The sequence below is a fragment of the Macrotis lagotis genome, chromosome 7 (assembly GCF_037893015.1).
Source record: "Macrotis lagotis isolate mMagLag1 chromosome 7, bilby.v1.9.chrom.fasta, whole genome shotgun sequence".
Taxonomy (NCBI): Eukaryota; Metazoa; Chordata; class Mammalia; order Peramelemorphia; family Peramelidae; genus Macrotis; species Macrotis lagotis.
The window spans coordinates 42,877,644-43,021,822 of NC_133664.1; the positions used below are offsets into that span (position 1 = coordinate 42,877,644).

Sequence of the window (144,179 nt, forward strand, 5' to 3'; positions counted from 1 at the left end):
CCATTCACAGTCACACCCCTAGTCCAATTCCATATTGCTGCTCATCTCAAAATGAACCCCGTCTCTCCTCTCCCAATTCACTCCCCATTTGGCTGCCAAAGCAATGTTCCTAAAAGATAGGTTGAACCAAGTAATTCTCATGCTGTAAAAGCTTCAGTGCCTCCCTATTGACTCTAGGACAGTCTGTAAACATAAATTACCCTTTGGCATTTAAAGCCTTTCACAGCCTGGTTTCAGGGTGATTACATTCATACACTACATCCCAGGTGATAATATGACAGTCCAGCTTTGTCTCCATGCATTTGAACAGTCTATTCTGCCATACCTGGAATGTATTCCCTCCCCCCCCCCCCCCCAGCCTCTTTGATTCTCCTCCCTCCTGAGCTCTCAGACCAACTGTCCCCTCTAACTGTTTTGGATCCCATCAGCTAACAGCGCTCCCATAAAGGACTCTGACAATAGTATGTGCTTAATTACTGCTTGTTGAAAGAATACCCTTGGAATACAAAACTGTACTGTAAAGAAAGCACTACCTCCTCAGAGATGTTGCCAGGTGTCGTTATAGAATCCCATGGCCCAAATGAAAAAAAAAAAGACATGGCAAGGAGGATAAACATTCACATCAATCAATAAACATTGATTAAGTTGCCATTATCTGATGGGCACTGGGTAAAGACAAAAAAGAAAGACTCAGGGCCTTACATACTAAAGGTGGAGGGGAACATATACCACTGAAGGTTATACATTTAGGGCAGAAAGGGGCTTTAGATGTCACTGAATCCAACCCACTTGAAGAAATCAAGGGATCTAAGGAATACAGAGGTTAAGTGATTTGTCCAAAAGGAATGGTGCAAGTGGGATTAGATTATGGATCTTCCTGACGATAAATGAAGCAGGATAAACACTATTCTGACTTAAAAAAAAATCTGATACTGTCAAAAAGACTCTTGTTCTCACCTCAGGTTAGGGGACTAAATTTCCAAAGCCCAAATATGAAACTAGGTAAACACTTCTATAGCTTCATGAGAGACAAATAATTCAGGGTATAGTGGCACCAACTGGTACAATGATGTCCTTTCAGAGGCTGCTGCCTTTCTGGTTAATCTAGGATACAAAATTACTTATCACCCACATAGGGTCTAGAGGTCTGGGTGAGGAACAATAAATGCCAAGGGGTAATTGAGTGTCAATTAACTCTGAGGGAGAACCTTGGCAACACTGCATTGGTTTCCTCTTGCTCAAAGGACTGAGTCTCCTCCCTATCCCTGACTTTCCATTGGCATTTTAGCACGTTTAGAAAATGGAAGAGGGTAAAGAAAGCCAAGTATCAATGCAAACCTCGCTAAGAGAGAAATCTCACTGGGAGCAATGACCTTAATATTCCTTGAGATTTTCCAAATAACTCAAGCACCGGAGGTCTAAGTTGGAAGGATCCCCGGAAGCAACAGTGCTGCCCTCCGAATCAGCCCTGCCAAGAGGTCATCTTGCTGAAGGACTCTGGAGACGTGAAGCTCCGATCTTTGGGAAAGCGCCAATGGTTTGGAAATGTTTCCTTTTATTAGGATGAAAGCCATCTCTTCACCATCCCCACAGTGAGTCCTCCCAGATTTGTTCTCTCCAAGGACAAGGAGTCTAATCGCTTCTCCACCTGAAATGCCTTCGGACGCTACTACGCAGTCCTAGATCCCTGTGCTGTTTCTCACTACCAGGCTTTCCCCTAGGTTAAACATGGTCCCTTCCTTAATCGGGTCCCGCACTTGGCCGCCAGCGCCACTCCCATTCTGGCTGAGCCCTGGTTTCCCCCATTTGTGGCCCCCACAGAACAGAGCAGAAGCGACGAAGAGTCTTTATTTTGCAACCTCACTGAGGATGGCAGCACGGCACCAAGCCATCCCGCTTGCCCTCGCCATTGCTCAGGCCCCACTACCCTCCCAGTCCGGCTCAGAGGAGGGTCCGCTCCGCTCTCTGCCTCGTCCTGCTTCCTGGAGAGTGCTGCAGGCCCCCGCCCCCCCCAGTCCAGATGAAGGGGGTGTTGCAGAGGGGGTCGCCCCGCCTTTCCTCAGTCGCACTCCCGCTCCGAGGGGCGCTGCGGAGGGGTTCGCTCCCCCATCTACCTCAATCCTGCTTCGGTGAGAGTGCGGGAGAGGGGCCGCCCCGCTCGGATGGGGCTGCGGTGTCCCGAGGAGTCTCGGAGAGGGTGAGGGAGGGGTCCGCCCCGCCCCGTGTCCAGATGAAGGGGGTGCTGCAGAGGGCCGCGCCCCCGCCTTTTCCTTGCCGCAGTCCCGCTCCGAGGGGGCGCTGCGGAGGGGTCTCCCCGCCCCCACCATCCCCTACTCCGAGAAAGCGCTGCAGAGGGTCGCCCCACACCCTCCCCGCCCCGAAGTCCTTAGCCTGGGGGATGCTCTAAGGGGTCTTCCCGCTCGGAGGGGACGCTGCGGGGGAGGAAGCCCCCGCCCCACCCCACAGTCGGGCCTCCTAGGGGCGCTGCAGAGGGGTCCTCCCGGCTCCCGCCCTACCCGCCTGCAGTCCTGCCCCACCCTGCCGTGCCACCCGAAGGAGGCGCTGTAGGGGGGTCGGCCCCAGCCCCCTCCGCACCCCGCAGATCTACTCCGAGGGGGCGCCGCAGAGGGGTCCGCCTCAGCCCCCCCCGGACCCGGCGGCCCTAAGTGGAGGGGGCTCTATGGGGAAGCCTTCCGGCCCCCGCACTACCACTGCGCAGTTTTATTTAGAGGGCACTGCGGAGGGGGGGGTCAGCCCAAGCCCCACCCCCTCCGCAGTCCGGCTCTGAGGGGGCGCGGCAGAAGGGTTGGCCCCAGCCCCCTCCTCGTCCCACAGTCTAGCTCCTGGCCCCCCCAGCCTCTTCCCTGCCCCGCAGCCCCGCCCGAGCCCCCTCCCCACTCTGCGCTTCTACTCGGAGGAGATGCTGCAGAAGGGTGGGCGCAAGCCCCGTCCTCACCCGCAGCCTGCTGCGAGGGGGCGCTGCTGAGCCCCCGCAGCCTGGTGTCCCCTCCCCACCTGGGGTCCGATTTGGAGGGGGCGCTGCACAGGTATCACATGAACCCCCTTCCCACCCACCCGACAGTCTCTTCCTCACCCCGCAGTCCTAGGCGGAGGGGCCACACCAGCCCCCTCCCCACCGCACAGCCCCACTCGGGGGGGGGGGGCGCTGCAGAGGGACCCTCCCATCCCCGCATTATGTCTGCAGTCCTCCTCCGAGGGGCGCTGCAGGGGCGCCCCAGCCCCCTCCCCACCCCAGCTCTGCCCCGAGGGGCGCTGCACGGCCTCCCCAGCCCCCTCCCCTCCCCAGCTCTGCCCCGAGGGGCGCTGCACGGCCTCCCCAGCCCCCTCCCCACCCCAGCTCTGCTCCGAGGGGCGCTGCACGGCCTCCCCAGCCCCCTCCCCACCCCAGCTCTGCCCCGAGGGGCGCTGCACGGTCTCCCCAGCCCCCTCCCCTCCCCAGCTCTGCCCCGAGGGGCGCTGCACGGCCTCCCCAGCCCCCTCCCCACCCCAGCTCTGCCCCGAGGGGCGCTGCACGGTCTCCCCAGCCCCCTCCCCTCCCAGCTCTGCCCCGAGGGGCGCTGCACGGCCTCCCCAGCCCCCTCCCCTCCCCCAGGTCCCCTCCGCGGGTCTCTGCGGAGCCTCAGCCCCCGGCCCGCGGCAGCACCCTGGACAGCGGCTCGCTCTTACCCAGGCCTGCATGGCGGGCGGGTAAGGCAGCTCCTGCCCCTCCTCCTCCTCCTCCGGGCCCCGGGACGTGGGCTTCAGCGCCAGCTTGGCGAAGGCGGCCGCGAAGGCGCCCAGGCCGCCGGCCGCGATGGAGCAGAAGGCCGAGCCCCAGCGCAGCCGGGCCAGGGCGCTGGGCCCCAGGACGGCCGCCATGGCCTCGGGCACGGGGATGGGGATGGGGAGCGGGAGCGGGAGCGCCAGGGGCCCGGAGCCGGAGCCGGGGGCGGGAGCCGAGGCCGAGCCCGAGCCTCTGCCGGGGTCCCTGCCGGCGCTCCGCCTCCTGCGGCAACCACGCCCCCCGCGCCGCCATTGGCCGCCTGCTTCACGTGACGCCCGCGCCGCACTGAGCGGAGCCGAGGAGCGCGGCCGCGGCTGGGCCCGGAGCCCCGCCCCCGCCCCGCCCCCCGCCCGCTGAGGCTCCGCCCCCGCCCCGCCGCGGCTCCGCCCCCACCTCGCCCCGCCCCCTGCGGCTCCGCCTCCGGGCCGGGAGGAGGGAGGCCGCCATCGGCCTCTCGGAGCATCCTCGGGGGCGCGAGTGCCACTTTCTGGGAGGCCCTCCCCCCTCCTCCCCCTCCCCCCCTCCCCCTCCCCTCCCCTCGCCCCCAGTTGCTGAGTCTCTTGCTGAGCCGGGCCGCACCCCTGTCTCCGCCCGTGCGTCCTCCCTCGGTCCCCAGGTAGTTCTCCCTCTCCCGGCACATGGCCCCGCGCCTGGCCCCCGAGGCCTCCCCCTCCTCCGGCGGCCTCCGCCGAGGCCTCTCCTTCACGCCGCCTGCCAGGGCGCTGCAGAACCGTCACACCTGTCCTTGCAGGGCGGGTCCGGAAAAGTTGGCGGGCTCTTGTCGGGACGCGTAGGGACTGGCTAACAAGCTGGGGAGCGTCTGAGGACGGATTTGCACCCCACCTTCCTCCTCTATGCACGTGCAAAATGCATGCAAGGCAGTCTTGAGAAGTGCCCGGCTGCAGCTGGCAGGGGAACGGCACAGAAACATCGTCAATGCTTCATTTAGGTATTACCTGAGCTGAAATCTTTGTTTCCCCCGGCTACACAATGCGGGGTTAAGTGACTTGTCCAAGGCCGCACAGCTAGGTAATCCAGGGTCCGAGTTCTCCTGACTCCGGGGCCAGGGGTTGATCCACCGCACTCACCAAGCGGACTTGGGCTAAAATCCTAAAGGTAATCAGGGTCTCTGTGATATGAAGGTGACGCATTACGGTGTTTTAGGTCTGTGGGTTTGCCGGTCCCAAGACTAGGGTGGGAATGTCTGAGGAAGTCACTTCTGCCACAATGCTCATTTTGTAAAGATAAACACAACTGATGCCATAAAAAACAAAATTGGAATTTCTAATCGACATATGCGGTCAATTAACAATAAAACTTCCTGTGGCCTAGGCTCCAATTTTAAGTGCTAGGGATATAAAGAGGCAAACAAAATTCAACCAGTCCTACCCATTCACAGCTGGGGTTACAAATAACCTTTCTCCCACAATAATTCACAAACTGCAACCCTTCTGACTTCACTTCACAAACAAACCTTAGGAGGCTTTCAAGCTAAAGTGCCTCATTAATTGGGTATCTTCTGGTGCAGTGCAATTGTGGGCAGAGGTCTGGTTTAACTCTCTCCCTAGTGTCCAGGTCTCACAGGCATACAGCCACGAGGTCTGTAGACCCTCAGTTTGGTAGTCAGACTAATACCACTTTTCTCCCACATTTTTTAAGAAACCCTCCAAACACTGAGTTAGCTCTGGCAATGTGTGTGTGTCAACATCATTATTAATGGTGTCCTTCCTTGGAAAGGACACTACCAAACTAAGTGAACTCACCTACGGGACTCAAAACTTCTCCATTGGCTAGAACCAATCGTTTCACATGTAGATGGTGTGATGCTGGCTGATGGAGCCCCTGTTCTCTTGTTAAATTTAGACTATAGGGAGCACAACTAGCAGAGAATCAATCCATTTTTTGTATCTCAGCTTCAGAGGTTGCATTGAGGGCACAATCATCTGTAAACAGAAGATTGCCCACCAACACTCCTATCATTTTGGTCTTGTAGCCTTTTTAAGTTAAAGAATTTACTGGCAGTGTGGTAGCTGACCATACTGCTGTCTCCATCCTTAGTGAAGGTGTTTGACAGCATGGCTAGAAACATCATGATAAAAAGAATGGTTGCAAGCACACAGCCTTGTTTCCCTCCAGTGGTGGCCGGGAAGTCGTGAAAGCACCATCCACTGACCAGAACCCGGGCAATCATGTTATCCTGAGTCACTTACAATACTGATGAACTTCTCCAAGGTAACCAAATTCCGACATAATTTTCCACAAACCCTCATACCTCACAATATTTACTCAAAGGTCTTGGTCAGATCTCCAAATACATACATAGCTCTGTTCTTCTGGAGACATCTTTGGCTCATACCTTCGGGGCATTATTAGTTATTATTTGGATTGTTACTATCTGCATAAAACAATTTCATCTGCTTTCTTATTGAGTCAAAAATCCTGCATCTCTCAAAATTTCATTTGTACTTTACTTTTGATGGATTAAATGCTGCCTCCTTAGAAATAGATGAACTACCCTGCTGGTAAACTCTGGAGTTGTCATTTTTCATTTAACAGCTTTTGTATTTTCTCATCATTTTCATGAGATTGGTCTTGATGTTTTCGTGTCTGACCCCATGAGCAAATGCAGAACTGTACACCAAATGCCTGAAAGTTGCCTACTCCTTTTCTAACGACTGTATACTGGCATTTCCCCTCCTAGTTAACAATAAACTGTTCCTGTTTAGAGCATTCTAATAATCTCTTGACATTAAATCTTCTGGTAGTCATGTTATGTCACTAATAAAATGTTGGGAGTGTAGTCCCTAATACCACTTTTCCTTTAAGCCCCGTTTTTTTTTTTTTTTTATTGTGGAGAGTGACTTTTAGAATTGAATGTTGTTACACAATGAACTGTAGTTTGTATTATGGCTGCAAAAGTTGAAATCAGATTATGAAAAATCCTTTAATGTCAGAGGAACTTATATTTGATCCTGGGGGCAATAGGGAGCCATGAAGTTGAGGAAATAGAGATGTAACATGGTCAGTTGTCCACTTTAAGAATATTTCTTTTAACAGCTATAGAAGAGACCTATGGCAGGTAGACCAATTAGGAGGAATGTAAAAAGATACTGAAGAGGAGAAAATGAAAGGACCGACAATTGGACATTTTGGGTAAGAGGGAGAATTATGGAAAATGTCCCTTTTAGTTGACAGTTAAGGGTGGGGCCCTTGACAGCTAGCAGGAGGGTTAGAAGAGGGGTGGGTGGATTTATATCAGAGATAGACATAGAACACTATGAAATGATCTGTGTAGGGCCGACACATTTACTAAATATTGAATTTATAGCCCTCTTGTAATTATTCCCAGTCATGTAAAAAATAAGAAATAGGAAGCGCAACAACAAAATCCTTACAAAATCCCTTGATACAAACTTTATTTTCAATGCTAACCTGAGATCTCAGAAAAATTATCATTTAAAAGACATAAAACAAACACAAATGAGGAATTTGCTGGTATCTCTTAAAGAAATATTTCCTCAATATTCTTTCCTTCAGACTAAAGTATAGTACTCATCCTGGTGTTCTGTCTTTCCATTTTTTGCGACAGTAGTTTGAGTCCGTGTTGTCCGGTCCTAATCAGTATGCCAAAAGGTACAAAGTCTGATCTGTGGAATTTCAGTACCTAAAGCTTAAGGATAAATAGGGTGACTCTTGAACTTGGTTTCGCCATGTAACCATACTGCAGACCCATATAATTGCCTAGGAAATCTCCAAGGGTTTGCTCCAGGCAAGGAGTCACATAAGCTCCACTCTGGATTTCACTGTGCCTCTTTACGTTTCTGTCTCCAGATAAGAGTTGGCAGGATGATTATGTCTATCACTACAGCTCTCTGATGTTTCACAGTTACCATATGAATCAATGAATTATACGAATATTTGAGGAAAACAATGTTTATGGACACAGAACAGCAGTCTTTATATAATGAGCCTCAATAAGACACCTAAAATTGGAACAAGCCAGAAAAATCAAAGAAAGTTTCCATTCAAAAGCAAAGATGACAGAATAATGTACCCCCAAAGGGAAGAAATAAAAGTTCTGTCTCAAGAAATTTCTGCATTGAATCAGTACCTATCAAGTGGTTCTAATTCACATATAAGAAATTATTCTTTAAAAGGTAGAATTCTGGATTTGGGGGGAAGAATAGCACTTTTTCCTCATTTGCTAAGCTGTTGTCAGGTACCATTCTCAAAACAATTTTATTCCCAGATCATTGAGAAAAGTAAAAACATTTCCAATATCTTATTATTTCTACCAGATATACATTGCTAGAAAAGTATTTTCTGCTCAACAGATGATAAGAGTATTCAAAATCTTATAAAATTTTATAATCATGGCAAATGTGCCTAAGAACACCAGAGAAGTTTATAAAAACAGAACAGGATGTTAAAATAAGTAATGATAAAAGCTGCCTTTGAACATTCATAGGACAAATAGAAAAGAACACAGGAGAAATAAATCCTAATAACACTGAGGCACATTGAGAATGACTCCCACTATCAGTACACCAGAAGCCTCAAGTAAAAAATGAAAAGCAATGGCAGCACCATAGTCTCCACGTAAACCACAGTTAAGGCTGTTTTATTTTCAAAATAGAAAACAAAACAAACCACCTCCAGTTTGCAAACAGAAGATATCTTCCAGGAAACTTGAGATAATGGGAATTGGAATGGCATCAGAAGGCTGTTAATTAAGGGGAGACAAAAATGCTCCAATAGACTTTGAGCTGCCACTTCATTTTTTTTTCCTATGACAAAGGAAACAGATTCCTAAACCATGATGACTTTTAGGGTACTTGACCAGAATCCCGACAAATGTCACATTTTCTGCTTTCTTTTAAGAAGACATTTTCAACACGTAATTTTTCAGCTTCCTGTAAAAAAAGAATAAAAAGTAAAGCTCCCATTTTCACAGAATTACACGTGCTTCTGGCATTATCAAAATTTTTTAAAAATATAACTTGAAAATTTTTATAATTTATGTAACAAAGACAGTTTGTCCTTCTAAATCACAAAACTATCAACTCAAGATTTCCAAATTAGGTTTTATTGACTGATGTATCAAAACTGATTTATCAAACTTCACAAAGAACTGCAGATGAAGCTAAAAAAAGCAAGGCCTCATTTTAAAAACAAAATGGCATTATTAAATTTAGAATACTAAACTAAAACTACTAAAACTTTCAGTTTTTCAAACTACTTATTAATACAATTAAAGTTAAATGCCTGATCAGTTATGATACCTGAATAAACAAGGCACTGTTTGTATAATTGTCGTACTGTATGGCAAGGACCTAATAAAACCTATCTTTTTAAATGCCTTGAAATGAGTGCGATATTTTTTTTAGTCTATATCAGTTCAATAATAGAATTCTGATCAATCTTAAACATTTATAAAAATCAACGTAATAATGATGTTAACATTAAAACATACTTCAGTGAGTCTGACATTGTCTTTCTTCAGTTTCACCAGGTACTGAATTTTCTGGTTTTTATTTGTGTGACCTACTAATTTTCCATTTTCTTCTGCAAGAAACTCAACTTGCTTCCTTAGCATGTTAGTTTCCTGTAATGAAAGGAGGAAAAATGAGAAGTGATATTTGTCACATCATTTATGCTTCTAGAATATTCTGAGTAGCATTTTACTGGGGGAAGAGCATATACATCTTTTTTTTGTTTTTAGGTTTTTTTGCAAGGCAATGGGGTTAAGTGGCTTGCCCAAGGCCACACAGCTAGGTAATTATTAAATGTCTGAGACCGGATTTGAACCCAGGTACTCCAGACTCCAGGGCCGGTGCTTTATCCACTGCACCACCTAGCCTCCCTGAACAGAGAATTTTTTACAGATTAGTTCTAAAAATAAAAGTGGCAATGATGAAACAAATAAACTCAGACCTGTAGAATTTTGTCTTTTTCTTCATAGATTTCTTCCAGCTTGGATCTCAATTCTTCCTTCTCCTGAAAGGCTTTCAATTCTAGAGCCCTTGTTCGTTTCACTTCTTCCATCATTTTACACCAGTCTATCTCTTTGCCTGTAAGGGCATCTTTGACGTTTTTTAATCTATAAAGATAAATGTAATTTTATGGATAGGTGAAATATTAGAAATATTAAGCCGTCTTCGCATGTGAATTCCACTTGAAAGTCGAAACCTCAGTGGGGCCTCTCTCCTGAGTCAATCACAAGGAATGGACAGAGAAGATCCTTGCTTTACATCAAGGCACCTGTGATTTCACTGGTAACTCGTCTTTCTCTATAACTTAATAAACGATATTATGAATTGTTCTGGCTAAAAAACCCTAAAAAAACCAAACACCAAACATTAAGCCGATTCAAAGCTCTGATGAAGACCTCAATACACTTAGCTGGACTGGTCCTAATTCAGAGTTAATTACTAAACCTGGACCTGACTTCTCTTTTCCACATTAGCAGAACCAATGAGAACTTACAGATACCATTCAGTAAGTATGTTCCAAGAAGTCAACATCACCTCCATAGGCACAGTAAGCACCTCATAAATGCTCATTCCATCCATCCATCCATCCATCCATCCATCCATCCATCCATCCATCCATCCACGCCAAGATATTTAGAGTTTTTTGAGTATAGGCACTTTTTAAATGGCAAAAATAACTCGACTTGTAAAACATAAAATGCTTAGTGGCCACATTCACTTGTTTACCTGATTTTGGGGGTTTCTCCTTTACTAGAGAAAAGAGAATGTCTATCTCTCAATCATGTAGTTTCAGTCCATAGGAAAAGCAAAAAACCCACTAACCCCACTGTTAACACAAGTGCTATAACATTGTCAGGACCCTGAATACAGAAGCAACAAGTTCGATGAAGCAGAGAACATTCAAAAATGAGTCCTGGGGCAGGAGAAAACTGGTCCATAGTTCTTTTAAGCTCTGCTGCTCACAGTAATTCTGTAAGCCATAGAAAACACAAAGCTTGGGCTTTCTCATGTGATATATACAATTTTTCATTCTGTCATGTTGAATAATAAACAGCTCTGCTGGCATTTAGGAAAGGTTCAGCTCAGCAGACAGCTATCCAACCATTTGGTGTTAGAGAGCTCTAGTTCAACTGTTTCATTTTATAGGTTAGAAAATGAAGGTCCAGAGATGTAAGTTGCTTTGAATGTGGTACTTAATGCCAAATGCAAGGGTCACCTGAAATGCAGGTATCCTTTCTGCCCCAAATCTATTGGAGAAGTCTTAGTACTGAGCTTTAGCCAGGATACAGAAAAACTGGAATTCTGTGAAACTCTGATTGAATATAGAGAATTCACACCACCAAGGGAATGGGGGGGGGTGGGTCACATTCAAGTAGGAATGAGAGTCACTAGGTAATACTGAAGGATCCTTTTGGGCTGATCACTGAGTTGGGAAACCACATATAGACATTATTTATGTTCTAATGTATTTTTTAACTTGTTAAATATTCCCCAATTTTATATATATATATATGAATATTTTTTTGCAAGGCAATAGGGTTAAAGTGACTTGCCCAAAGTCACACAGCTAGGTAATTATTAAGTGTCTTATGGTTAGGTGGCACAGTGGATAGAGCACTGGCCCTGGAATCAGGAGTACCTGAGTTCAAATCTGTTCTCAGGCACTTAATAATTACCTAGCTGCGTGGCCTTGGGCAACCCCCCCCCCCCCAAAAAAAATTACTAAGTGTTTGAGGCTGGATTTGAACTCAGGTCCTTCTGACTCCAGGGCTCTATCCACTACACCACCTAGCTGTGCCTCTCCAATTATATTTTAAGCAGATTCTGGTATGAGCTGCATGTTTGACATCTCTGGTCTACAGGAAATCATTCTAATAGTAACAATCTATAATGTAATTTGAAGGTTCAGAACAGGTGAGTGAAGAGGAAGTAAGACACTACTACCATAAGAGGGGATCTGATAGACTACCCTCAAGTATTTCTTTAGATTTAGAGAGAAAAAAATTATCTTTATAACAAAGTTGGTAAGTAAACCTTAGCAATAATCTGATTTCAATTTTTCTGAATACAAACAAGTGACCAGAATGACGATATAATATTTTCCCCAAGCTTTTAATACTCTCACACAAATCAACAATCTTTCTATTTTTGATTAAATGGACATTGAATTTGTAGTTTTCCTGACTAGTAAAAACTAGTATTTGATTAGAAGTTTCCTTTCTGGTATTACTGTACATAATGTTATATTATACATAAACATAAACACACACAATATAAATACATATAATAAGTCACTTAGGAAGTCATTTATGTTACAAAATAGGATATTTTATAATCACAAAAAATTGCAAAAGTGTCACAGGTCATAACTGATTAATCTAAAAAATGCTTCGTTCTTTATGACTAGAAAATAAAAACAAGCACAGATTAGAAGAATTAATTTTTAAAACATAAAATAATATTTAACTTACTCTGCTTTTATTTTCAGCATTTCTTCAATTGCTTTATTCTGTATAAGACCAAAATGGAAACATATTTACTTTGGTCAAGTTTCTAAATAGATTTGTTTAAAACAAACTTTTTACAAAAGACAGAAAAACTTAACAGTCTACTGCATCCCCAAGAATGAAAATGAAACCAACAGTCTTTGCTCTAATTAGGGTGTACTTAAAATTAACAGGGCTGTTTAGCTTCAGAAGATAAAAAATTGCAAGTAATTAATTTATCTTTTCCTCCTTCTCTTCCTAGTCAGGTCCTCTTTGCCACTTGCTTCCCCCATGAGAACAGGAGCTCCTTGAAGGAAGGGACTGTTTTTGCTTTTCTTTGATGTCCCAGTGCTTAGCACATGATACCTTGCATATACAAAGTGCTTAATAAATATTCAAGAAATATTAAATCTTTTACTTCAAAAAATTGGAACTCAGAATGTAGTGCTGCACGGGACCTCTGTGGCTATCTAGTCCAATCCACATCTGAAAAAGAATCTCATGTAACATATCTAACAACCCTCTTTTATTGTTGTCATCACTGAATGCTAGTGGCTTGTTTTTAATCAAGACAAAGTTTTTAATGATCTGAAATCACTACTCTATCTTATCTAAAAAGCAGTACCAAGGAAAAGAGAATATACTTTAAGCATAACCATAAAATGGTAGACATGGAAAGGGAAAATCCATCTGTCAACCCTTGGACAAATCATGAGTTGTGCCAAGGCTGACCTTCATGACAATGAGCCGTCCATGCAGCCCCCTGTCTGAAGGTCTGTGGGGGTCATCACTTCCTTGCCTAGGAGGCAGTTCTTTCCTTTGGAGGGGGTCTCTCTAAGGATTCTGAGAAAGGCATGTCTCTCTCATTTCTGCTCCTCTCCATGGAGCCCTTGAGGACCAAGAAGAATCCATCATCTTTTTTACACACCATCATTCCAATTTTTGAAGGCTGCTGTCATGTACCCCCTCTATCCCCTCTCCTTTTGCTTCTCTTCTCCAGGTTGAATATCTCTAGTTCCTTCAAATGATCTTTGCACAGCATTTCTTCAAGTCTACATCCAAGCTGACTTCCTTTGGATGCCCTCTACATTTTGTCCCCTAAGAAATGCAGCTTCCACAACTGGACATAACATTTATGGTGAAGTCAGACCAGAAAAGAATATGGCAGAATAAAGCCCTAATTCATTCTGGATCCTACTATCTATTATTGAAGTAATTTCCTCTATCTATATTATTACTATTTATGATTGGGCTGGCTTTTATTCTACATCATGCTATGAGGATTGTACTTGATGTCTACCATGTTAGGTGGAATCAAAGTAATCAAAGTAGAGTTTAGTAAAGATTTTTTTTTTAGGAATTAGCATTTCGTAGTTAAATGTAGTAAGAATAACTTTCTAACACCAAGTGAAAAAAATATTTACCTAAATAAGAAAGGGGTTTTTGAATTTTTTCCCTCTGCTTAAAAAGATCAGGAATATACCTTAGCAAGTCTTTCATTAGTAATTTCCTTTTCTTGTTCTTTTTTCAGTTGATGAATATCTGGATATTTCTGATCACTATATAAAGGAGAAATAACAAGAAATACTGAAAAGAAACTACTAAGTATAATTTAATATACTTCTCAAAAATTTAAGAATGAAGTTTTTTGCCAGGAAATTTTAATTCTCTTGTCTATGAACAGTAGTTGATAACATTTAGCAGTTTCCAAAATTATTTTTGTCAGTACTTTTTTGGTGGTACCTGGATTACCCATTCAGTGGTGGTAAGGAAAGTAGTGACCTATGATTTAGTTGGTGTGGAGGACTCTTGAACAACATGCATATAAAGAAGAAGGACTGGAACTCGTGTATTCCTGACTCCAAAGCTGGCTCCTCTACTTAATACATTACATTGTCTCTCATTAATAACTATTCATATTAGCAGTAAATATGTTACAATAATTTCCAAATATTACCAAGAAAATACTCACTAAAATAATTTTGTAAACTGCTAAATGTCCAGCTCATAGCAAGAGAATTAAAATTTCCTGTGGGGAAAAGCATCTTCATTCTTTAAATAATCACAAGTAACAAGAAAGTAAAAGAGGGTTTTGATTACTTTTTCTTACCTGTTTTTCTTTTCCTTCTTAAAATCATCAAGTTGGTTCTGCAGGCTTTGATTTGCCTCTGTTAATAACTGAAGTTCTAAACGAATGTTTTCTACTTCACATAACTGCTCCTAAAGACATATAAAAATACAGGGTCAAGATTGTAGGTTAGGGGCAGTCACCCAGGTGGCTTCCAACATTGCCCTCCAAACAACTTTAAAATAATGCCTTAAATCAATTTTTAGAGTAGCAGCTCCCAAAAATGGGGTCAAATATTTTCACGGCCTAAGAAAACATAAGGCAAGAAAAGTATGTGGCATCTGGGTGAAGGCTATCCAGAGTCTACACACATGCTTACAGCAGCAGTAGCAGCTTTGGGAACTCTCAGTCCAGAGACAGTATAAGGTCAGAGTACTGGTCAGGCAGAGCTTTCAGGGGATTTTTTTTTTCTAGTACTGGGTACAGCTGGTACCAATATCTCCAGAACAAATGCTAAAAACAGTAGTATGAAAAAACCTAAAGTTTAGGACAGTACCTCCTAACTACCACTATCACCACCACTATCACCAGCATCAAGCAGAGTCCAACATGAAAATAAAGTTCAGTTAGGAAACAGGTCAGAAAATGAGCCAAAATTTAGAAAGAATTTGACTTTAAAAAGTTACTTTGGTGGCAGGGAAGACCAAGATATAAACTCAGAAGAAGACAACAATGTGAAAACAGCAACCAAAAAACTTCAAAGAAAATTGCTAATTGGACCCAACTCCAACAAAAATTCCTGAAGAGTTAAAGAAAAGGATGAGAGTAATAGTGGAAAAATTAGGAAAATAAATGAGTGATGCAAGGTACTTATGAAAATAGAATTAACAATTTAGTAAGAGTCACCAAAAATACTTAAGAAAACAACAATATAAAAACCAGAACTGACAAAAGAGGTACAAAAATTCACTGAAGAAAAGAACTATAAAAATTAAAGATCAAAATAATAAGGATAGGTCAAATGCCAAAGGAGGTTCAAAAAATTCACTGAAGAAAAGAATTCCTTAAAAATTAGAATTAGGCCAAGTGGAAACTAATGATCCCAAAAGACATCAAGAAGCAATAAAATAAAGTCAAGAGAATGGAAAAAAATAGGAGAAAATGTGAAATATCTCATCAGAAAAACCACCGGCTAGAAAATAGATCAAGAAGAAATAATTTAAGAATTATTGGACTACCAGAAAGTTGTGACCAAAGAATGAGCCTGGACATCATTTTTGAGAAATTAGCAAGGAAAACTGCTATAATATCCTTAGAGGGTAAAATAGAAACGGAAAGCATCCACCAATCACTCCCTGAAAGAGATCCCAAATGAAAATTCCCAGGAATGTTATGACCAAATTCCACAGCTCTCAGGTCAGAAAGAAAATATTTCAAGCATCCAGAAAAGAACAATTCCAATGTTGTAGAGTCACAGTCAAGATCACAAAAGATTTAGCAGCTTCTTATTAGAAGCAAAGGATTTGGAATATGATAGGTAAAGGAGCTAGGATTAGAACCAAGAATAACCCATTAGCAAAACAGAATATAATCCTTCAGGGGAAAAAATGAGTATTTTATTGAAATAGAGGACTTCTAAGAATTCCTGGTGAAAAGAAAAATTTGACATTCAAATAGAGGACTCAAGAGAAGCATAAAAAAGATAAAAGAATTATCATAAGGAATTCAATAAAATTAAATTGTTTATATTCCTACATAGGAAGATAATATATATAATTCCCAAGAACTTTATCATTATTAAGGCAGTTAAAAGGAGCTTACCTAAACAGAGGACATGGGTGTAAGTTTATTATGTTAGAATGACTGCCAATAAAATGAAGGGGTGAGTGAGGAGGATGGACTAGAAGAGGGAGAAGGGAGAAGTAGAATGGGGAAAATCACATATAAAAGCAGCATGGGAAGAAAATGTTTTTCCAATGAATGGGAGAATGGCAGAGTGGGATAGTAATGGTGATGGTGGTTACTGATAATCCTTAACCCAACCTCACTTTCATCAGAATTCAACAACACAGAGGGAAGTTCATTCTCCTCCCTCCTCCCAGCCCCTCACAGTTTAGTATAGAAATGTAACTTTTCCAGTAGGGACATAGGAGGGGGATGGGGATAAAAAGCAAGGAGTGGGGGTCTGATAAATGCAAGGTTGGATTAAGGGAGGCAGTGGATAGAGAACAAAATAGACTTTTGAGCAGGGATAGGAAAAAACAGAAAGAAGAAACAAAAGATTAATGGAATGAATGGAAATACACAGTAATCATACCTGTGAATATGAACTCATAAACAGATAGTGATAGCATAATGGATCAAAAATCAGAATCCAACGATATGTTTACAAGACACACACTTGAAATGCAAAGATACACAGAGTTAAAATAAAGGGTTGGAGAAGAAGTTGATATGCTTCAGCATAAGTAAAAAAAGTAAGGGAGCAATCAAAATCTCATACAGAGCAAAAGCAAAAAGAGACTTAATTAAAAGAGATAATCAGGAAAACAGTGAAGTAATTTTTACACCAAGTTTTGGAATAAAGATCTCATTTCTTAAAAGATATACTGAGTATAGAATTGAGTTGAATTTATACAAATAAGAGTGATTTCCCAACTGATAAATGATCAAAGGATATGAACAGTTTTGAGAAGCTATCAATAGTTATATGAAAAAAATGCTCCAAATCACTACTGATTAAAATCAAACTAAAAAAAAATTTCAAGGTATCACCTCACTCCTATTAGAAATGAAAAATGCTGAAGATGAGGGGAAAGTAAGTATATTAATGAACTGGTGGGAGTAATGAGTTGGTACAACCATTCTGGAAAACAATTTGGAATGATGTCTCTGTAGTGTTATAAAACTGTGCATACCTTTTGACCCAGCAATACCATTAGGACTGCAACCCAAAGAGATCAAAGAAAAAGGAAAGGACCTATATGTATAAAATATTTATAGCAGTTCTTTTGTGTAAGGGAAATCAAGAGCATGCTCATCAATTGGGGAATGACTGAACAAGTTGTAACATATAACTGGGATGGAGTACTGTGCTATAAGAAATGAACAGGGGGATGGTTACAGAAAATATGGCAAGACCTATATGAAGTGATGCAAAGTGAAATGAGAACCAGGAGATCACTGTGCACAATAACAGCAATATTGTATTGATAGTCAACCATGAAAGACTTAGCTACTCTGATTAGTACAATGATCCAAGACAATTCCAAAGGATTTGTGAAGAAAATAATGCTGTCTACTCCCAGAAAGGGACCTGATGAACATTTTCTAAATGCAAGCTTAAGTATACTACTCTCATTTTTAAATTTTTTTCTTGGAAATACATTTTGCATGATTTCAAAAATATAACTGATATATTGTTGCCTTCTCACTGGATGGAGAGGATGTAGGAGGGAGAGAACTTGGAACAAAAAATTTAAAAAGAAAAATACCAAAAAAAAAAAAATAAATAAAAGAACTGCCTTTCAGCATAGACTTTTACTTCTGTTTATAGGAACATCTGGTAAGTTAATTAATAATCCCTTTCTGAGAGCCAAATATGTCATGTTGAACATTGTAGGAAAATATGAAACAAGCATTAGACACATTCCCTGTTCTAGGTAATTAGGAGTAATATCCATTGAATCAACTTGAAAACAGAGCACCATTGAGCAAGTACAAACTTGACTTATTTGACACAGGGAATTCACTTCAAGAAAACCCTCTTTAGCTAGGCACACAGCAGCTCCTGGGGTATTTAGAGATTAAGGGGGCTGCCTGGCTTCTAGGAACTGTTGCAGCTGGGATCCCAGTCCAAGTCCTTGTGACTCTGAGGCTGGCCTTGTAACCATGTGCCCCCTCATCTAATTAAACTGTAAACTCCTCAGGGGCAGAAATTCTCCTGTTTTATCTTTTGTCCCCAACAATCAGTATAACACTTTGCACACAGGAGGCATTTAATTAATGTTCATGGAATGGAATAACAACCTTCACTACATCCCCAGTTCTTAACTGGCAACCAAGTAGGCTGTATTATACAGCATAAACCATTAATATCATGTGGAAATACTCCTGTCATGAACAATGAATATTTAATAGTCAATAGCTCCAGAACCTTCTTCCCTTTTCATGCTGAAAGCTGAATGCTGCCAGATTGTTGGAAGTGAAACACCCATGTAATCTCAGCATTTACCACTGCAAAATAATCCTCTAAAAATCCAATTCCAACTCTTGAAGACCGTCATCTTTTTTACTCAATGATTTCACCTATTTTGTTCAAAAGACCATCAAGTTCCCCCACTGCGCTCCTAGCTCTCTCACTCTCTTGTGGCCTGTTCCCATTCTTGCCTCCTAGAATCCTTGTTTCCACAGTATCTTGTATCCCAAAGCCTCTTATTCCACCACAACCAAGTCTCAACCAAATCCTTCCTCTCCTCTTGTTCTTTGCCCACCAGCATGCTCAGATCTCCATTATTCTGTTTAGTTATCCTGACACTGCTATCCAGACTCCTTCCCAATTCACTCCCGTTCAACTTCTGGTCACCTGGCTCTGACCTGCATTCTTCTATGGAAACTGCTCTCTCCAGAACCATGAAGACCTCCATATTTCCCGGTCACATGGCCTTTCTGAGTTCTCTTCCTATCTTCTTCCCATAGTAATGGATACTATTACCAAATCATTCTGGAACCAGGGAGAGCAGCATCATCTTCCTGGGCTGACCCTCAAACTCCCTCCCTCCCAGGGTTATAGTATCACCAAAAAATATGAAGTATCACAAAAAAAAAAGTTCCTTTGCCCTCCAAGTGTGGCCCATGTGCTGTTTAACAAAGAACAAGTACCTTCATTCTAAGGATTTCCAAGTTTCTGACATCTCTTTCTTCATTCAGTTTTGTTACAAGAAACTGCAATGAGCTTGTGGAGGCTCTTCGGTCTTCTATTTCTTGTTCTTGTGTTTCGAGAAGCCTTGCTAGATTTGCCTGAGTTTTAGGACTCTGCAAAATAGAGTAGATTTTTAATTCTTAATTTTAGTGATTTTAACAAAAATTTAACTTTAACTAGTTAGTCCACATACCTGTAAAAAACTTTATGTTATTGTCTTCCACTTAAAAAATCTAAGGAATTGCTCTATCAGTGTTAAAAGGCCCACGGAAGGAATACTTTCATTATTAATGATATATGTTGTTTTAAAGTTTGCAAATCATGTTATAAACATTATTTCATTTTAGCTTCATATCAACCCTGCATGGCAAATTTTGTAGGAACTATTATTGCCATTTTACAGATGAAGAAATTCAGGGCGAGGGAAGTGAAGTGACTTTACCATCAATCAGCACATAGCCGATGATCATCAGGGGATAGGATTAGACTGAGGCTGACTGCACCCAGCACCTTCCTATGCTATCTCTTAACTGTGTGCAAACAATTAAAATCTTTTCCTAACTGTAATTTTCAAATGGGTACTTTTGTCATCTCTGCTTGGAAATAGAAGTGTTATTTTAAAAGTACCTGTGGAAATCCAGGAGAAGATTCCATCACACATTCTAAGCATCTCATCTTCATACTATATGCATTCTTCCTCTGTTCCAATTCTCTAACATTTTGGCTTAGCTATGAAATCAAAAAGAAAACACTAACTTTGAAAAGAATACCAGTTTCATGTCCACAAAGAAAATATAAGCTTTTTTAGAAGAGGTGAAAATCTTCTGGTTTGAACATTTCACAATTTTAAACAGAAAAAATGTCAAATATTCCATATTCTTCCTCCAGACTCCAAAATCCTACTACAGTTGCTGCTCCTTCTACATGGCTTACTTCTAACATAATGTTAGTTGAAATTGTTTTTTCTTACTATTCACTAAATTAAAAAAAACACAATTGATATTCATTGTTAAGGTATTTACCAAATTTCTAATAGTCTATTAATAGAACTAAATTGTCTTTATATTACAGGCTACCCATGTTCCCAAAGATTCAAAATTCAATATTCTCCAATTTGATTTGATAATTTCTGGCAAATTATCTAAAAAGGTAGCATATCCCTAAGGCTTATGTGAATTAGCCAAATTTAAAGTATCAGTTCATTTTAAATTCTTACAGAGATAGTATACCTGTTCCTGAAGTTCCTGAATGAAGGCTTCTTTCTTTGTTAGCTCTTCCTGGGCCGACTGAAGCAATACAGAATGCTTTTTAGAGGCTTCCGTTAATTTGTTTAGCTGGTCAGTAGCATGAGCCAGATCTTCACACAACATATCTCTCTGTTGGAATACAATACCCCAACCCCAAAGGAAAGATGCAATGTTATTTTTGCCAATATCATGAGGATTCAGTAATCATTACTTTATATATTCAATTCAAAAAGCTAAAATTAAACATCACCTTACATTTTTCTTTAATTTTTAACTGATTTTTTTATTTTTAAACCATACAATCCTTCCCACTTCCCTTGTCAGAGTGCTATCTGACGTAACAGAATAAAAGAGGGAAAACAAAACAATACATCAATTTAGTCTGGCATTATATACAATATCCCATATCCATAATCCTTATGCAAAGCACTTTGCAAAGGAGAGGATATGTTTTCTCATCTTTCCTTCATAGACAAGGTTGACTAATATAATTACACAGCATTCAGCTTTTTTTTTTTTTGCAAAGTAAATGGGGTTATCTGTATCCAGAGAAAGAACTGTGGAGTGTCAACAAAGACCAAGGACTATTAACTTTAATTTAGGGAAAAAAACCCCAATATCTTATTGTTTGATCTTGCTATCTCTTATACTTTATGTTTCTTCCTTAAGGATATGATTTCTCTCTCATCACATTCAATTTGGATCAATGTATACCATGGAAACAATGCGTAGATTGGCAAATTGCCTTCTGTGGGGGGAGGGAAGTAAGATTGGGGAAAAACTGTAAAACTCAAAATAAATAAAATCTTTATAATTAAAAAAAGAGTAAATGGGGTTAAGTGACTTGCCTAGGATCATACTGCTACTAAGTGTCAAATAGCTGAGACTGGAATTTGAATTCTTAGGACAGTGCAGTCATACCACCTAGCTGTCCTTCAGTTTCTTTAAAAAAAAATTAATATATGGGGCAGCTAGGTGGCGCAATGGATAGAGCACCAGCTCTGGAGTCAGGAGTACCTGAGTTCAAATTGGCCTCAGACACTTAATTATCTAGCTGTGTGGCCTTGGGCAAGCCACTTAACCCCATTGCCTTGCAAAAACTAAAAAATAAAAAAAATTAATATCAACTTTCAAAAAAAGTTTTGAAGTCAGTCACAAAACCAAATCTTAGCTAATGGAGAGAGAAGGAACTGAAGATGACCACAAGGTGACCACTGTCAGAAACTAATATAAGGATTCCAGGAAGTCTAAGGAGAGAATGTTGCTTTTCATTTTTTTAATTATTAGGAAAAATCAATTCTACTCTATTAAAAAAAATCCATATTAGTCATGTTGCAAAAACCAAAACAACTCTCTCATGACCCCAAAATAAACATGAAAAAGAAAGAGACACAGAGTGAAAAAAAGTATGCTTATATCTTCATGGAGAGTTCATCAGTTCTCTCTCTCTCTCTGGGGGTCAACAGCCTTTCTCATTCCAGGTCCTTTGAAACTGTCTTGGCCATTGGCTTGATCAAAGTGGTTAAGTCTTCCACGTGGGATCAATAGTACATTACTGCTGTCGTTGTGTACAATGTTCTCCAGATTCTTCTCATTTCATTTCACATCATTTCATGTAAGTCTTTCCAGGTTTTTCTGAAACCATCCTGCTTGTCATTTCTTATAGCCCACCAGAATTCCAACACAATCATATACCACAACTTGTCTGGCCACTCCCCAACCCGGGGGGGGGGGGAGCAGGACAGTCCCTCAATTTCTAATACTTAGTCCTTCAAAAGAAGCTGCTATTTTTGTACATATAGATTCTTTTCCTTTTTCTTTGTCATTCCTACTCTTAATTACATTGACTACTCTAGAGAATAGCATACCAGTTTCCTATATGTTGAAGAAAAAACTCACACAAACCAAAATACCTTCTTCTCTCCCCCAAACCACTAACTCTTAGTTGATCCTGGTGCTACCTCTTCCAAGTCTACATTTTCCTTATATTTCTCTAATATCTGTCTTTCTATAAGTCCCAGGTCTGTGCTTTCTTTCTTGCCCATCTACTTAACAACTCCTTGTCCTGGCTTCTACCCCACCATGACAATGAAATTTAGCTAATGCTAATCATGGCCTCTGTTAAGTCAAATCTGAGTCTCAGGTGATGGAGAAGAGAATGCTGGAATCAGGAAGACCCAGATCAAGTCTGGCAACCCTGAGCAAGGACATCCTCTCTGTCTCAACCTTCTCATTTGAAGAGGGAAAATAATAGCAGCACCCTCAGAGAGGTTTAAATGATAGAAAGCACTTTGTAAATCTTTGAACTCAGGTCCTCTTGACCCCTGAGCTGGTGCTTTATCTACTGCATCATCTTTTGCCTTTCACTTTGCAAACCTTAAAGCATTTTTTCATTTCTTTTAAAAATTTTTATTTAAGGCAATGGGATGACTTGCCCAAGGTCACACAGCTAGGCAATTTTTAAGTGTCTGAGGCCGAATTTGAACTCACTCCTGGATCTATGACTATCTTGTCTCTGGTCATTCCTTGCTCTTTCTAGATTCATCTCCCCTAACAGGTTTTGGCTTTCTACATCCCTCACCTTAAATCAAACGTTTCCTCAAATCTATATTTCTAGACTAACCTCCTGGTCTGACTCCCGATCTATGTTTTCTGTTGCCTATGGCACATTCATACAGATAACCCATCAAAAGAACACTAAACAACAAAAGGAAAACTATTTCCATCAATGACATAAGAATTTAAAAGTGCTTTTAGAGCCACTATTTTCTTTATCCTCCAAATGTGATCTAGAGCCACAGAACTCCTTTTAGCTATGCAAGAAGATTCTGGATCTTTCTGACTCTGAGGGCAGAACTCTACTCACTAGGACATCTTGCTTCTCTTGTTTAAGGTGATAAATTAACCATCAAAATATTCAATTCCTAATATAATCAAAGTTAAACATTTCTGAAAAGGGGGTGTCTGGTTTAAACTGCTTAAGTTTTACTAATAATAGCTGAAAAGATTGGCACATATATTATAGGTAATCTAATAAAAACACCCAACATATAAAAATTTACCTCAATATCATCAGATAATTTTCTTGAATCAAGGGCTTGTTTCAGTTCCATAATCTGTTGTTCTTGTTTCTTTAAATCTGCTTTACAGTCATCTTTTTCAGTCAAGGTAGAGTTATATTTGCACTGAAGAACAAAATGCTATTATTAATAAAACCATTTATCTGAACATAACACAAATTAAATGATATTGTAACAAGTCATAAAATCCAGCCTGATGACTATAATAGATTACCATCTATCTGATAAAGCGAAAACTTTACATATTTCACAGGTAGTGAGAAAATGAGACATTCTCTATGGAAGGCAGGTAGGCAATGTAATACAAATCTTGAGAGCCCTAAAGAGCCAACAGAGAGTGATTTGTGAAGTCAATGCAGAGGAAAACTTCTTGATATCAGATGACCAGAGGGTAGCTAGGTGGCTCAGTGGAGAGAGCACTGGCCCTGGAGTCAAAAGTACCTGATAGCAGATGACCAATGAGGGTGTTTTCCTGTACTTAAAAGTCAGTACAGGGGCAACTAGGTGGTGCAGTGGATAGAGCACTGGCCCTGGAGTCGGGAGTACCTGAGTTCAAATCTGACCTCAAACACTTAATAATTACCTAGCTGTGTGGCCTTGGGGCAAGCCACTTAACCCCATTGCCTTGGGGAAAAAAAAAAATCTAAAAAAAATGTCAATACCTACACTGTTATCTTATATGCTACCCTCCCCCAATAGGGGCTATGGGCCATTTCTTTTTTTGACCAAAACTATAGTTTTCTCCTGGCTTACTTGTATGAGTCACATAATACAGTAATCCTAGTCTTAAATACAGATCTTTGTGAAGTCTACATATTAGTAAAAACCATAGATACAAAGTTTTGGTTAGGACACAAGCAAGAAATGCAGATGAGAAGACTGCTGAGGACAGAGGGTACAGTCCATTCTAATGAATGACATTATAGATCCATCAAAGAAAAATAAAGAAAATAATAAGTGATAATTTTCCATGTATAGAATTGGAATAAAGAAATCCAATCCAATTTAACATAATGATTATATCTTGGTCACAACAGAACTTACTGTAATGTCCTCCAGTTCTCTCGTTAACATATCTATACTCCCATTTTTCTGACTAACAGATGCTTTCAGGTCCTGGATTTGATTCATGAGATCAGTAACAGCTTCCTAAAAAGGATAGAAAAATATCATTGCATGAAATTCATTCATCATGATTTATTAATGGTAATGCCTAGGAACCTCCGATTCTGAACTGCCTTTCTAATTTCATTGCATTTATATCTCACTTATACTTTATACTATTGTGCCTTGATGCATACCAAGGTTTCATAAAGTTTCACAGAAGTTCCTTAACAGTGAGACTGCACAGACTAGGAGAGCTTACCCAACTGCCAAAATCAGTACATTTGTCCACTTCTCTCATTGACAACTTAATTATTAGTACAAGTCAAGGTTTTGATCTTCCTGATCCTTACTCTGGAAACTGCCTCCTTCTTCATTCTTCCAGTGAAGAGAGGAGTAATGTTTTTAATAATAATGAAACTGGCTTAAAGGATTAAAGTCATATGACCTGCAGGTATTGGTGGGTAAGCTGACTACTCTCAGGTCTCAAAACACAACATCTGTAGTGCAGCTTTGAGAAGACAGAATAGCTAACATTTTTTCACGGTCTTTCATTTAAGCTTCAATCAACAATCATTTATAAAGTGTCTGTTATATGTCAAGCACAGGGGATTCTAATCAAATAAATAAATAAATAAAATAATTCTTACTCCAAAGCAGCATTTGTTTTCAGCAGGGTTGACAAACAAGTACATATCTATGTGGATTCAGAAAAAATATTTTAAAAAGAAGTCCAAAGTAGAACTAGGAAGTAGCTGGAGAGGGAGGAAACTAGTGGCTTTGTCTACAAGGAAGAGAGGGATTCTTTGAGGTGGCTGGGATGAGGTGGTCCATTTCAAGCCCTTCCCCGGGGTGGGGAAGGAGAGAGGGGGAGAGAGAGGGGGGAGGGGGAGGGAGGGAGGGAGAGAGAGAGAGAGAGAGAGAGAGAGATATTGTGCAAGAGAGTGCTGCAAGGAGCGGAGATTGCTGATAGGGCTGGAATGCACAGAGGAGAAGCCCTTTACAGTGGGTCTGAAAAGGTGTAGGGTACTGGTGTGCATTACATGCCAAGAAAGATACAAATTCACCCTCAACCTTCTTACCTGGTCGGCAGCCTTAGTTTTTTCCAGAGAGGCAATGGTCTTCTCAGCTGCTGACAAGCTCTGTTCTAATTTCTCTATTTTTGCTCTCTGGGGAGGGAGAGGGAAAAGATAGGTTCTTTTCAGAATTTAAATTTTCCTCTCGGATAGAGCACTGTATTTGCATTCTAATTTAAAAGTACAAACAATGTTTTTAGAATCCAAATCCATCTACAAAGTTAACTAATAATAAAACAAAGAATATTGGTTCAGAGATTCAGTTGTGATCAGACAAATATGCACAAAAGGGAATTCATTTAAGAGACCACAGCTACATGTTATATAGTATCTCTGAGTCACTGAAGGCAGCAAGACAATTTAATAAAATAGAACACTGAAAATCTTATTTCTAATCTTCTAAAGCACCCTCCCAATAAACCTATTAAAATCACAAAATCTTGGGGCAGGTTGGCAGCGCAGTGGATAGAGCACCAGCCCTGGTGTCAGGAGTACTTGAGTTCAAATCCGGCCTCAGACACTTAATAATTGCCTAGCTGTGTGGCCTTGGCCAAGCCACTTAACCCTGTTACCTTGCAAAAAATAAAACCTTAAAAAAAAATCACAAAATCTCCAGAAGAGATGTAATAATATGCTAGTTACCTGCTGCTCACACTTAGCAATTTCTTTCTGTTTCTCCTGTTGTACTGAGTCAAGAACTTCTAAGAATTTCCTGAAAGAGAAGAAATATATTTTACAAGTGACTTATTTCAAACAAATACTCTATGAATCTATAAGCACTCACTACTTAAAGAGCTGATTTTAAGTTAGATCCCCATTATTTTCATGATATAATTTATTTCAGATCATATAAAGATATGGGGTTAGAGATAGACATTTTATCAATTAATGTTTTCAATTTCCTAAAATACAATTTTGACAATTTAGAGAAGCATAGACTACTTGAGACCTAATTATTAGCAGTTAAACTTTTTATTTGATTTTTAATTTCTTCTTTTTTTGAAAGACAATAATTGAGTTAAGTGACTTGCCCAAGGTCACACAGCTAAGTAATTATTAAGTGTCTGAAGCTAGACTTGAACTCAGGTCTTCCTGACCAGTGCTTTATTCAATTGTGCCACCTAGCTATTTTTAATTTTTTTTTTTAACAAAGACAACAATGACTAAATGGCAAATATTTGACAAATTGAGTTTATTCAAACTTTAAATGTTTAATAAAAAAGACCTAACATTTATTTGCAATATGATATCAGAAATAAAAATTTAACAAAAGTATTAAATAGTACTTACTTAGAATTATTTTCTTTGTCTTCTTCCAACTGTGATATCAACTTGTTATTACGTTCCTTTTCTGTTTCTAAAAGCTCTAACACATTCTAAAGGATACAATTTGTAAAGTTTAATTTATAGGCATATTAACAAAAATAAAATCTATTCAATCAATCTGCATTTTCTGGTGCCTATCATGTGCAAAGTAAAAAAATTAGACAAAAGGAAATACTTCTAAGATATTCTTTATTGAATGGGACTTCAGCTGGGGACTGTCTAGATATAGAAAACAGATTCTGGGTCATAAGCAACAAGGCACCATGTATAGTAATTAAACCATGGGGGGGGGTCAATGAAGGTTTTCAAGTTGAGATAAAAAAACAATTAAACTAGTCAAAGAGTTAAATGAAATATAATCCCTCATGTTCAAGAATTTCAGTAACTTAACTTCAGATCTGTAAATCAGTTTTGTACCATCAAGTGCTTATTGGACACTTCCAAATGGATGTTCTGTCGGCATCTCAAATTCACCAATAACAAAATGGAACTCATTATCTTCTCCAACAAAACTTCCCCTCTTCTTAACTCTTGTCACTTTGGAGCAGGATTTGACTTCCCTCATCTTCAATTCTCCTATCTAATCAGCTGCTAAGGCTTAGCTATTTGCCTTTCAGTTCTTACCTCAACCCACTGGCCTCCATACAACTGTCAAACTGATATTCCTAATGCACAGTTCTGACTCTGCTGCTTAAGAAACTCTTATAACTCCACAATGTCTCTAGGATAAAGGATCAACTCCTATTTCACTTTTTCAAGTTCTCCTTCACAATCTCCATATAACTAAAGGGGTCTTTTGGTTGTGCATCTTCCACCTTTTGGCCTTCACTCTACGAATCCCAAAGCCTGGAATTAACTTCCTCCTCCCTTCCACTTTGGGACCCCCAAATTCCTTCAGAATTCCTTCCTGTAGGTACTAGTATTTTCCCTTAGGAAGTCACTTTGTATATATTCTATATTTCAATTTTTCATGGACATGTTTATCATAGATAGACCCCCTCAGGTCTTTTAGAGCAAAGTCTTTCTCATTTCAATCTTTGCATTCCCAAGGCCTGGAACACATAGGTCCTTTATATTTGCTCAGTTATAGTTATTAGCAGCATGAGGATGTATCAAAGACAATACAAGTGGCTATGCTTGCCTTTCCTTCTAATCATCAACCTTTCAAAGCCCTTCAAAGATGAGAGCAAGAAATTAGCAGAGGAAAACCTTGCTTAGAAAATCCCATTGGATCCATTTTCAACTCAGCTATCATGTTACCTTGGTCTTTCCCTGTGTATGCTCTATTTATTCATATAGCCATAATATTTCTATTCATTTTCCAAGTCCCCTGGGAGGCTAATTTTATACAGGATTTATATTTGATGTGACAATTTAGTTTAAAAATTCATGGCATTTGTGTGCAAGGCAATACAACATGACCTCTAAATGAATATGGTAGCATCAATAGTGTCTACAAGAGCTCTCTGAAATGGTTCACCCTTAAGAGCTTGGCAACGTAAGACTTCCACTTTGAACGCTTTGGAGGGACACTTCAGGAAAACTGTATATTGACAAGGCTTTGCTTTAATCACACTCCTGTTAATTGGTGCATTTTAAGAGTTTTCAAGTTCACTCACATCAACCATGGTTGGAATAACTGGTTATCAAACTAATCTAAAACCCAAACTGACAATAACAAAAGGACAAGGTGGGGGGTGTGTGTGAATGCCAATTCTCGAATGAGACTGAGCAGTATAGATAGATTCTGCTCCCATCCTCAGAGGCGATTAATAAAAAACAAAAGCATAAGCCTTACGCTGAGTTCAGCTCTCAGAGTTTCATTGGCCTCTTGGCTGTCCTGGAGTTCCTTAGAAAGCTGATCAGTCTCAAACTTCATCACTTCCTGGAGGTTATCATAGGAGTCTTGCAGGCAGGCTTTTGTTTCAAGCACCTTTTCATGCTCTAGTCTTCATTGTGAAAATATTGTGACAATGTTAATAAGGGACAATCGATGTATTTTAATTATTCAGATTACTTAGGGGCATATTATTTTCAATTTAATTGCTCCACAGCAAACACAATTCAAGTTGGATGGCACCCAATAATTTTGCTTGAATTACAATTTTAAAAATATCTCAACTCCATCCAATTACTCTGTGCTTAGGGAAGAGCTGAGAGGATAGAGCCTGAATCATTTTGAGAGAGCTATTTCCACTACATTCCAGGAAGAGGATAAGCAAGGAGTTCAGCTGAGAAAGCCAGTTTCCTTGCTACCTCTCTGGATTGTTGTTTCATTAGTGACTTGTCTTACAAAATAGCTAGGTTTATAAAAAAAAATTGTTTTTTAAATTAAATTATTTAAATCACCAAGCATACGGTGTGCTTACTACTTAAAAGAGAATCCTGGATGAAACAAAGAATTTTTTATTATCCAAATTAATATACTTTAATAATAGTTTCATTTACTTACTTATCTGGAGTTCCCTTAGCTTAAAACAGCCTTTGAATAATAAAAATAAAATCTCAAAAGTTTATACACTTTTCCACTACAGAGCCCTTTACATCTTCATTCAGAACCTACTTGGATTTACTTTTATTTCAGATTCAGTTCTAATAAGGAATGTTAGAAAGAAAAAAAGGAGAATTCTACTAAACAAAAATACATTGACAACAGCATAAAGTAAAACAGTTGACAGATAAACAGAGATGGTGATAAAAAAATTACAAAAAAAGCAGACATCATTTGAAAAAGCACAATACTATGGGATCATTTAACATAGAAGCCCAGAAGCTTGGAAATCTTAAAAGTCCCTGAGGGTATTACTACATGTTAACAATTGATTTTTGTAATATGATTCTGAGTCATCAAGCAAAGGTTGCTTTAAATTAAGGTAACTACATTATGTTTAAGAATTAAACCAAGAAGATAGGTAATACTTAAAAGTCCTCTATTCAAAATCATTAATACAATGTTTGCTTGATTCAAACTTAAGAGTAAGCTCCAGATTTGTCACCCGATGCCCTCTCAAAGGAGAACACATCAGCATGATGGAACAGAAGTTGAAGGTCACAGGATCAGACTTAAGGCCCAGAGAACTAAGTGGACTTGCCCCAAGGTCACACTGACAGTGTCAAAGCAAGTATTCAGATCCAGGTCTCCAAAATCCTGCCTGCTGTTTACTCTACTGGCTAAGAGAATCAGAGATACAAAGTAGGAAGGGACTTGATTAGTCAGTCTGACCCTTTGAGAGTCTTTTACAGAGACAAGTTCACAGTGATGTATTAAGTGACATCCCAGGGCCTCTGACCTCAAATTCAGTACAAAGCATGGCTGTGGTTATAAGAATGCTTTGACTGAGTTATATGGGAACACTGACTTACAACAGGACTCCAACAGTGAATAGAACCCACTTTAAAAAGTGAAGCAAATTTTGCTTTAATTTAAAGTGTATTAAATTCACTGTTCTGGAAATAAACTAAACATAATTATTATGTCTTTAAAAAAATTAGATCGGTTCCACTCACTGTAACTCTAGTTTCATTCTAGTTTTACATTTATTAAAATAAAATTTCCTTTCTGGTTCTTTAAGCAAAACATGCACAATGAATAAGGGGTTATTACAAAAGGCCTCAGAAAGTGGCCATGAACTAGGGTTAGCTATATTTAGAAATACGTGTTGGGCAGCTAGGTGGCACAGTGGATAGAGCACTGGTCCTGGAGTCAGGAGTACCTGAGTTCAAATCTGGCCTCAGACACTTAATAATTACCTAGCTGTGTGGCCTTGGGCAAGCCACTTAACCCCATTTGCCTTGCAAAAACCTTAAAAAAAGAAAGAAAGAAAGAAAGAAAGAAAGAAAGAAAGAAAGAAAGAAAGAAATACATGGCATCTAGGGGGAGAGGAAAAAAACTCAATACAACAAAATGTGAAATGATCACAAATAAGAAATTCTGCCCAATTCATTACCTTTCTTTCCTCATAGAACCACTGCCCTAGTTTAGGTCTCTGACTTGCACTACTGTAACTGCCAAGTTTCACTCAGTCTTACTGTTTCCGGTTTCTCCACTTTTCAATGGATCCTCCACATAGCTGCCAAACTGACATCTCACCCTAAAGCACAGCTCTGGCCCTATCAGCCCCTTGCTCAAGGAGCTTCCTCTTGCCTCTAGAATAAAATGCACCCTTCTGCTTGGCTTTTAAAACCTGTCCCAGTCGGCTCCAGACTACCTTTCCAGGATGAAGGTACCCATCCCTCTTGAAGCTTCTACCTTTTCAGGCTCAGGACTTAGAACAGTTGTACTCTTGGATTCACAATACAAACTTAGGCCAATGTACTGCAGGAAGTCTCCCCATTTCAAAGAGGTCCCAGGATACCCAGGTAGGAAGTAAGAGAGCTGCAACTCTACACCTTCATATCCTAAAGCCAGGCATCCTTCTACCCCAGTTGGCTCAAAGCATTGGTTCCTGGGTGCTTTCTTCAAAGTAAGATAGCAGATGCAAGAGACAGGGAAAAGACAGGAAGCCATGGAAACAGTTGAAATGAACAACAAAACGTTACCATTCAACTTCAAGTCATTTACAGACAAAACTCTACCTGACAACTCTACACATAATCTCTATGGTAAACTTTGGATTATTAGTCATAATAAGAACACCCTACCTGACATTATCTAGTTGGAGCTGGACATCCATGTGCTTCTGGGACAGCTGGCTGAGCTCTTTTTCCTGATTTTCTTTTAATGAGTTATATTCCAATTTCACTGAAGACAGCTCCTTGTCTGCAGACTGAAGAACTATTCGCAGGTCACATATTTCACTTGTCGTGTCTAAAAACAATATTATGTTTATTTTATTTTTTGTTTTTTGAAAGGCAGTTTAAGTGGCTTGCCCAAGGTCACACACCTAGGTAATTATTAAGTGTCTGAGGCTGAATTTGAACTCAGGTCCTCCTGACTCCAGGGTTGGTGCTCTATCCACTGTACCACCTAACTGCCTCTACGATATTAATTTACCTTTACTAAAAATCTATTTTGATACCACACTGTGGCATGGAAGTGACAGTCAATAGTCAACTACCATTGAGGAAGTGCCAACTAAGGCCCTTGCTAAGCCCTAGGGATATAGACAAAAACCATGCAACAACTATGTTAAGGAAATAGTGAAGGAAAATAAGGGAAAAGGGGAGATAATCTCAGAGTAAAGTAGGACTTGAAGGAAACCAGGGGAAGTCAGGAGGAAGAGATTTCTGAGAAAGTAGTTTTTAAAAATGAGTAGATTCTCCCAGAAAACACCAGGGGACTATAAAACCCTAAGGTCCCACATGGGCCTGACTGGGTGCTTATGGTCTGCAAACTAGCCAGATGAGAGAGAAGCTCATCAGAGGTATGTGAAAAATCTGTGATCTCCCTTGGTGGAGGAAGCATCCATACATCTCCCATCAAATTTATACATTCCTGAAGTAATTAAATGAACTCAATAATTTAACTCATTATGGCAATAATCAAGGATGTCAGCAAAACAAAACCTTCCCCAAGTATTGTCTTTGTTGAATATGAAGTTCATCAGTCCATAACCTAATACACCCAAGAACTCCAAATATCCCCCTTTTTCTCCTTCTGGGCAGGTGATTTTATGTAGGTTTTCTTTTGTAAACGCTCATTCGTTATAAAGAGATAAAGCCAACCTGCCCTTTTAGCATCAATTAACTGACTGATTTACTATGGACCACTGTGCTAAACATGGGGGCTACCAAAGCAGAAAACAGTCTCTGCTCTCCAGAAGTTCACAGTCTGACAGACAACAGTGGAAGGCTAAGATCCAGACAGGACAGACAGGCTAGGCTCAGAAGGAAGGCACTAAAATGAAGGGGGACTAGGTAAGGCTTCTTTTAGAAAGCTGGATCAGAACTGAGATTTAAAGGAAGTATAGGAAGCCAGGAGACCAAGATAAGAGGGGAGAGCATTCTAGCAGTGAGGCCTTGCCAGTGATAAGGCCAATGTCTCTGGATCACAGAGTGTGTGGAGGGGAGTAAAGTGTAAGGAGATTAGAAAGGTCAGAAGGGGCCCATTTATGAGGGCATTAAAGGCAAAATAGAGGAATTTATATTTGATCCTGGAGATAATAGGAAATCACTGAAGTTTATTTGTTTATGTGAAGATGTGCATGGGGAGGGATGGGGAAAAGAAGAAGGAAAGAGAGGAGAGAGAGAGAGCTGGCTGGACTGGTGTGATCAAATTAAGAAGGACTGCAAAGGAAGAGAGTTGAGTTAGGGAGACCAACCAGTGGCTGATGACACTAGTTTTTACATAAGGTGATAAGAGTCTGCCTCAGTGTGGTGGCAGTGACAGAGGAGAAAAGGCAGTCTGTAGGAGACATGTTACAAAAGAGCATGGCAACCAATAGGATGGAAACCAACATGGGGGATAGAACGACACCTAGGTGATGAACTTTGGTTTAAGGTTTGCAACCTGCTTTAAGAATATCACTGCATTTGATTATCTTAATGACCCTATGGAATAGCTGAGTTGGAAGTCATCTGTACAAGGTCCCAGGGCTGGAGCATCAGAGGCAGAATGTTCTCCCAATCCTTAAGTTATGATACCAGTACTGAGCCAGAAATCATTTTATATGAGAAAACAGCACACATTCATTCCTAACACCAATTTGATGAAGGACACAGAGTAAGCATTTATTATCATTTCATTTTGAAGAAACTGAGGATCAAGGATCTGACAAAAGTCAAAGTCACAGTAATTGATGAAATCCTGAATCAAATCCAGATTTTTTGACTCCAAATCGATTGGTCTCCCATTCTTAGCTCTCTATCCACTCTAATACATCTTCAATACAAAGGTCAAAATGATTAGGACACTCTAATGGCCAGAGCCTTGAGGATCCTCTGAGAAGCGCCTTCACAATCTGGCTTCTACCCACTCACACACTGAGATTTGCCCAACTCTGGGACTCCCAAGTACCTCCTAAGCAATTCAAATGAGCTTGGTCTAATTATTTGCACAGGAAAAATCAAGCTGAAAAAAGAATGTCTACTATCCAGAATAATACATCCATAAACTTTAGATGGATACTATAGATGAAAAATTAAATAGGTTGGCAAAGTAGACAAAGAAAGAAAATGATAATGTTGGAAGTGCTACAGGAAAGCATTGATGATGCTGGTGGAACTGTCAACTGGCTCAGCTATTCTGGAGAACAGTTTGGAACTAAGGGCATACCCTTTGATGCAGCAAGGTCACTACCAGGCCTGTGACCTAAGGAACTCAAAGATATAAGGTTCTATATGAGCATTAATATTTACAGCAGCTTCTTGTGACAAAGACACGAGATGTCCATCAAGTGGAGAATGGCCAAATAATCTAAGGCATATGAATATAGGGCGCAACTAGATGGAATAAAAGATAGAGTGCCCAGTCTGTAGTCAGGAAGATTCATCTTCCTGAGTTCAAATCCAGTTCTAGATATCTAACCCTATGTAAGTCACTGAACCCTATTTGTCTTAGTTTCCTCATCTGTAAAAACAAGTCAGAGAAGGAAATGGCAAACCACTGCAATAGCTTTGCTTTTTTTTTTGCAAGGCAATGAAGTTAAGTGACTTGCCTAAGATCACACTGCTAGGTAATTATTAAGTTTCTGAGGCCAAATTTGAACTCAGGTTCTCTTGACTCCAGGGCTGGTGCTCTATCCACTGCGCCACCTAGCCTCCTATCTTTGTCAACCTAAAAAAAAAAATCAAGTGAAAAATTAACTAGGCTTAGAAACGAAAAGGAGATAGGTAGTGGCAGCATGTAGGATGGAAGCCCCTCAAGTTCCACAAGACAAGATGACGAATCACAGACAAGAAAGCACAGATGGGTCGCTCTCTGTGCCACTGGAAGGAGTACTAACATAAATCATTGCAGCAAGCACAAAAGGAGAGAAGACTCAAGAATTCACACCCCACATCTTACAAGCACTTTTCAAGGGAACACAAATGTTTTAAATTGTGACAATGTTATTTTCCCCTAAGTGTTATATTTGCAAAAATTGCTTCAAAGTATGTACTGTGATTACGCTTACTACAATCAAAATATGAGTAGTCCAAACCTCAGCAAAAAACCACAGACAGATCACATAAGTTAATAATATTCCCAGTAGGAGACAAAAACTCACAAGATTTGAATACAATCATATAAAATAAAGCCAACCTCAAGAAGCATTAAATTACCAACACTCACACTCATATTTTCTGTGAGCATCTTGAAGTTGTTTTTCAAGGGAACTCAATTGTGCCAGATACTCCTGCTGCTGTTTATGCCACTCAGTTCTTTCTGAAGAGAAGAGCTTTGGGAAAAAAGTCAAAGTTAAGAACGAGAACAGAGGCATGTCAAATCATATCTAAAATAATTCCCTACTTAAAGAACCATGTTTTAAGGTCTTCCAAGTAATAAAAAAAAATATGGCCTTAATTACATTTGAATTACTGCAGAAAGAGATAACTAAAAAAAATTTAAATGATTCACATTTTTTAATTGTGAATATGGAAAAAAGATGGGGAGGGGCAAAAATCATTAGTACTATCTGATAATTCATGGTAAACTGGAATTTATTCTAGCAGTCATATATTTGTTTTGTAAAATTTTAGATGTCCATTTCTTTATTTTCTCCTTTGTGATGTAATTTATGCACATTTTATTCTCAACATTCTTACGTTATGATCGATTTTCTACAGTTGTACCTCTTGTGTTTGTGTGGAATGATGCTCTAATTTGTCAATATGCTGTTGAAGCTTCATATTTTTACTTTCTTCTTCATCCAGCTTTGTCTGAAGAACATTCAGTTGTTCCTGAAAAGGTGACGAAAAGTCCTCTCAGAGAGGAACACAAACCAGTGCCACTATGATGATTGGGTACCAGGGGCACCACAGAACACAGAATCCAGAGTCTGGAGTTAGAAAGACTCCAGAGGTCAAATCTAACCTCATTTACTAGCTGGGTAAGCTTGGACCTCAGTTTCCTCCGCTAAAATGGGAATGATACTGCCCAGAGTTGTAAGGATCAATTGAGATAATACTTGTAAAACCTGGTGCTTACTCACTGTGTGTTTTCTTCCTTTCCCCGTACCCCCACTGGGAAGAGCAGGCCCCAAGGGGCAACTATGAACCACCCAGATCCCAAGGGACGCCCAAGGTCTCACTAGGTGCACACATTTCCTGTTCAGCTCTCTCTCCCTGACACCGACCCCCCCACCCAGCTCCTCATCAGAGTCCCAACTCACATCACCACAGGCTGGAGAAGCTGGATCAATCAGTTGTGCGGCATAGCAGCCAAGCCCTACCCTTACCCATGGTCCACTGTACTTTACCACCTGTCCCTCCACTGAAATTCTACCACACTGCCATCTTCATTAGAATGTGAACTCCTAGAGCAGGGGTCGGCCTTCATTTTCTATTCTATCTATAGTGCACCCTTCTCCTTCCCTCACCACAACCTAAACCACAAGTCCAACATAGGCAAAGGTTCACCTCGTGGCAGGAAGAACCCAAAGTGTTTCAGGATCACTGGTAGTCTTTTTCAACATTAATTTGGCAAAGCATCAATTTAAAAAAAAACTGCTCACTTTAGAAAGTTCTAAATTTACCTATATTTTCTAGAAACTTTCTCTGAAAGAAGGGAACAAAGCCTGAAAGTTTCTGTGGCAATTGATTTGACTCAAGTTATTAGAGTATAAGCAAATGGAAATGAGCAAAACACACAAGAGCCAAAGCAATCCTTTCATGGGAAACTGTACAACCTCCTAATTATGCTACATTTAATATAACCTTTAAATACAAAACTAACTTGAACACCATATGAAATTAAAGAGATTAAAACTCAAAAGAAATAAAGGACTCCAACAGAGAACAGCATCAGTATCTCTTTTTTAGGCTGTAAGTTACCTGAACCACTTTGAGCTCCTCAGAAATGGCTTCACAAGCTTGTTCATTCATCTCAGGAGGAATTGGTTCGTTTAATATATTGGTGTCCAAGTCATTTGTGTTCTGTGAGTCCATGGAGGTAAAGTTCAGGACTTCAGGACTTAGTCGAGGCACTAACCGAGACCGAAGTTGATACGCCTTTGTTGGAGTAGTTATATTCTATTGCAAAAATGATTATGAAATGTAACATTAGAACATTTTACTATCATTATTTAAAAATTGTGTGATGAGACAAGATTTGTGTCTCATGGGTAAGATACATTGGATGAAGGTGGGCTAGAATTGGCTCTAAGGGAAAAAAAACACTTGATTTAAAAGACAGTGCTTGGTAAAAATTGAAAATCATTAGACTCTTCCTCCTCCTCCTGTATTTCTCTGCAGTCATTGTCACTCATTCCTTACTTCTGAATCTGACCTTTTGTTGACTTCTGATTCCTGTTTCCTTTGGTTTGTCTTCCCTGCTCTGAGCAATCCTCCTTGATTTTCTAAAGGTGTTTGATGTCCTCTCCTCAACCCCTTTGGCCAGACAACTCCAAAGTCTTTTTTCTTCACATGGCCTCAACAGCCACCTCTACTCATGATCAGTGAGGATGCCCAGGTTGACACTTGTGGTCTTGATTTTCCTCTTTAATGCTCCAGTTCTGAGCTTCGAGAATCTGTCATCTTTCTCTCTTAAACATGCACAAGACTCAGTTCAAAGGGTTTCTTTTTCCTTCACAATTTCTGTCTCTGGTTCCACTAGTCATCTAAATCTGCCACATTCAAAATATTAGGGGTAAATTTAACATTTCCTATTTTAGCAAGATTTTAGCAAGGTTACTTTCTTGTGCACAATTTGTGATGTGAATTGACTTCAATTCAAAAAGCATTTGTCAAGGATCTACCACATGATGTCAGCCACTGTGCTAGACACCAAGAGTCTAGACAAATAGGAAACAATGCCTGTCCTGAAGGAACTTACATTCTATTGGGAACTATTAAAAATTAGTTTGAAATATAATTTTAATGTTGAATATAACTTTTGACTAAATAACAAAAAAAGGGAAGATAAAATCCCCACAACAATTATAAACAGAAATAACTAAGGAAAACAAAAGATTTTAACAAAATCTTTATCCTTGTTGATTGAAGAACCAACTTTTAAAGGGATGTAGCAGAAAAGTCAATTTATCTGAAAATATATCCTCTTACACCTTTTACTATGCTCAAAATGCCTCAATTTTCCTGACATTTTTCTCATTCATCTTGCATGCTAAACTCCTAAGTTTTGACTTTGAAAAGCAGTTGTCACAAACTCTACATGCTTTCCAGAACCTTCCACTTTAAGGTCTTCTTTTCCTTCCATGTTGACCAGGCTGGGGTGAATGTATGCAGTGAGTAGTTAAAATGATCAGTGACATAGCCAGTAGGATGAGGAGCTGACGATGGAAGAAAAGGATGACTTCAGCAACCCCTGTCCTTCCCCTCCTGATCCCTACCTTTAGTGTCTCTGCATGGATCTTATTCAGCTGAGATACTTCCCGGCGCTTGGATGCTTTGGTGGCCTCTAAGATGCTTTCCAGATTCCGATTTGCTTTGCGCAGAGATTGAAGCTCTGACTCCAGTTCCAGCTGCCTTTTCCTGTTTATACATCACTAAAGTGTTAATGTGCTTATTTTACTGTGGTTTATGTGACCAATGTACTCATTAATTTTTTAAGTCATAATTTTCCTTTACAAAATGGAAGTCCTAAGTCTGAAAATCTACAATTTCGACAGTTGAAAGGATAGTAATCAAAACAAGCTAATTTTAACATATAAATTCAACATTTAAGTTTTTTAAAGACAGCACTTTTAGGCCATATAAAAACTTAAATTATAAAATTCAAGAAGAGTACAAATGTTAATGCATGCATCTATCTTACTACAAAGGCTTGTCAAAGCTGGACCAACCTATCCTGTAGAGTAATAAAGAGCTGGTAATTGGTCAGTACATTTAAATTGTGGCAAGACATGGTGAACATTATTAACATTTAAAGTGAGATAAAGGATCCTAAATCCAAAAGACTCAACATTAAAATTGCTGACATACATCAATATTAGAAAAAAGGCCTCCTTATTAAAATTCCATTGGATAAAAGTATGGCTAGCTGTTTGTATGAAAGTACACCTTACTTGGTGAGCTCTTTGAATTCTTCATATTCTTGCTTTGAATTACTCAATTCACCCTGGGTGTGCAGAAGTTGTGTTCTGAGCTTCTCTACAGATGCCAAGGAGCTGGATTCTGAGGAAGTCATCAGAGGATGTCCTTGCTGACCTGAATAACAATAGAGCAAAAGCATAGAAACGCCTAACTACTAAATTGTTAGTTAAAATGCAACATTTTCAATACTTCTGTCAGCCATTCAGGCTGACAATATTTATTGATCACTCCCTAATTGTAACACACTGTGTCCTATGTTGGAAGGGAAATATGGGAAGGAGAGGTAAAATCAGAAAGTACATTTCTGATTTTGAGGAGTTTATAATGTATTGGAAGCCCAGGACATGCTCAGTATGTTTAAGAGCAACAGGGGAAAAAAGAGTAAAAGGAAATACAAGATGAGATGACACAGGATGGTAAATATATGATTATACCTGGAGGAAGAAATAGGTAAACAGGCATTTCTCTGAATGGAGAATTATTAACAAAATCTATCATCCAAGGACAGTTTTGGAAGCATTTGGATTTAAACTATGGACAAAAAAGCATTCATTAACGAACTTCAAACAGTTGTGTTATTATTACATTCCACCATTTGTCCAATGTGCTTCTGAGACCATAAAAGGCCAACAAAACACGGGGCAAGAAGGGTCATTGGAGAAAATCATTGATGACATTTATAAAAGTGCAGTTTCAATTTAACTGAAATACTGTGATTTTGACTTGTACCTTAGGATGGATAAAGTCTAGAAAAGAGAACCTAAAATGATCAAGGGTGAAGAGGATTTATTGAATAAGAAATTTTTTTTTAAAAAAATTAGAATTTCTCATAAAATTTCATCTTTAAAAAGTAAATTTAAGCATCAATTAAACTCCAGAATATTAAAAGATACCTCTTGAGACTTGTAATAAATAGTTTTAGAATAAATTATCATCATACAGTGGAAATAAACTTATGAAACTCTTTATCCAAGGAAATTCTGCAAGTAAGAAAATACAAATATATTCAAGAAAACTTTAAGCAGATTGCTCTTTAAAAGATTATTCTGAGGAATCCCAGAAGGGTTTGGGCTGTGTTTTTAAGCTTCTGAATTAGACAATGAAAACAACAGAGCACGTGCTGAGTGGTGGTGGTGGGGTGTGTGTGTGTGTGTGTATGTCTGTACACTGTAATTCAGCTGACTGGATATCAGTGTGATCCAAGATGATATCTCCGTCCATGGTCTCATGCACGGTACAGGTCTAGTTCTGTGTTCTCAAAGATTCTGCCAATAAAAATATAAACCCTGGCATGTTCTACCAAGTGGGAAAAGTTTGGAGCCTTAGCTACTGGAAACCAAGGACGTGCCCAGTGACATCTTCATTTCCACCTCCTGGCACCCCTAGCTTCTTTCAGGTTCTGCTCTTTCTACTGGGCTATTTAAGCCATTACTATATGATTTTAAAGAAAATGTGTTTTAGTGTTTAAAAGAACACAAAACATGTAAAGGACATAGTCATTTCCACATGTAGAAAATAAAACACGCAAAAAATAGCACTAAAAAAGCTAAAGTTAAGAGCAAAGCACGAAAAATATTACAAGCACCCTTTAGAAAACATGCTACTTTTACACTGAAAATTCCTATACTTCTGTTGTATAGTATTTTTTAGAGCCTATTGCCCCCTCTCCTTTGTTTTTACCTTTATCATTTTGTTCTGTGCCAGAAATTTCAAAGAAAGCTTTCTCTAAATTTGCAAGGCTCTGTGCATCCATTTCTTGGACTCTTTTCACAGATTCTAAGGATCGAAGTCTCTTGTTCTCTTCCCTGAGGGAATGGTTTTCCATGGCATACTTCACAATACGAGGGTGCTGCTCTATCTGTGAGACAGGGGGTTTAGAAAGATATTACATTCTTATTTATAGAATACAATTTTCTAAACAAACACGTTTGCTGAATTTAAATCTCCCAGAGAAAGTCTAAGATGCCTTTGGGGGAAAAAAAGGTTCTAATTATTAATCCTACATGTGAGTAATCAATCAATTGTAAAGGCCTACTTCTCCAGTTTTATTTTTACAAAGGAAAATGCACTAATCATTTTGACACTGACAATTACACATTTTTACTTTTATTTACAATAATTAGGTTCTGCTACTTCATAGCTATGAAGGTTTGAAAAATACAGTATTTTATTAGTGCAATAAACTGCCTACCTTCTATGAAGTTTTTCATTTGACTTTTTGAATAATAATTCCCCTGATGACTGAGATGTAATATACAGCAAGAATTTATTATTTTTTATTAAGAGCAATTTTGTTAAATGACTATGGAGCTGCCCTAATAAAGTTAGTTTCTTAATTATCTGGTTAGTGGATTCTATCAAATTATATTTCATTCAGTTTATTCCCTCCCACCCCCACAATGTTTTTTAATTCTGAGAATTTTTTCTTTCTTTCAATATATTCCTCCCCATTGAGGGGTTTTCTTGTCAGGGAAAACACAATTTCCACTTTTTGGAAATCACAGTACTCAACTGAGTTTACTCCCAGAAGTATTATCTCAAGTTTTTTTTTTTCTTCAAACTCTTAGGTGTGTCTAAAAGTACAGTGCAAGGTTATAAGGCCTAGTATAAATCATGTAATCACTGTCCTTAGCAGTAATGCTACTCTGGAGAAAACAGCTAATCTGCTTTTAATTTCTCACTTCAAGATTCATTTAAAAAAAAAAAGTTGAATTATGTCCTACTCTCACCCAAGTTAGAAAGTTTTAAAGCTGTATGGAGGATTAACTTGGGTTAGGGAAATTAAATCAGAGGCTTAAGTGTGTAAGTCAATTATCAGTATTAGCACTTCCAAGTCCTTTGAAGCATTAAAAAAAAGTATAGTCACATAGCATTTTCTGTTTTTTGAGAAATCCAGTACAATCCATTATGTATCACATCAATTTCTACCTCAGATTCATTTAATCTCTAAGGTTCCCCCACTCCATACAAAAATCCTGTTAAAGCCCTACAGGTTTGGTAGAGGGTGCAAATGCAGTCTAGAACAAAAAATGTTGGGCAAACAAGTTATTTAGGAATGTAGGAATTCCCAACAGCAGGAGATCTGTAGCTACTACTGGAGGCCATGGGTGCATCTTTGTGGCCCATTGCCTTTGCCCTCCATCTTGGCTGGCAGAGGCAGTCCCACTGGTACTACTCATCTCTTCCCATTTCAGATTAAGAGAGACTAAAGAAAATCTTTATGAAATAAAGTGGCTTACTCAATAAAATTCATGGAAAAAAATTATTACACCAAATCATGCACCAGCCTGCCTGCCACATCTTTACTTTATTTGTGTTTCATGAGATCCTTGGCTCTCAAAAAACATTCCAAGTAATCCACACTTACTTGTTCTTGCAGAATCTGAATCTCTTCCCTTAATTCATGGAGCAGCCCACTCTGTTCTTCTGGCAGAAAATTCCCTCTTGCTTCTTTCTGGAGTTTCTCTAAGCGTATTATATGATCCTCTCGAAATTTAACGATCATTTTATTGGATTGAATGAACTTTTCCTTCTTGACACTGAGATCTTCCAATTGTGCAACTTTTTCTAATAAAGACTTAGGAGATAATTTAGCAAAATTAATGACATATGAACCCCTCTCAACATTTCTTTTTTTTTAAGGTTTTTGCAAGGCAAATGGGGTTAAGTGGCTTGCCCAAGGCCACACAGCTAGGCAATTATTAAGTGTCTGAGACCAGATTTGAATCCAGGTACTCCTGACTCCAGGGCTGGTGCTTTATCCACTATGCCACCTAGCCGCCCCTCCCTCTCAACATTTCTTAAGAATTCACAAAGCAGATAATAAGATCTATATATATTGGCTTCAAATTAAACTTTAGAGGACGATTAGGTGGCACAGTGGATAGAGCACCGGCCCTGGAGTCAGGAGGACCCTGAGTTCAAATTCAAATTAAACCTTAATTCAGATTTTTTGTATTCTTCCTAGTCTTTATTTTTAATATTTTGACTGTAAAAATTTGCTTCAGTTTCAAAAAGTTTAAAAAAAAAAGGAAGCTCTAAATAGCAATAATCCCAATATAGCAAAGTTTCTTACCTTCTTTTCATGTTCAGATTTCTTCAAGAATAACATTGCTTCTCGAAAATAGTTCATGTAATTAGCATTTTTTTCATCTAAAATTAAAAAAAAAGATGTCATTTCCTTACCTCACAAAATACTAAGGAACAAACTCAACAACACATAACAGCAATAAAATACTCTTTTGCATGTGACAAGATTTTTTAATTATGACCAAAAAACCCCATAATTTCAAGACTGAAAACAACCTTAGAGCATCAATTCAATTTCTCCACTTATACGGGAATGTATTTCCAGGACTTCTATTAACTTATCAGATCCAGTTTTAGAGACTACTATTTTTGGTCATCTGAGATCCTTTCTGCCATTTAGTCTTTTTGTCATTTGCCTTGTAACCCTTGGTCTTTTGCTCCTTTAGAAATGCTGTTACTTTATCCTTGTTCTAGATAGTAGCTCCTTGGACATTTGACTGGGGCAGGACTAAACTGCTGGGTTTAAATCCAAACCATTTGAGTAAAACGAAAGATGAGAAACACTCCAATCACTTTACCTGGGACAGCACAGTTTTTCATGGTCAGTTGAACAAGTTGTTCTTTGAGCTTTTTAACTTCAGCTTGAAGTTGACTCACATTTCCTTGCATATCTTCATTTACCACAGCCTGAAGCGAAAAAAAAAAAAGTAAAAAAGACCAATTATGAAATAATGAAAATTACTCTTTTGCCTAGAAACTTTCCCAAGTTAATTTGGTCACTGAAATTTAAATGATGCTTATAAATATTGGAGAGGACAATGATCTTGAAATGCTCCCAGTAAAAAAGAAGAGATTGGGAAAATTTTGAAAGAAAATTAAATCTTTTTTCATACTGAAAGTCTGCTGTTATGCATATATATGTATATTTGATTTTTAATATTTTTCAGAAAGAAAAATATAGAAGGCACCAGGATTCTTGACCATTCATGTTGCATAGTTTTACATTCAAATTTATATATAATATAAAATGATAAGAAGTAATACTATTCCACATACAAATAGCAAGAATAAAAAAATGAAGACACATGAAGGGCTTTGAACACCATTCAATCCCTATATCGCACTGTTAAGGAAATGGAAGCCCATCAAGGAGAAGAGCCTAGTCCAAAGTCATCAACCATACTAATGAAATTCTGGAATGAAAACTGAGGGGTCTGGGCACCATCCAATGCATCTTCTATTATAAGTCAGTCTAAAAATTTTTATGAAGCACCTCAGGGCCAGATGCGGTGCTGGAGCTACTTATGCTAATAATCACTTAGTCTTTGCCCTCAGAGAGCTTACATTTTATTAGTAGGATACAACATGTCCTAAATTCACTTCTCTGTGTTTGTACAAAATACAATATTACTTGCATATGTCTCGAGTATATGCAGGAACACTGTTAGAGGAATCAGGAAAGTCCTTTTAAAGAAGATAGCCCTGGGACTAATCCTTGTTAGGATCAAAGGACAGAGAACATTGTCTGCATCCCAAAGAGATCGTAAAAAAAGGAAAAGGACCCACTTGTACAAAAATATTTATAGCAGCTCTTATTGTGTGGGCAAAGAACTGGAAATTGAGAAGCTGCCCATCAATTGGAGAATGGCTGAACAAGTTGGAGTATATGAATATAATGGAGTATTATTGTTCTATAAGAAATGGTGAGCAGGTAGAGTTTAAGGAAAACCTAGAAAGAAATACTTGAGTTAATGCTGAGTGAAGTGAGTAGAACCAGAACACGGTACTCAGTATCAGCAACATTTTGTGATGATCAACTATGAATGACTTTGTTCTTCTCAGCAACACATAATGAACCAAAACAAGTACAAAAGACGACTTATGAAGGAAAATGCTATCAACACCCAGATAAAGAACTGATGGTCTCTGAAAGATCAAAGCGTTTTTTAAAAACTTAAAAAAAAATCTGTTTCTTCTTTCATAAGTGTGATTACATATATATAACACATATATAGTGCACACACATATGTAAAGCACATATATAACATACCATTTTCAGAAGAGGAAAAAAATTTGGAACTCAAAATTTTTAAAAAAGGAATGCTCGGAGCGGCTAGGTGGCATAGTGGATAGATCACCGGCCTTGGAGTCAGGAGTACCTGGGTTCAAATCCGACCTCAGACACCTAATAATTACCTAGCTGTGTGGCCTTGGGCAAGCCACTTAACCCCATTGCCTTGAAAAAAAAATCTTAAAAAAAAAAAAGGAATGCTCAAAATTGTTCTGACATGTAACTGGGGAAAAATAAAGAATAAAATACTATTAAAAATAGGCTCCTTGTTTCACTGGAGTTTGTTTCCTCACAGCCCTATGCCAGAATTTCTGCTTAGTCGTTCCCCATTCTAACTGGGAATTATCCAAAATCTAATTATCCAATTCACCAAGTTAGGATAGTCTCCTGATTTTCCTTCTGTCAAATAATTTTATTCTAAGTTGGTTCCCTTTCTATGGAGTATATACTTGCTTCAGTACTTCAAGGAACATAATTTTGTCAGTGTGGGCATAATCTCTCCACCAACATAGACTGAATCCCTTAAACACCTTATATTAAATGACTTTCATGAGTTTGTTTGAAAAATTTCACCATCTTGCAGACAATCTTCTCCAAAAGTTGTTTAAAGATGAAGTCTATCACTAGGCCAGGCTCACATTTGTTCTGACTCAATAAGAGCTTTTGACCATCTGGGTGAGCCTTTAAGACTCCCAGAATAATTTTTAGTCCCCACTGAGACACTGGAGGTCTTTAGGGGAGAATTTTTCACAATCTTGTTAATCAAGGTCCATACTGCTCTTGTGGGAGTTATGTGGGTTGACTTGGAAACTCTAAGAGCAGGGCTGCTACCTCACGGTGAGAATCACTTACCTCTTACTCTATTAAGTTAATCTCTACTCTGGCTGGGTACTGGCAAAGGATCCCTCTCATAGGGAAGACAATTGCACAGAGGCTGCAAAGAGCATAAGAAAGGAATCCTCCTCTGGTTTTAAATGGTTCATAGGTAAATAGTGAGAGCGTCAAGTTGCTCTTCCTAAGTTCAAGTCACTAAGTCAAGATGAACCATATCATAGCATACTCAAAAATATGTAAAGGCACTACAGAATTGGATTGTTTTAGAAAAAGGAAAGAGAGTATGATCTGCTAACTATGCCAATAAGCTTGACTTGTTCCTGGGTAAATTATAAAACATATTATTAAAGGGGATGAAAGTAAATACACAGAAAAGGCAATGGTGATTACAAATGGCCAATGTAACTGGACCACGGACCATGCCAGGCCAGATTACTCTAATTACCTTTTTAAGAAAATCATGGTTTAAGGTTAGGAAATAAGGATAATGCTGGGAAAATAGTTTACCCAGATTTCAGCAAAACATTTGAGAAAGTTCCTTGGGCTATTCTTATGAACAAGATGAAGAGATATGCAGGTGTATTGGATTTATTTAGCTCAATAGTTCAATTAGATATATTTAGAACTGACAGTGTCAATTCTAAAAAATGGATATTAATGGTTCTGTGTCAACTTGTAAGCACATCTTTAGTGAAGTGTCCTTAGGATCTGTGCTTAGCTCAGCACTGTTTAACATTTTAATCAATGGCTTGGATAAAGGAGAGAAGGCAGGCCTATAATATCTGCAGAAGATACAAAGTTGAGAGGTACGGTTATCACAGGTCTAGTCTTCAGTCAACTTGAGCCTGCAGAAGAATAATCAAGGCAGGAATCCTAGGCCAAAGGGGACCCTGCAGTTCCTTACTCAAAACCAGTAGAACTTTCTAGCTGCCTAACAGTAAAGTCCAGTCAGTCTCCTGGAGCTTCCAACCAGGGTCAAGCCAGCAGCAGTGTTTGCATACTCAGACCTGGGTCAGAGATCTGCAGATCTTAGACCAGGAGGGAGACAATCAGACTTTAAGCTAGAGAGGACTGATAGTTTACAAGACCCCAGTCTAACTTGTCCCTGAGATCTTGCAATAACCCAACCTCAAACAGCCCAAGAAAACAAAAACAGGACAGGAACTGCACATGTCCCTAATGTGAAAAGTTTGAAATTAGAAAGTAGTCTAGAAAAACAAATGAACAAAATATCCCACTATAAAGAGCTATTCTGGTGTCAGAGACACTCAAGCTATAAATCCAGGAGAAGAGAATAATTTCAGAATATCTACAAAGCTTCAAAAACAAAAACAAAAAAAACAACAATCCCAAAACCCACCATTGGGCACAAATTCAAATATGAGTTAGATTAGATCACGGGTGGGGAATTTTCAGCCTCTGGAACCTGTAAGGTCCTCAATATCATTTGGTCTGGCCACTACCAAGGCCTTGAAATTCAATAAATCTTGGAACTTTTTACCAGTCTAATTTTTAAGTTGATAATTTCTATGGTCCTCAAATGATATCATAAATACCCAAATGACTCTCTGCAGAAAAAGGTTCCCCACCTCTGGACTAGATAGATAGCCTCTGCAGTTCTTGATACTTCTAGGATTATGTATGGGTAACTTGGGAAATTTAGCTTCTACATGTCAGTTATACTACACATGCACACATACCCCAAACCATAAAAACTATCAAGATAGAGAAAGTGTATCTTAAGATTCAATTTTGACCGTTTCTTTTTATGTATGTGTCCTTTCCCATCTGAATGTAAGCTTTGTGAGGACAAGAACTGTTCTTTGCTTTTATTTGTATCCTGAGATTAACATAGTTGCCTAGTATATTCTAGGTGCTTAATAAACTGTTTACTTAATTTGACCATAAAATAAATTGCCAGTTTCCATTCTTATGGCATTTCATGAAATATTTTTTTCTCATTGATTTTAGAGGAAAATACTCATAAAATCTTTTTTACCTTGTTCTTAATCAGCTTAGCTCTCTGAGCAAAGTTAAGAGTTGAGAGAGTTTCTCCAAAACACTTGGATCCAGGGTGGACATTTGCAATTATGGCTGTTTTGGCATTACCTCCAAGAGAATCCTGTTTAGTAATATTAGTTTTAGTTAAAAAAAAAAAAAGAATAATTTTCTATTATAGTAAACACATATTTGGCAAACAGTAAGAAAGAGCTGCTTCCACAACCAATTCAATTAATGTGACTACAAACAGAACCCTGAACAGATATCCAACTTTACCCGTAATAAGAAAGTAAGTTTGGAGTCCCGGTAGCACACATGTCTCTGTTTTCCATTACCGACATCTACAAGTGCTGTAATCACTTGACCCAGGCAGCTCAATGATCGATTTATATTACCTGCTTCCTAATCACAAGAAAAAAAGAGGAAATACTTAGTTAAACACAGGCTACTCATTTTGTAACTAACCAAATCACAAATAATAGTGGTTGAAACTTTGCCAAGTGATAAAGAATAACAGTACTGGCAATGACATTCTTAAAAACAGTAACAAGACAGAGTGCTAGACCATACTCTAATTTTTTCTTACATTTACCTTTTGTGCAATTTTTAGTACTCAAAGCAAAAAGGAAAAAAGCATTTTTATGGTTCAATCAGTTTTGTCTGACTTTCTGTAATCCCATTCAGGGTTTTCTTGGTAAAGATATTGGATAAATTTTGCCATTTCCTGAGGCAAATAAGGTTAAGTGACTTCTCCAGGGTCACACATCTAGCAGGTGTCTGTGGCTTCATTTGAACTCAATTCAAAAGAGTCCTCCTGATTCAACACAATATGGTAACACTGAGCACTGACTCAGTTTCATACAATACATTGGATCCCTCTATGATAACTGACTTTTTGGAGACAGAATGAATACATGCTTATTAGATTTTTCTGTGAGAAGGTGTTTCAATAATTTGATCTGAGACAATGGTTTTAAAAGAAATAAATCAGAAAGCAACATGTCAGAGCTGGTTATCTTTTGTTTGCCTTGCTCTGTTTTTAGTTGAAGCATGAGCTTTAGGAGAAGGTGAGGAAGGAAATGAGAAGGTCCAGGTAGAATAGAGCATTACTTTTACTTAGTTCCTCTATAATTTGGGTCCATCCTATTTGTCCAGTCTTTTCCCACTTCTCTATAAAGTAAAGCCTCTGGTGGATGGATGATGGTCTCCCATTTTCTGAAAATGCCAAGCCCATTGTACCATTCATATAATTCCTACGTTGATCTGGGGTGAATTTTCTTCTGATGTAAATCCTACTTACTCTTTAGACCTTGCCCAAGCTTACCTCCCTCCATGAAGCATTTCTCAAGCATTCTTGGCAGATCTGATCTGTTCCTCTTCTCAATCATTTATCAGCTATGGTACAATTTTTGGCACTTGACAAATAGAAACATCAAAACAATAACTGCCAGCTTCTCTGTTCAGTAAGAGCAAACTCCTCAAAAGCATGCTATATAGCATACTTTTCAGCCTTTAGCACAGTCCTACAGCAGGGGATCATACTCAATGCCCAGTGAAGATCCCACACTGAATTCTTTCTTACCTTCAATCTCAAACCCTCTGTATGTGTATCTTTTTGTCTTTCAGATCCAGCTAAGTCTACCAGGTTGAGCTGAGATGATCGAATATTGACAACATCATTGTTTTTTTCCATTGATTCGACTGTAATTGTAAAGACAGCATGAGACCTGGAAGATTCTCTGTTCATAGATGTAGCTGCCACACGTCTATTTCGCCATCCCCCAGATAATACCTAGAAGGAAAGAAGGATATCAAAAAATCAGCAATAGGTATATCTATGAAAAGAAACTGAAATTACTAACCAGAAATTTGAAAATAACTACTTCAATAAAAAAAAAAGGGATAACTCCAACAAAGTGTAAACATACACGCACGAAAAAAAATTCTTCAACTGAGAAACATACCAAGTCCAACTTAATTACACTTGGCCTTCTTGACAAAAGCCAAGTGGTTTATCGGGCAGGGTATGGTACTTCATGACTTCAAAGTTCTTTCCAAGCCCCCAAATTCTAAAACATTTAACATAGTTTAGGACTTCTGGCAAAATGCAATACCACCTAAACTTCAGCTTATAAAGCCACAAAATGAAAAGTTGGACTAGATCATCTCTAGGAATCTTCCTGTCAGTTCTAAAAATCTACAATCCACAACCTGTCACAGTACTTTCATCATAGCATTAGCTAAATGAATATGAATGTTAAACAGCATAATCTTCAACTTCTCACACCTGACAAGTGGCCAGGCAGCCTCTGCCTAAAGATCAACATATTTGCTAAATTCCATGGGAAAACATCCTCTGTGGATAACTCAAATTATCAGGAAGTTATTTCTAACAGAAATTTGCTTTATAGCAACTTCTGCCTGTTGTTCTTACTTCTGTCCTCTGGTGGCAAAATAGTATCAAATTCATCCTTCCTTCAACAATGCAGCAATGACACCCCTCAAAAAAGTGGAGAGGTGATTTGAGACATTCCAAGCTGGGTTTTTTGACACTAGTCTCTCTTTGTACTACCCTTTTGCAGTCTCTTTTATTGGTTCATCATCCACATCATGCGCCCTAATTGTAGGTATATCCCAAGTCTCTCTCTGGGTCCTCTTCTCAGTTATACACTATTAGTGACCTCATGAACTAACGTGATTCTAATCATCATCTCTGTGTAGATGATTTCCAAAGCTATTCCAAGTGTAGTTTCTCTCTTGAATCTCAATAACTCTTCTCCAGCTATTATATATTTCAAACTCAGCATGTCCAAATTCATCATCTTTACCCAAAAAACACTGCTTTTCTGAACTTCCCTATTTCTGTTGAGAGTACCACTATCCTGGTGAAATAATGGTGGTATCCTTCATTCTTCACTCTCTCTCTCTCTCTCATCCTACATATCCAGTCAGTTATCAATCTATGATTTTTTCCTTCGTAACAACTCTCCTTCTTTTTCTCCTCTTCTCATTTAGCCACCTTGATAGGTCACATGCGAAGCATTAACTCTTGCCTGAACTACTGCAAGAGCCTCCTAAATGGAAAGCATTATAGTCATAAAGACCTGTTCAAATTCTGCATCAGATTCTAGGTATATGAACCTAGGTAACTCATTTCTTGGCTTCACATTCCCTCATCTGTAAAATGGGGACAATAGCTATAATAAAACTCTTGGGGTTGTTGTCAGGATTAAATGAAAGAACATTATATAATTGCAAGTTATTAATTGATCTTCATGTCACAAATCTTCCCCACAGCTTCCAAACAGGTTGTACTAAATAAATACTGGTCTGACTCGATCATTCTTCCACTCATTAGATTTCAATGGTTCCCTGGGTATGTCTATGTACAAACATAAACCTTTCTGTCTTGCTTTTAAAATCCTTCACAACCCAGTCCCAGTCTAACATTCTAACCTTCCCATATATAACTCCCCATTCTGCCCTCTACCCTAGCCCAACTGGACTTGCTATATTTTCTTCCAACCCATATCTCAGCGACTCTCTGCATTCATTCTAATAACAGAAGGCAACTTAGAAAATGTTTCAAACTGCCAAATCAGATGGAAAAGCCCAGCTATCTTTAGATACAGTGGCAGATAGTGGAAATAAAATGATATACACGAATACTTGTACTACATCAAAGGCAGAGGAAAACACATAAAAAGTCTGCTAGTTTACTCAAAAAGCCTAAGAGTACATGAGGTGCACTCTTCAGCCAGAAGAAACCAGAAAGATGGACTGCAGATGGATGGAGGGGACTCAACACCAAGGCCTCCAATAGGGACTTGGCCTTCCACCTTGACTTTCCCCTGTCAGCTTCTCTATTCTGGAAGTTCTGTTCTTTCTAAAAGGTGGTACCTAAAACTAACACTGGACAATGTGGCTGTGATCTCTCCTGGTTGGTGCTCAGTGGCTCCATAGCTACCCTAGTCCTTGATACAAGAACTCTCTTAATGCAGCATTTCCCTTTACGGCTGCCCCATTGCATCACTCATGGATACTGAGAGCCTGGAGTCCATTAAATTCAGAATTTTTTCAGATTAACTAAAGCCTGGACATATTTCCTCCAATTTGTACTGGCAAATTGCATTTTATATTAATCTCTAACAAGTTTGGTTTTATAAGATTGTCTAAAGAGGAAACATAGAGGGAATTGCTTTAAACTAACTACTTTTTAAAAACTACTTTGGCTTAAATAATCAAAGGTGATACTGTTAATAAAAAGTGTCAAGCTGCTAAGAGGATAACAGAGTTTACCATGGCATAATTTTGGCAGCAGATTCCCTTAGGAATGAATAAGGATTAAAAATACTTGATAGTCAATATTTAAATAGCATGTTACCACCAAAAATGCTTATTTCTTCATGCAAGAATGAAAACTATGAAACAAGCTGTATTTTTCCGTTTTTTTTTTCCTATTTCTCCTTTACAAAATATTTTTGTTTTTATTTTGTTTTTGGCACTTTTACTTCTGCCAACAGCATGTGCCTCAACTACATGGGAATGCTGGCCAAACAGCAAATAACACAAGATGGGTTACCTGATAGGCTTCCGCAGCAGATGTCACCACCTGTTCAACAGCACCGACCACACAGACACCCTTCTTGATGTGTTCCCTTAATAACAGCCCAGGAGAGGCAGAATCCAAGAGATCAAATATCTGCTCATTGTAAATCTCAATGAACGAACACTTACAAAGGAAAGTCTTTCCAGTACCAGCCTGTGAAACAGCATTTTGACAGGGATGTATCATTTTCACAAGAGCACTTTTCTAGCAAAGCTGCAATCATGATAATCATATCTTAGTCACTTCATAAGATATACATTTCCTGCATGATAGTTTAACAAAATAGAAAAAGCAAAAGAGACTAGTGTTTTTTATTGTCCTTCTTCCCAATATTTCTATTGGCTGCACAATTTCTATTTATAAATGTATAAAATGTATGAACCACTTTTCTACACATTTCTAAAGCATTACATATAAACACTTGCAGGACTTGGCAGTAAGTGGCAGTAAAGTGGCACTTCTGAACTTGATAGGCTGCTATGCACCAAACATGAGTGCAGGAGCAGACACCATCTGCCAGAGGTTTCAAGTCCATGTGCAATGGACACCACAATGTTGGACTAAAGCAGAAGCTCATAAGAGAAGGCACAGACCAAGTACAGCACTGGACAGATTGAGCTATTAGGAGGCCTGTCTAACCAGTGTGTAGCAGGCAAAGTGAGCCTGGGATCAGAGCAACAAAATATTATTTTTTTAGAAGCAACCAAATAAAAGCCATATGCAATTATGATGAATCCAATTCCTTCCTCTTTTTTTGACTTGGGTTCTGCGTATCATGCTACCAATATGTCTTTAACTTTTTTTCCTCACATGTTCCCATCATATGTTTATAAGTAGCACTGCTTTTACATTTGAATATGTTCAAAACCATAGATCTTATGCCTCTTAAAATAAAATTTACCTTCTCCTTTTCACGCTCAATTAAAAAAAAGAGATACTCAAAACTTCTGGGAATTACTCCTCGAAGGTTATGAGTGAAATTATCAGATTCAGAAGGTCCTAAAGGCAAAAACATTGAAAAGTTTCATAAAATCATCAAGCATTTGTTTTTATGTCACTAGACTAGCTAATTCACAAACCTGAAAAATAATGTACATTACTGAGAATAAAATAAATTTTATCCACAAATCTATTTCTTATACATGCCTTAGTATAATGTGAACTTTAAAAATCTACAGAAAATATAAATTACAAACCAAGCAAAATTATCTGCCAAGTAAAAGCTCAAGATCTGATCTATAAAGACCAATCTAATAATTCTTTAATAGCTTTAAAGATCTTTTTTTGCTGTGGATTCTATTCTCCATCAGCAAGAGATCATGACCAATCACTAACTAGTTAAATTTTTTCATTCATAACAAGGGGACATCTCCAGCAAAACATTTAGAGAAGTGGTGGTCTACTCAGGTGGTCTACTCTTCTTTGGGTTGACTACCCACTTTGTGACCAGAAAACTTCTGAAAGGGAGCACTCGGCAGTTTGCCATGGGCTGCCTCCACAACAGGAGGAGAAACTGAACCATAGCATTTTCCAAGTTATTTTAACACAGAAAGAGAATCACAGGAAATGGATATGACAACTTGCTAACTTCCAAATCTCAAAAAAAAAAATGCGCTTTAATTCCAGATAACACTTAGCTTTTCCAGGGAGTGAAAAAAAAATCAAACAATAGAAACTGCAAGATCTCAAAAGACTTGGCAGGAGATCAGAAAAGGGCAAAGTGGGTATTTGTGGCCAATTAAAGAAAGATTATAGAAAAACAAGGGAATATCCTTAGAAGATATGCTTTAAATCTTATTTTAAAAGATGACAGTCTCTGAATTTAGTAATAACACAAGAGCCCAGGAAGTCATACTATACATTGATCAATGGACAGATGTCTTTTTAAAAAAGCAAAGAAAATCTTTAGGAAAGGGAAGGACAGACATAGCTATGATGTAGATCTTGACTTTTATTAAATGATGCAAAGAGATAAATTTAAGATGATTTTTAAACATTACTTTATACAGTGAATGAACATAAAACTTATATAGTTCATCACCCCTCAAAAGTAGGTATAAGCCAGAAACTTAAAAAGAATTTATAGTTCACTTTAATTCAATGGATGACAAAACCAAAGAGATGAATCTGACTATGTTCTCATATTCTGAGATTGATAACAAATAAACTGTTATCTTCCTAGAAAAACATCCCTTGATTTCATATTCAAAAACAAACAAAGGGCGTAGTGGATAAAGCACCGGCCCTGGAGTCAGGAGTGCCTGGGTTCAAATCCGGTCTCAGACACTTAATAATTACCTAGCTGTGTGGCCTTGGGCAAGCCACTTTAACCCCATTTGCCTTGCAAAAACCTAAAAACAACAACAAAAACAAAAAAAAAAATGGAGCTGTCTGATCTAGAACATTAAAAAAATTTGTTATTTACTTACCCATCATTGTGAATGTTTTCCCTGAGCCAGTTTGTCCACTAGAGAAGGCAAAATTAAAAAAAAATATATTTAAAAGACTATATTAGAAACAGTACCGGCTTCCTTTTAATATCTACCAAATACATAATTTTTTCAAAGCTAATTATTTCTTAAAATCAACCCTCTAAATCCTTTCACATTAGAAGCATACACATGTCTTCTCTGTTCAGTTCTTATTAAAGCTAATATGAAGACTTAGAATGGAGAAAAAAATGATTATATTCATGAACTTGACTCAGGCTGAAAACTCATTTTCCTTAGAAATTCTTTTTTTTTATTTTTAATTTTTTTTTGCAAGGCAAATGGGGTTAAGTGGCTTGCCCAAGGCCACACAGCAAGGTAATTATTAAGTGTCTGAGACCGGATTTGAACCCAGGCACTCCTGACTCCAGGGCCGGTGCTTTATCCACTATGCCACCTAGCCGCCCCTCCTTAGAAATTCTAACAAGTAAGAGTACAAGACATGGTTCTTTCCCCCTTTAGTTCTAAGTCTTATTTCACAACATGACTAATATGGAAATATGTTAAACATGTTTATACATGTGCAACTTATATCAGATTACTCACTCCCCATGGGGAGGGGGGAGGGCAATAGAAAAATGTGGAACTCAAAAACTAACAAAAAGATGAATGTTGAAAATTATCTTTGCAAGTAACTAAAGAAAAATAAAATAAATGTTTTAAAGAGTATATGATGGTATAATTCTTCTATTTTTTCCATCTTGATGAAAAAACTAGTTATATAGCATGAATACTGGTTGCACAATATTGTAGTTTTTGAATTTCTTATAGCTAGAACATTTATTTTTCTAAAGTTACTTGCACTAGGTACCACTGAAAGTCTTATTTTTTTAAAGTCATTATATACTGTGTAAGCTAAGCATTACAATTAATGACTGCAATCTACAAAGATAATAGTCTTGAAAATAAAATATTTCAAGCTATTATGTTTTTATTCAAAATTAATTTTTAAAAATTCTATTACCAAAAATATTCCCTAAAAATCATTACTGAGAGGAAAGTATCATTAGAAAAGTATTATCTGCCTCATTGCCCAGGAAAGGAAATTTAATTCTCTTGACTAAATTATTTCACTTTTTATAGGATGAGTGAATAGCAAAAGTGAAATTCTCTGTTAAATGTGTAAAATGAGAACTGTTATTTATCTTGTCTTTTGATTTTTTCCACATTTGCGACATTTAAAGAACAATAATAAAGACATAAATCCAGGAAACCTAAACTATTATGTATAATTTATGACATTCTTTATCACAGTTTCTTCTGGTAGAATAAAAAAGTTTGTCAGTTGCTGGAGTAAAAGTGCTATGCTACAGAATGCTGAAAAATCACATCTATATTTTAAATACTGGTTGGGAACAAAATACTTGCTACTGCATTAATATTTACCCACAGGGGCAGCTAGGTGCTGCAGTGGATAGAGCACCGACCCTGGAGTCAAGAGTACCTGAGTTCAATTCTGGTTTCAAACACTTAATAATTACCTAGCTGTGTGGCCTTGGGCAAGCCACTTAACCCCACTGCCTTGCAAAAACTAAAAACAAACAAACAAAAAAACCAAAACTCACAAAGTTGCACACATAAACTACTTGTTATTTCCAACATCAGGATTACATGAGTCTATAATTCTCAAAATAATGAAAAGTCATACTGTATTTTCATTCATATATCTACTATCTTTTTATTACATCTCATATAAACTAAATTAAACTTACTATGCAAAGATGGTGCCATTGTAACCATTCATGCAGGACTCAACAATGCCTTTGGCCACACTGGAGAATACTGACTCCTGGGAATTAAATAACCAAAAATGTGTTGTTAAAAAAAAGTTAAATTACCTTATGCTGATAGAACCGCATTATAAGTTTAAACAAGAGGAAACACAAATTCATAAAATTGTAATGTACAGCATTCTGTGAGGGCATGTAAAAAGCAAGCCTATGTGAGATTAAGGAAAAATGCAGTTAACAATTCAGATCACTTTGTACTCTATTAATATTAATCAGGATATTAATTCAGAATTTTAATGAGTCTATTCTCATGAACTCAACCAATTTTATGAAGGAGATGTTTGTATGGAGTTGCAACATTGTTGATAGATGCAGGCTAAAAGAAAACTTGCTTTACAAATAAGAATTCTCAACCTTCAAATTCTAAAAACATTAGAAAAAATCCTGCAGCTGCATGGTCAATATTACAAATTGATGAAGCCTCTTTTAGTGCTGTGTACTCAGTGAAATGCTTTCAGTAGAGGACAGCTTCACCTTTTTAGTATCATGGACCTCTTTGGGGGTCTGGCTAAGACCTGTGGACCCTCCTCAGCATGCTGTTAAATGCATAAAACAAAGCACACAGGATTATGAAGAAACTATATTGAAGTACAATTATCAAAATACCTTTCTTTTTTTTTTTTGGCCAGGCAATAGGGATGACTTGTCTAAGGTCACACGGCTAGGTAATTATTAAGTGTCTAAGGTCAAATTTGAATTCAAGTCCTCCTGACTCCAGGGCTGGTGTTCTATTCACTGTGCCACCTAGCTGCCCCTAAAATATATTTCTTAAAAGTTACAGGCTTTTGGTTAAAAACTTCCTGTTTCGCTACTTTCGCCTTTCTAAGCGGCTCATACCTATTCACATAAACATGTTATTATGTAGTGGTTTGAATTACAATACTTAAAGTTACTAGAAGGCTGAAGAATTTAATTGGGTGGTCATGAGAACCCTTCCAACTCAAGTTCAATGACTCCAAAACACATAATTTTGGGTTTAGATCCCTCTAACTATTTCTGTTAAGCTACCCAATCACATAATCAATACAGGGATATTACTCAGCAGCATGTCCACAGTAAAACACACTTCATGTAACTTATGTGAAAACAAGGTTTAATATCAGAGGAATGAACATGCGTGTGGAAATCAAAGTTGGAGCAAAGAGTTCAGACCTTTCAGAAGTTTACATATTTATAATAGCAGGACAAAAGGAGGAGGGAATACTAGAAAAGGGCATGACATGGGAAGGGGTATGGCACAGCAAAGGTGGGGAAATAAGACAAAACCACTCCCCAGTGGGAAAAGCAAGGCAAGGTGATGGCAAAAGCAGAATTCTTTTCTTTTGGGAACTGCTAAAAGACAGTAGTGCCTAATTTACAGCAAAGGACTGCAGCTACCAAAGCATTATCCCAGTCTAGTACCAACTGGCTGGCAGCTATGTCAGCTCAGGGGGAGCTTTATCCTTGACACATTCAGGATCTCATAAATGCTCTGGGTCCAGTATTTCTGGAAACTATGGCAACCCAAAAAGGGAAGTTCAGGGGATGCCTTGGCAGTCACAATAACCAAATGTTGTCTACTGTCATTTATAGGCAATGCAATTGTTAGGTACTAATTATTTTATAAATTACTATAAAATGTTATTTGTTTCCCTTCAAATTTGTAATTTGCAAGACTGTAGGTATATAATTCTGAGCCAGTCACTAGAAAATTTTCTAACTTTTCAGATTCCTAGAGATCTACTCATGGGTTAGAAATTTCTTGTTTAAAAACATTCAGTGATCAAGGGCTCAAATTATTAAGGATGCCCTCAATGCTTGGATTCCCAAATTTTCCTGTTATATTAATACAATTAATTCCCATATAGTATATGTCTAGGTAATTTAAGTCGATTATGAATTATAATCTTATCATTAACTTTCATAGTGACATAATAGACAAGGAGATCTGGGTTCAAGCCCTGCTTCTGACAAAATAGCTGAGTGACCACTGACAAGTCACTTAACCTCTCTTTGATCTATAAAATCGGCATAACCCTATAGGAGTCTCCTCACAGGGTTGTTGTAAGCTATAAATAGCTAATGGATGGCAAGTACTTTGTAAATTTTAAACATAAATATCAAGTATTATCATTCCAATTCATTTGTATCTATTTGTATTTTAATTCATCATGTGTACATTGTAAGTAATAAAAAAACATTTATTTTAAAATGTCTATTTGTGGCATATTGGCCATTACACCTTTTGTTGTTGTTCTTTTCCAAAATTGACTTTTTGATCTGGTAATTAAGTAGACAATCTGGTAATCAGGTAGAAAAGTAAAGCAGACTATGCAGGAAAAGTTTTGCTGAGGGGCAGCTAGGTGGTGCAGTGGATAGAGCACCGGCCCTGGAGTCAGGAGTATCTGAGTTCAAATCCGGCCTCAGACACTTAATAATTTACCTAGCTGTGTGGCCTTGGGCAAGTCACTGAACCCCATTGCTCTTCAAAAACCTAAAAAAAAAGTTTTGCTGAAAGAAGAGAATCATACTATCAAAATTAATTCTCTGTGATGTAGTTTGGGACACTGATGAGCTGGGTTATCAAATAAATGAACTTTACCACTCATGACTCAGGGTGATAAGGGACAGATAAGTTTTATTTCACAGGTGCAAAATTATTGCATGTGGGCTTTCTCTCTAATAGATAAGCAGCTAGCAGGGGGGAAAAGCTAGGATTTATATGATGATGTTTTGTCTTTCATTCTCGAAATGGATTTGAATGAGGAGGGGCCGTGCTAAATCACCAGTCTCACTTTCTCCTCCAGAGCCATCTGGGTCCAGTGACCAGATATGAATCAGAAGATGGTCCTAGATGGGAGGCAATCAGGGTTCAGTGACTTGTCCAAAGTCACATAGCTAGGGAGTATCAAGTGTCTGAGGCTGGATTAGAACTCCTGTCAACCTGGCTCTAAGGTCAGTGCTCTATTCACTGTGCCATCCAGCTATCCTAGGCAGTTAGAATTTAAGGCCAAAGTTCTGGGAAAGATGTCAAGGCTGGCCTCGGTGTAGTGAGAAGGACTATGTCAACATATTCAGCGGTAACAAAGACTCATTTTGGAAAACAAAGAGCTAACACTTTTGTTATCCTGATAGGCTCCTGCCTCTGTTTCCCTGTCCTTATAGGATCCTCCCAGTGGTATCTGAGAGACTGGTATAAAGGAGGCCTTTTCTCAGAACTGTTTCTCAGAAAGAATAGCAAGGAATATTAAAAAAAAACATTTTTTTCTCAGAATAACAAAGCCCAACATAGCTCATAAAGTAGTCTATTATAGAAAGGGTCAGAATTTAACTATTTGTTTTCTATCTAGCATTTCCACATCAACACCTGCATTACTTGCAAATTTTTAAAAACGCTTTTCTATTTGATATTACTGATGATACAGGGAAAAGAAGGTAATTACTAAAATTAATACCTCAAAAAAACTCCATAAAATATAGAACAAAACTACTGGGTCTTCAAATACATATAAAGGTTTTCCTTTTTTAGGTTAAAAATTATACTTACCTGAGTTGTGTCCATATCTGCAACATGATCAAATGTGAAGATCTTAGGCTCAGGTTTAGAATGCAGGCGGAGAGTATTGGAAGTGAGCACTGATAAGCACAAATTGGGATTTTCTCCATCATTCAGTACGTGACCTTCGGTAGGGGGACGGACTCTTATAAACACTTTGATGACATCACCCTCATTACTAAAGGAAAACAAATATTTAAAGAATTTACTCAAGATGAAGCTCTCCTTGAAAAAGATACTTAAAAATAAGACCTCTACCCTTCCAAAAATTTCTCCATTAACAAATCAACCTCAGCTTCAATCTATCTATCTTATCCATCTTCTCCCCACCCCCCATCCCTTCTCTCAGAGTAATTGTGTGGTTCTACTCTAAAGTTACAGGGTGTTCATTTCAAGAAGCTCCAAAAGTGTTTTTGAAAGCTCATTTTGGCATTACCCCCAGAGAAGAAATATCCCATTCCTGTTCACACAGATTAGAAGTGATTTGCCCAAGTTTCCAGTAACTCAAGGTTTTAAAAAAGCAAGAAATAGGAAAGACAGTTCACAATTCCACAACTATATGTCTTCAGAGTTTTGAATCCTGTGAGCCAAGGCAATCTAAATATCACTACCCTCTTTTAGTAATCAAGAGGAGAGTCAGAGAAATTTAATGACCTGCCTATGGTCATTCAGCTATTAGGTGTTAGACCCAGGACACTAATCAATGTCTCCTTTCACTGACTCAAAGTCCATTCTTTTCATTAAGTTCTCACTGACTCTCCAGTCTAGGATGCTTTTTTGAGATTGTCTTAAGAATACATTTCCACCCCATCTTCAAAACATCAAGCTTTTTTTTTTACCTTACTTGGTTAGAATGTGATGGTGTTACAGCACGTAAAGTGTCTAGAAAACAGATAGGAGAGTATCATTAAATATGAATTCAATAGGCAACCTAGACACTGACAGTTGTTTTTTACTCTTATCTCCCCAACAGTTAAGAGAACAAATAGTGAGTGATATGGATAAAGTAAAAATGATCTTTACTTTTCAATTAAGGGAATGACATCTATTTTTGAGGAAAAGCCTTTTTTGAAAGCAGAAATCTCAATTACCCTAGAACCATACTTCTAGCAATCAGTCCATAGGTATATGAGTAGTTCTAAACTTAAACAGAGATTAAATTTCTGTTAAATCAATCAAGCAATTTTTGAAAGCAAAATTGTACTTTCTGGGTTTTCTAAGTAACAAAAGTAGAAGCTATGACTGATTGCTCATATCAAGAAAAAAAGTCTTTTTCACACAAGAAAAAAGAAAAAGTGGAGGAAGGAAGATCATTTAAATCTCTTGGTGTAGTCAGTGCCCTTTTCTATGAAGATCTAGATCTTTCTAATACAGAAGAAACGAACTATCCCATAACTGCAGTAGTGAGTTCGATTTAAACTCTGTGATCACATTTAACTGATCTATACGATCTATATGACAGATGTGGCCAAATGGCTAGAGGCAGGAAGAACTGGGTTCAAATCCTACCTCAGGCACCATAGTATCAATGATGAATTACTTCTCCTCTCAGCACCATGAACATTCCCTAAGACTTTAACTTCTGTTGAGGGGTTAACCCACATTTGGGAGTGTGTATTTTATGCACATTATTGGTCCAAAATTAGGTGGGGGGAAAATAAGAGCTAAAAAATAGCTTGTTGTCTTAGCCTAGGTAGAGAAATAATAATCTTCTAGTTTTCCTAGTCTTATGAAAGAAACTACTCTACTTCCACCAAACCAGTTAAAATATTCTGAAGATAGCATTTTCATATATTTCAAACCAAAATAAGACACAGCAATAAAGTGAATGAAAAAGCAGATCAAGGAATCTGTCTTCTATTAAGCCAGAGATCAGATTTACAAAAATGTGTAAAACAATGCTGCTCTTTCCACTTTTGTTTTAGAAAAGTTATTTTCATATAACATTTATGTTAAGGGAATGGCCTTGTCACTATAATGAATTAATATTTAAAACACTTATCAATTTTAATTTCTAAATGTTAAATATTGACTGATAGGACTCATATAAACAAAAGCTCTTGGAGGTTTTAATTTTAATTTTTTTAATTTTTACAATTTTCATTTTAATAATTTTAAAGAACGTAAATGGGTCCTGAGACTAAAAAATTTGAAAACCACTAGTAACAGAAACAACAGTGAGTCAATGAGTCAAGGCACTGGCAATCTGCCCACAGAAGATGGGTCCAAATCCTATTTTTCTTTGTGTTTCTAGCACCTAAACCAGTGCCTTTTTTTTAAGGCTTTTGCAAGGCAAATGGGGTTAAGTGGCTTGCCCAAGGCCACACAGCTAGGTCATTATTAAGTGTCTGAGGCCGGATTTGAACTCGGGTACTCCTGACTCCGGGGCTGGTGCTCTAGCTACTGCCCCACCTAGCCGCCCATAAACCTGTGCCTTTTAACAGGTACTTGATGTATATTTGTTCAACTAGTTACCTGTGAACCTAGAGCAGGTAATTTACTGAAATAAAAAAGCATTTCTTAAGCCTAATAAAAATATTTTAAAATTCTATTTCGCCTGTTTCCTTGTCTCTAAGAGAAAAATTGTTTTACCAACCTAAGTGAGTTGGAGACTAGGCGGACCAGCCCTTTTAAGATCACAGATTTATGGGGTGGCTAGGTGGGGCAGTGGATAGAGCACCTGCCCCGGAGTCAGGAGTACCCGAGTTCAAATCCGGCCTCAGACACTTAATATTTACCTAACTGTGTGGCCTAGGGCAAGCCACTTAACCCCACTGCCTTGCAAAAAAAAACAAAAACCCAAACATACAAAAAAACCCCTCAAAGTTGTTCCAGGGGGCAGCTTAGGTGGCACTGTAAATAGAGCACCAGCCCCGGAGTCAGGAGTACCCGAGTTCAAATCCGGCCTCAGACACTTCATAATTTCCTAGCTGTGTGGCCTTGGGCAAGCCACTTAATCCCATTGCTTGCAAAAAAAAAAAAACTAAAAAAAAATCACAGATTTAGAGTTTTAAGTGACCTAAGGGTCTGTCAATTCCAACTGTCATTTTTCATATAAGGAAAACAGAGGCCCTGAGATGAATAAAAGACTTGCTTGAGGTCACACACGCAGATGTCCCTAGTGGAGACAGGTCCCAACATCACAGATTCAAGGCCGGAAGGGACCCTGGTTTAAGATTAAGTTCATCCCATTCATTTTACAAATGGGGACACCCATGCAAATTAGGATTAAGATTAGCAATAATGAAAATTGTTCAATTTTGGGTAACACTTTAGAATTTGCCAAGCACTGTGTGTCTGTGTATGTATAGTATATATACATATACATATATATGTGTGTGTGTGTGTAGACATACATATGGAGATACACACACATACATGCATGCATATATGCATATAAATATGTATAGAAATGCACATATAATATACGGGCAGAGCTTCATCTTGCATTTTGTTGCTGCTCGATCCCGCCGGCCTCTCGGTAACCCCTTGGGGGCTGGACAACTCCTCCTCCGGCTCTTTTGACAGAGGAGGGAACCGAGGCAAACAGGGTGGGTCCCCGGACCCCAGGCCCGGGGCGCCGCGGGCACGTTCGGTAATTGCGGGTTACGTGGCAATGACGACATGACGCACGGGGGGCTGCGCCGCGCGGCTTAGGACCGCGTCCCTGCAGCCCCGGGGGAAGGCCCCCGCAGGCCCGGCCCCTCCCCCACGCCGGGGCCCACGCGGACACACATTCGCGCTCCCACTCTCTCTCACCTTTGACACCGGGTGCCATGACGCTCCCGCGGCTCAGACCCGGCCTGGAGGAGCGGCGGCCGGCCCAGGGGCCCGGAAAGATGGCGGTGCGTTTGAATTTGGCGCTAGCCGGAAAGGGGCGGGGCGAGCGCAGCCCGGGAAGTCACGACCGGAGCCGCCGCGCAAGGGCCGGAAGTCGGCGGAAAGGGGGCGGGGCCCCGCTGCGTGCTTCGTAGCCCCGCCCACCGGCTACGGCGGCCGAGAGGGGAGGCGGCGCCCTCCCGCTTCCGGGAGACGGGGAAGATCCGGGCCCTTTTTGTTGTTTTTTTTTCCCTCCCCCCTTCCCGCATCCCCCGCCGTCTCTCTCCGAGAAACCATGAGCAAACGGAACCAGGTGTCGTATGTGCGCCCGCCGGAGCCCGCGTTCCTGGCCCGCTTCAAGCAGAAGGTCGGCTATAAGGAAGGGCCCACCGTGGAGACCAAGGTGAGCAGGACCGTGTCCCGCCCCTCGCGTTGCTAAGGAAACCCCTCACTTCCGGTTTCCGGGCCGCCGACTGGGCCAGGCTGGGCCTTGGGGCCCAGGACGCCCAGGGCGCCCTGGGCCGGCGGCCCGAGCGCCATCGCCCCGCTCCGGGGCGGCGGAGGGCCGGGAGGCCTGGAGCCCGAAGCACGCGTTCACATCCCGCCTCCTGCCCGCGTTACCTTGGGCTGTGGCTGCCTCAGTTTCCTCAAATGTAAACCCCGAATCCAAGACCCCCCCGTGCTCCCAGGCCCGACACCTCTGCAAGATTTTTCCCCTCCCTCCTAGGACTCTTAGAATTACTTCATCTGTAGACTTTAAATCTTAACTGAACCGTAGTCGAAATGATTAGAATCCATGGACCGACGATTTGCCCAATTTAACTGAACTCATAAAATTGCCCACTTGCTAATTTAATGGAACCAAACAAATCGAGCTAATAAAAACCTAATAACAGTAGAAGAAAGTCACATCGATGTGGGCGTTGTCTTTAATTTTTGTTTTACATAAACCATTTAATGAGAATTTTTTCTTCCCCTCCTATACCATAACCTATAGTGCAGCCTGGCCCCTTCAAATTTTTGTTTACATAACATTTTTTACAATTTAATTAAAGCCTCTGAAACTCTGGGAAATATGCCCAAGAGATTTAGCTTTTTTTCTCCAGTTTTTAATTAAAAATTCAATACTGTAACTGAGAAAATTGCTGGTAATATGGAGCCTAAGGCCAGCCAGCCAGCAGATGGAGTGCAAAATATATTTTTCCAAGGATACGTTGATAGAATGTTAAAATGATTTTTATTTAAAAACAGTGTTTATATCATAGAACTCTGATAACGCAATTGAAATGACTTTTTTGTAGTCTCTTGAAGCCTTATATATATAAAATATGAATATATATGTATGTTTATATAAATATCAAAATATTTGATAAAAATATAACATCACGTTTGATAGAAATGATAGAGAACACCCTATTATTTCAGGCTTCTGAGTTAAACACAGTATGGGGAATCTGGGTTTGTAAACCAGAGAATTTGGTTAGCATTGGCTTCTTTCTTAGGCAATAAAAACATTGTTTTGAAAATTGTTTTTGTTGTATGTGCTGAACGAAATTATTAGTAAATAAGAGTGAGTTTAATAGCTCTTATTGGGGCTACCTTTTTAAATCACTGTGTTTTATGTTTTAAAGGTAGAGGAGTCTTTATAAGGTCTACTTCCCTCCACCCTCCCCTCATTTTACAGTAATGGCTTTAATAAAGTACAGAACTCAAACTGAATCCATAAAATCCTGTTCCCTATAACAAGCCTCCTTCCAGCATCTTGCTTTTCTGACACATTAGGCAGGGTCTGCCTGTATTCACTTTTGAGACTGATTGTTCTCCAACACCACCTGGCTTTGATTATTGAAGTGGGAATAGAACCTATCTTTGCAGTGGGCATAATTATGATACAAGTGGAAACTACCTTTGTCCTCAAAAAACATCTCCAGACATTTTATTCATTTTCGATCCTTTTGTTTTTAATAAATTTCCCTTTTAAATTCAGTCTCTGGAAACTTAAAAGTATTGGTCCACCATACCTTAGTGCAAATATTTTAAAACAGAGATGATTGCTTCTTTCAACAGAGAATTTCTTTTGAGGAAAGCAGAGAGGGGGAGGTTGAGGGCCATTTTAGAGCTTGGTACAACAGGTAGGGAGAGAAATCCTGGATGGTGTGTTGGAAACAAGTTCATTGGAGGAATCCAGAGGGTCCTAGGTATGTGGGGGACAAGCCTAGTCGCTATCTGGTAGCTCTCTCTGTCCAGTAGCTGGACCACTTTTATAAGTGGCCCAACCCAAGTCATCAGAGTACCCAGAGGTCAGGAACCTCAGTGCTAAGCACATAGTAAGCATGCCATAAGAATGTTTTTAAAATTCATTTAGTCATTCTCATTTAAACATTTTAGCTTACCCTTCAAAGAACAGGAATAAAAAACATTTCCTATTGATGGTGATCGTGATTGGTTCTAATTCCAGGTCAATCCTTGTTTACAAATCTGACCTGAGTAATGACTCCACTGACTTTTGGAGAACTACATGGTGTTCTTTTGCACACCTCAGGCTAAGAACAAGATTGCATTCTTGTTCAGATTGGCAGCATAATTGACCCTGTTAATGTGCTTTTCTATGATTTGTGAACATAGAGAGAATACAGCAGGAGGAAAAACCACTCTGTCATTAAGGTTATCAATATACCTTCTAGTTTTTTGGAAACTACTGCAGAACTTCAGTAACTTTAGTTACTTCTCAGTAACTGTTTTTGCATTTGTTTAGAGAGTTTTCTTTTTGTTTTTCAGCCAGTCATGTGAGTGAAAGGATTGATTAAAGCAAAATCAAAACATCCAACTCTTAGTCTCATCAATATCCCAAACATTTTTCATTCTGTCCCTTTAGTGCATTTATTCTGAATCTAATTTACATGGGTCACAAAATCAGGTACCTTTTTTTTTTAAGGTTTTTGCAAGGCAAATAGGGTTAAGTGACTTGCCCAAGGTCACACAGCTAGGTAATTATTAAGTGTCTGAGACCAGATTTGAACCCAGGTACTCCTGACTCCAGGGCCGGTGCTTTAGCCACTGCGCCACCTAGGCACCCCCATCAGGTACCTTTCATAGCTACCCAACCAGCAGTTGAGAAGGTAATGTTAGTCACATAGTCTGTAAGCCAGAAGGTCTTTAAAGACCACCTGTTTCATTTTACAGATGATAAAACTGAGTCCCAGAGAGATTTGAGGTTAGTGATTTGCCCAAGGTTACATTGCTACTGTGTGACCAGTTGAGATGCATGATCACGGATTCTGACTTCAAGTCTCTACCACAAATGATAGAAAACAAAACAGACAACCATACAAGACTGAATAGTAGCTGTTCTACAGTAAATCTGTTATCCAACACTTCATTCAAATCCTGCTCTGATGCCCTTAGCAGCTTGGTGGATTCTCGGGCTGACCAGGGAAGAGAAGCTATCACTTGGTGACTCCATAGCTTGAGTGCTAGAGGTGACCCCAGCTAAGTCACTGGTTTCCTTCAGCCTCAGTGTTCTCATTTACAAAATGGGGATAATAACAGGCCTGCCTCTCAGATGAGTGTGGATTAAATGAGATAACTTGTGTGAAGTGCTGCCTAAACTTAGTTTTTCTTATTACCACCAAACTGAAAAGGCTTTGAATCCAGGCCCAATAACAGATTGAGAGTTAGGTTTGCAGAGGCTCTTCATGAGCTGGGCCAAAGGATGATGGGCTCTTTTGGCTGCACCTACTTTGGGAGAGACATAGGTAAAACACAGACCAAGAAGCAGCAGTTTAATGGGAGAGACAAGAAGTCATCTACTAAGTTATAAAAGGGTTATAATCTTCATTGATGGAAAGTGTGACTGGACCAATAAAATCACAAATTCCCGAAGTGTCGGAATTTTCATGTACTGTATTTTTCAAGGATTAATGCTTATTGGTTGGTTGGAAAGGATAAAAGAGAGATGGGCATGTATTGAATGTACCCAGAGCAAGTCTCAAGAAAGAAATCACATCTTTTCAGACGGGTGCAGGAAGATTGTGTAGAAGGAGTGGTGAGAGAAATTATTATTAATAACTGCTTATTGATAATCATTTCTTCTCTTTCTTGAATTTTTCCATTCTCAATGGGATTATAAGAATGGTGGAATTTTACATGTGAGAAAAATCATCTAAAAGAAGGAAATGAACAAAATGTCTTAAGTGGAGGTAATGAGGCATAGGGGTGAAGCTTGGTATAGATTTGCGTTTTCAGTCACCATGAAATTCATTGTGAGCTCTTTTTTTACTTAAGGGGCCATTTTTATAAAGTTATATTAGTTCTATTTTTTTCCCCTTCATTTTAGAACTTCAAGATGGGGAATGGGTTGAGGTTAGTGATCTGCCTTGTATTTGGGGATTTTCTTCTAGAAAATTCAACCTGAAATCCCTGAAGGAGATGACAGGAGTGACAATGAAGATGAGCAGCCACAAGTTGTTGTACTGAAAAAAGGAGATTTATCAGCAGAAGAAGTCATGAAAATTAAGCAGCAGATCAAGTCTTCCAAACCAGGTATATTCAAAGTCAGTTCCATTTTCCAGATGACTGAAGTAACCTGAAACATGGAATGAATTTGTTGATCATATTTTCTTGAGATATTTAGTAATTATGATAGCTACTAGTATTTTTTTTACAGTCCTAAGTCAGTTTAGCTGAAAACCTACTGAAAATGTAGAAGAACCAAGGGAAGGTTTCTGGTCATCACACCACTTAGATCTTTTTTTTTTTAAATTATTTTCCTCCTCCCACCAAATTTACTTTCAATTAAAAGCATAAAAACAAGGAGAAGCAAAACCCTTGCAACAAAAATATACATAGGTGAACAAATCAAATTCCCACATTAACCATATATAGAAACGCATGATTCATCTTGAATTTATCATTTCTCAGTCCAGAGGTTAGTAGCATGCTTCGTCAGGAGTCCTCTGGAATCATGGTTGGTCATTGCCTGTTCAGAGTTCTTATAGCTATAAAAGGTTCTTTTTTTATACAGTGTTGTTATTATACGAATGGTTCTCCTGGTTCTGCTCACTTCACTCTGCATCACTTTATTAAAGTCTCCCAAAGCTTCTGTGAAACCATCTCTTTCATTATTTTTTTACTGTCCAACAGTATTTCATTATGTCAGGGGAAATCGAGGGGTGTTTCTGGCACTTTTGGGAGGCTCCTGTGGCTAAATCTGTGGAAGGATGTGGACACAAGGTTCATAGGATAGACTAGGATCTGCATCTTTGGAAGGAGGAGCCATTTTATTTGTACCTACTAATAGTTCCCTAATCCAAGTTTGCCTAACTGAAGTGCTTTTGTCCTAGTCAAGAAGCCAAGTCAAATTGGCAAACACTTTGTAAGTGCTTCCTGTGTACCCAGTTCCAAGTTTAGAGTAGCTACCCCAGGTGTCGACATGGACTATTTGTGCCTGACCTGGGATAAGAGCTTTCTGAGCTCATATTGGTCTGATCAGCTGGACCCACTGCAGCACCTCTCTGACATAGTGGTGTCGTCACCAACCAGCCAGGTACCAGGTACTGCTATACAGAGAAAGGCAGCAGGCAGTTCCTCCTCTCAAGGAGCTGGTAATTGAATGCCTATAGAAGTATGATTAAAAGGATGTTTTTCACCTTTATCCTTCTAGAGCTCTTGGTGGTTTTTTGCATGGCTTTCTACCACCTCCTAAAGTTTTTCATTTTAGAGACACCCTGCTCACCTGATTCTCCTTCTGCCTCTCTGATCACTTCTTTCTCGATTTCACTAGCTCATCATTCTCTGCCTGTGTTCCCCAGGATCCAATTCCATTAGCTTCTCTCTCCACATTCTTCTTTGATAATTTTATATTCTATTATAGTTTTCACCATCATTTCTTTGTAGATGATTCTCTCTAGTCCTGAACTTGTACTCTAGATTGCCCATGGGATATCTTTGTCCAAATCTCTTATTGTTCCTGAAAATTTAACATGTTTCAAACTGAGCTCATTACCTTCCCCCTAAACCTGTAACCTTCTAACTATCTTATTTTTCTCTATAGTTTTACAATTCTTCCCATGTCCCCTTTTGGTCACCTTGGGATTATTGCTGATTCTCCTCTCTTTCTCCGAATGTCCAACTGATCACTTTCTAGATCGTGTCATTTCTTGCCACAGCCCCTTTTTTGCCCCCCGCCCAGTTCAGCTCTTCATTACTATTTGTAGTAATTTCCCTGCAGATGCTCTCAGCTCCAGTGTCTCCCTTCTCTACTCCAGCCCCCTTACTGCTTGCTATCTATAATCTCTCTTACACACTTCTCATCTCTTCATGAATCTTCAGTGCTTTCCTCTGACTCCCCTTGGCCTCACATTCCAGGCCTGACCACTTGAGCTTACTGTCCCTCCCTTGGCTCATACAACTTCCGTCTCTGCTTCTTTACACTCCAGCCACACTCAATGGCTTTCTGCCATTCAGGATCCATTAGGCCATTCCCATGCCTAGAATTTCCCCCTCTCCCTGTTTTCAAGAGTTATACTCCTCCCTTAAAGACCACTTCAAATGGCCCTTCCTCCTGGGAGCCCTTGGGTTGGTTTTGAGCTTTCTGTGCAGGAATTAGCTAAAAACCAGCTTTTATATAATGCATTAAAACTTGCAGCATGCTTTATACACCTTAGCAGAGAGTGATGTTGTGACCTATCCAGTGAGAGGGTGTCCCCAAAAGTTGGTAGAACTTAATAAGCTCTCAGTGCTTATGTGTAAATATACATGTGTATGTATAGTCATTTATTTATTTATTTATTTATTAGGTTTTTGCAAGGCAAACAGGGTTAAGTGGCTTGACCAAGGCCACATAGCTAGGTAATTATTAAGTGTCTGAGACCGGATTTGAACCCAGGTACTCCTGACTCCAGGGCCAGTGCTTTATCCACCACACCACCTAGCCGCCCCAATATAGTAATTTATTTTACATATATACACAAGAAGAAAGATATATATGCATTTTTGTAACTGTATACATACAGATATTTGGAAAAATAGTGAAAAGAAATGGGATCATTTTTTTAGTACAGCTGCCTAGATAATGTTCTTGGTTCCTTTGGGGCAGGTTTAGTCTTGGATATTCTTAATGAGACCTTCACCTATTTAGATGACTACAAGGGCTTTTATTTGTTTGCTTGAAGAATTTACCCAACTTTGAGCCAAACCACAAGGCTAAGAGAGAAATTTTGAATGTCTCTGTTAATCAAAATAAAATGTCAGTCCTAACTTTCCTTAGATAGCTTCCTACTGCTTCCCTCTCCATATCTCCCTAGAGCTAGGCCAACTAAATCTTCCTCAAAAGCCTTTTAAAATTTTAAGTTTAAAAATTACTATTTAATTTAAAAATATAGTTTGGCTTTGTTTTATTTTCTTTCTCTAATTTACTTTTTTCTTACACTTCTATTTTAATTTAAAATTTTGTTGATATGTCTTGTTATTATATTAACTCAAATACTCTGCTAGAGAGCTATCCTTTAAACAAGAAATGAAAATGGAAGGGAGATGGGAAACACAGCTAACAATTTTTTTTAAGTTTTTTTCTTAAAACAGTTAAAGCTAAACAACGTAGTCAGATTCCTTTACTAAATTTATTCAGATTTTGCTGTTTCATATCCCCTTCCTTGATGGTTGCAGTGAAAGTAATTAAAGCAAACCAAAACAAAAATATCTCTACATAAGAAAATAAATAAAATATTCTTTTTAAAATAGTTTAAAATCTTTTTAAATTATCAAGTGTTCTAATCTAGCATAGTATAGGTAATACATCAGGATTAAGTCAAATTTACACACAGAGGAATTGCTATTCCTGTATAACCAATAGTGAGAATAAATTTTATAGGAATTGAAGTATAATTTTGATCACTTAAGTAATTATAGAATTCTGTTTGTTGTATCTGGCTTTTTTGTTACATTGTTGGTCATAGCTGTGGTCTATATGATGTGCAGTTATTGGTCAGAAATTCAAATGTTATTAAATATATATGTATACACACACTATATATATTTTATATGATATTTACAATTTTAATATTGCTCTTGTGGGAAAATACAATTTACCATTGCTCAGTGGTTTGGATACTGCCCATATTCCAGGTACTAGTTGCTACTTTTGAACTCTCATTTAAGTTTTGGGGGGGGCCCAAAATGTGATTGCTCCCTCGCATCTCTCCCTTTGCTTTCTCAATTATGCAGAATGAAACTTTGCAGCTAAAATTATCTTTAGAAAACCTTGCAAACCTTATGCAGAACTCTTAATCCCACATAGAGATTTTCTTTCTTCATGGAGAATGGACTGGAATTTTGTTATAATAGCTTGCTGTGGTTTCTGTGAGATCAGTCTTTGCTATAAATTTCCTCAGAGAACTTTCTCAAACAAAGCAATGTTGTTGAGTCGAGAGAGAGAGAGAGAGAGAGAGAGAGAGAGACAGACAGAGAGAGAGAGAGAGAGAGAGAGAGAGAGAGAGAGAGAGAGAGTGAGTCCCGGGGGGAACAAAGAGAGATGGAAAGACAGAGAAGGGGAGGAGAGAGGCACACAGAGGGAGAGACAGAGAGAAAGAAGTCTCCTGAGAAATGAAAATGCATAAAAGCCTAAATGATCATTGGTATAAGATGTCCTTTCCTGTGTTCATTATATTTGTAAAATTAGTTAATGATTTTTAATAACTTTGGTTTTAGGGAGACAAAGAAGAATTATCAATTTGTGAGTAGGATATGTGCTAGATAATTTTATTTAATAAAAATTTCATTGATATCATTTATTTTGCATCAACTACATGTATCTTCCTCTCACTTTATAGGACTGTTCCTTTTAATAACAAAGAGGAAGAAAAAGCTCATTAAAACTAATCAAAACATTGAAAAGTGTGACACCATGTTCATATCCCTCTACTACCTCTGTAAAGAGGCCTTCTCATTTCTTCTTTTGAGTTATTTTGCAGCATTTATTTTGATGTTTTTATTATTGTTGGTCTTTTCATTGACATTGCTTTAGTAATTGAGTATTTTTTATTGATTCTGTTTACTTCACTTTTCATCAGTGCCTATAGGTCTTTCCATGCTTTTCTGCATTCATCATAATCATCATTTTTAAAATAATATTTCATTACCTTTCTATACCATCCCATTGTTTGTTTAACCATGCCCAGTTGATGGATAACTGTTTCCACTTCCATTATGTGACTGAAAATGCTGCTAGAAATACTTTAGCATATATTGGGCTTTTCTTTTTGTCATTGATCTCCTTGTGATAAGTGCTTACCAGTGGAATCTCTGGGTTAATCATTATCAGCATTTTGGTCACTCTCTTGAAATTATCCCACATTGCTTTACAGAGTGGTTGGAAGAATTCACAGCTCCACCAGCAATGCATTAGTATTCTTGCCTTTCTACAACCCCTCCAACATTGATTCTTTTTTTTTAATTTAATATTTATTTATTCTCATTTTGTACAAATAATGTTTTATTATACATTAATAAAATATTCTTGTTTAAGAGTAAACAAAATACTACCCCCCAAAAAAATATGGACTCACTTGAGTGATAAAGTATAAGGGAGAGAAAAAAATTTAAATTTAAATTAAAAAAAATAATAGTAATAATTGTAGGTATGGCCACATGGCGCAGTGCATGGAGCATTAGCCCTGGAGCCAGGAGCACCTGAGCCTATATCTGTCCCCATACACCCAACAATCACCCAGCTGTGTGACATGCAAGCCACCCCAACCCCACTGCCAAGAAAAAAACCAAAAAAAGGGGAAAAAAGACCTAAAATAAAATAGTGATAATAGTAGGGGCGGCTTAGTGGCAGACAGCACTGGTCCTTGAGCCAGGAGCACCCAGGTCCAAATCTGACCTCAGACATGCAACGATCACCCCGCTATGGGGCCCCAGGCAGGCCACCCAGCCCCATTTGCCCTGCACCCCCCCCCCCAAAATAATAATAATTAAAAATGTGCTTCAGTCTGTGTTCCAACACCAACAACTCTGTCGCGGGTGGATCACATTTTTTATAAGTCCATCACAAAAGTTACTTCCATATTTTTCTACCATTGCCATTGTTGCTGTTCACAACTCCCTCCTTTGGTACTTCTCCACTACCATGTACTATATTTTCTCTCTCCTTTCACTCTGACTCTGCTGTAGGGTAGCTGAGTGGCGCAGCAGACAGATCCCTGATCCTGGGGCCAAGAGGCCCTGAGGCCCCATACCACCCCTTAGGCCCAGTATCCACCTGGCCCTATGGTCCTGGGCAGGCCATCCAATCCCAGCCCCTTGCAAGAAGTAAAAAAGAAAATGTGTTATATCTGACCACTCTCCCCCCATGGTCCATCCTCTCCTCCTTCATTCACATCCCGACCCCTTCCCTCTACTCCCCCTCTCCTTCTTACTCCAGATGTCTATACCCCATTGAGTATATATGCTGTTTCCTCTCCTAGCCACCTCTGATGAGAGCGAAGATTCCCTCATTCCCCCTTGCCTTACCCCCTTCCATATCATTGGAATAAAGAAAAAACTTATTATATGAGATATTCTGGCCTATTCCCCCTCTCCTTTTTCTTTCTCCCATTACATTTCCCTTTTTTCTATTGACTCCATTTTTATACCATATTTTATCTTCAAATTCAGTTTTCTACTGTTCTTCATCTATAAAAGCTCCTTCTACCTGCTCTGTTAATTGAGAAGGTTCATATGAGTATTATCAGTGTCATTTTTCTATGCAGGAATACATTCAGTTCATCATCATTAAGTCCCTCATATTTTCCCCTTCTCCAATTTCTATGCTTCACCTGAGTCCTGTATTTGAAGACCAAACCTTCTGTTCAGCTCTGGCCATTCCAACAGGAACATTTGAAATTCCCCTGGTTCATTGAAAGTCCATCTTTTTCCCTGGAAGAGGACATTCAGTTTTGCTGGGTAGTTGATTCTCAGTTGCATTCTAAGCTCTTTTGCCTTCCAGTATATTATATTCCAAGCCCTACGAGCTTCTAATGTAGTTGCTGCTAAGTCCTGTGAGATCCTGATTGCAGCTCCACGATATTTGAATTGTGTCCTTCTGGCTGCTTGTAATATTTTCTCTTTGACTTGGGAGTTCTGGAGCTTGGCTATAATATTCCTGGGGGTTGGTTTTTTGGGGATCTCTTTCTCAGGGGGATTGGTGGATTCTCTCCATTTCTATTTTGCTCTCTGCTTCTAGGATATCAGGGCAATTTTCCTGAAGTAATTCTTTGAAAGTGATGTAAAGGCTATTTTCCTGATCATGACTTCCAGGTATTCCAATAATTTTTAAATTATCTTTCCTAAATCTGTTTTCCATATCAGTTGTTTTTTTCAGAGATGTTTCACATTCTCTTCTAATTTTTCATTCTTTTGGTTTTGAAGTTTTGAGTCCTGATTTCTCGTAAATTCAGCAATCTCCCTGAGTTCTATTCTTTGTCTGAAGGATTTGTTTTCCTCAGAAAGCTTTCTTATCTCTTTTTCCATCTGGCCAATTTTGCTTTTTAAAGCATTCTTCTCCTCAATAACTTTTTGAACTGTTTTATCCATTTGACCTAAGCTGGTTTTTAGCATGCTATTTTCTTCAGCATTTTTGACTAAGCTGCTGACTTCATTTCATGTTTTTCCTGCATCTCTCTCCTTTCTTTTCCCAGTTTTTCTTCTAACTCCCTCATTTGATTTTCAAAGTCTTTTTTGAGCTCTGTCATAGCCTGAGCCCAATTTCTGGTTTTTCTTGGAGTCTTTAGATGCAGGAACTTGTGCTTCCTCATCTTCAGAATGAGTGTTTTGATCCTTCTGGGCTCACAGGCAAAATATTTCTCAATGGTCTTCCTCTTGTTTCTCTGCTTGCTCATTTTCCTAGCCTGAGCCTGTTTTTGGGGTGCTTCCTGAGCTTTTGGGACACTCCCACAAGGATCTCAGTGTGTGAGGCTCTGTCCTCCCTCCTGGTCTGTGAATGACCATCTACGCCCCCCTCTGCCACGGGGCTGAGGTGAGGGAGCCCCTGCTTTTCTATGGGGGGCCTAGACTGTGATCAGGGTCTGAATGTGCTCAGAGCCCCAGAGTCCTGTTCCAGAGGCAGAGGATAGAGCTCAGCAGTCTCTCTCTTCACTCCCCTCCCTCAGCTCTATGGGCTCATGCCCTGGGGGCTCCTGCTTACTGGCTCCACCTGCTTCTGTTCCTAGATCTGGGCTGTTCTGGCCCCTGCTTGCTGTGTGCCATGAAGGCTGGGCTTGCTCTGGCAGAGGTTCCCCCTGCTGTTCCCCAATTTGTGCCTGGTGCTCCCCGGGGTGCAGCTCAGGAGACTCCCCGCTGCTGTAAGCCACGGCTCCCAGCGCCCTGGGGCTGCCTCCTGGAGGCTGAAGTTCTTTGGCTCTGGTGGGCCACCCCTCCGGTGGGCTGCCCCTCTGACCCCGGGGAGCAGAGCCTTTCTGCTCTTTTCCAGGTTACCTTGAGTAGGAGAACTGCCTCACTGGGTCCCTCTGTGGGTTCTGCCTCTCCAAAGTTTAGTTAGAGTCCTTAGTTTGGAAGTTTTATGAGAGAGTGCCTAAGAGAGGATCCTCTCTTGTCGCCATCTTGGCTCCACCCCCACCCTCCACCCCAGCATTGATTCTTGATAAAAGTATAGGAAACTGTTAGGTTTATATTCAGATATTTCAGTTCTTTCTTTTGTGATCTTTAAATTTTACTTGTCAATCCCTAACTTCTGACAGGTTTTTTTATTTTGAAAAAATTCTTTTTAGCTTTTAATCTTGAAATACTACTTCCCCTGGTTTGTAGTCTTAGATTTAGTTTTTATTCAGGCTTCAATGTAAGAACTCTCAGACCCAAGTTTGCATCTTTAATTTCATCTCTCTTGGGCTGCTGGAGGAATGATTTTTATCAATTTCTAGAGGTTGTCCTTGCAAACTCAAAGCAAGGTTAGTCTCATCTATCTTCTTTTAATGTGAAAAGGTGAAATGTGCTTTACCAGTTAAAAGAAGGTATTGTAACAGGTATTACAAACCAATATTTCTTTACTTCAGTATTTCAGATGAATGATGCAGGGTCTTGATCATTCTAAGCTTATTCTTTCATAGAGCATTGTTAAAGTTCTCCTGCTGCTATCCCCCTCTGAGTGATGTATGTGCTGCCTGCAGGACCAATCCACATTTCTGGAAGCAGAATTTTGTATCTGCCCAGAACAGGGGAAGTCCTTCTTCATTAATAGACAGTGAAAGCTATAGTGCCTTTGCATCTAAAGTCCCCAAGTCTTCAGAGATTTGCAAACTCTAGGAATGCTATGAAGACAATTATGTTAGCACAACTGTATGGTTGCTAATGTTTCCTCCTCATTGCTATTGGATAACATACAATGTAATAAAATGTGTATTTTTTACTATACATACTTGTTTTTATAATTTTTATAAATATGTCTATCTATTCAGTAATAAAAAACTAAATACCAGTTAGGTTAAATTGGTATATCCCTGTGCTCTGTTATAACCAGGTAGGTAACCACAAGTCAGAAGTCAGTACCTAATTTTCACTTCAACTGCTATTCTCATCCAAAGTACCAACCAGAAGTTCCCGGATACATCCAAGTGAGACAGCATGTTGGATTGGCTGATAGCAGCTGACAAAGAAGCAGCACTTAGTGTGATGGAGAAGCATGGTGGCATGGTCAAAGAGGAACTGGAAGACTAGACTCTAGGCCTCTCTTGGGCATACACTCCCCAGGAGACCTTGGGCAAATTACAGAGTAGGTGCTGACCAACCTCCTGCCAACCAGAAGCAGAACATTCCCCTCAGCATCAATGAACCTCCCCACATCAATGAATTTCATAGACTTAGTTGGGAAAAAAACTATAGTGCCCTCGTCTTTTGATATGGACATGCCATACCTGGAAAGATGTCCCTCCCCTTGAGACCGCAGGTCCACCACCACGTTTACTGGCTTATTGACTGTATTCTCTTCAAGGTTGTCAGGCATATAACTCTATGCTATCCCATTTCACCTAAGTGGAAATTAATTTTCTTTTTATTACCTTTCTGTGCAGTGTGGCCAAGATAGTAGAGTGTGAAATTGGATTAGTATATGATGGCTTTATTATAATCCTGCTGTTCTCCTTGTCCCCTTGGCTTAAGCTCAGGATCCCCAAACTTTTAGCTTGTCACTCAGCTAGGAGCTAGGGACAGTGGTCCTCCTCCTCTCCCCACTTTATTGACATCAATGTTAGGGTTGTTAGAATTCTTGACCAACTTTCTTCTTTCCACATGTACTGTGCGTGGTGATCAGAAGGAATAAACTAGGGGGGGGTGGTCATGGGAATTCCTTAGGAGAGTGTCCTTCTAGATGAGGATGCTCCCTTCGCCACTGGAGGAAGTTGCTGCCCTCTCTGCCCCTTTGAGTCTTAAGAGAGTTTCTCACAGTCCAGAGGAGAGTTTAAATGGTTTTATCTGGAGTCCCCAGTCAATATAAATTAAGGGCAGGATTTCTTCCTGTATCTTCCTGTCCCTGAGCCATCTCTTCATGCACTCTGCCACTCTCCTTTTTCCAAGAGACCCAGGAGAAGAGGTTTAAAGGGAAGAATAAAGAAACGTGATTGTGACACCCACCCTTCATTTTCCTTGTGGCAGTTCAGCTTTCCCCAGGCAGAGCACAAGTTTCCTTCTATTCTGTTTTCTTTGCCTCCTTTGTTCCCCCTGCAACTCCTTATAATAAGAAGCATTTATGTAGCACCTTGAGTTCACAAAGTGCTTTACAAATATTGAGGTGTTATATCTTTGCCACAGCCCTACATGCTGCTGTTATCCCCATTATACAGATGAGAAGATTGAGGCAGACAGAGATCAAGTGATTTGCCCAGGGTCACGCAGCTAGTTAGCACCTGGGACTGAGTTTGAGCTTAGAACTTCTCCAAATCAGGTCCAGTGCTCTGTCTAGCCATGACCTGACATTACAAGACCCAGCCAAGTCAAGTCTCAGACAGGCCTCCTTGTCACTCCACAGCTTTATCTGTCTTTGCTCTGGCCAAGCTCCCTGGTTCTTTGCGTAAAGATTGATCTGCTTGATAGGGAACTTCTGACCTGATAGGAAATTTTGCAGCATAGATAAATAGCACTGGACTCCCCTTAGCTTTAGCTCATTCCCTTGTTCCCCATCAGCAGCATTGAGTAAGGACTTGAAAAACACTCTTCAATTCTGCAAGTATATGAGGGTTGAGTCTTAGAGTCAGAGCTCTCAGTTTCTCATGTACCTATTTCATGTTCCACATCATGGTGTCTAATGAATCTCACACTGGAACAACCATCCAGGGGAATGCCTGGCATTCATTATCAGAGATGGGATTGTGACTGCTGCCTCAAAAGTAAGATTTTCTGCTTTAGAGAAGTTATTTCATTATCAAGTGAGAAGGCGCTAGAATAATTAGTGTGGTGCCTCTGGGCCAGAGCCTGTCATTCCATTTGAGGTGGGCTCCACACCTTGCTTTCCCTCCTTTTACAAAAGGGCATCAGGAAGGTCTTTGTTGGCTGTAGAGTTAGATGTGTCTAGAGAAGCAGCCTGGCCTGGGGAGAGAGCTAACCCCTTGGAGTCAGGGTCATTAACAAGCACTGTGAAGTCCCTACTGTGTGCCTGACTCTGGGCTGAGGTAAATGTGTGTGTGTGTGTGTGTGTGTGTGTGTATGTGTGTGTGTTTCCATATGTTCACATAGACATGTGGAGAGAGAGAGAGAGAGAGAGGCAGAGGCAGCAGAAAGGAATGATTACTTCTCTAGAGCCTGCTGTCTGCCTAGTGCTGGACCAAGCACTTCATGCAAACATGATCTCATCCTGAGGTCAATATTACCATCTTCCCTCTTTTACAGGTGAGGAAACTGAGGAAGATAGGTTAAGTGAATTTCCTCTCATCCAATAACTAGAAAGAATCTGAATTCAGATTTGAATACAGTGCTTGCTTCCTGATTTCAATCTTAACCCCTCTACCGTGGAATGTATTCATGGAATGGAAAACCCAACAGAGAAGTCACTTCTTTGTCCTAGAGGCAATAGGGAGCCCCTAGAATTAGTTATTTATTTCTTTGGTGGAGAGAGTTTCCCAAGAAATGTTTACATACATTATATGTATGATAATACATGAACATACAGACATATTTTCTGTCATTGTTTTATCTTAAAAAAAATAATCTTCAGCATATATAATTAAAGAATTGGTGGTCAAAATAGCAAGAATATGCCCCTTAAATGAGGTCAGGATAGCAGCTATGTGAGTTATATTGGGGGGGGCTTTCCTCATGGAGTCTGAACCCCACAAATGAGTGTTTATTATGGGTCAGCAGAATAACCTGATTGCATATAGTAACCATGGTTTCTTCACTCCTCTCAGGTCCCATAATTCTCTGGCTTCATCATGCCCACAGCTAATGAGCAGGGGTGGTCAGGGATGGTCATCAGTAGGGGGGACCTCCCTTGCCCCCACTTCTGTCTGGCATCTGTGCATTCATGGGTTTGTATGGCTAATTGTTTCATTAAAAGTACAGTTATATTGAGCATAATCTGATACTTTTGATCATGCCATTTTCATACAGCATTTTCAGTTTTGCTAGGATACTTTTCTATAGATTCTGAAGTACTGTTATTAGAGCAAGCCACTGATTTATAAAAGATAGAAATCATTTTGTATAACCTTGTATTGATTAAAGAAGGAAGGAAAGAGTTTCCCTTCTACCTTTTTGCTATTTCCAGAGTATGTGTAGATGTAGAAAAAATGGTTTGGCCATCTGAAAGAGGCCAGGGCAGCTAGGTGATACAGTGGATAGAGCACCAGCCCTAGAGTCAGGAAGGAGTACCTGGGTTCAAATCTGGCCTCAGACACTTAATAATTGCCTAGCTAATTACCTAGCTGTGTGACCTTGGGCAAGTCACTTAATCCCATTGCCCAAAATAAAAAAAAAGTTAAAAAGAAAGAGGCCATCCCTACTGTACCTCCTTTTGTCAGCTAGTCCACTTGACCTACATGTGAAAACCTCTGGTCTTCCCTGAAAGCAGCCGTAATTCTTCTGTTCCCCTTGAACCCCAGGGAGCAGCTGGCAGGGGCAGAGCCTTGCAGTCTTCTGTCTCTGCTCTTCACAGTGGCCCTTGGGCTGAGCCAGATGTGCTACTGAACTGGAGAGATGAGCCTTCTTGTTTCTGGAGGCACTTCTTACTGCCTCCCATCCCTTATTGGTCACAAATGTGGGCTACATCTAACAAACACAAGAATGGAAAAGGTCCCAAAAAGAAGCTGTTGAGTATCCACATGGAGAAGCAGAAGTGACTGGAGGGAACCCAAGTTAGTCTGGCATTAATCAGTGGTGGAACTTGTCTCTTTTTTCATGCCTGTATTAATCTTTGTCCTTTTCCTCTGAGTTTATTCTCTGAGATTATTTATCCTCGGTTTATTCTGTCTCTATTTTGTTTGTCCTTATCTATTTGTATGTTGTGACATTCCTTCCTCCCTCCCCACCCCCCATTAGACTGCGAGCTTCTTTAGGGCAGGGGCTGCTTTTTATCTTCCTTGAATGCCCAGGGGCTGGCACACAGTGGACATTTAACAATGCCACTTGACTGACTGATTTCATTATTTCTAGAAAGCTTGCTATTTGTTTTGGGAAAAATCCCAGGAGCAGTAGGAGGCTTCCTTCTGTCTCTGCTAAGTCATCCAGACAATTAGGGAATGATGTTTTTGGTTGTCATAAATAACCAGCAGGTGCTGCTTCAGTCTGACTTTAGAATAATGCAGCAGCATCCTTTTTGGTTGTGCATCCAATCTGGATCTTGAAACATCAGTTGGCTGCCTCTTAAGTGAAAACCCCAGAATCCAAAATGTCATTTTTGGGAAGGAATTGTTAAAAATATTTACAACATAAATAATAATTGTGACATTCCTATGCCTTAGTCGAGTCAATATCAAATGTATTTTATCTTTCCAACTTGTTCAGTAAGTCCTTCCAGGTAAGAGGGGAATGTGGACATTCAAAGGAAGAATTCCCCTTTATTTTAAAATAGAAAAAAATGCATAGTTTTTCTATTCTGATTTATATATGTTACAAGAAGATCTAGACATCAGTCTTTAGTCTCCTTAAAATAAAAATCAAAAGAATGGACTCATATGCTAAAGATTGACTTCCCTAGAGGGTAACTTTTCTTTTCATTTGTCACATTAGGGTAGTCTTTTTCTGTTCTGTGTCGAAATGCTCCTAATGTGGATTAGTAATTGTATATACTTTTTGGGGGGGGCTGATTCAGGTTTGACCTCCAGCTAAAACTTCCCCTAGTTTGTCTCTGTGATAGTTTGTTTTGGGGATTTTTTTTTCCAGTATGACTATTTGAGAAAAATCAGATCACTTCTTACTGGCCAGCAGGGAGATGTGCAATTTCAATTATTTGGTGACAGTGTTCCAGTGCAGACTGGGCTCTAGGATGGTCCAACACGGTGGATCCCTTTAAGTCATCTGGGTCCTCAGTTTGATTGAGTTTTAGAGAACATGAAAGGATGATTTAGCATTCCAATGTTTAAAGGATAGAAAGATTGTTCAGATACTGTGGTCTATAGTTTAATTTAGAACGATGACAACCCTTGTGCTTTGGCAGGAGTTGTAGGCTTATGGTTGGTGTTCTGTGAGCTGACTCAGCTAATCCTGTCAGTAAACCATGAATGCCTTTGGTGGGACATGCTTCAGTCATAAAGAAACTTGGATTCTTGAATTGTTTATAATGGAGATAGAAAAAAAGGCATTTAGAAATAGAGGGATTGTGATCAAAGGAACATTTTTGTTTATGTTGGAAAGGGAATAATTTTTTACATGCACAGTTGTGTTTAACATATTTCCATAATCAGGTTGTGAAAGAATCTAAGGGGAAAATACTTGAGAGAAAAAAAAAACATAGGGGCAGCTAGTTGGCGCAGTGATTAGAGCACCAGCCCTGGAATCAGGAGGGCCTGAGTTCAAATGAGGTCTCAGACACCTAGCTGTGTGGCCTTGGGCAAGCCACTTAACCCCACTGCTTTGCAGAAAAACAAAAACAAAAGAAATTTTGCAAGTGTACATGGTTCACTTTGCTCTGCATCCAGACTCCATAGTTTTTTTCACTTGGTATGGATGGTATTTTTCTTAACAATTCTCTCAGGATTGTCCTTTAACTCTGAACTGTTGAGAGGAGCTGTGTCCATCATAGCTGACCATCTCGCAATGTTGCTGTTAATGTATATAATGTTTTCCTGGTTCTGCTCACCTCCCTCTGCATCTGTTGAGGCAAGTCTTTCCAGGCTTTGCTAAAGTCTGACTGCTTATGATTGCTTTCATAACAAAGGTGTGCCACCTTATTCATATGCCATAACTTGTTCAGTCAGTGAATAATTATTCAGAAAAAATTATCAAGCATGCTTTCTATGCTCTTAATTATTCATGGATGATGCTTTAATTACATTCTTTTCATATTTATCCTTTAGTTATATGTGGGTGAAGATTTTAAAATGTTCCTAAAACCAAAAAGGAAAAAAAAACAAGGGAGAGAAAATAACAAAGTTGAAGGAAGAATATGTAAATAGTTCATCTTAAATAATGTACTTACTGGGGCGACTAGGTGGCGCTGTGGACAAAGCACCGGCCCTGGAGTCAGGAGTACCTGGATTCAAATTTGGTCTCAGACACTTAATAATTACCTAGCTGTGTGGCCTTGGGTAAGCCACTTAACTCCATTTGCCTTGCAAAAAAAAAAAAAAACCCTAAAAAATAAATTAAAAATAAATAAATAACATACTTACTAAATAAGGAGTTTTATTAAGCAAACTATAGCATTCAGTAACCTTGTTTACTTGATGAATTCTTTGACCATGGCACCTCATCAATCAAACAAACAAAAATACTTAAAGTCATCTGACCTCCTTTTCTGTCTTGTGCAGTAATGGGGGCAGTGATAGAAATGGGGTTCAGGGTGCTAAGAATCACACAGACTGTAATTTTAACTTGGCTGTTGGTACTCCAAATGTGAGCTCCTTATGCAGTGACCCACAAGTACATAAATAACTAAATGACCAAAATTATTTTAAAGTTGATGTTTCTGTCATAAATGAAATGAGAAGAAAGAAAGAAGTTGCCTTCAAATGGAAGGATGGCTCCTGTGCTCTTCTTAGAAATATAAATAAGGGAATTGGAGGACTTAGTTTATCATGTGCTTCAGAGCAACAAGAAATATGATGTTCATGGAGGCTTTGGTCATCTCACTTTGCAAGGTCATACATGACATGCATTTACAAAGACAGCTATGAAAAATAGTTGTTTATGCACTACTGCCTTCTGCAGATATTTGGTGACTTCAGTGAAAAGGTCAAAATGGATGATTATTGTGAAGAATATATTGGAAAATATGAACTATGAAAAAAGAATAAGAGAGGCCAAAGATTGTAGGGCTATACAGATAATTCCTTGAAAATGTTACCAGTAGCAAGATACCAATTTCATAGATGAAGAAACAGCCTGGGAAAGGTAGAGGTCTTGCCTAATTCCCACAGGGACCATCTTGAGCCTCAAATTGCACTTGGGTCTTCCCGACTCCAAATCCAGCCATCTGTCCATTTTGCCAGCTGGTCTGCTATTGAAGCAACCCAATCCTAACTTGTGCACACAGAAAGTGGACCTTGGGGAGCTGCCTCCCTTGGGGGGCCTTTGTGCCTCCACTTGGGCTGACCCTGCTGGTCCCTGTCAGCAGCCCAAGGGAGTAGCTCTTGATTTTGCAAGGTTTTATGGTTACATCTCCAGGCCAATCTCAACATCTTTAAGCAAAAAGTTGCTTAGAATAGTGCTTCTCTCCTACCTGTGAAATATCATGACCTGGCTTAGTGACTCAATGACGATGACCTAGGCCATCATTGCTTCAGTGTGGTTTTTTCCTATATTGGCTGCATGGGGAAGTTGAGAGAGAAGGTCATTCTAGCTTGGAAGGGGGGCTGGGAGCTGGGTGGGTGGGTAACTCAATCTTACCCACCAACTCATGGAATGAAAAGCAGTAACTACTGACGTATAGCAGTGTGTAAGAAGACGGCAGAGAATGGACTGTGAGGTGGGCTGGTGATTTAGCTCATCACACCAGCTAAATTAGCAAAGGAGAGGCACAAGTGGAGTGAGAGGCTGGAAGGTCAAGGAGGGGAAGTGAATCTTAAGACTACTCACATGGCATGAGAATAAGACATTCTAGTCACGTGTAGCTCCAGGGCTGAAAAGGTCCTGTGCTCCGTGATTAAATGGCAGGATTTAACTGCTTGATTAATTAAAAATCCCATCAGATTTTAATGGTTAAGGGCCATGCCCTGGTATGAAAGGAGTGCAATTCCACACGTGATACAAGAACATTCAGAAGGGCAATTTCTGTCAAGTGGCCTCGTTCAGGCCTCCTCCTCATTGGACCCATCATCTGGCCCTTGCTATCAGAATCAGACTTGTCCCACAGTTAGAAATCAAGTGGCACAACTCTTCCCTGCTTTCCCTAGGGAGAGCAAGGTCATTGCAATTTCAGATAAGATGAATCTCAGCATTTGCTTAAATAACTGAGGCAAAGATCCAGCAAGATTTTGAGAGTTCCTTTATTCAAGATACCTCCTATGTTGTTGTCAAGCTCCATGTTTTCCCTCAGGTGGATAGAGATTTTTTTTGGCAAGAATCCTGGTCTATATTTGGATACCATAGCATTCATTCAGTGAAGGAGATACAGAATCTCAGAGAAAAGGAAATAATAGATTGGATATATACCAGTGACTTCTAGCACTGGATCCTCAAGCTACCAAAGCTGGATAAATTGCCAGTTGCTAGTTATCACCTCTGTTAGGACTCCATTGTGGATCCCAAACAATAGCCAAGTCAAAATCACAGTCTGTGGGATTCTTAGCACCCTGAACCCCATTTCTATCACTGCCTCCATTACTGTGCAAGAAAGAAAAGGAGGTCAGAAGGGAATTGCACTTTCTAACTTCAGGATAAACAACCACTGTGACTTCAGGGAATCACACATCAAGAAAGGCTAGAAAAAAATTCTAGCCCAGGTAGAGAGAGAGAGACAGACTGAGATTCATATGGCAAAGCAATGACCTTCTCCTTATGGGCAGAGAAAGATGAGAACTGTGTGAAACATTCCTCAAAAACATATTCATGGGGCAGCTAGGTGGCATAGTGGATAAAGCACCAGCCCCTGGAGTCAGGAGTACCTGAGTTCAAATCTGGACACTTAATTTGCCTTGCAAAAAAAACCCAAAACAAAACCTAGGAAAAAAAACATATTCATCTAATTAGTGGATTGTGGCATGACAAAGGAAAGGATATGTGACCAACCCACTTAATGGAGATGGTGATTATTTTATCCAGAAAAGGAGAAAGACAGGAGGAGGAGGAGGAAGATGATACCATTTTGGGGAACATCCTGGGATATTCAAGGGGCTGGGCCATATCCTATCCAATTTTCTATTCTATTCTTGTGCCTTGATCTCAACTTTGTACCCTCAGCCAATGATTAATGACCCCCAACTAAGGGCGCTAGGAGCTGTGAGTGATCCAAAAAGACCACTCTTCTCCTTACCTTCCAAAGATGAGTAAATTTGATCTACCACCATAACCATCCTGGGTAAGAGGAACACTCGATATTTTGCTAAGTTTTTTAAATCATCCCAGGGGATCCAGATTTATTCAAAGAAACTTGTCAAGATAGAGAAAATGTGGTAGGAGAAATATAGTAAGATATATGCCCTATGAGATTATTAGCAGGAATAATGGGGGCCTCTTCTCAAGAAACTTGTCATTTCTCTTCCCTCCATTAACCTGATTGGCCTTCATAGATTAGTGGAGCAACCTTCATATTAGACCACCAGTTTGAGGCTAAGAAACTTGACAGAGCTCTGTAGTCCCCCCCTCTTCTTCATCAAAATGCATTACTTGTCAGGAGATGGACTATCAAAGACTGACCAACACCTGGAGTCATGGCATACTTGACCTTCTCTTTGAACTTCATGTGTACAAGAATCCTGAATATGGGATTTGGACTGTTCCAAACTTAGCAGGATCATGACTTCTTTTCTCCTTTTTCTAATGCCACGTCCCTTCTAGAACAGGCAGGGATTGTCCTTGGTATCCCAGGATGGATTGACTCAAAGCATTCTTTTTAGTCTTAATCATCAGCACAGGCAGAAGCTCACCTTCACTGTCCTACTCCAGGCCTCTCTTCATTCTCCAGTATTTTGTTGTAGCTTCTTTAAAAGGGTCATAGATCATAAAGACCAGCTAACAGTAGTCGGACCTTGGATAGCAGAGACCATACAGATGGAACCAGCAGAAAACACAGGAACCCACAAGACAGAGAGGACTCTTAACACTTAAAAGATTCAGGGCCATGTCTTTAAATTCCCGGACACTGGCAGACAAGGACACAGTGGAGTAATGTATCTTGGATGAGAAGTTGCTTGTATATGGTGGCTCTTCACAATGATTGATGGATTCATTACCCCCTCCCCATTCTGCTTTGCCCAATCAGCCAGGCCACTGGGAAGGCTAATATCTTCTGGGGTAGAGGAGACCCATCATTGAATCTCCCTACCCCAACATGTTCAGGAAGCAAGCCAAGCAGCTTTATCACTAGGCTTCTATGTTTCTCTTGATCCAGTAACAGTTGAGATTTTGAGAGTAGGCATTGATGTCTCATGAAGCTTCTGGAAGATTTCTCTGGGGAAAGACAGACATGTCTATTGAGATCTGGACTTAGGAGTTACTGAACAGTCACCAGTCACACTCCCTTTGAGGAAAAAAAAATCTTGCTACATTGGAAAGCTATTTGTGACATTATTGCTGTATATTTCTTGATAAATACTTACTCACCTTGTAGCCTTTTGGTCTGAACATGGCCATAATAGTGTTGTATCTGCTTCCCTGCTCCATGAGGCCAACCAAATTCAGTAGTGATCCATTATTAAGCAGAAATGACATTTAGTACAATGCCAAGAGCAGGCTTTCTGCTACTAGCCAGGAACATAAACAGGGATGACTGCCAAATTCTGAAGCCCCAACCACATGAAAATGGAATCTGTTTTCTCATTAACATCCTAAGTATTAACCTATATAAGCACTGCCTTCCCAACTAATGGCATTTCTTTGGTTTCTTTGCCCAGGGTAAAGGACCATGGTGGAATTGTACGATAACTACCACTCAACCAGTGGTCATTATTAAAGGCAGTTAATCTGACCATCCATCAGGCCGGGTTGGATTATTAGGCTCACTTATCCTTTCATCAACAGCTTAGATGAGTAGTCTGGCCAGTAAGCTGCAAGTTCATGGCAAATCCAAGGAAGAGTCACTGGTAGGGCTGGAGATGAGGCAAATGGTTGATAGCCAAATTCCCCCACATTAGCACCTACCAGGCACCTGATGTTTCCTCAGTCACTGAATTTAATAAGGACACCTACATACTCAGAGGGGCCTGTGATCATAATGACTTTGTGGATCATGAGTTCACCCATGCATGGGCAGAGCAATATGGCCTTTACCCTAGGAAGGATGAGCTGTTGCCTGCTGCTACTGAGTGATCTCACTTCCAGTATTTTCATACATCTATTAACCAGGGGGTGTTAGTTACCATTCCAAGAAGAGGCTGCTGCTAGTGGGCATGGGACCGTTGCCTCAATGGGTCATGACAGTCAGGATTTGACTTTGCATTCTCAGTCTGCAAGGCCAGGGCTACCTTCACAAGGAAGGAACTCACTATTTGCATGATCAGCCTGCATAGTTTGGTCTTAAAAAGTGCCTGGACACAACTAAGTTGATGAATAATTGGACAGTCTCTGAGCTTCCTCTTCTTTAGATTTAGGCTTATTTGGCTTATGGAGCCCATCCTCCATCTTCCTGCCTTTGGCCTTAATAAACACCTTGTTTTGACCTGCACTTGGGAAATGTGGCAGGGCAGATGACTCCAGAGAGCTTTTTCCAGAGAGCTTTTTTTTTTTTTTTTTTTAGTTTTAGGTTTTTGCAAGGCAAATGGGGTTAAGTGGCTTGCCCAAGGCCACACAGCTAGGTAATTATTAAGTGTCTGAGACCAGATTTGAACCCAGGTGCTCCTGACTCCAGGGCCGGTGCTTTATCCACTGCGCCACCCAGCTGCCCCTCTAGAGAACTTTTTAAAAAAATTTATTGGTATTATTATTATAATAATTTTGTTATGAGTAAACATAACTCCCCCCAAGAAGATGAGAAACCTCAAGAATAGTGAGAGAGAGGAAAAAAATGTACTTCAGTCTGTGTTCAGATTTCAATGGCTCTGTCTCTGAGTTGAGCTGTTATCTTTATCATAACTCCACCAGAGAAGTTGATTCAATATTTTTCCCACAGTTGCTCCACTCTGTTCCTCCCCACTCTCGTTTATTCTATTCTCTCTCTCCTTTCATCCTGGTCCTATCCAAAAGTGTGTTGTATCTGAGTACCCTCTCCCACAATCTTCCCTCTCCAGAGAGCTTTAATAGTCCATACACATTATCATCAAATTGCTTGATTGTCCTTTTTGGAAGTGAATTGTACCCAGGGGTGACTAGGCCTTTGTAAGGCAGAAGTTCCTTTTGCCTTTCTTTGTGTGTCTAGCATTTAGTGCAATAACCATCACGTGGTCAGTGCACAGTAAGAGCTTGTTAGCTGACCTTTTTATGCTTGGTCACATTTTTATTAAATACGTATGCCCTTCTATACAGTATATCATTGTAGGAAGGCTTGGGTCTATTTAGGACATGGGATCTTTCAGTTAAGGAAAGACCATCTAGTCTGATTTCTTAGATGAGGAAAACAAATCCTCTGGTGGCTGTAATTTGTCCTGGATTATACACCTAATGAGTCTCAAAGTCAAGATAAAAGCAGCACTTCTCAGAGTCAGGACCCAAACTCTTTATACTTCTATTGGAAAAAGAAAATTCTTACTAGAATCATTCATTTTCATTGGTTCAAAGGGAATCTTATAGAAAAAGTTGGTTTTGGGGGCGGGGCTTGTATTTTTTTCCAAATTATATGTAAAGATAGTTGATGAAAGAGAAATATTAGGGAAATATTTGTCTGGCTTTTCCTGTAATATTAAGGAACTATTATCTGCACTTTTCTGGCATCTGTGGTATTTCCCCATTTTTCAGTCCTAATCTGCTTCTGAAATGTAAATTCACTAATATAATAGGAAGCAACCTCAGCCTCTTTTTCACCTGTCTTTATCTGACTCTAGTCACATCCCCTGTGATCACTCCCTGACCCCTCCAGCTGACTCCTCCCTTCACAGGAGGTGGGTGGGCTAGGCTCCCCATTAAAGGTTCTGCTTACCTTCTTCTCCATACTGGATCTTTGCTGATCTTAGCCTGGCTGCTGTAGTAACCATATTCCCCTTCTTGGTGCCCTTCCTTCCCCCCTCACCCCTTTCTACTCATGGTGGCTGCCCCTGCTGTCCCTTTTCTCCTTAACTTCACTACTTCTATTGAAACTCACTTTCTTTATCTTGTTGCCTCCCTGAAGAACTCTGTGAATTAATTTGTAACTTTTTACAGTAACTTGTGAATTCAAATTTGTCTTTTTCTTACCACCTCCTGAGTCAGAGAGCCTTGTGATTTCTTCACTGATAAATGAATCCCTACTGATCCTTGCAAGCCACCTCCCCCGAGTTATTCTCCCAGCTACGATAGTTTTCAATGTCTATTTTTGTAAGATTTTGAATTCCACATTTTTCTCTTTCTCTTTCTTACCTCCTCCCTCCCCAGGACAACAAGCAATCTGATATAGGTTATACATAGACAATAGTCATGTAAGACATATTTCCATGTTAGTCATGTTGTGAAAGAAGAATCAGAACAAAAGGGAAAAAACCATGAGAAAGAAAAAACAAAAAACAAAATTTAAAAAGTGAAAATAGAATGCTTTTATTTGCATTCAGACTCCATAATTCTTTCTCTGAATGCTGATGGCATTTTCCATCACAAGTCTTTTAGAATTGTCTTTGATCACCACATTGTTGAGAAGAGCTAAGTTTCATAGTTGATCATCACCCAATGTTGCTCTTACTCTGTACAATATTCTCCTGGTTCTGCTCACTTTACACAGCATTAGCTCATGCAGGTCTTTCTAGGTTTTCCTGAAATCTGCCTACTCTCTATTTCCTTATGGAATAGTACTTCATCATATTTATATATCACAACTTGTTCAGCTGTTCCCCAACTGATGGACATCCCCTCAATTTCCAGGTCTTTGACACCACAAAATGCCGCTTTAAATATTTTTTGTACCTGGGGATCCTTTTCCCTGTTTTGAATGATCTCTTTAGGATATAGACCTAGTAGTTGTCATGGTGGATCAAAGTTTAATGCCCTTTGCACATAGTTCCAAATTGCTCTCCATAATGGTTGGATCAGTTCACAACTCTACCAACATTGCATTAGGGTCTCAGTTTTCCCACATTTCCTCCAAAATTTATCATTGTTCTTTTTCATCATTTTATACAATCTGATAAGTGTGAGGTGGTATCTCAGAGTTATATTAATTTTCATTTCTCTAAACAATAGTGATTCAGAGTATTTTTTTCATATGACTATAGATAGCTTATTTCTTCATCTGAGAACTGCTTGTTCATATCCTTTGATATAAACCATTTATCATTTGAGGAATGACTTGGGTTCTTATAAATTTGACTCAATAATTTATATCTTTTAGAAATAAGGCCTTTACTGTTTGTAAAAATTGTTTCTCATCTTTCTGTTTTCCTTCTAATCTTGATTGCATTGGTTTTGTTTGTGCAAAACCTTTTTTAATTTAATAATCAGAATTATCCATTTTGCATTTTGTAATGTTCTTTGTCTCTTGTTGGTCATAAACTCTTTCCTGTTCCATAGAATTGAGAGATAAACTACTCCTTATTATTCTAATTGGCTTTTGGTATCACCCTTTTTTTGTCTAAATCACATACCCATTTTGATCTTTTGTTGGGATAGGTTGTGAGATGTTCTATGCTTAGTTTCTGCCATATGATTTTCTAGTTTTCCCAGCAGTTTTTGTCAAATAGGGAGTTCTTATCGAGAGGCTGGTGTCTTTAGATTTATCAAACAGTAGATTACTGTAGTCATTTACTGCCTTGTAAGAACAGTTAAGAAATTGATTGGATAAAAGGAACTGAGTGAATCCTTATCCTCTGAGAGGCTCTGATAAGCAAGCCTTAGGAAGAGGCTCTGGATGAAGAGATCTCAAAAAGAAATTTGTTATTGGGGAAAGATTACTAGTGATACATCTCTGGAGAAGAAACAGAAGAGTAGGGGAAGGGCACGATTGGCAGTCTTCTCAATATTCACCATTTCTTGTCTTTCTCTCCTTCACAAGCCTCTATGATTCTAACTATTTGGTCTACCTATCTCTGTCATTGTCTCTCTTCCTCTTTCTTTCTCTCCCCCCATCTTTCTCCTCTCTCTTTTTTCTTTTGCTTTAGAACATTAATGCAGAAATATTAGCAGCCTGGATTTGAGCTGAAGTTTTGATCCACGTGCTGTATATCTAAGATAAACCTAGGGGAATCAAATGAGCTGACCAAAAGAAATTGAGAGATTGAATAGGAGCACTTAACAGAGTGAATGGGTATGGGCAAAAGGTCAGTAGTGAAAGGTATCCAAGGAGTGCATAAGGACCCAAGGATCTCTCTGTCCCCAACTGGAAATCAGATCAGAATTTGAAGAATGGGCAGAAGGCTTAAGGAGGAGGGTGATACATTTCACAAGAGCTAGTACATGGAGAAAGCATCATGCTCCTATTAAATTTAAAGGACACACACAATCAAAGCCTATTTAGGCTTATACAGGCAATCAGTCAGCCCAGATTGAGGAGCACCTTTTTCTAGCAACAACTAAAAACTATACTCATTTCTGATCTCTGGGAATTGGTATCTGTTAGGTTCTTTTCCTTAGAAAGGAAATTAGAAATTAGAGGGAAGGGCTAGAGACTTGAAACGAGAAAAGCAGTGAAAAAAATCAGTATTTTCAGCTAGAGCCCCTTACTCATATAGCTTAGCAGTTGGCCAAAGCCAGCCTCCTGCCATCTTGGAGTTCATCTAAAAAATATTTGCCATTCATTTCAGTACTGCCATTGATTCCTTTGTGTTGATTCATTTGTAATAAATATAGAGATAATACTGTTATGAGGGCACAGTATATGTCATTAAATTGGAATCAATAAGCCCCAGACTAGTCAGACACTGCTATTCTGTCATCTGGAAGCTTCTATTACAAGACTGACCTTTTTTTTTTTTTAATTTTTATGTAGTTAAGAAAAATGTGTTGTCCAGTGAAGCTGTGATTCTTAAAGGTTCTGTCACCTATAAATTCTCTAAATGGTAACCTGCTAGAATACTAGACTCTAGGTTTTGATTCATGCTTCTGGTTTTTACATTTTCCAAAATTTTTCAGAAATGAGGCCTGTTTGGGTTACCTTCCTCAGTCTTTTTATAATTCCAGTTGATTTTTACGTGATGCCTCTAGGTTTGCAAAATGCTTTTCACTCATTAATTAGCTCATTTGATCTTCAGTCTAGCACAGATTATTAACTGCATTTTGCAGATGAGGAAACTGTGGTTGAGGGAGTCTTACTTGCCTAAGTAAATGTCAAAGGCAGGATTCAAACCCAGGTCTCTCTGGACTCCAAGTTCCATGGTCTTTCCGTTACGTTATGGTAAAGTCTTGCTTTCAAGCATAGACACAAGTTCCTGTGTTTCCTCTCCTAATTCAAGTTCAGGTCTTGATTTCTGTTGGTTTAATTAGGGTGAAGGATTCTTAGTTAACAGAATTTCAGTTTTCCCTATTAAGCATGCAGTTGAGTTTTCATATATGTGAAAGATACCCTAAAAGGATATTAATGATTTTTTTAGATGAAAGAATGTTAGATAGTTCTATTTAAATAAACTAGGAAGACATTAATTCATCTAGCATAAGTAGGGAAGTGTTCAGTTGGGGAGAAAAAGCTATCTTTATAGCTAACTTTTGTGAAAAAGAGTTTGGTATCTAAGATATATACATCTATCAATCAATCAATCTATGTATAGATGTATATACATGCAATTTATATTACATGTATATATGTACATATATATTTTACACATTATTTACACATATGAATGTGTGTGGGTTGTATGTAACTATAGCCATTCTCCAGCAAATAAATGGTCAGAGAATATTAACAATTCTTAAAAGAACTATAAATTATTCACATCTGAATGAAAAAATGTTCTGCTTCACTAATAATAAGAGAAATATAAATTAAATCAACTCTGAGGTTTTACCTCATACCCTGCAAATTTGCAAAAATAATTAGATGATGAGTAGGACGATTTCAGAAAAACCTGGAAGGATGTACATGAACCTGGTACAAAATGAAGTGAACAGAACCAGGAGAACATTCTACATAATAAGAGCATTATTTTATGATGAACAACTGTGAATGATTTAGCTATCCTCAGCAAAACAATGGTCTAAGATAATTCCAAAGGGCTCATGAGGAAAAAAATGCTGTACCTCCTGAGAAAGAACTAATATTATCTAAATGCAGATTGAAGCTTACTATTTTTCACTTTATTTTTAGTGAGATTTTTTTTGTCTATATTTTCTTTTACATGACTAATACAGAAATATGTTTTGCATGATTGCACATCTATAACCTGTATCAAATTGCTTATCATCTCGGGGAGATGAAGGAAGGAGAGTAGGGAGGAAATAGGAAGCTAAAATTTTTTTTAAAAATGTCAAAAAAATTTTTACATGTAATTAGGAAAAATATTCTTAGAAGAATTACAAGAAACAATAACATCTGATATTGGAGGAATTGTGGAAAGATAGGTCCACTAACATTGTTGGTTGAGCTGTGAAATAGAAAGCAATTTGGAATTTTGCAAGTAGAAGGACTAAAATGTTCCTTACTCATTGAACCAGAGACTCCAATCTGGGGTTACACCCCTCAGAAGCCAGTGTTAAGAAGGTTCCTATATTTTTGCAGCACTTGTTTTGATAACTAAGAATTAGAAACAATGTAGATTCCTGTCAGTGGGAAAGAAGCTGAACAAATTGTAGTATAAGAATGTAATGAAATTTTACTGTATTGTAAGAAATGTGTGGATACAGAGAAGCATGGGAAGACCTATATGAACTAATGCAGAGTGAAGTGAGCAGAACCAAGAAAACAGTATATTCAGTAACTTCAACAATGTAAATGTGGAAAAAAAAATCAAAAGTAAAGATAAGAAATTCTAAAGATCAAGTGGAATCAAATGAAGAAATAATTAGAAAAACCTTGGTAGAGGTAGGTAGGAGGTCCACAGGGATATACATTGTATGTTTTTGGACTTTTTCAATGTAATTCATCAGTTGTGCCAATTTTTTTTCCTCTCTCCAGAAATACTATCTGTTATGTGGGATGGTTTTCTAGGATAGATAGGGGAAGAGAGCAATAAAACTACAAAAAATAAATAAACTAGGAAGGTTTCTATCACTAAAGTTTGGCTTTATTCTCAAAGTGACCTATGTTCAAAAAAACTGCTTTCCATAATAAATATAGTAATGAAACTGATGCTCGAGAACTTTTTTCTCCTGAAAGGCAAATTAATATGTTTTTAAAATGTGATGATGTCTAGAGGAAGCCAACAGGTTCTAGATTTCAAACAAAAAGATCTTATTTTTGCCTCACCTTCCCCTTCCCCCCAAAACATCAAACAAACAACAAAACAGAGCAAAGATTTAGAACTGGAAGGAACCTTAAACTCATCTAGTCTAATCATCTATTTTACAATTGTGTAATCAAAGCCCAGAGATGCTGCAACTTGCCCAAGGTCACACAGATGTGAGTGAATGGCAGAGTCAGCATTTGAACCCAGGTGTCCTAATACCAAATCCCGTCTTCCTTCCACTATACTGCTCACCATTTTAAAGATGAATGAGGGGCAGCTAGGTGGCACAGTGGTTGCCACCTGGGGTGGCACTAGGGTTGGAGTCAGGAAGACCTGAGTTCAAATCCAGCCTCAGACACTCACTAGCTGTATGACTGTGGGCAGATCACTTAATTTTTTTCTAATTTCCTCATTTGTTAAATGAACCAGAGAAGGAAATGACAAACCATTATATCTTTGCCAAGAAACCTTCACATGGTATCATGAGGAGTCGGACATGACTGAAAAATGACTGAACACAACAAGTAAACTTGAAACTCAAATTTAGAGTGCTTCCTACTTTTATTTTGTCATATTTAGTCTTTTCCTCTGCCTAGTGCCTATTATTTTGCCAAATATTATCCTCAAATAAAGGGAGAAAACATGGAACGCTGTTATAAATAATGTTTTTTTTGTTTTAGGTTTTTTTTTTTGCAAGACTAGTGGGGTTAAGTGACTTGCCCAAGGCCACACAGCTATGTAATTATTAAGTGTCTGAGGCTGGATTTGAACTCAGGTACTCCTGACTCCAGGGCAGATGCTCTATCAACTGCACCACCTAGCCACCCCTGTTATAAATAATCTTAAGAAATCAAAGGAAAGATTTAATTAAATCATCTTATTTCTTAGTCCTAAGTAATCTTTATTTACACTTTTGATAAGAGCTCTTTTGTCTTTATAGTTATAAGTTTTTCTGAAGGTACTCCCCTCACCCATTCCCAAATCTTAAGATTTAAACCAAGCATCTGACACAGTGACTACTTTAATGAGTACAATATTCTACCCTAGTAGGAGGGCGGCTAGTTTAGTAGATAGAGCACTGGACTGAAGTGAAGAAGACTTGAATTCAAATATGACTTCAGGCTTTCTAGTTATAGAATCCTGGGCAAGCCAAACTCAGTTTTCCTCATCTGTAAAAATAAAGATGATAATACTTCTCAGGGTTGTTTGGAGGATAAAATAAGTTGATGTTTCTAAACTTTAAAATGTAAAGCATTGAAATAAATGCTAACTGCTACTAATGGTTTACTTCTCTGTCTTCTGGGACTGTGATTTTTTTTTAAAAATATTTAGAATTTGACTTCTAGTTTGTATTTCATTTATGTTATTGTGGTCATTTTGTATATTACTCTTTTAGATTTGTTTATTTTTTAACATCTCAATTCATACAGATATCTTCTAAATTTCCCATATTTGTTATTTTAGTGTACAACATTTCATTATATTCACATACCGTGGTTTCCTCATCCTTTTCCCAATTGATGAGCACTCATTTAGTTTCCAATTCTTGGTTACCACAAAACATGCTGCTATTTGGATGGACCTTTGTTTCTGTCTTTGACTTCATGGAAAATGGAATAGATAGATCAAAGAGTAAGGCGGTTCCCAGTATAGATGTACCAATTTACTGTTCTACCAATTGTGTATTAGTGTAGCTCTCCTCCCATAGCCTCATCAAAATTGACTTTTCTTATTTCTTTTTGCCACTTTTAACCAATTTACAGGTTGGAAGGTGAAACCTCAGAGCTGTTTTAACTTAAGTGCTTTGGAACATGTTTTCAAATGATCATCTGTAATTCCTTTGATAATTTTGTATCTTGGCTATTAGGAAATGACCATCATTTACTTTTTAATTGCCCTTTCTCTTCTTTTTTTGGATAAAAATAAAACCAAGAATAACCAGCATACTAAGGAAATGTGGTTATTCTGTTCAATTTTATCTTAACTAGAAATCTCTTTTTGTTTGGAATCTGCTTTGGTAAATTCAATACTTTGAACATAGGTGAATCCTTTTTGAAGATTAATGTTCTTCAAGAACCATCATTCTAAGCATTTGTTCCTTGAAGTCCTTTTGTTCCTCAACTCAGAATACTTAAGGAATGATTGAATTAGAGAAGTACTTTGTCTTTCTACAGATGAAAAATCATAGAAGTTAAAACATTAATAATGTCCAAGAACATCTTCCCCAATTCCTTCTACTCCCTAAAATATAGAAGAGCTCACAGGGGTAGCTGTGTAGGGAAGAGGGGTATGTATTTTCTAATGACGATGTTATAGGTATAATTTATGTTATATAATCAGCATCATTTCTCATGCATAATTTATGAAATTTTGTGAGCTGCTCTAGAAAACTAACTATGAAATGCAAAATTATTTCTGTGGGACAATGCATTTTTATTTCAATTGATACATAGAACCAAAATTTTGGAGCCTAAATTTGAAAAAGGAGGCAACTTTAGTCAAAATGCTTTAGATTCAAAGTGTTCCTTTAAAACATAGTGGCTGAGTTTGGACAAGTCACATGAGCACTTATGGTGCTTGCTCCAGGCAACTCTTTTAAGACCACAAATAACAGAGCAATTGATTTTTTTGAACTAGGAGACAGAGGGTATTTTCCCCACCAGGGAGACCTGAAATCATCAGTATTGCTACAGACCAAAACCAAAAACCAGTCACCTTTTTTATAAGTTGGACTTGCCTAGGTATAGATAATTATGGTACAGAAAAGTAGGCAAAACTCTGGACTCCAGGACATCCCTTGGCAGTAATTTTTTAAAATTATTAATATCAGGTTTTTTCCTTGCTATTTGTATCTTTCTTCTTAGAAGAGAAATATTGGGGGGATGAATCATGCTGTCCTTGGACACAGCTTTGTTGGGTCTCCTTTTCTTTGGAAGTAAACTTTGATATTCATTATTTAACTATGCCCAGCTACCCAGAAGAATAGAGAAAGTGTGGAATAACTTGAAAGAAGTTTTTAACTCTGTTCTTTACTACAGATGAAGAACCAGCTCCAGCTGATGGAAAAATTATGTTTAGAAAACCAGTCAAGCGACCTTCAGAAGAGAAGTATTTGGGTTTGACAGCGAACTCCAGAAAGAAGAAAAAAGATGAAGAAAAAAAAAAGGAGGTTGTGGTTCCCAAAAACACACAGAAACAAATAAAAAACAGTAGCCTGCTTTCTTTTGATGATGCAGAGGAAGATTAAAAATTGTACATATTTTTGAACTTTTGCATTCTATCCTTCAAGTGCATTTGGGACTGTTCCTTAAACCACTTCTTAAAACCATTTTTTAAAGAGTGGCATATGTTGGTGATGTGTATGTTTGAACTCTGATGTAACTGAAATATTTCAGCAAAAATTATAGAGATAGCTTAAGGCACTAGATTACAGATATATGACATGGGCATACATGATACCCCCTTCTCTTCCTTTGTCATGTCTCTGACATAGTATCCAGGAACTTTTAGATTAAAGATAGGAAGTCAAACTTTTGATTAGAGCTAGAGACCTGGAGTTTAGATGATTTGCTCAGTGACCTTGAGGAAGCTGTCCTGTTTTCCCTAATTTCACTTAAGTATCTTGAATTAGCAGGAATATCCTGTTAATGCAAAATAATTCTTTACTCTTAATGCCTGCAACTTCCCTCAAACATTGAAACATCTTTTAGCTTGCTTGATAGAAGTCTTTAGAGTCTGTGCTTTCTTAATGTGTAGAGACTTTTTGCTGTTTTTATTATCCCCCCCATCTTTCAACCCTAGAAAGTTCCATGTAAATTGATGAATGCTTGACTGACTCCTTTTTGGAATATATGTTTTAAAAACAAGATCTGGGATTCAGAGTAATGTGCGACTTCATCGAAAGAAAGGGGAATTCTCAAGCTCATTTAGCTGCCCAAAAGAATTGTGTTCTAATTAAAACACCAACAAGAATTTATGGTGGATTGGCCCCAGCTCTTGTGGTGTGGGGAAACCTCTGAATCGATTTTCCTTTTTTTTTTTTGTAGAAAAGGAAATAAAATGAATGGGGAATGTAAAGCTTTGTGGAGGAGCTGATGGGAAATTGCCCGGTCGAAGCTGTTGGAGGTTTAGCTGTTGGTGTTTTAATGCGGCTCGTAAGGCTGTGATAAAAGTAGGAAATGTAAATAACGACTGTGGATCCCGAGGCGGGTGTATACAAGTCCCGGCCCCGATGGGGTGGATGTGGCCAGCCTCGGCCTCCAGAGGGATGAGAGCATCTTAGGGTTGTGTGGGGCGAGTCTGTCCACCTAAATAAAGTTCGGAGATGTTCCAAGGTATGAAGGGAGACGTTTTATTCAATTCTCGAGAATCGGACCCCACTCCGGGAGAGAGGGGCACGGAACAAGAAACCCGCCATCTAGTTAGCCCAAAGCCATCCCCTCACAGAGACGGCTTCTCTGCCTCCAGGACAAGGACTGTAGGACCAGCTGGACTTCAGTCCAGATAAGACGGTCAGTTCACTTTCCATTCTGGTCAGGTAACTTGAGGGGCAGAAGAGACATGACACCCGGCTCAACTGTTTCTAACCTATGTTCTAGTGAAGAAATCTCAGACTGTCCCATTCAGCGTTATGGTGGACGTGCAGAGAGGGACGCCTGCAGCAGCCAGCCGAGGTGGGAGAGAGCGGAAGGGCAGAAGCCCGGAGGGGCCGCGGGCGGACGCCTCCAGGGCCTTTCCGGCGTGGGCGGGGCGTGGGCGGGGCCTAAGGCCGGGTGAAGAGGATGCCGCGTGCTGGCTGCCCGGCCCTGGGGGGGGGGCAGAGTTCGTGCTACTGCGCGTGCGCATGCCCCAAAGGGCGGGACTGAGGTCCGGCTGACCCATAAGGACCAAAGCTTGTTTCCCACGTGGCCACCATGGACCGGAGACCCCCCACACACTAAAGGGGAAAAAACCCACCAGATGTGTTTACACCACAGAAAGCTTTCTATGCCCTGCGTTCCCCCGCCTGCCTGTGCCCAAGGCCCCTGCGCCCTGGCAGACGGCGGAGCTGCTGGTGGGGGCGGGGGGGGGGGCCGCGCATGCGTGCCAGACCAGGCCTCTGCCTGAAGAGCCGCCAAAAGCTGAGCAAGATGGCGGCCGGGAGCAGGGCCTGCGGTGGGGCGAGGCCTGGGCCGAGGCGAGGCCGCGAGCGGGGCCTGGAGTGGGGCGAGGCCCGGAGCGGGGCCTCCGGGCTGGCCCTGGGGCAGCTCGGGCAGCCTTGTCCTGGCGGCCGGCTCTGCCCTGTTGTTGGTCATACGCAGTGGTCACCGCAGACTTGCCTGGTCAGTGAAACCTGGGCACCGCGCCCTGCCTTCCCCGCCCTCCCTGCCCCGCCCCAGTGTGGCTGATGATGCTTAGTTAGATGATGGGGGACACTTTTTAAAAATAAAATCCTCCATTGCTCAGAGTCACCTTTTAGTTCTATCTAACCGGGTGACCCGCAGGTCTTGTTAAAAGTAAGAAGCAGGGCGGCTGGGTGGCGCGGTGGATAAAGCACAGGCCCTGGGGTCAGGAGGACCGGGGTTCAAATCTGACCTCAGACATTTAATAATGACCTAGCTGTGTGCCCTTGGGCAAGCCACTTAACCCCATTTGCCTTGCAAAAAAACTAAAAAAAAAGTAAGATGCAAAAGACTTTGGAGTTGGGCTGATGATCATTTTAAAGAAATGCTTGCAAAAACATGTCAGTATTGAAAACAACAATTAAAAAAAACATACCTGTACAAGTAGTCATTGCCCTAGGAAATAGGGGACAGGGGAAATGGGAAGGTTTCAGGTGCAAATTGGTTCAAAAATGTTGAAGAGCATGCTCTCAACTTTGCTTCTCCAGTGCTGGCATGAGCTGAGATGGGAGAGTGCCCTTAGCTGCCCCCTTCCTTCCATGTGGAAATGGGGGAAGGGGCATTGACTGGCCGTATTCGGCAGGGGTAGTTTACAGTAGCCAGCTGGAGAAGCCGAGTTCAAATTTCACTTCAGATTTTTTGATGCCATTTGACCCTAGGTAAGGGTATCTTGTATCTAATTTCTTTGTCTGTAGCATCAAGGGGTTGTCCTTGTTGGCTTCCCCCACTTCTAAATTTATGCTCCTATGATGTGCATCATCCTTATGAATTAGTTCATAACTCTCATCCTCAATGGGCTCCACATGCTTTGGAAATAGACCAGTGTTTTCAAAATGATGATCAGAACCAAATGATTCTCATTTTCTTTGGAATTTAATTGACTTTCTTTGATTAGAACATGCAACTTGGTATTCAGTGAAGATTCTGCAAGACTCTAGCATTCTTTAAAAAATCAGTATTCAAAGACCCCCCAAATGCTAATGCATTGTTGAAGGAGGTTAAGAATCTACTTCCTTGGAAACTATTCAGAATAAGGTAGAAAGCTTCCAATTATGGAAAGTGGGGTATGAAATGAGATGGGGGGGGGGGAAGGAGAGAGAAGATAATCTCTTGAAATTTTTTTTGTTTTTGTTTTTTTGCAAGGCAATGGAGTTAACTGACTTGCCCAAGATTACACAGCCGAGTAAGTATTAAGTGGCTGAGATGGATTTGAGCTCAGGTCCTCCTGATGCCAGGGCTGGGATTCTATCGACCACACCACCCGGCTGCCCCTTCTCTTGAAGTTCTTTGCAGTTCTAATATTATTTTCAAATATTGGTTGTTATTATTCCTACCTTCTTACTGGGAAGAAGTTATTGGACATATCTTCTAGACAGAAAAACAAAAACATTAATCGGTGCTATTTGCAGTTTGTTTAGTCATTTTTCAGTCATGTCTAATTCTTCATGAACCCTTTTGGATTTTCTTGGTAAAAATGCTGGAATGATTTGTCATTTCCTTCTCCAGCTTGTTTTACAGATGAGGAAATTGAGGTAAACAGGGTCACATGACTGACCCAGGTTGGCACAGCTTTATGTATCTGAGACCAGATTTGAATTCAAAAAGAAGAGTCTTCCTGACTTTAGGTCTGCAATTCCAGGGAGCCACTTTGCTCCCTGGGAAAAATAAATTTGACACCAGTCTCTTGAAGTAGAGTTTTTTTTTTTTTAAGGTTTTTGCAAGGCAAATGGGATTAAGTGACTTTCCCAAGGCCACACAGCTAGGTCATTATTAAGTGTCTGAGACCAGATTTGAACCCAGGTACTCCTGACTCCAGGGCCAGTGCTTTATCCATTATGCCACCTAGCCACCCAAAATAGAGTTTCACAGTTGAAATTGTTTAAATAGTCATTTTTAGGATTCATTTTAAAATGGAACTTTACCCTAAATTATAAAATTATGTGCTGCTTAGAATGTATATAATGGGGGTGGCTAGGTGCACAGTGGATAGAGCACAAGCCCAGGAGTCAAGAGTACCTGAGTTCAAATCTGGTCTCAGACACTTAATAATGACCTAGCAGTGTGGCCTTGGGCAAGCCACTTAAATAAACAAACAAACAAACAAATGAAAAAATAAATGAACCTAAAAAAAGAATGTACATGATGATATTTCTCCATTGTAATTTAAAGATACTTTTAAATACTGTGGAGACATCATACTGTTATGCTATGTTATGATTTAAGATAAATTTTAAAGATACATTTTTAGATCTAATGTGCATGGCTTAGGTAAAAAAAATTATAGAAAAAAGTTCACTTTTGATTTTAGTATTTTAAACAAAATGAATTAATTATTATACAAAAATAAATGTACAATTAAGTTTATTACTAGCTGGAAAAGCATTTCCTCTCTGTTCTGAATTTAATATAAAGTCCTTTTGATTTGTCCTGTTTTCTAATTAAAATTGTACTTCATTTAAAAAAATAAGAAGCTTTAAATCTTTAACTCCTCAAGTTATTAAAATGACCATCCCCCCCTTATTGTTAATGCTTGTGTTTGGCATTTCATTTATTTCTAATAATGGAACTAGACTAGTGAAGGCTTTGCTTTTGTCCTAATCACTTTTACTTCTGATTCTCAAGATATGAGCATTACTAAAGACTGGGAGAACTTATATAATATGGACATGTGCAAGGGTTTGTTTTTTTTTTAAGTCAGGAAATAGCTTTCACCTGCTGTTAATATTTGCAGCAATTTCTCAAATGAATTTGTAGCCTTGCTGAAAGATAATTCTCTGGCTTTTCATATTGAGATTGCTCTGTGGCTATCATTATAGAATCTGATTTTTTTTCTCCTCTTCATTATAAAATCCATATTCTATTAAATAGTGACAATGATGCTGTGATACTTTAAAAAATACAATGACTCTCAAAACATTATGTGAGATGTCTTTTTTCTCCTGAGTTCTTAAATTGTGAAGTGTATCACTGATACTTGAGAATAAGGAGAAGGAAGTAATAGTAAAAAACATTGTATATTTTCAAGGATAACTCTTGCGTAAGCATGTCCATTTCTTTCTGTGAATTAAAGTGAATAAAAGCAAGACTAACATGGCAAATTCACTGCCCCTGACAATGTATGAGTCACTGTGATTATTTAACATTATCTATGTAAGTATGATCAAATTTGAGTCAGCATAAGCTGAATTTCTTTTCAGGCATACTAGGCCACCATTAGTCAGCATAGGCTTGGGCTGCATTTGAATACAGTGTGAAAACTTGGGAGTTAAATAATCTTTGTATAGAAGTTCACAGTACTATTTAAAATGTTATATTTCTCAACATCACTTATTTTGGTAAGTAAAATATAAATTTTTTCAAAACTGCAACTTTTACAAATTGAAACAATTTTGGAATAGATATAATTGTTTGAATATTTCTTTTTTATTAGATTCATTTTTTAAAAATTATGACTTGATAAATGCATAGGAACACAAAAAGATTGTATGTGAAATTAGGACTCTATTTCATGTGACTTTTAAAGAAAAGAAAATAATAATATCACATGATACTTTCAAAACTGTCCTGCTTAGCTGTGCTTCCTTCTGAACTTCTGTTTTCTTTCATGTTTTTAAAAAAGTTTCAATGGCTCGCTCTCTTTTTTATTTTTTTGACATCTCTGTAACTGACTCTTTCCCCAAATGCTCCCAGTTAAAAACTGAGAGGAAAAAATAAACCATTATAATTAAAACTTTTCAACCATTAAATTTGCATTTAATCATCTCAAATTTTTATTTTTAATTTCTTCAAAAATGATGAAAGGATATTGAAGAGAAAATCCTTCGAAGCTAGTACAGTTGAATAAAGTCAAAGAGTAGAGGCAGGTAAAGTAGTGGAAATATAGAAAAACAAACTAAGAAGTTCAAATTTAGAAAATACAACTCACTACCTTTTTCACTGGGTTTCATAAATACTGATGAAGAGAAAAGACTTCTGGTTGCTTTATTAAAATGCTTTAGCTGCAGAAAGATTGAAATCTAATCAATTGAAAGGGTGTCCTAGAAAGTGTACTTGCAGAATATGTTGAAAAGGCAATTTTTTCCAGTGAAAATTAGATGCTTTTAATAGACAAAGGAAAAAAACTTTCAAAAACTATTACTGTGACATCAGAAAGATTACTTGGCTCATCTATGATTGCTTACTGAAGTAAAAAGCTTTATTCAGTGAGAAACATTTGTTTTTCAATACAGTTTTTGATAATGAAATGATGCTTGATAAATCATATAGAAAATGCGATCAAACAGCTCCACTGGAAGAAGTGCTCATATGTCAGAAGACCTCTGTGAAGAAATAATTGCATTGGAAGATAGATAAAGTATTTATTAAACCCTTAATATATGGCAAACACTGTGATGAATGTTCAAAGTACGAACAAGATGAAAAACAATCTCTGTCCTCCATGAACTTTTAATCTAATGGGGGAAGACTCCACATAAAAAGGAGCCTGGGGTGATGGCAGAGGGGAGGTGCCTAAGTGGCAAGATTGTAGAAGTCAAGAATTGAGCCATAGATGAAGCAACCTTGGTTGTAAGCTATTCACTTTGAAACTGATGTTAGGGAAGATTTTTACTTTGTAAGTTTATTGATGATGGTACCACATCTAGAGAAAATTGCAATGTAACTGATGGGGGTTTTTTGGTTGTTAGAGAAAATGGTATAATTTGGGAGACCTGAATGGATTCTATATTGGATAGAGCCCCATTGGATTAGGTACTCATTTGCCATATTTGGACAAATAGGTTTCATGCAGACTTAATCTGAGCAATAGCATTAGGCCTACCTTGTGATAGGATAGGAATGGAAACTGTGATTTGTTTAGCAGATTAGATTCTCAGAGGAGTAAAGTCTCTATATTAATACAGATCAGTATCTTTTACAAAACTTGCTTACACAACCCTGAAAGATAAGTAACTTGATCAAGATTCGCAGCCAATGGATGTTAGAAGGACTTGAATCCAGGCCCCAATGCCAGCCTTCTATCTATTACACTACTTTTCCTCTCATCTTGAAACAAGTGCTTGAACCTGAAAATATCATTTTTAGATCATGGGTTACTGACATGAATAAAACTAAATAAAAATGTTACTACCATTTGAAAGATCTTATTTGTAGAAATTGGAATTTTGCTACTGTGGCTATTATGAAGACAACCTATCATTCCTACTGTGTTTGAAAAAGAATTACATTCTTTATAATGACTACATTCTGAGAAACTTTATGCCACAACAAAAAAACTCCATCACATGAACAATATTGTTGTGGTTATTATATTTACATTTGAAAATATAAAAATGGTAAAAGGTTCTTTAACAGTTGTATTTCTGGGATTGCATAGTATATGTTTAACATGTTTGTGATATATAAGTTTATAAATCTGTAATAATTTACAATTTTGTGGTATGATTCATTTTATAAAAATTGATAATTTATAAATTTTTAATCTTATTTGAATAAAATACAAACTAAGAAAATTCTCTGTAGGTTGCTTTATAGAATTTTTTTGGCTTAAAAAACTGAAGAATATCATTCACAAAATTAGATTTTTGCTATATTTGATTACTATTTCCTTGCCCTTTCATTTCCATCCAAGAGTGCCAATGACAGTCATTCAGTGTTTTTGCAGAGAGGGCCTGCCTACTGAAGCGGCCAAATAAACTCAATACCTTTCATTCTGCCTGGTCTTTACTAAAAGGAAGCTAGCACTGGAATAGTAGACATTCAGTCAATCTTCAGACCCATCTCTGAGCCCTGTCTGTCCAACTGGTGGTCTGCCAACCTGTCATAGTTTGTATTCTGCTGATGTAGTCTTTGAGCACCCTAGTTCACCTTCATACTATGACAAGATATCCAAGCAGGTCATTAAGGGAAGGACATAAGGCATGAGAATATTACTACTTTCTACCTCTTGTAAAGATCTCATTTCTCAAATATGTAGAGAACTAAATTAAATTGATAAGAATAATGGTCATTCAGCAACTAAAAATTGATAAATGGTCAAGAGATATGATTAGGCAGTTTTCAGATGAAATCAAAGCTATCTATGATCATATGAAAAGGAACTCTAAGTTACTATTGATTAAAGAAATGTGGGGGCATTCTAGGTGGCGCAGTAGATAAAGCACTGGCCCTGGAGTCAGGAGTACCTAGGTTCAAATCCAGTCTCAGACAATAATTACCTAGCTGTGTGGCCTTGAGCAAGATACTTAACCCCGTCTGCCTTGCAACCCCCTCCCCCCAAAAAGAAATGTTATACTATATGAGGTACCATCTCACACCTATCAGATGGGATAATGTGACAGAAAAGGAAAATGATAAATGTTAGAGGTCATGTGAAAAAATTGGGGCAGTATTGCTCTGCTTGGTGGATCCAACCACTCTGGAGAGGAATTTAGAACTACGTTCAAAGTGCATTCAAACTGCATATCCTTTGATCCAGAAATACCACTATGAGACCTGTATTCCAAAGAGATTTTAAAAAGGGTTTGAAAGGCAACTGTGAAGGACCTATTTGGTTTTTATTATAATATAAATATTTTGTTTTTCAATTACCTTCAATGATAGTTTCTACCAATCATTTTTTTCAAGCTTTTGAGTTTTACAATTTTCCCCCTCCTTCCCTTCCCCCAACAGAAGGCAATCTGATATAGGCTTTACATTAGCATCCATGTTAAGCATAGATTGAAATTGAATGTTTCAGGGTAGCTAGATGGCACAGTGGATTGAGTGCTGGCCCTGGAGTCAAGGGAACCTGAGTTCAAATGTGCCCCTCAGACACTTAAAAATTGCCTAGCTGTGTGACCTTGGGCAACTCACTTAACCTCATTGCCTTAAGTAAAATTTTAAAAAAAGAAATTGAATGTGTTGTGAGAGAGAATTGTATCCAAAAGGAAGAAGGAAAACATTAGAGATAGCAAAATTATGTAATACATCAGACATTTTAAAAATTGAAGATAAGGTCTTTGTTTAAACTCCTCAATTCTTTCTCTGGATTGTATTCTCCATCACAGATCCCCTAAAATTGTGAAGAACCTATTTGTGCAAAAATATTTATAGCAGCTCTTTCTGTCAAGGTAAAGAATTGGAAATTGAGGAGATGCCTATCATTTGGAAAATGCCTGAACAAGTTGTGGTATATGATTATAATGGAATACTAATGTGCTATAAGAAATGATAAACAAGCTGATTTAAAAAAAACCAAAACCCAACAAACCTGAAACTAATGCTAAGTGCAGGAGAACATTATACACAATAACAACAATATTGTGCCATTACCACCTGTGAATGTTTTACACATCTTTAGCAATGAAATGATCTAAGACAATTCCCAAAGACTTATGATGTAACATGCTTTCCACCTCCAGAGAAAGAACTGATGGAGTTTGAATGGAGAACAGAGCATACAATTTTCCCCTGTATTGCTCCTTGTGTTTGGTTTTTTTTTCCCTTTTGGTCTGTTTCTTCTTTAACAACATGACTAATATAGAATCATATTTTACATGACTGAACAAATATAACCCATATCAAATTACTTACCATCAAAGGGAGAGGAGAGATGAGAAAGAAGAAGTAAATTTAGAACTCAAAATTTTTAAAAATTGAATGTTAAAAATTGTCTTTACATGTATTAGAGAAAAAGGTTAAATACTATTTTTTTTTAAAAAAAGGAATATTACTCCTTTCTCTTCCTGCAGACCAGAAAGAGATTAACTTGTCTCAGCTGGTATGCTGGCCAGTGGCAGAGCCAAATATTTGAGCCTGCTACTTAATGAAAAGAAGAATGTTTGACATTTTTATTATAGAAATTTTGATTATAAAGCAGCAGGCCATTCAACTAAATCAGTAACCAGTGTTCTGATTTTATTTCTCTTGATTGTTCTACTGAGCTATAGCAGCTTGACAAAGTTATCCAATGCTTCACCCTGCTTAATTGGATTAGCCTGAGGGCCCCCCAATCACTTTGACTTTTATTAATATGTTCTTTCTTTTTCTAGTTTTTAATATGTATTATAAACCCAGAGTCTTCTTTGTAAAAATTTTTATCCTAGATTAGTAGGTGGAAGAAGATGGAAATGGGGAAGCCAAAGTGATCCCAGTGAGTTGTTTCAAGTTCACATTGTATCAAGGTCAAAACTAAATGAAGTTTACTTGGAACTCCCATTGTGATCAAGGTCGAAGTCAAATTGAATTTATTTCAAATTCACGTTGTATCAAGGTAAAGAATAAACCGAGTTTACTTCAAGTTCACATTGTATCAAAGTCAAGGCTAAATCGAGTACTCTGATATCCACCCATATTCCTAATTAATAAGCCCATTATGACAATTTGTCCAAAAATGAACTCAATGTCAATTAAACCATGGAGGTGTTCAGCAGATCTTTTCTATTTGTGATAGCAGCTAGAGTCTAATGTTCATCAGTAGGTTTACTGATTTCTCAGCTGCTATTTATCTCCCAATGACTTATAGAAAATTCATTAATTATGGAAGAAGTGTTACAACATGAGTTGTATTGCTCTTGCAAGGAGATTCAAATGTTGTTGGTGATGGTACTGGTACTGGTCTTTCTTCTCCAAGAGGACCAATGACAAAACCAAAATGTTCATCTTTCATTCTTGAAGAGAACCAATCAAGAGGTCATCTGTCCAAATGTAATGGGCAGCAGAAGACTCCAGTCAAACCCAGCCAGTTCCTAAGAAGAAAAGTTCTCTTAAAACAGCCATGTGTACTACACATGTATAATTTATATCAAATTGCTTGCCTTCTCGATGAAGGGGAGTGGGGAGGGAGGAAGGGAGATAATTTGGATCTCAGAAGTTTTAAAAATGAATGTTGAAAACTGTTTTTACATGTAACTGGGGAAAAAAGAAAATACTAAATAAACTTAAAAACAAAATTTAACTAAAACAACATGTGCATTGGCACATGATTCATTCTTCTGTAACATAGAGGTTTCTCATTTTCAATGAACAAGATAGTTATTGTTCAACAGTTTAGAAAAAGTATGTGCATTATTAGTTCCTAGGTTTTTAAAACTATTCCAGAGAATTCCAGAGTCTTAAGAGTTAGAAGAGACCTGTCTCGGGCAGCTAGGTGGTGCAGTGGATAGAGCACTGGCCCTGGAGTCAGGAGGACCTGGGCTCTGATCCGGCCTCAGACACTTAAGAATTGCCTAGCTGTGTGACTTTGGACAAGTCACTTAGCCCCATTGCCTTAAATTAAAAAAAAAGATTAAAGAAAAGACCTGTCACAGAGTTCATCTAATCTAACCTGTATGTGAACAGGAATTCTCTCTATGTCTGATAAGAGGTTAACTAACCCCAGCTCCATAATAGCCCAGCTAAGGCAGTCCATTCAATTTATGGTTAGCTCTAAATATTGAGAATTATTTTCTTATGTTGAGCCAAAATAATATAATTATATATATAATATTATATTATAAATTATATAAATATTGTAAAATAATATTTAAATTAATTTATTAATTTTAAACTTCATTTTCTTTTAAAATTGAGTTTCAAATTCCCTCCCTTCCAAAAGGAGTCAAAGAAATTGGAATCTAATCTGGAAATCCTTAAAATGGCACCATAAGTATTGGTTGTCAATTTAGTTCAGATCAATGGAAAATTACTTACGGCAATAATGCAAATATTCCCAACTCTAATACCAACATCTTTCTGTGGCAGAAGTCTAAAGTGCTCCTTCATCTTCCTTTACAACTTCCCAAAATAGGGTTACAGTGATGATGAAGTGACTGCTTTGTTAACTGGGAAGGGACTTGGAAGAATCATGGTCTCTTGGGGTAGGAAGAAACCTTGATTAGTCACTTTTTTAAAATCCCTTTTACCTTCAGAAGGAACTTTAGTTAAATGTCAGATGGGCAACATCAGTCCTACAAAGATAATTCTATGGCATACAACCCTATGCCCTAGGGGCTATTCTCAGGCAAGTAGTCCAGTTTCTGCACTCCTTAGTGTTGAGATATACACTGGCAAAGGGCCTCTAGCACATTGGATGAAACCTTATGGAGAACTTTTATGAGGACATGTATGAAAATCTAGGTGCATAGGATATACAGGGATGCATGGGCTGCAATTTGATTTATTGGAGAGAATTTCTATATTAGAGGAAGCTTGAAGATAAGCTGATGGAACACCGGGTCTGGGTTCAAGAAGCCCTGAGTTCAAATTTGTACTTAGACATTTATTATTTGTCAGACCAAGGGCAAGTCATTTAACCTCTGTTTGCCTCAGTTTCCTCAACTGTAAAGATAATAACACCTATCTCCCAGAATTGTTGCGCATCCAATGAAGCAATGTTTGTAGAGTGTTTAGCACAATGGTCACACAAAGAAGGCTATCTGTACACAATAGGCATTTAAAATGTTTGTTTCCTTCCATTCTTTCTTTTAAATTGATAAGATTCCAGAATCATTTGAATATTTCCCCATACTTCTACAAGGTCTCTCAGAAGTCTCTGTGCAAAACTTTAAACTACATAAGACTTTGCGGACATTTTATAAATATTTCTTCCTTAAATTGTGAAGTCCTGGGGTGGCTAGGTGGTGCAGTGGATAGAGCATTGGCCCTGGAGTCAGGTGTACCTGAGTTCAAATCCAGCCTCAGACACTTAATAATTATCTAGCTGTGTGGCCTTGGGCAAGCCACTTAACCCCATTGCCTTGCAAAAAAAAAAAAAAGTGAAGTCCTTGAGGGTAGATATCATTTCAGTCTTTATATTCCCAATGATTAGCACATAGTGAGTGCTTTTTTGATCAATTCAATATCAATATTTATTTGGTGACCGTGGGATACAGGATTGTCTTGCTTCAGGTTCTGTTCCTGACTTGAGCCTGAGATTCAGTTGAAGATAAAATAAAACTTTAACATTTAGTGAAAAGCAATTTTAAGCTTTGGAAAATCAATGCTATTTAAAGGGGATAGGATTAGACCTGAGCAAACATGGGTTTCAGTTCTGTGGCTTCTCTCATGTCCCTTTATTCTTTCCCTGGCTTTGTTGTCCCATTGGAATAATATGTGGCTAGTGATGGATGTAGAAACATAACCCTAGTTTGAACTCATCAGGAAGGGATGATCAGTGGTTCATGTCATAATCATTCAAAGTCATTTTTCATAATAGGTTCACATTTTATCATTTACAAAACCTTTGATATCCCCTTCCCCCAAATTCTATGGGGATAAGTGGTACACTAATTATTATAGTTCATATTTTACTGACAAAGAAACCTAAGCTAGGCTTAGAGAGATTATTGTCTATGTTCATACAGAAAAATCCAAAACTTGAATTCTGGGCCTCTGACTCCCAATCTCAAGTGATTCCAAATCCAGGACACTCTCATCCATCCATCCATCCATCCATCCATCCATCCATCCATCCATCCATCCATCCATCCATCCATCCATCCATCCACCCATCCATCTTGTCTGCCTGTCTATCTATCTATCTATCTATCTATCTATCTATCTATCTATCTATCTGCCCATCCGTCCGTCCATCTGTCTGTCTATCTATCCACATTTGTGTGTTTCTATGCTAGCTCTTGACCTTAGGCAAGTCAATTTGCTGTCCACCTCAGTTTCCCCATCTGTAAAATAGGTGTAACAACAGCACCTCCCTAACCTAGGATTGTTAAGGATCCAATGTGATATAAGTAAGGATCCAGTGAAATGACTGAAAAGCCCTTACTAGAGGTTGGTATAGAGGCGCTATGAAAATGTTAGCTATTAACATTTTTATTATTGAGGCTATATGGCATAGTGGATGGCAGCTAGGTGGTTCAGTGGATAGAGTTGTGGACCTGAAGTCTTTTCTTCTTTGGATAAGGTGACAGTTAAGTTTCCTTCTTGCTCTACATCTACAATCCTATAATTCTTACACTAAAAGCCAACACTGTTTAGTTCTACTCTCGATAGAAAAGAGGAAAGGAATGTGTGTTAAATGTATTCCTCATCATGAAGTGGAAGGCATTGAAAGCCCCTGTAGTGATGTCATGAGCTATGATGAGGATGCACATCTTAGCAACCTCCAGTGAGTAGTGATGGGATTCCTCTCCCTTCATCTTCTCAAGGACAAAAACTCGCCTGTCCCAGATCAGAATAATAATCTGTATGTTCAAAGTTATTAAAGAAGGCCTTGCACTGTCCCTTGTCACTGAGTGCACCTTTCCCAGCCTCTTTGCAACATAACCCACCAAGAAAAAAGTCCCAAATGCCTGATCATTTGCCTGATAAGTCTCTTGCCACATAGGGTAGAGATAAGCAGTTTAGACTAAATGCAACTGCAAAAAACCAAACCATTCTTCTCAAGGAATTAGGAGCTTCAAAATAGATTAAAGTCTTGTGGAGAGAAATTATTGAGCCACTTGATCCTTCCAAATACTTTCTGAGTCAGGTAAGTAAATATTATTTTATAATCGGATAGGAAAGTGGTTAGAAGAAGGATTGGGTGATTTTGCCCAGAAGTGACTGAAATGATAACAAGGAGCCCTTTAGGTGGCAGCAGCCCGATTTCAACTTGGGGAGCTCTTAAAATAATGTTGAAGAAGGGCAGTGGCTCCCCTTGATTTAATCAGAGCTAGGCTGATGATGTGATAGGAAGGGAGAGAGAGAGAGAGAGAGAGAGAGAGAGAGAGAGAGAGAGAGAGAGAGAGAGAGAGAGAGAGAGAGAGAGAATGAGAAAGGCCCTCCTTCAATTGCTTTTAAAATACCCAGATTGTTCTGTTCTGAGAGCCTGGTGTCAAGAAGTCTTCTCTGCCCAAGGCTCATTCCTTAGCTTGGCTGGCTGCTTTCACCCAGTTAGTGATCCCTGATGCATGTGTTTGGAACTTGAAACCTCAATAGCCCTCAAGGTTGGCACTAGTACTCCAGAAAACTTCACCTCTTCCTTGAATGAAGACTTTCTCCCAAACGCTTGTGATCGCTTCTATTTGTTTCCAAATCACAAAGCACTTTCACATATGACTGATTCCTCAGTAAATCACCCAACAAGAGAACTCTAGTCTCTCTTGAGCAAACTTGGTCATGTTTTAAATTCTATGTCATAGAAAGAGGTCAGTGTTGGACTTCATTCCCTCAGCACCCCCAAACCCTCCTCATCCTTTCCTAAGGGGAGGGAAGAAACCTTTTCTTGGTGTCAGAATACTAATGGGTAATTTTTTTTTAAACATTCAGAAAGTAAACCAAAAAAACCAAACCAACCCAGCAGATGGAAGATAGCCTTTTTCTAATGGGGATTTCTAACCACATAATTATTTGCCTTTATCATTTTGAATTGCTTTGTATTTCTTTAGATAATTTTTTTATAAGAAGAGGCAACATCATGTAATAGAATTGGGCTTAGAATAAGTCAATACTGAGTTCAAAACCTGTCTTTGATATTTCTTTATTGGAAGAATTTGAGCAAGGCATTTGATCTCTCTATCTCAGATTATTCCCCAGGACTCATCTACTCAGTCCTGGAAGGACTGACTGCATTGATGGCACAATTCTCACATGGGAGTGCCCATGCTAAAGAAATCATTGATCTTTGCTTGTATTCTATATGAATTTTTAAAACTTCCTATTTTATTCAATCAGCTGTAGTAACTACATGCATTTCATGAATGTTACAGTGTTATATCCTCTTTTTTTAAAATTTTGAAGAGACTTCATCCTGATTTTGGTTTTGCCTTAAATTATTTCCCATATTCCTACATATCCCAGCTATTTAACTTTATGACTGTATCTGACTTGGTTCTATTATGGAATTATGAATTCACAGGCATAGAAGGGACCTCAACAATTAGAGACAGACTTTTCTCAGGAAATTTCAATCATTTCCCATGGAGAGGTTTAGAGACCAAAATCTGCCCTGGTAGAGAGCCATGTCCTTAAGGCTATCATGAAATTCACTATCATTGTTGGCACATTGGTAGATTATAGCAAAGTAAACCCACTTCTCAAACTATGTGTGTGAGATATTTTGTAAGTTATTTAACATTTCAAGGTCTCAGTTTCTTTAAATACAAGATGAAATGGTTTGACCAGTTGGTTTCTGAAATCTACTTTCCTCCCTCACAGTTTGAATCTATGATTATAGAATCCTAATAGGTAGAGATCTCCCACATATGATCCAATGAGACCCATTCATCCTTAAATAGTGTTTGTTTCTCTTTTTTCTTTTAGTGCTTATTTAATACCCATCTGTATGTATATAACTTAAATTCCCCTTGCCAAATGTGGCCCTTTGAAAATTCCTTCCCAGTTCAAGACCCACTTGTATCAGTGTCTATGCAAAACCACAGATTATTAGCCCCAACCTATTGCTTACCCTCCTCCCCATCCCATATCAAATCAGAGGCCACAATGACTTTATGGAAAGGCATTTAAACAAAATTAAGGCATGGCATTAGTCTGTAGTTTGTACCTCGGAATAGGGACACAAAGTTTTCCACCTTTATTAGCGCACTCCAGTAAGTCCAGCCTTATTTTTAAATTTTCATATAATACATTGTTATAGGGAAAGTTAAAAAGAATTTTTTTACCACAGCATCCTTCAATTCAGTTTCTGTTTGAGGTAGCTGAGTTCTAGGCACATTTGCCTAGTTTGAATGGGAGAGCAGGTATGATAAGACGGAAGAACTAAAATGGATTTCTGTTCATCAATCATTTGAGTTGAACTGAGGAATTTTAGGAAAGAGGATAGTTCAAAGAAGAAAAACTGAAATAGGAATGAAAAAGATATAAATGATTTCCTAGGCAATTTTTTTTTCCAACTGTGAGCAACCTACCTGAGGTTGGAGTGGAAAACATTGACCAAAAATGCTGGCTAAGGAAGAATCATAGTCTTTGTTGTAGGAGAGAGGCTTTCTGATCATAACACTCAGTCACTAATAGATGGAGAACAGAGTAGCAGACAATCCTGGAAATTTATCCTCAGCTGAATATTATGTCTGTGCCTACATTGGGAATATTTAAAAAACCTGATTGTGGCCTTTTTTCAGAAGGAAGAGGCTTACTAACCACAGCATCACTAGTAGATGTTGAAAGATCTGAAGACAGAGGGATAGTTGAAGTAAAGACATTATGTATGGAAGTCAGAATTGAAAAATGATGATTGGTGGAGAGCAGCCTTAGCAGAATGATATTTCCAGAAGACACCAGCAGTTCTGCAGCATCAGAGATATCCTTTAATTTTTGTGCCCTGGTCACATGTATTTTCTATATGTGTAAAACTTCATATCAAAGCCCTGGCTTCATGTATTCCCCATATATGCACTTCTCTTTGCTGATGGCCCAGCAAGAATCTCCTTTACAGGTTCACTTTTCCTACTGAGTGTATGCATATTTGTAGGACTACTATTTTGTTTTATTTTTCTTGCTATGTTATTTCAGCAAATACTTTTGCTTTTATCCAATTCCCATTCTTTGACTGACTCATAAAAACAAACACATCTGTGATGCCTGTTAGCTATTATTTGAGATTTTGATCCATGAATCACAAGGACCTCTGGTAGCGTTTTGGAGGACATAGATGAGAGGATGTTTACATATTACAATAGGAAGTTACCAACAAAAGAATAATATCGCATCCCATTGGTAGGAGATACAATATGCATAAGAAACATTCAGAGAACAGACAATTCATGCTCCCATCCCATTAGTAGGAGAGGGAATATGCATAAGGAGCATTCACAGAACAGACAACTCATGCTCCTTAGAACTAAGCTCTGGGTAGAACTGTACCTCCAAAGCTGCTACTTATAATTTCTCCTGAAGAACTGCCACTGTCATCTGCTGGTCTTATTTTTAATACTGGGCTGTCTTCCCTACTCTAGTGCCAATCTGATGGTTTTCTGATGAGCTTTTATTGCCATCTACTGCTTCCTCACTGAATTGTAGCTTCTGCTTTTTGCAGATTTTCTCCACAATTGCTGCTCCTGTACTGCCATCTACTGGTTCTCTATTGAGCTGCTACTGCCATCTTCTGAGTCTTTGTTGAATTGCAGCATCTAGTCAGCATCTTCCTGAAGGATTGTTGACATAGCCATAACCTCAGGACTATTTTATCTCTTTTGTGAGTCAGGCCTCAGCCACAAACAGTTTAGCAACAGAGCTTCAGAACCAAAAATAACTTTTTAACTTTTCTGATTGTGCTTATGTCAACTCTCCCAAATCATCCCACTATTTTAATTGGGTGAATAATTTCCTTTTTAAAAAAAAATTAGTTATTTATTTTGGTTTTTCCAAGGCAATGGGGTTCAGTGTCTTGCCCAGTATTACACAGCTAGGTAATTATTAAATGTCTGAGTCCATATTTGAGCTCAGTCCTCCAGGGCAGTGCTCTATACACTGTGCTACCCTGCTGCCCCTTTTTAAAAAAAAAATTTTAATTTAATTTTATTTTTTTGAATAATTTCCTTTCATTTCTCATTCTGCCCTTATGGGTAAACAGTAGGGTCAGGTGTTTTACTTTGGAACTTCACTTAGTAAGATTATAGGGAGTGGGGTCATATTGAATACTTTAATTCTACATTCTTACACCTATCTGAATCCCTGCCTTATCTTCATGTAGTATTTCTCATTTATGTCTCCATAAACATAGGCTATCTCTAACAGGGTTGCTAGATTGAATTGATTTCCCCCTTCCCCATCCATTATCACTATATTGTTCCATGAATGTGGGAGATTTGGAACAGAAATTAGTCCTCCTGTGTGAATGGGAATTGTATCTGGATTTGTATTCAAGTTGAATGGAAAATTTTGTGAATCATGACTTTACTATTAATCAGTCAGCAACTTGCACTGTTGACCCCGGGGGTACAAGTCCAAAGAATGAACAATTCTGATATGCAATTGACTTACATTCTAATGGGGAAGACAAGAATTTATTAAAAAGATATATGTCATAAACACAAATGCATAAATTCGTATGTATATATTTGTATAAGTTGTACATAAATACAATTGTATACAGAGTAGTTTGGGAGCAAAAGCACTATATTTTGGGGGATATGGAAAGGTTTTGTAGTAGAGGAAATATTAGACAAAGAAAAATATCATGCCAAATATTATTTCCTTCGATACTGGCCTTACATAATCTATGGGTATCTGACTTTCTGTTCCATTGCTATCTAGATAAATAGATCCTCATTGTTAGACCTTCTGGAACCTATTCTTCATAATCTATCTTACTAAAATGGGAAAGCTATCTAACTAGAAAGGGAGTTTGGTGCTCTTATCTGGTATAATTTGATATTCAGATAAAGATACTTGAAATTGGTGTGCCTAAAGGGAACACTGAGATGCAAATCCACTGAGATAATAGGAATTACCTTAACTCCTTCCCCTAACTCCTCCCGTACTCCTTTCCCAGCACATACCCTATATACTCCCTTATATAAACCCTACCTTTATCCTTGATGGCTGTTGATCCAGTCCAGTTGCAACAACTTCCAACTATTCCTAATCACCTTTTCTACTTTCCTAAACTTCCCTATCTGATTCATCCTTCAACTCTCCTTAATTTCTCTATTCGGCTCCCTCCCTATAATTCTTATTCCTCAATGGGTGCTGCTGTGATCAGCCCAGCTGCAATATTCTTGTAACTGTCCTTACTTTTCTTCTTTGCTTTTCTTTGCTGAATTCTCTGACTGTTGCCTGTAATCTTACTGTAATCTTACAACAGGCTTTATTTATTCTCTCTTAGCTTTTGCTAGAGTTCCTTAAGAGATCTAGCCCTTATCACTGCTTAATTTACTAACTTCTTTACTTGTTACTTTTTTTTAGATTTTTTTTCAAGTCAGTGGGGTTAAGTGGCTTGCCCAAGGCCACATGGCTAGGTAATTAAGTGTCTGAGGCTGGATTTGAACTCAGGTACTCCTGACTCCAAGGCCAGTGCTCTATCCACTGCGCCACCTAGCTGCCCCTACTTGTTACTTTTAAGCCACAATAATATGAAATAAACTTTCATGTCCCTATACCTCTGAGTCAAAACTCTATGCATGGAATTCATTCCTGACTTTCCAAAGAATCCAACACTCTCACCTTCCTCAGGTTCATGAAGATGATGGCTGAGCTGCATTTTAAATAGAGGGACTCTTGAGTTGGAAGTTAGGAGGAAGTGCATTCCAGGTATGGGGGGATGGATGGGCAGAGGAAAAACAGAAAATAGGAGATGGAGTGACTTGTATGAAGAATGGACTATATTGCTGAGTTTAGGAGGTGGAGGAAAGAGAGACCAGAAGATAGGTTTAGATCAAGTTTTGTAGGGTTTTGAAAGTTAAGCAGAGTTCATATTTTATCATAAAGGCTATAGGAAGTTACTGGAGTCAATTGAGTAGAGCAGTCATGAACAGATATATATTTAAGGGAAATTACTTTGGGTGCAGTGTGTTGAAGAGAGACTAAACTGGTAAGTGATTTGAGACAAGGAAATTAATTTAGAGGCTATTTTAATAATCTAGATCAGGGCTTTCCAAAATGCAGCCTGCTGGCTGCATGTAACTCAAGGGCAATTTTATGTGACTGGCCTGTGGGTTTACTAACACAGAGCTCTTACTAAAATGGCAAATCAAAATATATTACCTATTGTTTCAGTAGAAACTTTTAAAAATAAGGTTGGACAGTCCTGACCTAGATGATAGGTGATGAGGCCTTGAACTTAGGTGGTAGCTATGTGAGCAAAGAGACGCTGACAGCTATGGGAGATGTTATAAAGGTAGAAATGGAAGGATTTGACTTGATATGTGAGATGCAGGGGAGTTAAGAGCCAGGATAATACCTAGATTGCAAACCTGAGTCACTGGAAGGATGGTGGTACCTTTGATAGAAATGAGGACTTTTGGAAGGATCTAGGAGAAAAAATAATGAGTTCAGTTTTAAATATGTAGAGTTTAAGATGTCTTTAGGACATCTAGTCTAAAATATCCAGAAGACAATGGAGTTACACAGGAATGAATCTCAGGGTGGATATATTGAGATAGGAGTCATCTTCATAGAGCTGATAAGAGACTAGAGAAAATGAGAAGGGAAAGAAAGGGAAGAAAAGGGAAGGGAGAGAAAGGAAGAAGAGAGGAGGGAAGGGAAGGTAGAAATAGGAGAGGAAAAAGGTGAGAAGAGGAGTAAAAAGAAATGTGGAAAGGGAAGGGATTTTATTATCCCTTTTCCAACTTGTTCCTTTTACTTTTTTAATAATGTAATGGTAATAATAATAAGATTAATAATTGCTGGCATTTACCTGGTATCTATCCTGTAACAGACATTGTGCTAAGCACCTTACAAATATTCTTTATGCTCTTAATAACTCTGGAAAGTAGGTATTATTATTATCCTCATTTTACAGTTGGGGAAACTGAGGTAAATGGAGGTTAAGTGATTTGCCCAAGGTCACACAGATCACATAGCTAAGAAGTGGATATCAACTCAATTCTTCCTGACTCCAGGACCAGGACTATTCATTGTACCACCTAGTTTCCTACAATGTATTCTTATTTGTTTTGACACAAAAGACATTTCCCATGAAACACCCAAACAACTCCGCCTACAAGAAAACATTGCCTATAAATAGTTTATAAACAACTAACAGAGAGAGGGGATGTCAGACTCTCCAGTCTCTTCATAAAATGGAGAGACTCCTAACTAATTGTGGGTTACTTCATGGAGACAATTAAAATTACTCTAAAACATTGGGCACATACAGACTGCTTTGGAAATGAATGTTGTTAGTCATAATAAAAGTGAACAACAACCACATGAGAAGTGACAACTGTGCTATTTTCTTTCTTTTTTTTTTTTGAGAGCAGAAAAATCAGGGGACTTTTATACAATTCAAACAATTCCATTATTAGATTCTGAGCAAATGAGTTACAATTGTGATAACAGGGCAATTCACTAGTGTATCTTTCATTTTTGCTGTTCCTGAATGTTAAGAGAATGGTTATCAGAAATAAAGGGAATGGTAATTTGTATCATTCCAATTTATGAAAGCTAACTAGAAACATATCCTTCATTTTGTTTTTCCATGATCTTGCCTTTCCTGAGCATCCCTTTGGTATATCTCGTGATCTATCTGCAGGAGAGAAGATTAAAGCACTGATCTATATTGCTGTGGAGTCATCCTGAATTTAGAACTTGGGGAAGGCTTTGACTTTATGAATCACAGGATAGAATTTAAATCCATTTTATGATTTTGACAAATTATTATAGATAGAATGGGTGTGGAAAGCCAACAGTCTTCGAGCTGTTTATCCATTTGAATACCAAATAAAACCCTTCATATAAAAGCTGTGACAGAAAGTGAAGCAAAGCTATAAACATTCCCAATGAAGGGAAGAATCAATTCTGACCAATATTAAAGCCAAGCTAAGTACAGGCTAGGGTCATCCTAGGCTCAGTGGAGAAAAAGACTTGACTAAGATGGATTTTTAGTGCTCTGTGTTTAACTAGGGCTTTGGGGATTTTTCATATCTAGTTGATTATTACAATACAACTGAATTTGCAGTATTTACTTAGATTACAAAACTAAGGATCATACATTTTCAGTGTTTACTGGGAAAAATGGTCCCTTCTTAATGGAGATCATTTAGATTTGTGATTGAAAATGCATCCATCATACACATCAACCTATTGAATTCTTAATTCTGTAAATGCAGTTTGTAACTTGGTACAACTATGCTGATACAATTTTGAAACACAACTTTGAAGATCAGTTCATTGACCCTATGACCAAGAGTGTACTTGGCTTCCTTGATTTCCTCCAGTGCCTTTTTTCTTTCATATAAAAGAAAATTCACTCGTTTAGAGCAGCTCAAGAAGTTATGGAATCTACATGGTCTGAGCATTTGACTTATCTAGAAAACAGTGATCCCAAGAAATGAGAAAAAAATGCTCCTGTTGTCACATCTCCAGGTGGTATTTAGTGTAATTCTAGAATGGATAAGAGGTAATATGGTGCAGTGAATTGTTCTGGGTTTGAGACTAATTTTCAAAGACTGGAGATGTGAGCAGTTTTTCCAATATATATCCCACCATATAGTAGCAAATGATTTCTGAATGGTTATTTGTAAACTTGCCAGCATTAAAATTTTAATCTCCCTCCTCCCCAGAAGCTCTCCACCCTCCCCTCTCCCCCCCCAAAAAAATAATCCATTTTACAACAAGTATGGAGTACATTTGGTTTTGTCCTTCCTGGTGGATTATGTAAAGCATATACTGATATTCTCCTCCTGGTTCCAGTTTGTGACTCAGGGGATTGAAATAGGAGATGATTGAATAGTCCTTTTGCTGATTTCTCAACCAAAAGAGCTGATAATTCAAAAAAATTTTTTTTACTTATCTTTTAATTAACAAAGATGTGTTCTCTATTTTACCCTATCCTTAATTGAAAAGAGAACAAGAAAAACAAACTTGTTTGCATAGTCAATCAAAACAAACCATGTCCAAAAACTATATATTTCTTATTCTACACTTAGTCTATGGTCTCTTTGCAAGAATTGGGTGATGTAGTTCATTATCAGTCCTTTAGAATCACGAGTCATCATTCAATTGGCCAGAATTCTTTAGTAAATCAAAGTTGTTGTCTTTACAATGTTATTATTGTAAACTGTTCTCCAGGATCTGCTCATTTCACTTTCCATCAGTTCCAACGAGTCTTCCCGGGTTTTTTGGAAATCATCCTTTTTTTCATTTATTACAACATAATAGTATTCCATTAGAGTCATTCAGTACCATCAATAGAATACCATAATTTGCCCAGCAATTCCCCAGTCAAGGGGCACCCTCTTATTCACTTTTTTTGGTACATGTGAGTGCTTTTTCTCTTTCTTTGATCTTTTTGGACTATAGACTAGGAGAGTTATCCCTGAGTCCAAAGGTATTTATAATTTAATGACTTTGAGGGCAGTGTTTCAAATTAACCTCCTGAATGAATGAACTAGTACACAATCCCAACAATTAATAAATGGGCCTGGTCTCCTGGAGTCTTTCTAATATTTGTCATTTTCCTTTGTCATCCATGCTTTTCTTATGGGTGTGGGGTAGAACCTCTATGTTGTTTTAATTTATATTTCTATAATTATTAATTATTGGACACTTTTAAAAATATGACTTTTTATAACTTAGATGCTTCCTTTGCCTGCTTTCATCTTTCAACCATATATCAATTGAGAAATGTCTTGTTTTTATAAATTTGAATTAATTCCTTATGGAAATGAGTCCTTTTATTAGAGAAATCTGCTGCAAATATTCTTTCCAGTTTGCCATTTCCCTTCTAATTTTGAATACATTGGTTTTGTTTATGCAAAACCTTTTTAATTTCAGATTTGTTCATCTTATCTTCTGTCATCTTTTCCACTTGCTTGGCCAAGATATTTTCTTCTAGTCACAAATTTGAATGGTAATTTCTTCCTTGTTCCTCTAATTTGTTTTTTTATGAGATTTTATATATAATTTATTACATATAAAATTTATAGTTATGATGTGATATTTTTTACATTAAAACTATCATTTGTATAGTACATTTGGGTTTGCAAAGTGCTTTTCAAGGATCTCATTTTTCATTCATTATATATCTATTTGTAGTTAATCTTGGTTTGCAATATTAATTATTGACATAGGCTAATTTCTCCCATATTGCTTTCCTGTCTTGCTGATAGGTTTGTCTAATTCCTTGTATCCTTACACCAGGGCAGCTAGGTGTCTCAATGGATGAGCACTGGTCTTGGAATCAGGAGGATTGGAGTTAGAATCCAGCCTCAGTCAATTGACATTTACTAGCTGTGTGACCTTGGGCAAATAATTTATTCCTGTTTGCCTCATATCCAGGGAAAGCCATCTCCAGATGTCTTCATCTGGTCATTGGACTCAGATAGCTCTGGAGCAGAAAGTGAGCTTGGTGACTTAGTACAGCCCCCCTTCCCCATTCAGATTCAATTCATGTGCTTGTCATGGCATCACCTCCTCTGAGGTCATGGTCTTCTTCAAGAATGAAGGACAAACATCAAAATCACCCTTCTACTAGGACACTGTGTTCATTTATTTCCAAATGGTGTGCACCTAATCTGTTCTACTGATCAACTTCTCTATATTGCAACCAGTACCAAATTGTCCTGATTAATTTTGGCTTGTTTTGATCATTGTTGATTACTACTGATAGTTTAATACTATTGAGTTCCCTTCCTTTCCACTTCTCTCCCTCTCCCCTCATCATTTCTTTTGAGATTCTTGACTATTTTGTTTCTACAGATGAATTTCATTATATTTTTCTTATCCTTAAAAGTCTTTTGGTATTTTTTATTGCAATGACACTGAAAAAGCAAATGAATACAGAAAGTATTGCCATGTTTATTATATTAGCTCAGCTTGACCATAAGTAATTATTATTACTCTAATTAGTAAATGTGAACTGGACATTCTGAGTTATGCCTTGAGGAGCTTTTATAAAAGAGGAGGTTTATCGCAGAACAAGAAAAAGACTTTCAGGTTGTGAGAACAGAGGGAGACATAGAGAAAAACTGAAAAGAACTGGCAGACCAGGGGCAACAAATGAAAGGAGAAAGAGAAAGTGGGGCAAACCTATTGCAGGCATCTGAGTAGAAGACTTTGGCTAATGCTGCCAGTTTTATTCAAGGACAGAAGGAAGTTCCAAGAAAAATGTCTTCTCTTTTCCCAACTTCTTTTTCCCAATGCCTGTCTATTTGCAGACACTGTAATATGATCTGATGCTTCATTACCCAAATATTTCTGGCAACTTGAATCTTGCCTCAACCACAAAGAGTCTAGTGTCTTACTAGAAATAAATATAAATGTAAATTAAGGCAGAGAGCCAAACCTCTGCCAAAATGTTATGAATTTTCCTGACTTGGGGCTTAGAGTGGTTATGATCGTTACTCTTAACTTTCTGTTTAAAATAAACACTCTAAAGCCACAAAGAAAGGAACATCATAGACCTCAGGGGGACATTATATTGTCTTTAAGCTAAAAAGGAGTTACTTTTTGTAAAAGAATGTTACATAAGTCTTAAATATATCTTGATAGATTTACTCCTAGATATTTTATGTATTGTAGTTATTTTAAATGGGATTTCTCCTACTATTTCCTCCTAGTTTTATTACTATACAGAAATTATGGTTTTTAAAAATTTATTTTATATCCTGCTACCTCACTGAAGCTATTACTAGTCTTAATTAGTTTCATCACCAATTCTCTATTGTCTGGGTTTTCTAAGTAAATCTTCTTTCTATCTACAATTCAGGATAATTTCATCTATTCTTACCCAGTGTTTATGACCTAAATTTATTTTTCTTATATTACTAAATCTTTCTGTATTAATATCAAATAACACAGGGGAAAGGAAAATCCTTTCTTTAAAAGTCTATGTAGTGGGGGCGGCTAGGTAGCACAGTGAATAGAGCACTGGTCATGGAGTCAGGAGTACCTGAGTTCAAATCCGGCCTCAGATACTTAATAATTAGCTAGCTTTTTGGCCTTGTGCAAGCCACTTACCCCATTGCCTTGCCAAAAAAAAAAAATACCCTAAAAAAAAGTCTATATAGTGGAAGACTTTCTAGAATTTATGAATTATAAATGGTGTTGGCTTTCAATTAAAAAAAAAATTTTTATGTTAATAAAGGAGCTTTCTGTGCTAATGCTTTTTTTTTTAGGTTTTTGCAAGGCAAATGGGGTTAAGTGACTTGCCCAAGGCCACACAGCTAAGTAATTATTAAGTGTCTGAGACCGGATTTGAACCCAGGTACTCCTGACTCTAGGGCCGGTGCTCTATCCACTATGCCACCTAGCTGCCCCTGCTAATGCTTTTTTTTAGGATTTTTTTTTAACATAAATGATTTTGTATTTTGTCAAAGACCATTTCTACATTTATTGATGGAATTCTATCTTTTTATTGTCTTTACTTCTTAATAATTAACCATGCTGATTGTTTTTCCCAATGTTGAACTGAACCATTCTTGTTTCTCTGATATAAATCCAATTTGGTCAGTGTGAAGACTTGGTTGATCTTTACAGCTCTTTTTGGAATTAGATAATGGTCACTATATTTAAATAATGTTTTAAAGTTTTTTAAGAACTTTTATATACATTATCACATTTTGATTCTCACAAACCATCCTGTAAGGTGGACACTACTACTATTGTCATTTTACAGATGAAGAAATTAAAAACAGTGAGATTAAGAAACTCATATATCCAATAAGTATGGCAGATAGGTTTCTAACTGAGATCTTTTCTGACTCCTGCATATTTGATTAGCTTCCATCAGTCATGAGAGATATAGTTGTTGAGTTCAAAGTTAATGAACAATTCAGTACATCCAGAAAAAAGAAGAGGCATTTGTTGATCTATATAAGACAGCTTCAAGAAGTGATAAAATAAGCATTATAGGGGCAGCTAGGTGGCGTAGTGGATAAAGCATCGGCCCTGGAGTCAGGAGTACCTGGATTCAAATCCGGTCTCAGACACTTAATAATTACCTAGCTGTGTGGCCTTGGGCAAGCCACTTAACCCCATTTGCCTTGCAAAAACTAAAAAAAAAAAAAAAATAAGCATTATGACCAGACTCACAAGAATCTAACTCTGTATTTCCTTAGGAGCAGTGGTTCAGTATTCACTAATTCAGTGTTCACACAAACATTACTACCGTGAATTGTGAGAATTAACTGTATTTTTCAAACTTCAAAGATTTTATATATAAAAATTTATTATTATTATTGTCTTCTATAATGGTAATTGAGATTTAAAATAACATGCAGATATGACAAAATAATCATTCTAAAATATCTATGTTTAGTATTCAATTTGGCAAACATTTATTTTGTACCTGTTTTGTGCAAGATACCACATATTGTGCCATATATACAAAGACAAAAATGACGCAGTCTTTGTACTCACAGAACTTAATTCTACTGGGAAGATGCAACATGTCCACATATAGCTCATAATCCAAGATTTTGGTGAAATTGTGATCTCCTGGAGAGCAATTTGAAGTTATGCCCAAAAGACAACAAAAATTGCATACCTTTTGATCCAGCAATACCATTACTGGGTCTATACCCTGAAGAGATTATGAAAAATGGTAAAAACATCACCTGTACAAAAATGTTCATAGCAGCTCTCTTTGTGGTGGCAAAGAAATGGAAACTGAGGGAACGTCCATCAATTGGGGAATGGCTTAATAAGCTGTGGTATATGTACATTATGGAACACTATTGTTCTATTAGAAACCAGAAGGGATGGGAATTCAGGGAAGCCTGAAAGGATTTGCATGAACTGATGCTGAGGGAGATGAGCAGAACCAGAAGAACACTGTACATCCTAACAGCAACATGAGGGTGATGATCAACCTTAATGGACTTGCTCCTACCAACAGGGCAGCAGTCAGGCACAATTTTGGGATATCTGTAATGGAGAATGCCATCTGTAACCTAAGAAAGAATTGTGGATTTTAAACAAAGACTTTCCATGTAACTTTAATTTAAAATTTTTTTAATTTAAAAAAAATTAATTTAATTTAAAAAATTGTCTATTATGTAATTCTGCTATAGCTCTTACAATATGTTTCTTCCTTAAGGATATGATTTCTCTCTCATCACATTCAACTTGGATCAATGCATACCATGGAAACAATGTTAAGACTAACAGACTGCCTTCTGTGGGGGATGGGGAGAGGAAAGAAAGATTGGGGGAAAAATTGTAAAACTCAAAATAAATAAAACCTTTCTAAAATTAAAAAAAACCCTGTGATCTCAACTTAATTGGGTAGCTCCCTGCATTTCTGATAACACTATCATGAATCTTACACATCTTGTTCAGCTTGTTTGACACTTGTCTAGTCATCTCAATAATTCACCAGAGAGGGTCCACCCAGAAGGGGTCCTTTTCCTCCTTTAACATTCAATGAATACCAGAATAATGAAATGACTGTGCTTTAGTCAACCCTTACTCTTAGAACATAATCCACAAGTAACATTTCCAGGAAATCCTGGTCTCAAAAAGATGGACTTTTGTCTCAGGAAGAAACTTGGGTCATTAAAAGAACTAAGCAGTTTCCCAAAGGCAATCCAAATCCCTTTCTTCCTTCTATTCAATTCTCCACACAGATCGCTGTTCTCTTTTAGTGTCTAGTCCCAGATGCATGCTGTTGTTGTTGTTGTACAGTCATCTTCAACTTTGTGACTTCCTTTTGGGAGTTTTCTTGGCAAAGAGACTGGAGTGGTTTGCTATTTCCTTCTCCAGCTCAAGGTCACCCAGCTAGCATTTGAGGCTGGATTTAAACTCAGGAAGATGAGTTTCTGACTCTAGGTTCTGCGCCGACTCCACTGTGCCACCTTGTTGCCTCAAGGGATGCATGTACCAATGGACAGGCTCTTAGGGTTGTTCTTACAGCTTCATCTAATAGTTTGGATATAAGCATTCTTCTTTAGCTTGGTTTTACCTATTCAATTAGGTCAAACTTTTAACAACTGACCAGGGGATTCATTTGTGAAGTTCTGAGATTTTCTTGGACAATGCAATCAACACAATGCCATCTATAAAAGGGAGTTTAAAGAAGAATAAATTATCTATTCCCTAGTCAGTTTAAGCACTGAGTCTGGAATCAGCAAGCCCTGAGTTCATTTCCAGTCTTATAAACTCTGTGACCCTGGGCAAATCATTTAATGTCTTTCTGCCCCAGTTTCCTCAACTATAAAATTATGATCATAATAATGCCTGCCTTCCAGGGTTCTTGTGAGAATCAAATGAAATAATATTTGTAAAGTGCCCAGGCATATAGTAGGTTCTTAATACATGCTTGTTTTCTTTCTTTTTCCCCCTTTCATAATCATCAATCTATTTTATTTATCTCTTGATTCATTTATCTAATTATCCATTCATTCATTTATCTATTTGTCCATTCATTTATTCATCTGTCTGCCCATTCATCTATCCATACATTCATTTCTTTGTTTATTTGAGATTGGGTTTCCCTATCTAGTCCAGGCTGGAAGTTCACTGGCCACTCATGGATTTAAATCCCAATTATGATCATGTGGAAACTGTAATCTACTCTATTTTTCCAGTTTGGGTTGGTTCATTCCTCCTCCTTCTCCTCTTTAGATAGTCTGGTTGGCTTCTGCTCTATATAGACTATGTAGAAAATTGTGGTCATTCTAAACCTATTCTTTCTAGGGACCTGGATAGTATAGGGGAGAGTGTGTTGGGAGGAAATGTTTGTATTTCAATTCTAGCTGTATCTTCAGAGTGGGTGCCATCTCCAATCATCCTGATTCATATCTTGCCACTGGATTCAGATGGCACTGAAAGAGAAAGTGAGGTATCTCACTTAAATCCAATTCACTTGCAATCAGGAGATTCATTTCTTCCCTGATGTTATGATCCTCTGTCAATGAAGAACAAACAACAACAAACCATCTTCAGAGTAAACCTGCTTTTGTAAAAGCTATTGAAATTAATTAGTTAAATGGAACTGAGACACTTACTGGTGATTAACATTGCGTTTGAGAGGGAAAACCCATTGGAGCATAAGGAAACAGCACTAGAAAAAGATACCTTTAAATCCTCAAGGCTATCCTAAAATCCTGAGGGAGAACTGCAGATGGCTTCACTCTGAAAGAGTGAATTCTCTTCATTGCTACACATAAATGACCTATTCATTGTGTATGTATTTAATATCAATAATATTTCATTAACTCTCATAACATTATACATAATGTAATTTTCCTGCTCATTTTTCTTAACAATTTTCAGTTGCTTGCCCCTCCCCACCCCAAATTATAATTGCTATTTACACTTTTTTGGATTCAGCTAAGATACAACAAATTCTACTCCAAGATTGTTGTTTTTTTGGCAAGGCAATGGGGTTAAGTGGCTTGCCCAAGGCCACACAGCTAGGTAATTATTAAGTGTCTGAGACCGCATTTGAACCCAGGTACTCCTAACTCCAGGGCAGGTGCTTTATCCACTGCACCACCTAGCTGCCCCCAAGATTGTTAATGTTATGCAAACTTTAGTGTTTTAGGTATGTTTTTTATAAACAACAAATTGGCTTTAGGTCACTTCTATTTAAGATGAAGTTTATCTATCCACAGTTTAAAGCTTTGCCATTGTTTTAGACCAGGCCTACTCAGTGCAATTTATTGCTTTAGGTTTGGATTTAAAATAAAAATAAGGAAACCAGGGAGTGCAGTACTGGGCCCTGAGTCAGGAAGACAAATTTAGCCTTAGACAATTGCTAGATTATGTGCCCTTGAGCAAACCACTTAACCTCTATTTCCCTTGGTTTACTCAACTGTAAAATGAATATAACAACACCCATCTACCAAGGTTGTTATAAGGAGCAAATGAGACAATACCTGCAAATTACTTAGGACAGTGTCTGATGCATAGTAGGTGCTCTATAAATGTTAGCTGCTAGAACTTGAATCACTACTGATGATGTTTGTGCTTCATTCTCAAAGTGACAACAGAGAGGTGATGTCATGACAAGCAAATGAATTGGATTTGAGTGAGAGGGGCTGTGCTAAGCGACCAATTCTTCTGGAGCCATCTGGGTCCAGTGGTCAGATTTGAATCAGGATAAGAGGAGATGACCCCGGATGCCAGGCAAACAGGGTTAAGTGACTTGCTCAAGGTCACACAGCTGGTTAATGTCAAGTGTCTGAGGCTGGATTTCAATTCCTGTCCTCCTGACTCCAAGTCCAGTGCACTATCCACTGTGCCACTAAGCTGCCCATTACCACTACATAAAACTAAAGAAAGTTAAGAAATGAGAGTTGCATAGTGTCCCTGACTCTGTATTGGTCATGCTATTGTCCTGGCCAAGAGTCCTTGTGGGCTGGCTTTTGTACTTAGGTCACCAAGAAGCTAAGTCTGAACCACAGTCCTCCCAGTTAAATAAGAATTGATGATTTCAAGGCCTTTTAAGGAAAAACTAGCCTAGATATTGCGGATATTGCTTCTTCTACAATCCTAAGCCATCAGCTAGATGTAATATCTCCTGTCCCTGAACCATTTCTACTTCTCCCATTACACTTTTATAATTTACTTAATTTTATAGTTATAAAGGGGAAGGGAGTCAGAAATAGAGCCCAGTGGTGGTCCAGACTGAGAAAGCCTTGTCACATATTTATTCATGTACATTATTTCCCTTACTAGACTATAGGTCCCATAGTTGCAGACATCAGGTCATCTTCTCTCTATCCCTCTCATAGCCTAGCAAGATGATTTGCTCATAGTGGGTGGCCAATAAATATTTTTAGAATGATAAATCAATTAGCAAACGAATGAATATGTCTAAGGAAAACTTATTGTTTTACAATGTACTTCTTTGCCCAAGTACATGTCAAAAGAATCTTTTATTGTCACAAAAGCAAGCTGTAACATCTTTGCTTTAGTTTGTTTAAGATGGAGCCTTACTAAGGATATGATTTCTCTCTCATCACATTCAGTTTGGATCAATGTATACCATGGAAACAATGTAAAGACTGGCGAATTGCCTTCTGTGGGGTTGGGGGAGGGAAGTAAGATTGGGGGAAAATTGTAAAACTCAAAATAAATTAAACCTCTTAAAAAAGGTGGATCCTTACTAATCTTTCTGTTATTATTTTTTTGCAACTAATTTATTCTAAAAAGTCTTCTTTCCTAAATCCTCACGAAATTGGCAGCACAGTGTGTCTCTCTCATTTCAGCTCTAGTTCTCTAGCCTTGCAATGGAGTGTTTTGGCCCAACCTCACATTCAAATTGTGCCATCCATTGATGCTCTGGGGCCCATCCCTCCGCCTTCCTCCGGCTGTTTTTCTGCATGTGTGTCCTTTCGATACCGGTAATATCTTTCACTTTGGTGGCCCCTTTGCAGTTTTCCCTTCACGCTGGGCCTCGGTCCATCTAGCTCAGCAGTTTAGCGGCTGGACCCTGGCCAACTCTCACCAAAAGCCGCCTCTCAGCATCCCCGGAGCAGCTGGAGTCTCTCCATCATGTTGCTGCAAGTGACACGTTGTCATCTTTTCGGTGCCAATGCCAAGCAATGAGTAGAAACTCTCTACTGTGCATTTGGTAAATAAGAAAACACTATTTTCCTTTAATGAACTTGATCAACGTGAGCATTTTCTTCTACAGAAAACAGAAAAGAGGACAGGGACTCATTAATTATATACATCTTATTTTAAGAACATATTTCAAATATAATAGTTCTAACACTGTCCTTGCTTGTCTGAATCCCTTTATGAGCTTCCTCTGCTATTTGCTGTATATTTTATAAAAATGATTCCTTGACAAGCTTTTCCTTCTTTTCTTTTCTCTCCCCTCCCTCTTTTTAGCACTGCCACTTTTTAGAATCTTTTGTCCTACTTAGTCTTCTGATCCAGTTTAAAAAATAAAAAGCCATCACAATTCAGTCAGTCGTAATGATGATGGCTTACATTTATATAAAATTTACTACAGACTAGGCTTTTTACAATGATTATCTCATTTGATCCAATCAGGTAGGTGCTATATTATTGTTATTAATATTAATTAACATTTTATAGCCCCTACTATGTGCAGGCACCATATTAAAGATTTTACAATTATTATCTCATTTGAACCTAACAAAAATCTTAACATGTAGGAACGATCATTATTATTAATTGTAATAATAATAACTAACATTTATTTAACTTCTCCTGGGTATCAAATAGGCTTTTTTGGTCATCTTTGTATCATTTCAAATGATTTCTCTCTTGGGTTCTATCCAGTCCTATAGGTTCTATTTAAAAAAGAATTTAAAGACATTTGAAACATCAGGCTCAAAATATTAGCTGTAGTCAAAAGAACATTGGTCATGGTACCAAAAGACTAGGTTCAAGACACTAATATTTAGTGAGACCTTGGGCGTTCATGTCCTTATCTATTAAAAAAAAAGCTTTCCAGTGGGAAATGAACCTAGATCTTTAAGGCTTCATCTCAGCTCCAACATTCTATGATTCCACTCCCTACTTTCTAGAATTCTCTTGCTGTTATATATATCACACCATTTCCTTCTCTCGATAGGTATGAATTTTTTTGGAGGACAAATTAGTTTAGTCTCTGACACAATTGAATATTCTGAGGATGGAAATGATATTGCTATTCATACTGAAAAATAATCAATAGGATGACAAGCCACTTGTCCATATTTTATTTTCCTTTCCTGAGAAACCCACCTTGAGATTGGTGGATTTTTTTTCTTTTGTTTGTAAAAGCTATCTGCTCATAGAAAAATATATGTAAGATATGACCTCTGGTTTTCAAAAAATTTCTGCATTTCCACAATTTTGATTGAAGATTGCAGATGCTAAGTACCTTATCCAAATTCAAAATGAAGGCCTATTGGATTCCTTGTTTTCTTGGCTCTTTCTCATTTGTTCTTTCATGAGCCGGCAATATCTTTGGTGTAATTTTGCATTAGGATGAGGGATATAGCTTGTGTATGTCTCTCCTTCATAAACAAAAAAGAATTTATTGCCTGTGGAGTTGGCATCATTTCGATATGGCAAAAAGATGCATGTTTTCATTTTAAAAAAATCCATGGAGGCTGCTCTGTCCATTATAGGAAACCCAGCTGGTAATATATCTTTATTAAAGAAATAGAAGGTTGGAAACTAGAATCAGGTGCCACACATTTTCCAATATAATCAACACAAACCTGATGTGAGAACTATACAATTATTACTCTCTGCATGGGTCTTAGATTACCAAAATTGCAATTAGACTGAGAGAAGTAACACAGTGGGGTGTCACGTTCACTCTCTCTCAGTCATTTTCTACCTCAGATTTTCAAAAAGTAATTCAACACCACAGTCTTTCTCCTTGTTGAACAATACTGATATTCCATTTGGAACTAGGAAATAAATCCACCATGTACTTTGTGGATCAGACAATCCTTTGGGTAGAGATCAAATGTACTCAGGTCCTTGGCACATAGTAGGTATTGACTAAATTCTTGTTGGAAGAATGAATGAAAGCATATGCTGCAATGACCTTAAGAGATTCATACATTGGATTTTCCAGATCTATAGAGAATAGAAAAGACCCTAAACATTTTTGTTGAATGGGTATATGGATGGATGGGTGTAGGAATTACACTGAAAATCATTCCATAGGAGAAGACATGCTAAATTTAAAAATCAGAGGACCTGACTCAATTCCTTGCTTTGCCTCTTAATACCTATATGTCTTTGGGAGAACTCTCAGCTTCAATTTTCTCATCTCTCTAAAATGGAGAAAATGGAGGATTGGGCTACCTAATCTTGGAGATCTTTTCTAATTCTAAATTTTCATCCTATAAGGATCTAGTCCTTTTCTTTAAAAAAAAAAGGTAGATATAATATACCTTGATTTCACCAAGGTACATGACAAAAATCCATCATTTTATCCATGTGGACAAGATAGAGAGATGAATTTGGAGTCGACCAAAAGGATACTCATTGCAATGAACCAACCATGATTTCAGAATACTGTTGATGAACAATGCCACCCATCTCCCCACACAGAGGGAATGGACTTAATGAGCAGAAGGAGACCTACACGGCCCCTGTGAGAACTCGTTCTGCTTGACCATGCATATTTATTATGAGGGTGCCCAGAGATCTTCCCTTGGCCTTGTACCTTAAGTAATGACTTAGGTGGCAAATTTAATAAATGTGCTTATGAAAAGCTGGAGAGGCATCTCATCCACCAAATGATAACATACAAAGAGACCTTGTCAAACTGGAACAAAGTATACAAACTAATAAAATAAAAATTTTACAGGGATGGATGTAAAGTCAGACACTTAGGTTCCAATGTTATCAATAGCACTCTAGTTTTGATCTGGCTAAGGCGGAGGAAATAGTGATACTAATGTCTCTTTCTCTTACTGTGGCCCTAGATTGCATCGTTATTATTGGTTTTTGTTTGGTTTTGGTAGTCACAGCACATTATTGATTCATCTTGAGCTTACAATCCATTAAAATTGCTATTTAAAAAAAGTCTTGTCTAGTCACCTTTAATCAATCCAGAATCTGCGTAGTGTAGCCCTTGAATCCAGGTAGAGGACTTTGTATTTATTCCTGTGCAATTCTGTTTTATTAGTTTAGATATCTCATTCCAATTTGACAAGGTTTTTCTGTATCACTCAAAAAGCATTAAGGAAGCATTTACTTTGAATGTGTCAGGACCCAAGTTAGGTGCTGGAAATACAGATACAAAAAAACCCATGAAACAACCCTAATTTGGGAAAGATCCTTATTTCTCAATTTGCAATGATGACTTGGTCCTGTGGCTAGTGTACAGCCAGGATAATTATTTCCAGAATACTTATCAGTCCATAGAATGGGTCTCTACTTTAACTGCTTGTTGGCATCTTTTCCCAATACTCAGTACCCTGTAACTATACAGGAGAATTAATGGGAGGAAAAAAGGAAGGAAGGAAGGAAGAGAGAGATAGAAGAAAAAAGGAAATAAGGAAAAGGAGGAAGGAAGGGAGGAAGGAAGAAAGGAAGGAAGAGAGGAAAGAAAGAGGGGAGGAAGATAGAAGAAAAGGAAGAAAGAAAGAGAGAAAGGAAGAGAGATGGAGGTAAAGACGAAAAAAATCAAAGAAGAAAAGGAAGGGAGGTTGGAAGGAGGAAGAAGAGAAATAGAGAAAAGGAAACATGGAAGAAAAGGAAAGAAAAGAAGTGATGGAGAAAGGGAGAAAGGAAGAGAGAGAAGTAAGAAAGAGGGGAGGAAGAAAGGGAAGAAGAGTAAGAGAGGAAGGGAGGGAGGAAAGAAGAGAGAAATGGAGGGAAGAAAAGATGGAAGGAAAAAGAGAAGAAAGGGAGAAAGGAAAGAAAAAAGGGACAAAAAAGGAAAGCAGAAAAGGAAGGGAGGTAGGAAGGAAGAAAATGAGAGGAAGATAAAAAAGGAAGGGAGAAGACAAGGATTTATTAAGCATCTCCTATTTGTGAGACATTTTTCTAGGTGTTTACAAATATCTCATTTGATTTTGATAGAAGAAAACAAACAGAACACTGGGCCATAAGGCAATGGTCCCAACCCCTCCACTAACTTTCGTTTTGTGACTGGGGTAAAACCCTCTACCCTTCTGGATCTCAGGTTCCTCCCCTGGAAGACAAAGGGAGCTGCCTAGAGGATTTAGAAGATTCTTTCCAGGTCTAAAATTTTGGAGTTCTTGGCGGGGCCCTTTTGGTAAGAAAAAAGGGGGAGAATTAAAAAAGGGCAATTCCTTAACTAATGCCACATACCCTTTTTCTTTTCTTTTAAACCACAGAGCTATGTCTGATTTTATTCTGGTGAAATTTAGGACTCGGACAGCAGAAGGAAACCAAACGAGTGGTTTGCTGGCCTCCGGTCTTGTCTGCCATGAGGGGGGAGGGGAGGGCACTGTTTTGCATTAGATTAAACATGAATCATTTGGAAGGCTCCTTGCCAAGCCATGCCCTGCCAAAGGCCACTGATCTTTAATTGCCAGCCTTGTGATTTTCAGTCACAGTCAAATTGAGAAGTATCTAGTGATGGGTAATTACTGTTGTCACGTTTATAGAGTAAGACTGGGGAGAGCGACTAGGGAGGGGTGAAAGGAGGCAGGAGAGGGAAAGGTGGGTGTGTGTGTGGGCCATCAGCCTGGAAACCCTGGCACCCTCATGGGCTTTGCAAAGGCCTGACTGACGCTAGTGCCTTTGGATTGGAGTAGGGGATGATGGACTTCTAATCTATGAAGTCTAGAGGCTCCTTTCTTTCTGACTCTGAATCTGAGGATTATCGATTGACAAAACCAATCCAATCCAATCCAACTGGTTCCTCATAAACAACATCCATTTGCTCTCTCCATGCCTTTGACTCTGTGCTCTCTATGACTCTCTTCAATTACATATAAAGACAGCTCAGATTCTACAGGAAGGTTCCCTGTCCCTCCCACTCCCAGTTCTGCCTATCCCCAAAATTGCATTGTATTTGTAACCAGGGCCTGGCTCATTCAATGCAGGTGATGCAACCTCTCCACATGGAGGAAGCTAGGGAGATTACTTCAAGAGTCATGACGACTTAGAAGTGAAGCATCTTGGAGAAGCCAGGGGCAACCTTCTGTAATTAGTACCTGCCATGGCCTCTTTGATTTACTGTAAAGCTATTCATAATGGCCTGCCAGCTTTAGCTACCTCCTCTTTGCTTCATTTACTTCTCAGTGATTTCTTTGTTGTACAGAGAGACCTCGGGGGCTTCTTCCCTCTAAAGTCTGGAGGTCTGAAGAAAGGTCTTAATCTTTGGCCTTTACATTTGTCCTTACAGGTGAAAGGAATAGACCTGTGATCTTGTGAGCTTGAAAGGTCCAGAGGGTACCTCCATGTCCCTAAGTTCCAGGGTCTGGAACAAGGTGGAACCTTCTGGATTCAGGCCAGTGGAGGCTGAATAAGAATACATATTGCATCTGAATGTGAACTTTGGGGGACCAATACTACATAGGAACTGCACTAAATTTTGAGCTTACTGCTTCCTCCACCTAGACCAAGGAAGCTGGGGAGAATAGTCCCAGGACAGTGGGAAAAGGTTTGAGCTTTGTCTTTGCTATCTCTTCTAATTATTATCTCCCTTTATAAAAACCAATCAGTGTTAATAGTTGGAACTGGGTTTCACAGGCACCTACATATGGCAGCAGAGAAGAGACATTTCAACCCTTAGGGCTAGTTCTGGGAGAAAGGGACAGAGCCTAGATGTCAATATATTTATTTTTTCTATATTTTATCTAGACTTCTATGTGTTTATGTTAACTCCTCTGGCTAGATTATATGTTCCTTGAGATCAGGACTATTTTTGACTCTATTGTGCCTAATATGTCCTTAATACACCCTAAGGGTTCGATAATGCTTATTTGATTTTCAGTGGAGTAATTTTTGACAAGGTCCAATAATTTCAGATGAGCCAGCATAATGTCGAGTTCTTTTTTTCCCGCCCTACCTCGCTGATATCTCAGAACCAATCCCTTCTGTCTCCTGTAACGAATGCCTGGCTACAAAGCAATGGGGACAGCGGCGCCCCATGGTCCATTCCTGTATTTTTGGGCCAGCTGCCCTTCATCCCTGGGGAGGTTGTCTCTCCTCACCTCAGCCACCTGTGCTTCTCCATGAGAGTCCCCATCATCATCCCCCAGCCCTCCAGGGCCTAGCGACTTCCCTTCCAAGGTCACCTTGTAAGGGGTAGGTAAGAAGAAACTGCTCAGGGTTGGTCCTGGCTGGCTGGGGATGGGCCAGGCTCCAGGACTCATCACCCCCTCTGGTTTCCTCCCCAAATATCCTGTAGATGGCAGCAGCGCCTCAATTAGGACCCCACAAAATTCCTGGGCCTTGATTTGGGCGGCCTCCCTCCATGCTGCAAAGCCCTAAAACTTCTCCCTTGCAGGATGCAGGCCTAAGCCAGGCAGCCGCTAGGCGAAATTTGTTTTTAAATGGATGATATTTGGGTTTCTTTCATGAATGCTTCTAACATCTGGCATTCAAAGAAAATAATCAGTCTAGACTATCAGGGCTGATACCAGTTTGCATTAAATTTTGGCCTGCCTTCCCAGTTAAAATACCATCTTGCTTCCAAGCCCTCCTCCCTTCTCCCTCCATCCACACTCCCCTCATCCCCCCCTTTCTCTTCTGACCTTTTATCTCAGCAGGGGGCCTGACTAGAAAGAGAGTTCTGGAAATGTGGTGTGTTTTTTATTAGGTTTTTCAGCATAAAAGTCACATGGCTCAGGGCTGAAGGATTTTTTTTCTCCCCTCTTCTCTTTCCCCCCTCCCTTAGTATCTACAATAACACCTGCTACTTGGGCTTTCTTTCATTTGCAATGGATGACCAAAGACCAAAGTCTTTGGCATTAAACTAAAAATAAAATGATAATCATTGGTTTTTTTTTTTCTGAAGGTGGATTTTGTTTTTTGTTTTGGTTGTTAGTTTCCTGCTTGAAATTTCCAGTGGACATCCCTAGTCTGGGATGAGGTCCCAGCCCCTCCCCATGTCCTTTTCTTATTCTCCCTCCTTGTCTGCAGTTGTTCTAGAACTTCAGATTGGGAAGGGGAAGGGTCTGGACCCAGGTCAGCTGCTTCACCTTCAACTGAAATTTGCAAGATAGGCCAATGAGGATGGGGTGGGTGTGGATGAGAAAAGAAGACCCCCACCCCCAAGATGCTGTCCTGTGTCACAGGAGGCCGAGCCACCCAGGACACCGTGGCTCCTCGGGGCCTGAGACCTTAGGACAGTGGGACACTGTGGCTGAAGGAGACTGAAATATCGTCTCGGGGGCCCAGCACCTCATCACATCCTTGTATTTTTGCATTAGCCATCCCCCATCCCTGGGGATGTCCACTTTCCTTACCTCAGTCATTTGGAATATGTGGTTCTCTTCAGCCTCTTCTTTTGCACATGCTGTTGTGGTCTCCCTAGAATCTAGACTTTCGACTTTTTAGTTCCTCTGAGGCACATTGTCCAACAAAAGCTTCTCAAGGGTCACATATAGAATTTCAGTATGGGCTTTGAGGGCCACTTGCAGCCCATGGGTCAAGGCTTGGACACACCTGATAGAGCTAGCTTTTCCAAGGTCACCTTGTATCTGTTTTTATAAATATCTAAAGATGTACACGTTTTCTCACCTAGTGGAATGTAAACTCCTTGAGGTCAGGGATCATTTCACTTTTGTCTTTGTATCCCTAGTCCCTAGAATAGTAGCTGCCACATGGTAGGTCCTTTTTTAAAAAAATATTTTCTTTTTTAAATTTATTTTACAAAGCAATGGGGTTAAGTGACTTGCCCAAGGTCACACAGCTAGGAAATTATTAAGTATTTGAGTTCAGATTTGAACCCAGGTCTTCCTGATTCCAGGGCTGGTGCTCTATCCACTGTGCCACCTAGCTTCCACCCCCCCACACACAGTAGGTTCTTAATAGTTTTTGATTGATGGATTCAAGTGACTAGTGACCTACCCTGGAGCACCAACAAGAGTTTTCTAGTTAATTAATATTATTTAATTCAAGTTAATCGAATTTTTCTAATTCTCCTTACCACCATAGTGATGCTATTGAAGAATTGTTTGTATCATCATGGCCTTCTAAATTTCAGCATCCTTGAGATAAAACCCCCATTGCTTCACCCTAGTTGTGGTTTTGAGTATGAGAGATAATACACAGGGGTATTTAGTGACCTGTCTCCTATAGGGAGGTAAAGAGTAGCTCCTGGATGCCAAATATTTTTTTCCAGAGAGTGACAGTAAAAATCCACCCAGGGCCAGGGAAGGTCAGGGAGTTTGTGAACCTCTTGCCCCCATAGTGTTTGCGGGAGGCCAAATGTTAAGTGCCTCCCCCATGAGCCAGAGAGCTCTGTGGCTTATGAGTCACCAGGGAAGAAGGAAGAGGGAGCTTCATGCAGTGGGATCTGGGGAGGCATGAGGGTGAGCAAGGAAGTTCAGAGCGACAGACCTGAGGAACAGGAGAGCAACCCAAACAAAGGAGACTGCCAGACCAGCCAGGTTTTGTTTATTCCCAGCACCTTCTAGTCCACATCCTTCCAACAAAAACCCTCTCTGCTCACCCGGCCATACATTGTCACTGGGGCTCTCAAAGACCTGGATTGGATGTTTCAGTACCTTGCCAGTGTCCCCAAATAGGCAAATGTTCCCTGTTTGCCTCCTTTTCTTTTGCATTTGTGCAGGGGAAAAATAGCCTGTGTTAATGGCCCTTTACCAATGTAATTATAATAATAATACCTTACACAGATAAGGAGACCCTTTGTCCTGCAGGATTCACATAATTTCTACAATCTGTCTGTGTGGAGGAGAGGCAGGGAGCCAGGTATTCGACCTCTGATTTACAAATGAGGAAACCAAAAGGTTTTTTTTTTTTTAAGGTCTTGGTACTGTTGAACTCAGTCAGTTGTTGGTGAAGCAAATTTGAGGAATAGAGGATTCTGAGTCCAATTCTTGATCCAGTAGGCCATTTTGCCCAGCAGACACACAAACACTAACTGTGGTTGACAGATTGTCATCATCTTCATCCAGGCATAGGTTATTGGTCATCCACTCTCCCAACTAGAAGGCAATCTGGTTGTGTTCCTAGTGCTACATGCATGAGTTCTGAATGTGGGGGGTTTGTTTGGATCTGTCTGCTCCATGCATGGGTCTTTGGGTTGACTCTGAATGTGAAGTCTTTGAGTCTATCTGTGGAATACCATTGGTGGTTTGGTTCTGAAAATAGGGTCTTTGAGTCACCATACTAGTGTCAATTTTTAAATTATGTGTAAGATGCCTGACAAAAGTTTTATGGACTTATGGTTGGAAGAAACCTTAGAAGTGATCATCTAGTTCAACCACCCTCATTTTTTAAAGCTTTTTAATTAATTAATTTAAATTAGAATTTTACAATTCCCCCCTAATTTTGCTCCCCCCCCCAAGGCAGTCTGTTGGTCTTTGTCTCCATAACTGCCCTCATTTTTATTGATTGGTTATTTTTCAGACATGTTTGACTCTTTGTGGACTCCAGTTGAGGTTTTCTTAGCAGAGATAATGGAGTGATTTGCCATTTTCTTCTCCAGTTCATTTTATAGATGAGGAAACTGAGGCACACAGGATGAAATGATTTGCCCAGGGTCACAAAGCTAATGTCTGAGGCCTGATTTGAATTTAGGAAGACTGGTCTTCTTGACTCCACTACTACCACACTGCCCTCCCCTTAACCTGATTTCCTGTTTGTTTTCCTTTGTCCCTTCATTTTCCCCTCTAGGTTTCTCACCACATCCAGAATACACACGCACATTCCATTACCAGTGGATTGACCCCCACTGCAGATTTCAGAAAAGTTCCAACACCTTTGTTAATCAGATTTCCATTCCTAACTCCTCTTCCCTCCTATTCTTTAGGGAATAAGGGTTTTAGGGTTGTTTGGGTGGGATTCTTGAGAGAGGAAAAGGAAGCAGTTAGCAGGGGCCACAGTGGACTAGAATTCCAAATGGAGTAGTTGATCTTTAGAAAAGAGTACTTCCTACAAGTCGAGCAATTTCAACAGAAGTAGGTATTGCATTTAAATGCAGTGTTTTTGTTTTTTAAGAGGCTTCCTTAGAGTGTTTTTGAATGATCAAAACAGGGCGGGTTGCTCACTATCTGATCTATCTCTCAGGGCCATTTTAACATGTGGGCCATCCAGTCTTGCAAGGGTCGTTTGGTCTTTGCCTTTGCTCTTGGCCCAGACCAAGAGTCTTCCACAGCATATTTTGTTCACGCTATAATGATCACAGCAATCACTGAATGTGAGTCAGTTTTCCTGAGTCCAATCTTGATTCAGCATTCAATGATTTAGTTTAGCAGCTGCTTATGGAGCAGTCATGTCCAACCCTTCACGGAGCTCCATTTGGAGTTTTCCTGGCAAAGGTGCTGCAGTGGTTTGCCATTTCCTTCTCCAGCTCATTTTACAGGTGAAGAAACTGAGACAAACAGCTTAAATGCACCAGAGTCATACAGTTAGTAAGGGTCTGAGGGTGGATTTGAACTCAGGAAGATAAGCTTTCCCGACTCTGGTCTCCATACTTATATCCATGCCTTAGTTTATCCATAAATACAACGAGCAAAATCATAATCTCAGCTTACAATACTGTTTGGGGAAAAGATAAAGATCAAAACAGGGACAGAATAGCTGCTTAGTGGATGAGATAATAATGGACAAGAGGGACAAGGGATAGCTACTCAATTTCTTCTGCTTTTCTTTTCTTAGACAAATAGAATAATGTTTGGAGAACTAATAGGAAATTAATATCCAAGGGCATATGGATTATAGTGAGATATACCTGCCTTTGATGAGTTTCTACTGAGAGGACCAGATGATCCACATCCCAAATTAGGGACCAAAGAGATTGGAAGAAGTGATTGCCACCCATTATCAATAATCTTCAAATGAGGAGATTTGGAGGGATGCCATAGGTTTGGGATGTAAATTTTGTCTTGATTTCAAGAAAAAGACTGGGGGGAGAACATTGGAAACTGCACTTTGGCTCCTGGCAAAATTCTACAATACATCATTTAAAGGAAGATTAATGAATATGCAGAAAAGAAAATGATGGTCCCAAAGCTTAAAGATGACTTTCAGAATGGGTCATGCCAGACTAACTTTGTTTTCTTTTTGGTTATAATTATTGGGCTGTAAATCAGGAGGATACTGTAGAAATAGTTTATCTAGTTTTCAGCAAGATATTTATAGCAGCAAAAAATTGGGGATCATTAAAGGCCCTGTGCAATTTTCCAAATTCAATCTAGCTCGATTTTTAAAGCCTATCTTAGGCTTGGCAGGACTCACCCAAAGTGTCTTGAACTACTGTTTTGGGTAAGGTGGAGAGATAATGGACTAGATGAAGACAGAAGCCAATAGTTAGCAGCTTTAGAACTTGTTGGGTGGCATAGTGAATAGAGAACTGACTTTGGAGTTGGGAAGATGAGAATTCAAATCTGGCCTCAGACACTTGAGCCATTCTAGCTGTGTGACCTTGGGCAAATCATTTAACACTGACCGCCTCACATCCAGGGCCATCTCCAGTTGTCCTGGTTCATATCTGGCTACTAGACCCAGATGCTCTGGAAGAGAAAATGAGGCTGGGGCCTTAGCACAGCATCCCCTCACTCAAA

The 144,179-nt window shown here is 38.8% G+C and overlaps 2 protein-coding genes across 3 annotated transcripts; one reads left to right on the forward strand and one right to left on the reverse strand.

Annotated features, from left to right (window-relative positions):
• Positions 1 to 7,155: 7,155 nt before the first annotated feature.
• Positions 7,156 to 64,464, reverse strand: KIF15 (kinesin family member 15). Of its 2 annotated transcripts, XM_074195876.1 has the most exons (35): positions 64,335 to 64,464; positions 61,415 to 61,457; positions 60,567 to 60,753; positions 56,963 to 57,039; positions 55,191 to 55,228; positions 53,663 to 53,760; positions 52,735 to 52,914; positions 49,735 to 49,944; positions 48,429 to 48,554; positions 48,151 to 48,273; positions 43,825 to 43,933; positions 43,293 to 43,369; positions 42,585 to 42,794; positions 40,898 to 41,075; positions 39,190 to 39,331; positions 38,515 to 38,656; positions 36,998 to 37,195; positions 35,798 to 35,905; positions 35,298 to 35,403; positions 31,727 to 31,892; positions 28,884 to 29,034; positions 27,050 to 27,135; positions 26,402 to 26,471; positions 25,766 to 25,852; positions 24,624 to 24,728; positions 23,562 to 23,684; positions 20,482 to 20,628; positions 19,880 to 19,981; positions 19,213 to 19,365; positions 14,374 to 14,483; positions 13,747 to 13,822; positions 12,249 to 12,286; positions 9,719 to 9,884; positions 9,258 to 9,389; positions 7,156 to 8,697 (listed from the first exon to the last, which is right to left on the reverse strand). In XM_074195876.1, exons 1-35 carry the CDS (start codon positions 64,351 to 64,353, stop codon positions 8,611 to 8,613), a joined length of 4,170 nt encoding a protein of 1,389 aa, XP_074051977.1. In that variant the 5' UTR covers positions 64,354 to 64,464; the 3' UTR covers positions 7,156 to 8,610. The 2 variants fall into 2 exon arrangements, with proteins under 2 accessions (XP_074051977.1, XP_074051979.1); XM_074195878.1 differs by lacking the exon at positions 61,415 to 61,457 and having other exon boundaries at positions 64,335 to 64,412.
• Positions 64,465 to 64,544: 80 nt separating this feature from the next.
• KIAA1143 (KIAA1143 ortholog) lies at positions 64,545 to 100,456 on the forward strand. The gene is made up of 3 exons (XM_074195879.1): positions 64,545 to 64,797; positions 68,795 to 68,936; positions 99,160 to 100,456. The coding sequence occupies exons 1-3, from the start codon at positions 64,690 to 64,692 to the stop codon at positions 99,366 to 99,368; spliced, it is 459 nt and encodes a 152-aa protein (XP_074051980.1). The 5' UTR covers positions 64,545 to 64,689; the 3' UTR covers positions 99,369 to 100,456.
• Positions 100,457 to 144,179: the final 43,723 nt, after the last annotated feature.

Bases quoted from the DNA above. Each gene is read 5' to 3' on its own strand.
- KIF15 (XM_074195876.1), bottom strand. The intron at 48,274-48,428 runs GTAAAGTTGGAT...ATTACTAAACAG, and splicing joins AACTTACTTTCTTATTACGG to GATTCTCTTGGAGGTAATGC. The intron at 41,076-42,584 runs GTAAGTGTGGAT...CCTGTCTCACAG, and splicing joins TTCAGATTCTGCAAGAACAA to ATAGAGCAGCACCCTCGTAT.
- KIAA1143 (XM_074195879.1), top strand. From the start codon at position 64,690: ATGAGCAAACGGAACCAGGTGTCGTATGTGCGCCCGCCGGAGCCCGCG. The intron at 64,798-68,794 runs GTGAGCAGGACC...ATTTTCTTCTAG, and splicing joins GGCCCACCGTGGAGACCAAG to AAAATTCAACCTGAAATCCC. The intron at 68,937-99,159 runs GTATATTCAAAG...TCTTTACTACAG, and splicing joins GATCAAGTCTTCCAAACCAG to ATGAAGAACCAGCTCCAGCT.